Source organism: Peromyscus leucopus, chromosome 16_21 (assembly GCF_004664715.2).
Source record: "Peromyscus leucopus breed LL Stock chromosome 16_21, UCI_PerLeu_2.1, whole genome shotgun sequence".
In the NCBI taxonomy this organism is placed as follows: Eukaryota; Metazoa; Chordata; class Mammalia; order Rodentia; family Cricetidae; genus Peromyscus; species Peromyscus leucopus.
In genome coordinates, this window is record NC_051084.1 from 64449690 (window position 1) to 64593868 (window position 144179).

The window sequence follows — 144179 nt, forward strand, 5'->3', positions numbered from 1 at the left end:
CAGAACAACATACTATAAAAAAACAAGCCGACAGGAAGTAGGTCTCTTTTTCGCGAAGCTGGGACAGAAGGAGGAAGGGTGAGATTTTAGCTCTGAGCTCTGACCTCTGGGCTTTCTCTTTTACATTGTTTCTGTGTTTCTTATTTAATAAGACGGTTGGTTACATCAACATCTGCCCATCTCCTTATGGTTCCTTCTTGGTCTTATCAGTGTACTTGGTTCAGAAAGAGCTGACAGATTCAGGAAGTCTCTCACTCTTGTCCAGGGAGTTCTCTTGTCCAAATGGGAACTCCGAGGCAGGATGGAAGCTCTTATCTGGACCAGAAGTCTCTGGTCCAGAAGGGAAGTCCAGGGCAGGATGGGAGCTGGGGGGCCGGTCTCTAAGTCTCAGGAGGTGCCTGGGGTCTCGGGCAGATGGGCGTGGGGGCCGGGCATGGAGATTACAGGGGCTGCTGGGGGGGTTGGAGAAGGGGCTCCCTCCCGGTAGGGCTAGAAGGGGACCTGCCCGGTGGCCAGAACCTGTGGCCAAGTTGGGCAGGTCTTCCCAGAGTGGCTGGTGCCCAGGGATGGGGTCCGGGTTGGGCCCGGATACTCACCTCTGGTCCAGAAGGGAAGTCGGGGGCAGGATGGGAGCTGGGGGCTGGTCTCTAAGTCTCAGGAAGTGGCTGGGGTCTCGGGCAGATGGACTTAGGGGCAGGGCGTGGAGATTGCAGGGGCTGCCAGGGGGGGCTTGATGCAAAAATACTCAATAAAATGCTGGCAAACAGACTCCAAGAACACATCAGAACAATTATCCACCATGATCATCTAGGCTTCATCCCAGGGATGCAAGAGTGGTTCAAGATAGGAAAGTCCATCAATGTAATACACCATATAAACAAACTCAAAGAAAAAAAAAACCACATGATCATCTCACTAGATGCAGAAAAGGCATTTGACAAAATCCAACACCCCTTCATGATAAAAGTCTTGGAGAGATCAGGAACACAGGGAACATACCAAAACATAATAAAGGCAATTTACAGCAAGCCAACAGCCAACATCAAATTAAATGGAGAGAAACTCAAAGCAATTCCACTAAAATCAGGAACGAGGAAAGGCTGTCCACTCTCCCCATACTTATTCAATATAGTACTTGAAGTTCTAGCCAGAGCAATAAGACAACATACGGACATTAAGGGGATACAAATTGGAAAGGAAGAAGTCAAGCTTTCCCTATTTGCAGATGACATGATAGTATACTTGAGTGACCCCAAAGATTCCACTCAGGAATTGATAAAGCTTATAAACACCTTCAGCAACATAGCAGGATACAAGATCAACTCAAAAAAATCAGTAGCCCTCCTATATACAATGGACAAAGAAGCTGAGAAGACAATTAGAGATACATCACCCTTTACAACAGCCACAAATGACATAAAATACCTTGGGGTAACACTAACCAAGTAAGTGAAGGACCTATATGACAAGAGCTTTAAGTCCCTGAAAAAAGAAATTGAAGAAGATGTCAGAAAATGGAAAGATCTCCCATGCTCATGGATAGGCAGGACCAACATAGTAAAAATGGCAATCTTACCAAAAGCAATCTACAGATTCAATGCAATCCCCATCAAAATACCAACACAATTCTTCACAGACCTGGAAAGAATAATACTCAACTTCATATGGAAAAACAAAAAATCCAGGATAGCCAAAAGAATCCTGTACAATAAAACAACCTCTGGAGGCATCACAATCCCTGACTTCAAGCTCTACTACAGAGCTACAGTAATAAAAACAGCTTGTTATTGGCATAAAAACTGACATGTGGACCAATGGAGTCGAATTGAAGACCCTGACATTAACCCACACACCTATGAACATATAATTTTTGAAAAAGAAGCCAAAAGTGTACAATGGAAAAAAGAAAGCATTTTCAACAAATGGTGCTGGCATAACTGGATATCAAAGTGTAGAAGGCTGCAAATAGATCCATATCTGTCACCATGCACAAAACTTAAGTCCAAGAGGATCAAGGACCTCAACATAAATCCAGCTACTCTGAACCTGCTAGAAGAGAAAGTAGGAAGTAGTCTTGAAAGCATTGGCATAGGAGATCACTTCCTAAATATAACACCAGTAGCACAGACACTGAGAGAAACAATCAATCAATGGGACCTCTTGAAACTGAGAAGCTTTTGTAGAGCAAAGGATACAGTCAACAAGGCAAAGCAACAGCCTACAGAATGGGAAAAGATCTTCACCAACCCCACATGTGACAGAGGACTGATATCCAGAATATATAAGGAACTCAAGAAATTAGACATCAAAACGACCAACAGTCCAATTGAGAAATGGGCTTTAGAACTAAACAGAGAATTCTCAACAGAGGAAACTCAAATGGCTGAAAGACATTTAAGGAATTGCTCAACATCCCTAATCATCAGGGAAATGCAAATCAAAACAATTCTGAGATACCACCTTACGCCTGTCAGAGTCACTAAGATCAAAAACACTGAAGACACTTCATGCTGGAGAGGATGTGGAACTAGGCGAACTCTCCTCCACTGCTGGTAGGAATGCAATCTTGTACAACCACTTTGGAAATCAATATGGTGCTTTCTTAGAAAATTGGGAATCAATCTCCCCCAAGATCCAGCTATACCACTCCTGGGCATATACCCAAGAAATGCTCAATCATACCACAAGAGCACTTGCTCAGTTATGTTCATATCAGCATTGTTTGTAATAGCCAAAACCTGGAAACAACCTAGATGCCTTTCAACTGAAGAATGGATAAATAAATTGTGGCACATATACACAAAGGAATACTACTCAGCAGAGAAAAAAAATAACATCATGAGGTTTGCAGGCAAATGGATGGATCTAGAAAAAATCATCCTGAGTGAGGTAACCCAGACTCAGAAAGACAAATATGGTATGTACTCACTCATAGGAAGATGCTATATGTAGAACAAGGATGACTGGACTGCTACTCACATCACCAGTGAGGCTACCTGGAAAACGAGACCCCAAGAAAGACACGGAGAAATGGATGAGATCTACATGAACAGCCTGGACATGAGTGAGACATCCACGGCTAGGCCCCTGGTGGAGCACTGGGAGTCTAATTAGTGAGAAAGAGGAGGGTTTATATGAGCGAGAATTGTTGAAACCAAGGTTGGATAAAGCACAGGGACAAATAACCAAATGAATGGAAACACATGAACTATGAACCACAGGCTGAGGGTTCCCCAACTGGATCAGGCCCTCTGAATAGGTGAGAGAGTCGATTGGCTTGATCTGTTTGGGAGGCATCTAGGAAGTGGTACCAGGTCCTGGGCTCATTGCATGAGTTAGCTGTTTGAAACCTGGGGCTTATGCAGGGACGCTTGGCTCAATCTGGGAGGAGGGGACTAGACCTGCCTGGACTAAGTCTATCAGGTCGATCCCAGTCCTAAGGGGAGAACTTGATCTGGAGGAGTTGGGAATGGGGGGTGTGCTGGGGGGAAGGGAAGGGGGACAGGAAGGGAGAGAACAAGGGAATCTGTGGCTATTATGTAGAACTGAATAGTATAGTAAAATAAATAATAAAAAAAAGGCAAAAAAAAATTTCACAGAAAAAAAAAAAAAACTCCCAAATGGACCCTGCAATGTACAAGACTCGTGCCCTATTCCAAACATACCCATCCTCCTGTGACCCCAATGGCTTCCTAAGATACAGAATCTGACAGCTCTCATTGGACTAAGAAGTGGGTGACTCTTCTCCCACCCAGAGTCATGCCTCTAGGACTTAGCATCTGGGATACAACCAGTCCCAGAGAACCCCCATCCATCGCTGGTCCAATTGCTCACCAGTAGGGAAGATTCAAGCAGGCAGGCTCCCCCACCAAAACTCCCCATCAGACCCTGTAATCTAAAAAACCCATGCCCTATTCCAAACATACCCATCCCTCTGTGACACCAGTGGCTTCCTGAGACACAGAATCTGCCAGCTCTCATTGGACCAAGAGCTCTCATTGAACCAATGGAGGCTTCCTGAGACACAGAATCTGCCAGCTCTCATTGAACCAAGAGTGGCTTCCTAAGACACAGAATCTGCCAGCTCTCATTGGACGAAGAGCTTCTCTATGGATCAAAGAGGTTTCCTGAGACACAGAATCTGCCAGCTTGGATTGGACCAAGAGAGGCTTCCTAAGACACAGAATCCCCCAGCTCCAATTAGACCAAGAGCTACGATTGAACTCAGTGTGGCCCCTGAGACACAGACACAGAAAGCACAGATTGGACTAAGAGCAGCTCACTCAGAAACATGCACTTCTTGCACCTATTGGAGGAAGAGATGGGTAAATGCCAGTGCAAAAATATATACAACATAAAGAGCAATATGACATAACCAGAGACTAGCAGTTCTACAACAGCAAGACCTAAACATCACAATGTAAAAGAAGCAGAAGAAAGCAACCTTAAAAATAACTTTATGAAGATGATAGAAGCTTTTAAAGAGGAAATGAAAAATCCCCTTAAGAAACTGAGGGAAAACAAGACATTCCAAGACAAAACCAGATTTAAACAATACCTATCCATGAATCCAGCCCTACAGAAAGCAATAGAAGGAAAATTCCAACCTAAAGAAATCAGATGCATGCACAAAAGCACAGGCAATAGATAGCTACATAGCAGTAAATCCGAAGAAGGAAAACACACACACACTACCACCAAAAGATAAAAGGAATTAACAACCATTAGTCATTATTATCCCTTAATATAAATGACTCAGTTTGCCTATAAAAAGATATAGGCTACCTAATGGATCCAAAATCAGGATCCATCTGTCTGCTGCATAGAAGAAACACACCTCAACTTCAAAGACAGACACTACCTCAGAGTAAAATGGTATGAAAAGACTTTCCAACAAAATGGACTTAAGAAGCAAACAGGTGTAGCTATCCTAATTTCTAAAAAAAAAAAATTCAAACTAAAGTCAGTCAAAAGAGATTGGGAAGGATATTACTTATTCATCACAGGAAGGGTCAACTGAGTTGAAGTCTCAGGTTTGAATATTCATGCTCCTAAATACAAGGGTACCACATATGTAAAAGAAATATTACTAAAGCTTAAATCATACATCAAATTCTACACATTAACAGTGGAAGACTTCAACAACCCACTCTCACCAATGGATAGACCTACCAGACTGAAACTTAACAGTGAAATAAAGGAATTAACAAATGTTATGACTCAAATGGACTTAATAGATATGTACAGAACATTCCACCCTCACAAAAAAAAAAGATACACCTTTTTAACAGGCCATGGAACCTTCTCTAAAATTGACCATATACTCAGTCACAAAGCATATCTCAACAGATATAAAAATTTATAATAACTTCCTGTACTTTATCAGACCATAGTGACTTAAATTTAAATTTCAACAATAAAAATTACAGAAAGCCTACACTCTCATGGAAACTGAATAATGCTCAACTGAATTGCCAATGGATCAAGGAAGAAATAAAAATAAAGACTTCCTAGAATTCAAAGAAAATAAATATAGTACATAACCAAACTTCTGGGAGACTATGAAAGCAGTGTTAAGAGTAAAATGCCCATATAAAGAAGTTGGAGAAATCTCACACTAGTGACTTAACAGCATACCTGAAAGCTCTACAACAAAAAGAATCAAATTTACCCAGAAGGAATAGATGGCAAGAAATAATCAAATTGAGAGCTGAAATCAATAAAATAGAAATAAAGAGAACGACACAAAGAATCAATGAAACAAAGAATTGGTTCTCTGAGAAAAATCAACATTAAAGCCAAGCCCTTATCCAAACTAACCAAAAGGCAGAGAGAATTTCCAAATTAACAAAATTAGAAATTAAAAAGGAGACATAGCAACAGACAATGAGGAAATACAGAGAATCATCAGGTCATATTTCAAAAACCTATAATCCACAAAATTGGAAAATCTAAAAGAAATGGACAATAGGTACCACATACTACAGTTAAATCAAGACCAGATAAACAATTAAATAGACCAATAACCCCTAGGGAATTAGAAACAGTTATTAAAAGCATCCCAACCAAAAAAAGCCCAGGACCAGATGGTTTCAGCACAGAATTCTACCAGATTCTCGGAGAAGATATTCTTTGAAAATTCCAATACTCTTCAAATAGTTCCACATAATAGAAACAGAAGGAATATTACCAAACTCCTTTTATGAAGCTACAGTTACTGTGATACTCACATAACACAAAGGTGCAACAAAGAAAGAGAATTACAGAGCAATCTGTCTTGTGAAATTGATGCAAAAATACTCAAGAAAATATTTGCAAACCATATACAACACCATATCAAAAAATTTATCCACAATGACCAAGGAGGCTTCATCCCAGAGAGGCAAGGATGGTTCAACATATGAAAATCTGTCAATGTAATACACCATATAAACAAACTGAAAAAAAAATGATTATCTCATTAAATGCTGTAAATGCCATTGACAAAATCCAACAGCCCTTCATGATAACGGTCTTGGAGAAAACAGGAATACAAGAGCATACTTAAACATAATAAAGGCAAATTACAGCAAGCCAACAGCCAATATCAAATTAAAAATAGAGAAACTCAAAGTGATTCCAATAAAAACAGGAACAAGACAAGACTGTCCACTCTCCCCATGTTTATTCAGTATAGTACTTGAAGTCCTAGCTAGAGCTATAAGACAACAAAAGGAGATCAAGGGGATCCAAACTGGAAAGGAAGAAGTCAAACTTTCACTATTTGCAGATGATATGATTGATAGTATACATTAGTGACCCCAAAAATTCTACCAGGGAACTCCTACAACTGATAAATACCTTCAATAATGGGTCAGGATACAAGATTAATTTAAAAATCAGTATCCCTCCTGTATAAAAATGATATATGGGCTGAGAAAGAAATCAGACAAACATCACCCTTTACAATACTCACAAATAGTACAAAATATCTTATAGTAACTCTCACTAAGGAAGCGAAAGACCTGTATGACAAGTACTTTAAATCCATGAGGAAAGAAATTGGATAAGATAACAGAAAATGGAAAGATCTCCCATGCTTATGGATAGGTAGGATTAACATAGTAAAAATGGCAATCTTACCAAAAGCCATCTACAGATTCAATGCAATCCCCATCAAAACCCCAACACAATTCTTCAGAGATGGAAAGAACAATACTCAACTTCATATGGAAAAACAAAAACCCAGGATAGCTAAAATAATCCTGCACAATAAAGCCACTTCTGGAGGGATCACCATTCCTGACCTCAAGCTCTACTATAGAGGTATAGTAATAAAAACAGCTTGGTATTGGCAGAAGAACCGACATGTGGATGGATCAATGGAATCGAATTGAAGACCCTGATATTAACCCACACACCAATAAACAACTAATTTTTGACAAAGAAGCCAAAAGTGTACAATGGAAAAAAGAAAACATCTTCAACAAATGGTGCTGGCATAACTGGATGTCAACATGTAGAAGATTATAAATAGACCAATATCTGTCACCATGCACAAAACTCAAGTGCCAGTGGATCAAAGACCTCAATATAAAACCAGTTTCACTAAACCTGATAGAAGAGAAAGCAGGAAGTAGTCTGGAATGCATTGGCACAGGAGACTACTTCCTAAATGTAACACCAGTAGCACAGACACTAAGAGCAACAATTAATGCAAGGGACCTCCTGAAACTGAGAAGCTTCTGTAAGGCAAAGGACACAATAAATAGGAAAAACCGACAGCATGCAGGATGGGAAAAGATCTTCACCAACCCCACATCTGACAGAGGGAAGATCTCCAAAATATATAAAGAATATAAGAAACTAAACATCAAAATGCTGAACAATCCAGTTAAAAAATAGGCTACAGAGCTAAACATAGAATTCTCAACAGAAGAAGCTCAAATGGCCAAAAGACATTTAAGGAAATGCTCAACATTCTTAGTGATGAGGCAAATGAAAATCAAAACAACTCAGATACCATCTTACACCTAGATGTCAAAAACACTAATAACAGCTTGTGTTGGAGAGGATGTGGAGCAAGGGGAACACTCCTACACTGTTGGTGGGAATGCATACTTGTACAGCCACTTTGGAAATCAGTGTGGCAGTTTCTCAGAAAACTGGGAAACAATCTACCTCAAGACCCAGCTATACCACTCTTGGCCATATACCTAAGGAATGCTCAATCATACCACAAGGACACATGCTCAAATATGTTCATAGCTGCATTATTCATAATAACCAGAACCTGGAAACAACTTAGATGCCCCTCAACCAAAGAATGGATAAAGAAAATGTAGTACATATACACAGTGGAGTACTACTCAGAACTGAAAAAACAATGACATCATGAAATTTGTAGACAAATGGATAGAACTAGGAAATATCATCCTGAGTGAGGTAACCTAGACTCTTCTTCATAATCTGTGTGTGTGTGTGTGTGTGTGTGTGTGTGTGTGTGTGTGCCTTTGTGTTTGCATGTGTGTTCAAGCATGTGCATTTGTGGGTATGTATATGTTATTAAAGCCAGAAGAGTTGGGTAAAAAAATAAGGAAACAGTTCCTGAATATTTACTTAAATGTATGTGAGATGGTATATATGCTTCTTATAAGGGCCACACCCATTTGCTATGATTAAGTCACATAAATATATCATCACGGAAATGGTTGAGCATGTGTCTGTGTCAGCCACTTTGCCATTCACTTTGGCTTCATTTTCCTCATATCAAAACCTAGTTGGAGATGGAGACCATTAAAGATGTTCCTCTGGTCACCTTTTGTGCCATCACATAACTAATACAGAACAACCATGCCCATATGCAAAAACTAGTTCTCCTGCTCTCAGCATCCCTCAGGTGCCTGAAGATCTTTATGTAGGGTTGAGGTCATGCAGGCCTCATCCTGTCCCCATCCACTGTGGATGCCTGTTGGTGTAGTCCATGTTCATCTTGTGTTCAGGTAATCATGGTGAGACTTTACGGGAGTTGCATCTGACACTTCTGGGAGACACAATCTCTCAGTAAACTCCCTGATCCACTGTTTCTTACAATCTTTCTGCCCTTTCTTCCACAATGTTCTCTTAGAGATGGTGGAGTGCTTTGTAGATGTATCCTTTGGGACTGGGCTCCTAACTGCAATTTGATATTAAGTAACAAGGGAGCCAATTTCATATGTCTCTGGCAATACCTGCTGCTCTCCCAGAGCTTTCTCCTTGGCACTTGACTACAGGAGAGGAACTATCAAAATATTATGGAAATAAAATCTTCCTTCCTGTGGTTTACAGCACTTGTACTCTTGTTGACATTGGGTAGTTCTGTGGTTTTCTGATATTATCCAGATTTATTTCTGTGTACACACTATAAAATATTCATGTGAATTTACTGTCTATGAAACATTTACAGAATAAGTTAAATTAAATATTCAGGTAAATGAAAATGCTGTTTGAATAATATAGCTGCTTAACTAACACCTTCTTAGGTTTAAAAATATGCTGAAGTAACTACTTTCAGTGGATGTTTTCAATTGACTTTTCAAAATTATACTTAAATGTGTTACATTGATGCATTATAAATGTACTGAAATGCTAAGATGTTTACCTTACTGAGCATCTTCTCTAGGTCCTAAAAACTGGACTTTTACTTTCTGCTAGATGAAGATAGTAAAGGACAAAGAAGGTCAGAGCTCTATATAAAAATTGTTTCCTGATTTATTAAAACCTAGTGATTCAAATATATATTCAAAGTAGACTGAAAACATTTGTCTTACAAATAATCTCAAATTTTATTCTTGGTTTTGTTGCTAAGACTTTGACATTATTTGTGATTTTCCATACAAATAAGATTAAACTTTTCTTCATTTTCTTTTTATAGTTAGTTTTATTAATGTATAATGGCAAAATGTAATGGAACATTGCCAATCAACATACACATATTAAATGACAGTTAACATAAATAAACCTTTGGATATGACTCCAGAGTTTTTTTGCAATTGGAAATAGACATCCTAGGGGATTTTACATAAAAACAGATGATATGTTATTGCCACACCAACCACTATTCCAAGTATGGATGAAGTCGGAGCTCTCAACAAGCAAAATAAAATCACAAAGACTATATAATATTCTATAGTATAGATATTTAGAGTCTAGAAATTGATTTCTGTACCTGTGTGCATCAGGTAGCTATTTGACATTGACTGAAATGAAGCAGAACCAGAAAAGAAACAAAATTTATGCTTCTCATAGAGTTAAGTTGTCTACAATGAGAATGTGGAATGTGTCTTAGTTTCTAGAGTGAGTGAGGAATTATGGGCCAGGAAGGGTTAAGAGTTACCACAATGTACATGAGTTCAGAAAAGATACCTGGTAATGTGAGATTTAGAAACAAAAGTGTCTAGAAAATGTCATTTGGGAATATTAAAGTAAACTTGTCACTTCAAATTGACATTTTGTGACCAAAGTAGAATGTCTTATATCTAATTAAATTAATAATAAAGGTGATAATGTCTGAGAAATAATTATTCAATTTTAATAATAAAATTACTGATCATAAAGTTCAAATGACAAAACTGTTAGTGTGGATTGCAATGCAGTTTATTGTCCATATTCACCCTTATTCACTTCTCATTGGAACTATAGAACAACCTTCAGAAAGTTCAACTACTTCACATGAAACTAGAGTGCAGTCTCATAAGCCCAAGTGTTGCAGACTGACCATCCAGAAGATGAAAAAAAAGAAGCACGAGGAATATGAAAGTGCTGACATGTTGCATGAGTCCTAAATGGTCTTATAATAAAAACCTGGAGCCAGATATTGGAGTAAATGCTGAAAGATCAGAGAAACAAAGGAACAAGCCACATTCACTTCTCACCTCACCAACTCCACCATTCCTCTGGCTGAATGCTTCTGAGTCCTCAGCTGAAAGGCCTCTAGTTCCTGTCTCCTTATGCCTAATATGCCTTTTTCTGTTTAGCCATTTCACTTCCTATCTCAATCTTCCTAGTGCTGGGATTAATGGCGTGTGTGCTTCCCAAATACTGGGGTTAAGGTATGTGTCAACACTGCCTGGCTCTGTCTCTCTCCTAGACTGGATTGATCTCATGTAGCCCAGTGTGGCTTTGAACTCACAGAAATCCAGATGGATCACTACTTGCTGACTGTTGACTGCTAGGATTAAAGGTATGTGCTACCACTGCCTGGCCATTATGTTTAATCTAGTGGCTGTCTCTGTTCTCTGATCTTAAGGCAAATATTATTTATTAACAAGTAAAACAAAATTTCACCACACTGACACCTGAGAAATTCTTAATACATCAGATCCATTCCTTCTTTCCTCCTCCACTTCCCTTTGTAAAAGACCAGGCCTCCCAGGGATATCAACCAAATATGGCATATTATGTTGCAATAAGACCAGGCACATCCCCTTGTGCTAAGGCTGGGTGAGGCAACACCATAGAAGGAAAAGGGTCCTCAGGCAGGCAAAATAATCAGAGAAAGCCTCTGCTACCACTGTTAGGATTCCCACAAAAAGACTAAACTACACAACTGTAACATATTTACAGAAGGTCTAGGTCAGTCCCATGTCAGTTCTCTGGTTGTCAGTTCAGTCTCTGTGAAACTTGAGTAGCCAAGTTAGTTGATTCTTTGGGTTTTCTTGTGGTGTCCTTGACCCCACTGGCTCCTCCAATCCTTTCTCCCTGTCTTCTGAAGGATTTCTTGAGCTTCGACTAATATTTTACTGTGGGTCTTTGTATCTACTCCCATTAGTTGCTGGATGAATCCTCTTGTTGATGATTATGCTCATCTCCAATCTGCAAGAATAGCAGAGTATCATTAAGAATCATTCCATGGACTCCTCTCCTCCCACCTCCCACATGTTTGGTATTATCATAAGTTCTTTGGACTATAGAGCCTCTGGTTCCTGGCCCTCCAGGCAATGTTAGGCATGGGCTCCCTCTGGTGGCAAAAGTCTCAAGTAGAACCAGTCATTGGTTGGCCACTCCCACATGTTCTGTGCTGCCAACCTTCACCCAGCACAACTGGCAGGCATGAAAAATTGTAGGTTGAAGGTTTTGTGACTGGATTGGTGTCCCACTCCCTCCACTGGAAAGCCTTGCATGGTTACAGAAGATTTCCAGTTGAGGCTATGTATTCCTCATCACTATACTTTGATAGAGTCACCCTTGCAGATTCCTGGGAGTTCCAACGGTACTAGGTTTCTACCCAGAAAATGCCCTCCAGTTCCAGCCATCTCTCCAAGTAAGCTCTCTTTCCATCCCCCAATCTGGTCCCTCCTGTTCCTATCTCCACGTGCCCCAAGTTCATTTGTGAAGTCTATTCTATTTCCCCTTCCCAGAGAGATCCATGTATCCTGCCTTGAGTCTTTCTGGGTCTGTAGATTGTAGCATGCTTATCCATTATTTCACAGCTCATATCCACTTATAAGTGAGTACTTACCATTTTTGTATTTCTGGGTCTGCATTACCTCCCTCAGACATCTGGTAATTTTAAATATAGAATCAGTTAGTAATGACGGGGAGGGACTTCTTGGCCAGGCAGATCCCACTGTCCCATTGGTTAATGATAATGTTGTTGATGGAGGGCAAGTGTGGGCTTAAAGTAGTCACATCGACAGTACACAAAGCTCAGAGTCCCTGATCCCAGAATGTACTCTCTGTGTAATATGTACATAACTTCTGATTTACTATGCACTGAGAAATTATTTTATGTGTAGGGGTGTTATGCCTGCATTTATGTCTGTGTAACATGCCCTGATCATTGTCCATGATGGGCAGATAGGGTGTCAGATCCCCTGGGACCAGAGTTACAGGTGATTGTGAGCTGCCATGTGGGTTTGGGAAATGAACCTAGGACCTCTACAAGAGCAGCCAGTGCTCCTGACTACGGAGCTAACTCTCTGTCCTCAAGCATGTGCATTGTATGCTACTGGAATCAGAAGAGTGATATTTAGAGATGCTAAAAAAAATACTAACCCTCTCCTCTCTTAAGTGTGAGGGTCAATGCTGCATTTATTGACTAAGTAACTTAGTGTTGCTAGTCTGAGTTTTCATGCACCTTTCAATATCTTTAACAAACAGGGAAAAGTGGAATATTTAATATGGGAAGGATCAAACAAATCTAATGGGTGGTTTAGCAGTAAATTCCCCTATGGCAAGTAACAAGTATTGACTGTTATGAGTATGTGCAAACTGGTAAATTTAGATGATGAACAAATAATTATTTTAAATATGTGTTTATGAAAAAGAATTGTCTAAAAGGGATCAATGCAGTATCTTAACGTGAAAAAAATTTCAGGTTCATTTTTTTAAGTAAAAAACAGCCCAAAATGAAGATGACATTTTATTCATGTTCCGGATAAGAACATCAATGAAAACAAGTTCCAGGAAGGGGATTGAAGTCAGGTATGGCTGGAGAATGACTATGTATTTTCTATTACTGAGAGGGGCAATAGGAAAATTATATTCTTCTGTCTTTTGTAACTTGATACCAGCTAGAGGACATTAGAGATGTCTCACTGCATCCACCAAATCTCGTTTGTTGACATAACAAATATGATTTAATTTATAATCGATACACCGTTCTTTCCTATTTCTGCTTAATTTGGTGTTAGGCATTGTCATATATTGTTGCTTTGTGTGGGAATCATGTATTTTTCTTAGCATAGGGTTCTTAAATTATTTATTTATTTTTAGACTTGGTGAAAGAAGGCTTGCTGCCTCCTGCAGGAGACTAGCACAGGATACTAGCAAAGAGAACATCACATATCTTTCAGAATTCAGGAGTTGTGATATTGTCCCTTTTTCTTTTTCATTCTTTCTTTGACTTACTTCTTTTTTTTCCCATTGATCCTGGATGGATCCTGTTTTATTCTTTTTTATTATTATTTTATTTTATTTTACAATACTATTCAGTTCTACATAACAGCTGCAGATTCCCTTGTTCTCCCCCTTCCTGCCCCCCTCTCCTTCCCCCCAGCACACCCCCCATTCCCATCTCCTCAAGAGCAGGGCCTCCCCTGAGGACTGAGATTGACCTGATAGACTCAGTCCAGGCCGGTCCAATGGAATCGAATTGAAGACCCTGACTTACTTTTGTATAATTCAGAAATCAAGTACTTCTTGAGTTGGAATTTTCTACCAAAAATGAAAATGAGTAAAAAAAAATTTCAAAAGCAAATTTTTAAGGTTGGTTCACTTGTGAATCTAGTATGATATCTCTCCAAGTTGCTCTTTTTGTTTAGGATTTTTGGGGCTGTCTGGGGACTTTGGAGTTTCCACATGCATTTTTGGAGGTTCATATTTCTGTTTCTATGACCACTCTCAGGTAGGATTGTGTGAATCAGTAAATCACTTTAAGTAGGTTGACCAGTTTCACAATATTAATTCTACAAATCAGTGAATGTGATTGGGGGTTGGATCTTTCTATATGCCAATGTCTTCCCCCATCTCTTTTAGAGATGTAAAGCTTTCATTGTCAAAGTCTTTCACTTTCTTAGTTTTCTCCCACAATTTTCTTTGCTTTTTGAGGCTATTGTGAATGAGAGTGTTCCCTCTTCCCATGATCTCTTTCTCAATATGATTTTTATAGCTGTAAAAAAGGCTGCTAATATTTGTAAGGTAACTTTGTGTCTTTTCTATAATGTTCATAGTTTTTCTGCTGGAATTTATCACATCTTGTCTATAATATAATATTATAAAAAATATTAATAATTTGATCTCTTTTCTATCTGTATTCTTTTAATTGCTTTCATTTGTCGTTTTTTTTCCTAGCTGCCGCTTCAAGCACTATGTTGCAAAAGTGTGAGGATAGTGGAGAACCCTGTCTTATTCCCAATGTAACCAAATAACTGAGTTTTTCTCCATTTAGGAAAACGTTGGTTGTGGGTTTGTCATATACAATCTTTATTATGTTGAGGTATGTTCCCTCCCATTGAACTTTGTCTAGGACTTTTATCATGAAGTCACGTTGTGTAGGCAGACTTTTCTGTTGCACCAGCCAAAACCCAAATAACCATGGAGGAAAATTATTAATAAGAAAAGAAATGCTCAGCTAATAGCTTAGGCTCATTTTTGAGCTAGCTCTTATAACCTAAATTAAACTATTTTTATTAATCTATGTGCTGCTCTGAGGCTAGTTTAGCTCATGTATGTACTTCCCATCCAGCCTGCTCTGTGTCTCAGGGCATCTCCTCATGACTCCTCAGACTCTGTTCTTCTTCTCCCCAGCATTCTCTCTGCCCCAAAAATACTGTCTTGCCATCGGCCAGTCAGCTTTTTATTAACAATGAGAGCAACACATTTTCACAGTCTACAGAAAGATTATTCCATGGCACTTCAACCGTTTTGTCTAATTAAAATTGAAGGTTTTTAATTTAACAGAGTAAAATTATATACAACAAAAAGTTCTCAATTAATAATTATAGTTACAATATCCAATCCTTTTGTATTTCACAAAATAGAGAAAATACTCCATCAGCTGTCTTCTCCTGAAGAGTCCAGCATTTCATACCTAATTTACTTTCTATGATGATTAGGGAAGAACTGTAACTATAAGTATCTAGTCTTCAACCCCATCAACGACCTGAGAAGGATATAATATTATTCCTGAGTAAACAGGAAGTGCAGAGCAAACAACTTCCAAAATGAAGAGATGACAGAAACAGTTTGCTTGCTTGTTCAGGCACTCTAGGTTCTTCTGTAACACTGGGTCATTCAACTTTGGCCTACAGGCCTAGTAATCAGACAGACATTTTTTTTTTTTTTTACTTTTTTTATTCCTTTTCCTTATTTTATTTTATTTTATTTTACAATACAATTCAGTTCTACATATCAGCCACGGATTCCCTTGTTCTCCCCCCTCCCGCCCCTCTTCCCTTCCCCCCAGCCCACCCCGCATTCCCACCTCCAGGACAAAGCCTCCCCCCAGGACTGAGATCAACCTCTTAGACTCAGTTCAGGCAGGTCCAGTCCTCCCAGGCCTAGCCAAGTGTCCCTGCATCAGCCCCAGGTTTCAAACAGCCAACTCATGCACTGAGCACAGGACTCGGTTCCACTGCCTGGATGCCTCCTAAACAGATCAAGCCAATCAGCTGTCTCACCCATTCAGAGGGCCTGATCCAGTTGGTGGCCCCTCAGCCATTGGTTCATAGTTCATGTGTTTCCATGAACGATGTTTAAGACAGACATTTTTGAGATGCAGGGATTTGAAGGACTTTCCTACCATGTCTTGGCAAAGCTTGGCAGCCACACTTTTGTACATCCTGCTGGTCCAGCTGGAATGTTCACTGTCAGCAATTGAAGCAAGGGCAATTTCTTTGCCCAAATGGCTAGTTTTTGCCATAAAGAAAGCAAAATCCATATGGAGGTCCTTTGATGCCCATGATTCTCTTTTGAAGTAAATTGGTGCAGTCTGAAGAAGATATGTCTCACTGTCATGAGTAACCTTAGGTTATTAAACATGCTGAATGCCACATTCTGTAGATCTTTGAAGTGTTGGAAGACCATCTATCTAAATATATCTGTTTGATCTTGAAAACATTCTAATATGAATACAACTTTGATTATTATAGATGACTAACTACTCACCTGTATTTTTAATTTTAGCAAATTATAGTATAGCAAAAATAATTTATATGTCTATCAATAAAGGAAAATCCATACCAATGTAAAATATTTTGAGGTTAATATTTGGTTTTTGGATTAAAGTATATTCAATGATTTACCATTTTTCCTATCATTCCTATACCATATCCATGTTTTTTCCTTTAGAAAGAGAACTTTGAATTTAACTCTTTTGTTTAGCATTTTCTCTGACTACAACCAAGAATAACTTGTAACCAACCTCCATAAACAGTGACAAACATCCATAATCCATTGAATTACCACATCCCACTCATACCCCATCCCTTGAGAATGTGGGCATTATTTTTTAGACTACTTTCTGTTATGTGTGGGTTATGATACCTTTGGGGAAAGCTTGAGAAAATCAGGATAATTTTTAAGTCTTGACTAGAGTAATTTGTGAGGTTGGACCATTTAGTAAGTAGCCTCAAAAGCTGAATTCTGATAGACGAACAGAGGCATTTTGAGATGCCAGATCACCTGGGCCATCTGTTTCCATTAGTGACTGGTTCCCTTGTTCTGAAAATACACAAACTTAAAGGTAACATACATGCCTGTATTAATGCAGTATAGACTGTATGTTGTACACAAGTTAGCCAAAGATGTTTTTTTGTTTGTTTGTTTTATATTTGAGCAGGTCAAATATATGTTACCTGTTTTGTAGTTGTTCTAGGTTTGTTTCTTTATGTATGTATTGAGGATTTCCAGGGGATCTGCCCCTATCAAACCTGATCCATATCAACCTAGAATGAATACACAGCCTCTCATTTCCTGAAGAAATAAAAGCATAACCACTTTCCCAATGCAACATATCTTTGACTTCCATTTTGAAGTAAAGATATTTTTTAAATATATAGGTTGGTTTAATCTGGAAGCTTTCATAATCAAATGTCTCATAGTAGCTATTGCTTCTTTATCATTAGTCAAAAACTTTAAAGACAACACAATAGCATATAAGATCCAGACTCCATGTGTGTTTTCTATCTTTGCATGGTTTTTTCCATGGTATTACTTTCTTCTTTCTTTAAAGACATTACTTTATTATCTTTGAATTATTTTTGTCACTGTATATACCATTTCACTTTTCTCTTCCAAGTCTATGTACATTTTTAAACACACTGTAAACCACTTAGAGATTTTTTTTTCTGTCTGCATATATCCTTACTGCATATCTATAATCTTTTCTGTCTGCATGAGCAAAACTTAAATTCACCAGGCATTTTAGTTCATAGTGTTCTGATGGAGTTCTCTCTGGCAGCACTCACACTGGCAGCTCAAGGCAGAAGGCAGCAGCTGGGAGATGTATCTCTGTATTGCAGTTAGCATGAGAGATATGACACAAGGAAGCCATGTTTGGCTCTATTTTTTTTGTGTGTTTAGGACCTATTTTTAAAGCTTTTTTCAGGTCTTATGTGGATGTAGGTGCCTCACTTTGGGGGCCATATGTAGGCAGACTTTTCTGTTTCACCAGCCAGTTGCCAAATAACCACATAGAGACTTATTATTGATTATAAGTGCTTGGTTGATAGCTTAGGCTGATTTTTACCTAGTACTTATAACTTAAATTAACCAAATTTTATTAATCTATGTGCTTCCCTGAAGATTATTTACCTCACATACATACATCCCATCCTTCTCTCTCTGCATCTCATAGCAACTTGTCTTGACTCCTCAAACCCCACCCTTCTAATCCCCAGTATACTCTCTGCCCCATAAATTCTGCCTAGCCATTGGCCAATTAGCTTTTTACTAGCAATGAGAGCAATACATCTTCCCAGTGTACAAAAGGTTTATCCCGCAACAATGTTGGATATTGTCAAAGGTCTTTTCTGCATCTATTGAGAAGATCATATGTTTTTTGTCATATATATGATTTATATGTCATATATATTGACTTATGTATGATGAACCTCCTGTAAATCTCCTAAACAAATCCTACTTTTTGGGTTCCATGTGGATTACTTTTTTTATATATGCCCATATTCAGTTTACAAGTACTTATTGGGGTTATTTGCCCCTATGTGCATTAGGAATATTAGCCAGAATTATCATAATCATCAATATCATTAATATTATTCTCCTTTTCTTTCACTTTCTCCCTCCCGCAACTTCTGTTTCTCTTTCTCCTCTTCATCCTCCTCCTCTTGCTGTTGTTACTTTGCCTGGTTTCTGTTTTAGGTAATACCAGCTTTGTAGGTTAAGTTTGTTGGTGAAGTTTCTGTTGCTAATTTTTTCATTATTAATTTTTACATCCTGACCAAAGTTGCTCCTTCTTCATCTCCTCCCAATCCTTTCCCACCTCTCTTCTGCTCCAATATCTACTACTCCTCTATTTATCTCTAGAACAGGGCAGATTTCTCATGGATGTCAACCAAACATGGCATATCAAGTTGCAGTAAGTCTAGACACCTCCCTTTGTATTAAGGCAGGATGAGGTGACCTGATAGGAGAAAAATGGTCAGAAAAGCAGGTAAAAGAGTCAGAGGTAGCCCTTGCTCCCACTGTTAGGAGTCCACAAGAAGATCAAACTACACAACTGTAACATACATGCAGAGGGTATATAAGGGTTGGCAGTTCAGTCTCTGTGAGCACCTATGAGCCCAGGTTAGTTGTTTCTGTGGGTTTCTCATGGTGTCCTTGACCCCTCTGGCTACTACAATCTTTCCTCTCCCTCTTCCACAGGAGTCCCTGATCTCACCATAATGTTGGCTTTGGGTCTGCATCGTTTCCATCAGTTGCTGGGTGAAGTCTCTCTGATAATCATTGGAATATGAATCAGTCTATGAGTGTAGCAGAATATTATTAGTAATAAGACAATATTGTGTTATTTAATATCCATGAGTTTATATAATTAATAGCAAGCTTGCTGTTGAATTTAAATTTCTAATGCATGTGTGATGTATAATTCATTAAGTTATTTCAGTTAGTCTGAATCTGTTAAAATTTGTTTTGTGTCCCACGGTGTTGTCACTTGTAGAGAAGCTAAATAAAATATGTACATATTTTTGTGTTTGGTGAAATATTCCTCAGAAATCCATTGGGTCTACTTGATATTTCATGCTATTTAATTCTGATGTTTCTACATGACTTCTGTTGGAAAAAGTGGGCTATTGAAATCACCTCTTTATTATTAGGTTAGTGTTAATCTGTGCCTTCAATTCTAGTAATACATTTTTAAAAGAATTTATATAACTTTTTATCATTATTATTAACCAATTGTTATTGTTGATGCTTTAATAAAAAACATATTTAAAATATAGACATGATGGGGGTTTGAGCATTTTTCTAGTAGGAAGTATTTTCAAAACAGTGACTCAAGTTTCAGAAAAACATGGGATTTTGGTCTTCATCAGAGTGGCCTAAACATACATTCAGTATAAAGTTTCCTATGTCTTAAGTATAAGGTCATCTATAAAAAAAAGAGCCTGTTCTGAAGGGATTTTACTTATTTAATTTTTGAGAGAAAACAAGTGGACAGCACATAGGAGGGACGTGGCTTGGCCTGAGGGAAGAAAAAATCATTGTAGTTCAATAACATAGAACATATTTCCAAAAAGATCATAGAAAAGTTCTCCAAATTGAGAACAGAAATATTCAAACAGACAGAAGAAACACACAGAATTCCAAATAGACAAGACTAGAAAAGAGACACTCATAAAATGTTATATTTTAAACATCAAATAAACAGAACAAAGTGAGGATCCTGAGAGCTGCAAAATAAATCCACAGGTCAATATAAAAGAAAGCAAACCAGAATAACAGGTGATTTCTCAATGTAAAATGTAAAAAAAGAAGAGCATGGAGCAATGTATTTCACATTCTGAAAGACCATGAATGCTAACCTAGACTATTGTTCCCAGCAAAACTATCTGAATAGCTGAAGGAGAATAAAATATTCTCATTCTTCTATGCCTAGAAGTTCAAGATTTGATGTTTCCATGGCACACCACATTTTTGCATGTTGCTTTCCTATATGTGCCTGTTTATTATTTTAAATTCTTTACTAGAATGGACCAAATCTTTGGACTTTTCTTTAAGTCTTGATATTCTATCATCTACTCCATCCATCTACTTGACCTTCCCCTGAGCTTTGGTGACTTTTTCAACTACACCTTTCTTTCAGCTGGAGTTACCTTTAATATTTCTTTCTCTTCCTGAATATAGCTTTCAAATTCTGAATTGTCTTCACTATATATATATATATATATATATATATATATATATATATATATATATCACACACACACACACACACACTAGACGTCACTCAGGCACTATCTCTATGATATTTGAGATATTTGTTAATGTCTTGCTGTGGGATAACGCTTTTTTATACTGGTTTAATAAAACGCTCATTGGCCAGTAGCCAGGCAGGTCGTATAGGCAGGATAAGCAGACAATGATAATTCTGGACAGGGGAAGGCTGAGTGAGGAAACACCAGCCCACCAGCCAGAGAACGGCATGTAATGGCACAAAGGTAAAGCCATGGAATGCATGGCAAAACATAGATTAACAAAAATGGGCTGAGTTTAAGTGTAAGAGCTAGTCAGTGCTAGGGCTGAGTGAATGGCTGAGCAGTTTTAATTAATATAAGGCTCTGTGTGCTTACTTGGGGGATATGAGTGGGAAAGACTTGTCCCAACTGCCCTCGGGGCAGGACATAGGAAAAGCTTCAGGCTACAATGTCTTACTTAAATCTTCAAATTCCTTGATAAAATTTTGTGATGTTTTAAAGATTTTGTGCCCTGAGGTTCATTCTCATTGTAAAATATTTCTGTAAAAGTAGAGGATTTGGTGGAATGGGGTCATACTGTTGGGGGCGTAAATATTGTGCTTTAGCAATTTGACCAGAAAATGTGGATTTCTTTCATTGGTTGTATGTCTGATGTTAGATTCTATGGTGCATCAGAGTTATCCCAGTGCACAGGATGTCTTAAGGTTGGGATGAATTCAGGTGTTCTAGGGTCCATTGGACTCACAGTCTGTGGGGGCACAGCGGATATAAGATCTGGGTTAGGCCTGAAAGTTGGATATGCCAGGGGTAGGATCAGGAATATTTATCAGACACAGCTCCACTATTGCATATTAATTGAAGTGTGTACTGATTAGTGTAAACTCTTGTGAAGACTAAGAACCTTAATGTAAATAAAAACTAAGTAACTGTATCATAAATATTATAATACTCTCCTGAATAAACAAACTCCAAATCAGAAATTCAAACAAATACTAGGAGAGGATTAATATGCAAATAGTAAGATTTATTTAAATTTTTTCAAACAATCAAGGTCGACACAGTCACCTGGACATGCAAATTCTGTTCATTACATTTCATTTTTTTTTTTTTTTTGGTTTTTTCGAGACAGGGTTTCTCTATGTAGCTTTGCGCCTTTCCTGGAACTCACTTGGTAGCCCAGGCTGGCCTCGAACTCACAGAGTTCCTCCTGCCTCTGCCTCCCGAGTGCTGGGATTAAAGGCGTGCGCCACCACCGCCCGGAGACATTTCTTTTTTATAAGGTGCTTGAAAAACTCAAAAACTAAAATGTAAATTGAAGTTTAGAATTTGAACCACTGATTCAAGCGCATGTGAAGAAGAGCAAATGGTGGGAAGAAATAAAAGAAAGCTAATGGGGATTTGTGTTCAGATATAATAGCTAGGTAAAGCTAGGAAAGATGAATGACAGTAACAGTTCAAGTATAGGCTGTTCCTTCACTCTGTTGTGCTCTGGGAACCTGATTCTTATTTTCAGGAAGGAGTTTCAGAAACCTTAGTCATACAGACAAACAGTATAACCTTGGGCTTGACTCAAATCCATAAATGTGTCACAGAATTCAGAGGTCAAGGTACAAAGGTATTATTGATTATGTTATTTCAAAATCTTTGGATGTAAAATATTTCTACTAAATAGAACAATACAGAAGAAAGGAATATTTACTGTTTGGAATCATTTCAATGTATCTATACCTCTAATTCCTAGTGGAATGTGACTAGCCTAAGTAGAGGAGATGCTCTTTCTTCACATGGCCCTGTTCATTTGTACCGGAAATTTAATGAATTTTGCCTTCACAGTTGCATGTAGCTTTGCACTCTTGTTTAACCATTGGATAGTCACAGGTTAGTGAAGCCTTCAATTCTGCACAGTTAGAAAACTTATCTTCATATTCACAACTATTTGCTGAAAAAAAAAACAAAGGAATTCATTATTTTGTTTTTATTTTCCTCTATTAACAGAGCCAAAATAAAACATATGAATTGGGAGAAGAAGATTGAGCAAATGAATGAATTTCCTTTAAAATTAGAGCTTTATGACATGTCTTTGATATGAATTAATGTATTTCTTCACTCACAAAATGCTGGAGAAATTTAACTTCAGTGGTTCTTTGAGGAACTAAGCTATCTAGAGGCTAGAAAGATGGCTCAGTGATTAGGAGTCCTTGCTCTTCTTGCAGAGAACCCGGTTTTGATTTTCAGAATCCACATCATGGCTTAAGACCACCTGTAACTACAGTTCCATGGGACCCAATGCTCTCTCCTGTCCTCCATGGTCACTGGGTTCAAATGTATGTGCATAAATACATACGTGCACACAAACATTTATAAACATAAGATAAATACTAAAAAAGAACCCCACTATTTAAAATGTCAGTCATTATGCAAGTAATTTCTAAACTTGTGAATGGTTCATATTTAAACTCTATATTCTTAGCAAAACAGTTTCATAAACATGTTCTATATCTACTGTTTCTAGAAGCCAGCCTCTTTATGTAAAATACTGACCATTAAATCATTCCAGAATGTTCTGTTTTCCATGATTGCCCTAGACTTTGATGCTGTTTTTCATACAAGAGGAGCTAATTTTGTGAAAACATTGGCTTGGAAAAGTAAGTAGTGGAGAATTTTCTTCTGATTATTAAGTATTTATATTCAAATGTACAGCAGTGACCAGAAACCCAACAAACTCATTTGAAATTCACCCTACAGTCTTTGTCATGTCTTTGATGTATTTCAACAGTGCATGAACCTCCATTCAGCTCACCCAGTCTCAGAGAACTGGAAACTCATAATTACCAAATAATTCAAAGTATCTTGTTTATACCCTGTATTTTGGTACTGTTTATTGAGCCAGGGACTTATTTGTTGCCTAGGCTAGAATCTAGCCCATACAATCATATACCTCTGCTAATTCCACCTCCAGAGAAGCACCACTACAGCCACATGGCTAGTCCTCTTTCACTTTGCGTGGTGGTTCTCTGCAGGCTTTACAGCCAGCGGGAGGAAAAAAAAAAACATGTTCCATGAAGAGATAAAAATAAAAGTCAGCCTGACTTTATTGTAACAGTGCTGGTCCAGGACTTCTAGAGTCTGGCTGAGATCATTTTATATTAGCCATGTTTAAGTCCAGCACAATTTTGGAAAAAAAAAGTTATCTGATAACAATTAACTCAGTCCCAAGTACACAGTAATTGAAGACATGTTTTCATTGAGATTCTTTACAAAGTACATCTGGCTTCTTTCATAAGAATGGGTACTGTTGACTCAGAGATAGTGTCCAAGATTTAGGGTCTAGGAAGATGCTGAAGTAAACATAACCCCTGCGGGTGTCAGGATTGGCGAGGCCCTAAGATGACATAGAAGTCACTTAGGCTGTTGAAAAGCACAAGTGACATCACTTGTAAGAATGGGTTTTATGACCTAACACCAATGTTGAAGGTTTACAGGTAAAGGGTCTAGGATAAGTAAAACAAATTCTGGGAGATACGGTGGAGCCTGTCTCATGAGATAGCAAAGGATCACCAGGATGTAAAACCTTGTAATTCCTGACATTCCAGAAAGAGCAATTATGCATCTCATTCCACTGAAGAGATAAACTGTATGTTGAACTTTCCTGACTCCCCTGGTGCTTATCTGTGTGCACAGGGCCTTTTTGCCCTTTACACCTCTCCATATGCATGTAAATATTCATCATCACTGAACCAGCACAGTTAACATAAAAGTATTAGTATTCTACCTCCTCTCTCTGCAACCCATTTTCATAACTTTTGTATTAATAACACAAAATGACTAGTTCTGAATCGATATCTCCTCCTTGGCTCTTTCATTATGCTTTGTCTAAGAGCTCTTTAAAGGATACACTATGCATAACACCTGGGAGACTGATATAGGAAGATCAAGAAGATTGGAATCAGACTAGACTATATAGTGAGTTCTAGGTGAGCTTTTTTTTACATAGTGAGACCCTATTTCAAAACTGAAAACAGCCTCAACCACAAATAAGTAAATTTAAACTTCAAAAATAAAAATAAAGGTCGCCGGGTGGTGGCGGCGCATGCCTTTAATCCCAGCACTTGGAAGGCAGAGCCAGGTGGATCTCTGTGAGTTCGAGGCCAGCCTGGTCTCCAAAGCGAGTTCCAGGAAAGGCGCAAAGCTACACAGAGAAACCCTGTCTCGAAAAACCAAAAAAATAAATAAATAAAAATAAAAATAAATAAAGGTCACTTTCTTTATCTTTCTGTTTGTTAATTTTTCAATTTTCTATTTGTTAGTGCTAGGATAGTCTACTTTAAAAGCACATTCAGCAGAGCTGTGGATATTTGGCTCTTCCTTTTTTAGTTTATAATCTTAATATCATTAGTACTGTGAACATTATTTAAACAAATGCACAATAAAGAATTCTGTAATTCACTGGAGAATGCACAAAAATCCCAGTGAATTGCTACCAGAATTTTCTATATTAACTTTGATGTTATTTTCCATTTTTATAAATACCTTATTGCTATTACAGTTCCTTTATGTAGCCTGGGCTAAGCTGGAGTTTGATCAATATTCCAACCTAGGTTTGAACTCCTGATTCTCCTTCCTCTACCCACAGAATGTTGGGGTTACATTAATTCTTTGTATTTATATTCATAGTAATACTAAAAATGAGATGCTAGACATTCATTTCACTTCTTTCTTGTAATGAAATCTCTCACACCTTTATTATGGAAGGAGAGAACTAATTCACACAAGTTGTCTTCTAATCTCAACACACAATCACACACAGAAGCCATTTCACACATGCATGTGTCTGTACATATACAGAGTGACACAAATACCCATTCACAAATAAATAAAAATGTAACACAAAATTCAAATGATGCTCTGGAGGAGCTTGAGAATTTATTGTATTAAGCTTCTTGGTGGGCAAAGAATTGTAGTATATTTCTTCCTTCTCTGGGCTGAACTGTGTACTATTATCTCAAACACTTAGATTTATATTGCTTTGTCTTCTTAAAATGCCAACATTAAGATCCTACTGTTATTGAGGATAAGAAAATTCACTTGAAATTTATGGAATTATAGCCACAGGAATATTTCTGTAGTTTCCAATAGCAATAATACCAATATAGTTGCAAGTATGCACTGATTTAGATGTTTCCTTCAACAACATAGAGTATCCTGTTTTTTCAATGTCAAAAGTACATACATCCTAAACAAAGGAAAATTTGTAATTCTAAATCCTCTTTGAAAATAAGGCCATGCAATTAAATCTTAAAACAGATTTGATAATATTATATTAGTGTGTTAAAAAAAAAACTTACTGCAGAGTCCATCTTCACAGTGATCAGGACAAAGAGCACATGGTTGTCCTATTGTGTAGGGGATGTATTGCCTTCTTAAAAAATTACCACTGAAATTGAAATAGACAACATCAAATACTTTTAATTTTTCCTGTACACTCAAAAACTTGCATATCACACACACACACACACACACACACACACACACACACATATATATATATATATACATATACATATGCTTATACATATACATATACATATATACATGGAATCCTATTAAAAGCTTTAGTTATGCCATACAAAAAAACTAACATTTCCTAAGAGTATTCAGATATGAATGTGAAATTATAGGATAATTAATCCATTCACTTTTTCCCTCAACCATCATGTCAGAACCTAAGCAACTGAAATATAATAAATAAGAATCTAAAGGTTTAGAAATGTTTTATTGTTGAAACACTCTCTTCTTTTCCTGATAAACCTGGAAAATACATAAGGCAAGAATGCTGCTGGTTGAACTCAATCCTCGGGGGAGTCTTTGCCCTGGAGGAGATGGGAATGGGGGGTGTGCTGGGGGGAAGGCAGGGGGGGGGGTTGGGAGGGGGGAGAACAAGGGAATCCGTGGCTGATATGTAAAATTAAATTTAATAAATAAATTTTAAAAATGAAAAAAATAATGTTGCTTGAGTATAAAAGATATTTCCTATAGAGAAAGTTAGATACAAGAAAATGCTGTGATTCCTATAGTGTGGATGAGGTACCGATGATGTGCTGAGTTTCAGGTATTTAGTGTCTAATTGAGAAAGTCCTAATGCTTAGGAATGTTTGGGGTTTTCTAAAGGTAGCGTGTGGGTTTGAGACTTCTAGGCTTATCAAAATGAGAATATTAATGAGGAAAACTCTTTATATAAACTATCTGAAAGTGCCCAGCCTATGCCTCAGTAGGAGTATCACTTAGCTGATCATCACAGGAAATTAGAAAAGTCAGATTCTCCATTGCACTAAGGGTGGCAGGGGTGTGTGTGCAATGCCCAAGGGCTTGCAGAAGAACCTCTCCTCTATATGCAGAACACAGCTGTAGGTGTATGAGCAATGTTAAGAATGAAGAAGTCATAAAGCAGTGTACAAGATGTGTCACTTGCTCCTCTTCATTACTCATCTGACACTTCTAGGTACCAGGCTCTAGATGCTTACTTGACCAGGCAGCGGGATGGTGTCCAGTAGCTTCCCTCTTTGTATTACTTAATAACAACAGAAACATGTTTGAAAATTCTTTGAGAATCCTACTATTCAATGCACAAACAGATTAGAAATGAATCATTTAAAAGACTTGATTTGAAGACCCTCAGCCTCTTGTTGTATAAGTTTCTTGTATTAAAAGAATAATAGAGCTGGAGAGATGTCTCAGTACTTAAGAGCACATATTCCTCTATTAGAAGACTTGGGTTTGGTTACCAGCTTCCACTTCAGGTGGCTTGCAGATGCCTGTAACTCCAGTTCCACAGAATTTGATGACTTTGGTGTCCACAAGTGTTTAGGGTTGACAACCTGGGACTGGATAACATATCAGGAGTCTCCTCCATGAAAAAAAAAAAAAACTGATCCTTTCTTAAGACCCATAGCTTACCCATAGCTCCTTATCCAGGTCAATATAACCTTTTGTTATCAACCTTGGTTGCCTCCCTGAACTCAAAGATAAGAGCCTATTGTTAAAAACATCACCAACTTCAGACACAGGAGTTGGAGAAATTGAGCTGGAATTGACCTGGAAACCTCTTTCCTCCAGATTAGCTCTCACAGTATTAGAAGATGCTATGTAAGCTGCCAAGGGAGAAAATAACCAATAGTTTTATCTTTCTGCAAAACTGTAAGAATGACTACCCTGCTTGCTATTTTTCCAAGCTTAATTTCTGTTGCTTTATTTATGCATATGAACACCCACACACCCACAAAGGCCAGAACAGGTCCTTAGTCCTAAAGTTAAAAATAGGTATGACCTACTTGACATGGTTGTTGGTATCAAACCTTGATTCTCTGAAAGAACAGCAATAATTCTCCAGTACTGAGTCATCTCTATAGCCCTAATGTTGCTACTTTATACCTGTAAGAATTCACTAAGACTTAAACTTAAAAGGCTCTTTGAGAGGTCCTTAATATATTTCAGGTAGTTAAGAAAGCTAAAATATTAACACTTTTTCCTTAGAATTTACTAAAAAATTCTGAAAAACTCATTTATTATATCTTGATTTTAAAACTAGGAATTTACTTCCCTTCTATGCTATGTTTGAGCTCTTAAAAAATTCCCATGAAAAAATGAATATATATTCATAATCTGAATGTTAACTGAATTTTTCTTTAAATTACTTTAATTACATCTGCATCTATGTTTATACGAGTACAATAACAAAGCTGAGATCATGAATTTGTGAGGAAGTGTGGGATAGGAAGATTTCAAGCAGAGGGAAGTATGGAAATGAAGGAAATACAGTACTCCTATATGAAATTCACAAAAAAAAAAAAAAAAAAAAAAAAAAACTTTTTTTGGAATTTTGAGAAACTATTCTCTGTGTTGTCCTGCCTGGCCTCAAACTCACAAAGATTGCCTGAATCTGCTTCCCAAGTCCTAGGACTAAAGGTGTGAAACACTACCACACCTCAACAATTAAATTTTAAAAATAGATGCAAAAACCTATATAATCAGGGGTAGGATCAATTAATTAGAAGCACCACAATCACTAACCTGTGTCATTCACTCATGTTCACTCCTGGTCTACTATTAAATGTTTGCTTTGTAGCCTACAAACATAGCATGAACTGACAATAAGAATTCACAATCCTTATACTTGTGTACTCATGAAGTCACCATTAGTCCAGAAAACAGCAATTGAGGAGGGAAGAGAGATTATTTTTAAAGATAAGGAAAATGCTTCTGAGTTTGATTCATAGAACTGATGAGATGGACATTTCAAAGATTTAGTTAAATAAGTTTCAACTCTAGGAAATATTTAGAAGTTTTTATTTCCCTCTCCACATATAAAATATATCTTTAGTTTATTTTTATACTATGATAATTTAAAAATGTAAAATTGCATTTGACATTGCTGAAAATAAACTTTGAAGTGGATACTTACGGAGGACAATAGTGACAAACATATAAGAATTGCAATAATTGGTGAGAACACTTAGCAACTCCACATGCCACTTGGAAAGATGAATTCCAAACAACCTAAACACCCAGAGACAAAGACAAGGCACAGGTCAGATAGGAAAATAATGCAGAAAAACAAACACAAAATTAAAAACACCACTGGTAACTTTGTTTCTATATGCCTTATAGACATAGTTAAGTGATTGAATCAAACTACAGATGTGAGAACCTCCCTAAGGGGCTGCTGTTGGTCAGCTAGTCCAGCAAATCTTTCATGAAGCACTCAGTGGAGTTTATGAAGGCTGAGAGTGGCTTCAGCCCCATCTCAGAGAAGCTTTCTTCTTCTTTGTCATCTTTGACAGTTTCCAAGGTGAGGAGGATGCAGAAGGCTGGGCTGAGGCCAAAGAGCTTCATGTCAAAATGAAAGGCATCAAAGAATCTATGGACACTAGGAAGACACTGGTGTGATGTATAACTCCTCTGACACTACTTTCAGCCCTACAGGCATGTGACCATAAACAGCTAAAGGGTAATCTGGATATCAGGTCAACTCCTGGTCAGACACCAAACTGACCAAGATGGTGCTGGTGACTACTCTGAAGTGCCTTTGCAAAAACAAGTGTCCTGTGTCCATAGAAGCCTGGCCTTAAAAGATGAACCAGAACTTCCTCCCAGTATCATAGAAGAGATTGTTCAGTTTGATACTTTAAGCTGTGGTCATGAGTATCTTCTTTTCTGTGTGGACAGGGATCATGAGTGGCTTGCAAACCTTTCTGGTTCATCGTGATGGAAGGCCAGCACTCAGCATATTTCCTAGAAGTTGTATGTGGTAGATGCTTCTTTGTGGAGCTCTGGCCTTGGATATCCTAGTTTCTTCCTAAAACTCTGTTTCAGCTCAAGTCTCTCAGCCTACAGGATCTGATCAGGTCAGGGATTGGGAGTTGACCCATCCCTGCACCACAACTGGATTTTTGCTTTACCCAGGCAAGCAGGATCCCCACATCACCTACTTCCTAGTTATGGAAGGCCCTCTGACAATGGACAGGATGGAGCCACAATCTTATAATTCTTGCTAAAGGAGTCATTTTATTTGATAGGAAAGGGCCCAAGGCCCTGGCCTTTAGATCCAGCAGGAAGGTAGCTGTCAGGGTTTCTGGTAATAAAAGTCCAGGAGACTTTCCCCTTTTCACTCAGGAGCCATACACAACTGATATACGGTCCTGTTAAAGTTTGGGGAGGTGCCTTAGAATATAGGCCATTACCCCTGTTTGGGGACTTGAGTCAAGAAATTATGGTTAGGAAAATAATCAAGTATGTTCCCTTACAAAGATTAGATAAGCCATTGAAAGCTGGCAGCTCAAATAGCCAATGAGTGTCAAGACCAATGAACAACCAACCACTCAAGATCTTTCCCAAGGTGTACAGATGGTGTGCACTCTCTCTATACTCCATGAAATTGGGAGTATGTGATAGGATGACAGGAAGTTCAAAGCCATTCTGGGCTACATAGTGAGACCATGTCTCAAAAAGAAAATAAAAACTCTCTGCCCCAAAATTCTTTATTGAAATCAATCAAGTAATTAAAAATATTTCCTTGCCTAGCACTTACAGAGAGTATTTTTCTTACCTGAGTATAATGTCCAACTAATGCATCAGGTGGATTTGGGCCTGAACCAAACTTGAAATCTTTGGCTTCATCAAACCAGCTTTGGATTGCACGAGACCATGATGCTGGATAACTTGCCATGAAGAGATTCTCACCACATCTTATGTCTAAGGAAAAAGACAGACCACTCACAAAGAAAGCAATAAAGAAAAAAAAGAGGAACACACACAGAGAGAGAGAGAGAGAGAGAGAGAGAGAGAGAGAGAGAGAGAGAGAAAGAGAGAATCCCTGCTTTAAACACATTGCTCATACTTCCTTTTGAATATTGCATAAGAAGCATGTTTCAGACCTGAGGAACCTTTAGCTGAACAGCAGCCATAGGTATTCAACATGTGTGTGCTAACCACCATGAGCACTAAGTAGATAGAGAAATCTTTTCTTCAGTAGCTTCTATCCTCAAACTTATTCATCCACACATTAAATTCTCCACACCTGTGTGCATATGTTTGTGTGTGTGCATGCCTGTGCCTCAAGTGTACCAACTGTGGATTTGCAGTCTTGAAGAAATCCAAGATTAACTCCTTTCATTTCTCTCCTGAATAGCTAGAGATTTTTTATAACAAAAATACATTTTATGTGTTTAGGATTATTGTTCTGTGTGAGCCTTCTTTACAGTCATTCTTTAAAAACTACAAGTACAAAGCAAACAAAACAGAAAGGATTATATTTTCAAAGTATATAGGTCATCTGTGGTGATATTTTATTTGTGCTCTAATAAACAAAGCTTGCATGGAGATCAAAGGAAAAAGCTAGAAACTGTGTTAAGCATAGAGGCTGGGCAGTGGTAGCCCATGCCTTTAATCCTAGCATTTGGGAGACAGAGAGTCATCTAGATCTCTATAAGTTCAAGGTCACATTGGGAACAGAGCCTGGCATGGTGGCACACACCTTTCAACTCAGCACTAGTTGACCATAGAAGTCTGAAGGTCTATACCGACAGACAAGAAGTGATAGAACTGGAAGGGAAGAGGAAGTGATATAGCTGGGTGGAGAGAAAAGTAAGATGACAGAGCTCAGAAAGGTATATAGGCATGAGTGTACAGGAAGTAGTTGTCTCTTTGACTGATGATTTCCTAGAAGTAAGACATTCCTGGCTTGCTCTCTAATCTTTCAGCTTTCACCCCAATACATGGCTCCAGGTTTTTTTTATTAATAAGACCGTTTAGCAATTCATGTTACAGTCATGTCTTAACTAGAATATTAAAACTTCATGGGCCAGATTTTCTTCAAAGAATGGGGAAAAAAAGCATCTTTTAACCCCCAAAAATAGCTTAGTATTTTTTATCAAGCTCTGTAAATAAAAAATTATTTTAAACTTTAACTGAATATTGTAGCATTTAAATTAACTTTTAGTCATTATGTTATTAAATTAGAAATGTCTAAGAAGTAAAACCTTTAAAAGAGATTATTAATTTATTAGGTTTAAATTGGGCCAAAAAGTGATCATTTTTAATGTTTTAAGAAATATATTATCTCATGGCCCATTTATTAATTTTGTTATCATTTTACACTTCCTTATGTAAATATTGTTTCATAGTTTATTTTTAATTTAACATAATATGTCCTTTTAGGCTTTCATAAGTTGAGCTCAAAAAAAATGAAGGAAGAGCCAAGTGCATACACATTGGTGGATTTCACACAAATCCCAGTACTTAGGAAGCAAATGTTGGAAGAACAGAAATTTGAATATATACAGGGATATACAGTGAAACCTGTCTCCTCCCCATCAAAAATAATGAAGGAAATAATCAATGTAAATACTAAGATATTTGATATTTCTTGAGAAAAATGAAGAATTAGTTGATCAAATTAAATATATTTTTTATGATTTAAAAGATAGCTTGGAAACACAAATAGCCACATCATTAAATTTGGGTTAAAGACAGAAATTCTAATTTCAGAGTGCTGGAAAACTGGCTGAGCATGTAAGAGTATACCCTGCTATTTCAGCAGACTTGAATCCAACTCCTAACATCCATACAGTGTAGCATACCACTGCCTGTGACAACATCATTGTGACAACCACCTGTAACCTGTAAGCTCCAGAGGGTCTGGTGCCTTCTTCTGCCCTCTAGAAGCATTCTTACATACATGCACACATGCATAAATATATATGACACACTTACACATAAATAAAACCATAATAGGATAAAATTTAAAAAAGATTCTAATTTCACATTTCCTTTATAAGGCCATAATTAGTAATTATTTTCATCCAGACATCAGTTTCTAATCTTCAAAGCAGAGAAAAGGACAATCCATATCTTGCTTCAATTGTAAACTGGTTGCAAGGCACAAAACTGGCCTCAGGAAAGACTGTGTAAATTATAAAACATTCAATAAGCACAAACTGCAGACTTTCAGAGCCATCTCTGCCCCAGAGATATTTAGCTTTTAAAAAAAGGCAGCATCAGAATGGGTGTTTATTTACAATTTTTTTTGTTAGCACAATATGAGAAAATGGGCTTTCCTGTGTGACTCTCCATGAAAACATAAGTGATTTTTAGTTTACATACTGGTGGTCCTGGAATCTGCAGGACTGTGTTGGTAACTGCACTGGCTTGCCCATCTCTGTGCATTCACTCGGGCATCATTGCTCCATTGCTAAAGAGGAAAAAAAAGAAGATAGCCATGGAGTAACTCAAACATCAGAGTCACATGATCTTTGCACATAGGCTGATATCGTTGCAAAATTTCTGTAGGAGCCTTCTGATTTTCATCATAATCAATATATAATATAGTATATGTCTAAATTTTTATGTTAGCATGTATATTATCAGCTTTCATGGTGGAGTTTATAAATGAGTTTATTTTGCATCTTTTCCACCCCCATCTTCCTGATCCTGCCCATCCTCCCATGCATGCCCTCTCACCCACAGCCTCCATTTGATGTCACACAGGTACTCTTTCCTTCCATTTACCATGCCTTCTATAGTCCTTCCCAAGCCCCAACATTGATCTTCTTAGTAGTTTCATAACCTATGTCCAAAGATACTCCCTCTTATCTATGGACTGTTATGTACCAAATAAATACAAGTAGTCTGTCTTCCCAAGGCCACAAAAAAGTACTAAAACCATTAATGGTCTAAAATTACTGAAATCACAACATCAATCATTAAAGACGGAGTAAATGCTATAGAGTGAGTATCACTAACCATGATGAAGTACTAAGACTATTTTCACAGCTGTAAGAAGTTGCCTCATAAATCCTAGCTTTATTTTTTACCTCATTAAATAAATTTAAGAGACACATGGACTTTGGATCTGGATCCAGAGAGTAGACTATTTAGATGAAAGGTCATTGGACCTTAAAGGAGAAAGCTTCTGACCTTAGGAGAAAAGAGTGAGCCAAAATAACATTGTGGCTTTTCACTGGAGATCAAACTCAAAAGATGTGATTTTAGTTCAGTAACTATAATTGATATAGCTCCATAATACCAATGAGTCACTGTTATAAAAGAAATTTAATGAGTACCACTCTGATCGTTGCACAACTAAACATGGTAGAAAAGTAGAGCACCAACTCAGTCTCTACATGCATGCCACATAGCACATGGACACACACCCACACACATGCACACAAACAAAACAATGAATACTTTTTGGTTTTTTTTTAATAGAATCTACAACAGAGGCAGAACCTCTTTAAGCACACAGGAGAAGCCAGATGCTATCTACAAGCTCCAAACATAGCTCTCCAAATTCACTGTCCTGTTGTGAGCCCTCACCATCTTTAGTAAGTCACTACCAGGTGGAGAAACCATTCTTCTCAGTTGGTTGTGCTTGTTTACAATCTCTTCTTGGACTGACACTCTAGTGGTTGTCAAATCCTCAAACTTCATATTCTGAATGGAAATAAAAGTCATGTTAGTGTATGTTAAGGTTGCATATAAAGTGAATAAGTTGTCTAAGATGAATGAAAGTCATTTTTAAAGTACTCGGGCCAATGTTAGTCATTAAGCCTTGATAATAAATTTAAGAAAATCTATGACTTTTCATGAGAAACACTTTACATATAAATTTTGAAAATAAAATGAATTCATGGCATATCAAATAAAAACTCTTCTGAGGCTACAAATGTCAATTTTGATTTAAGAGAGATCTATAATATTAGCCATGCAAAATAGAGAACCTTAAGTCATTCACACTCAGTTAGGCTGTAGCAAGGAAGTGCTAAGGATGAAGACATATAATTTATGATAGATCTTAAGAGGCAATAGCCATCTGACCAGGAGTTTGAAAGCATGTGAGATAACGTGTAGGCCCTTAGCCAATACATGTGTGCAGTAGAGAATATTATATGTAACAGGGATTTGTGATCACTCCGAGACAGCTTTATCTAATAGAACATCCAAGTCAATTTGGAGACAATGGGTTCTTGAAAATAGTTTGGCATTACTGACTTTACATTTCACTGGACAGCAATAAGCCTGCTAAGTTAACTCAGATGCTGATATTTAAATTTACCTTTTTCATTTGTTTGGCACAGGTGGATGGAGTGATATTATGTGAATTGGCAGAGATATAAGAGCCATTTGCTGATAAAAAACATACTCCAAAATGTGCTGTTTTATAGTGTAGAGCAAGATGTTACAGCATAACTATTCATGGACTGACTCTCGCATTCATATCTTAGTGCTGGGATCAGTTGTTTCTACTTTCTACAGTCTTACTTCCCTCAAGATTTTGCAGATCCTGCACCCATAGATCAAATCACACTGCATTGCCAGGGGCTGCAACATGTCCATCTCTCCCTAATGTATTATGTTCTGAAGGCACTATGAAAGCCTTGTGCGAAGAAATCTCTCACAGCTAGTGGTTTCTAAGGCAGAAAGGATGTACATATTAAAGTCATTGCTTGAAAATCCTCACATTTTATTTTAATATAAAGTAGCAATATCCCCAGATGTTTATTTATTAAGGGAATGGCATCATTTTCTAAAACATTTATACTTAAGTGTATATGTTTGAGTAGAATATGGGTTTGTGTAATGAGTGCAGTGCCAGTGGAAGCCTTAAGAGAGTATCAGATTCCCTGGAGTGTGAGTTTCAAGTTGATGTAAGCCTCCTGAGGTGGATGCTAGAAACCAAAGGGTCCTCTTAAAGTGCAGTAAATACTCTTATTCCATCTCTCCAACCCCCAACACCCAGACTTTTCATTTAAACCTGAAAAATCTACCTGAAGATGTTTTATTTCCAAAGACAATATATATGGCTTCTGAGAAAGCCGTTATTATTTTCTGCTTGTTATGCTACCTTCCCTGGTAGCTAAAAATTCCATGAAACAATACATGTGCTTCCATTTTCTTAACAGAAAGTTGTACAGATTTAAAGAAACACATACCAGAAACATGGAAATGTGAGTTTAAAATGTTAAAAGGTTTGTTTTGGATAGAAATGAGACCTAATAATTACAACACCACAAAATAAAACCAAGAGAAAAAACAATAAGTGACTCAGAGAGATGAATCAGTTCTCCATGGTAACTCTCAAAGAAGCCCTCATTCATAAAACATGGCTTGAATCTCTCTGCTATTAGATCTTGAAAATTTATAAAGAAGTATCAATGGACCAAAGAGTGACGGGAGGGGGAAAGGATGAAGGGAAAGAGAATAGATGGTTCAAAAGTTCTGTAAAATACAATCAATTTAAGAAGGAAACTGGTAATGCAAACAACTTGAAAGAACACCTAGATAATAGTCTCCAGTTACTAATTTGATTATGGTAACAAAAGACATATAATTTATATTCCAAAACAGGTTTAACCAGTTATTGGCACTCGGTACTCTTGAGGAATTCTAGTAGTCTTCAATGTAAGGGCCAAGAGAAGAGAATGAAGGCTAGAGCAACCCCCAGAGCTTCTAATTTTTAGTAGCTTTCTAACTAAGAGGAGAGTTATTTTTCTGGTACTACACATTCCATCATTAAAAAGGTGACTGAGCCTCATCTGGAATTGTCTAAGCATAAGAACATATTATAAATAACAAATATTTGGCTCATGTACATACTTATTGTTTGCATAATAGATATACTTAATGACTCTGGTGTGTGTGTGTGTGTGTGTGTGTGTGTGTGTGTGTGTATTGCTAAGGATCAAAGTGACTTACTCCACACTCTGGCCTTCCAGGAATTTGAAGAGTGATCCTATAGCTTCCTAGCCTTCATGGTTGCCTAGATTTTTCTGATAAGATACTAAACCTTACCCATACCTCATAGTGTTCTCGAAGAATGGATGGGGGCAATACAGCAGCCAGGAACAACAACAATGGAAATAATGTCATGTCTAGAAAACAAAGAAGAGAAAAAAGATCTGCATTTAAATGTTTAGTACAAGGAGTTCTGAGTAACACAGAAGGTATGGGGGAAGTAATGAGATCCATTTCCAGGATTTACTAGCAATATAACAAGGGGGACATTCTATTTATATCATCACAATGGTAATAAAATCAACTCAAGAAGTCTGCTGCGAGCTGGTGCAATAAGGAATAAGTCAAAGTTCCTAAGTGCAGCTCCCCAAAGCATGCACCTACGAGTGCTCCGGGTTGTTAGCGTCTTCTCCAGAGCTAAACTAAAATCCATGGAGGTCCTCTCTTCAGATTCTAGAAATTTAGGAATTCTTCCTTTATCCTTTCAAGAGTAGCAAAAGCACCCAGCAATTACCATGGCAGGATGCTGCTATGATATGATTTACCCTTGTTTTGATAAGTGATAGTAAGCTCTGCCTACTCTATTATAGGATGTTTGTTTGTTATTCATTCTTTTTTCTTTTCTTGTAGAGACAAGATTCCACTATGTAGCCCAGTCTACCTTCAAACCTACAACTTTGCCTCAGAATCTCAAGTGCTGAGACATATCTGTACATTACCATACACAACTCTTGTCATATTTTTACATCAATGTCCTTAATTTGGTTCATGTTCCCAGTATATTAACACATTTATTCTCAAACACTGGTCCATAATACCAAGATTGAACCTTGAAAATCTTAGACCTTCATGATCATGTTTTACAGATAATGGTAAATGTATGATAAATTAATGTCATGTCCAACAATAGGAAAACCATTTAAATAATTTGGAATATATTCTCTTATTAAGGGTATTAAGTAAAACACACTCTCATGCGCACAAACATACACACACACACACACACACACACTTTATTGTGTGCTGGTATGCATATATATATATATATATATATATATATATATATATATATATATATTCATATTCATACGTGTGGAGACCTGAGGCAGACATTAGGTGTTCCCAATTGCTCCCTACCTTATTAGTTGAGACAGGATCTGTGAGGGAGCCCCAAACTCACCATTTCAGTGAGTCTGGCTACAAAGCTTTGGGTATTCTCTGTCTCTACCTTCTGCCTGCATTGAAGTTATTAGCATGCAGCCACACCCACCTGGCTTTTAAGTCAGTTCTGGTGATTTAAACTCTGGTGCCCATGCTTGCATAACAAGTGCATTCTCTACTGAGTCATACTGCCAGCATTTACAGCGGGCTTTTAATGATTTCTTCTAACCAGATAGAAGTTTTCCTTACTCTACAATTAATAAAGGCCTATATAAAAGGATGCAATGCATAAATAAGTAAAGTTCAAAAAACTTTCCAAAGCACCCTTTGCCCTAATTTAGACACACAAAATAGCATAGACTATGTTTGGTGTCACTTGTTATGTGACTCTCTTTGGGCTTCGTTTAAAACTCATAAAAACCTAGCAGTTAAAACTGTGATTCAATATCCCACTTTACACATGAATAATATCAGTGTTAGAGATTTAATACTGATGCGTCATAAAAATTTTGGGAGCAAAATGAAATCTAAGTACCGGCTGTGTGGCGTCATAGCCTTCAGTTCTGAGAGCCAGAGGCTTCAGTGATTTAGAAGATTATGTAAACAAGGAAATATGTCGATCAAACCCCAGCAGAGGTGCCTGGAGTGAGTGCATTACTGGAAGAATCACATGATAGCTAGTCACATTCTCCTGAGTATCTACTGTAATATTTTCTAAATTCCAATGTCATATTAAATCATCACTCAGTTTGCTTTGTCATGTTTCTCTGAGCACAGAACATAAATTCTACAGAACAGCTAGAAGTCATTATGACCACAATCTGGACAAGGATCCTGTAAGAAAAACAGCCTTGTCAATTCCTGAAAAGCAATCTCTCTCTCTCTCTCTCTCTCTCTCTCTCTCTCTCTCTCTCTCTCTCTCTCTCTCTCTCTCTCTCTCTCTCTTTCATTTTCCAAGAGTGAATATGCCTGCTTCCTTGAATTTGCTAAGCAGTGGCACTGGAATTCTGAGCTGTACCTGATTTACAATACTTGAAATTTCTGACATTGACTTAAGCAAATGACCTCTGTCTTTTGTAAAATGAGCTGTCTCACCTCAAGGATTGAGATTTACCACATAGCAGTCTATTGCCAAATAGCTCTTGAGATTGACACTTATCATAACTTTGACTGCTTTTGAATCCAACATCACAAGTTTAGCTGGATTGGCAGACTCTGTAGGTTCAGAGGTTGACTAGTCAAGTATAACATTTAAACACATGAAGAAAAGTATGAATAAATATCCTTTGGAATTACAATCTTCCCCCAAAGTCATATAATTCCCTTTTAAATGATATTAAGTAGTATCATAATATCCTAACATTCTCCAGTCATTTCCTGTCTGCCCCAAATGAAAGTATTTATGAGGAAAATTGCTTTGTCATATAAGGTATATACACCATTTATACATGTAAAGAACCTACAAGCTACATGAATATATTCACCTATAATCAGAAAAATGAAATGTTTTATTTTCTGCTTGTCTTAAGTGTATTTTATGGACCAGTTATATATTCTGATGATCACCAATAACACATTTATTTCACATTCATAGCTATAAGGTTGAGTTGGACAATTTAAAATCATTAACAAGGCTACCTTCTCATCCATAATCTAACAATATTTGCATTAGTGCACAAAAAAATGCCTGTACTCCGAAATCGTAGTTCTAATAAAAGTACCTCTAATATAACTACTCTAGAAAGTCACAGATATTTTAGAATATTTTAGAATAAAGAAATTCATTCTCACATTTCTGTAAAAAAGCATTTCCAGATTAAAAAAAAACTTAAATTGTGTATACTTAGCTTTAGAGATTAAATTTAAAAATGTATTCAATAAAATTATCAGCAGGGACTGTCAATAGTCCAGATGTGCAAAAACCAACTATAACATTTTACTACTGATAAGTTATAAATGCACTGGCATCAGGCAATTCATCTTAAAGTAAAATAGTACTACTTACTGCTGATGTCCAAGCAGAATGAAGTGTTTGTTCTGCTGGAAGAAGAAAGGTGGTGACAGACAAGAGTCAGACTGTCTATATGTACTCTACCTATTTCCTGCTTTGACACAATCTGGTTGTGCAAGCACATCTTGGATAACAAGGTATGACATAAGATCTTTCATGGCAGATTTTATAGCTGGTCATCTAACTGAAATTTTGACATCATATGGTGACTCTGTATATGGCTATCAGAAAAAAAAATTATTAGAGAATTTTACTAGCTCTCGAGTGCTCATCTGATGTTATAAGGTATCTATATATTTGTCAGTAGATGCTCCTAACCAATTCATTTTCATCTTATCAGAGCTGTATTTCTCTTTTAAGGGGGCTGCAGAGGCGACTCAATGGTTAAAAGGAACTTATGCTCTTACAAACAACATTGAGTTCACTTCCACCCATGTCATTTGTCTTACTACTGCTTGTAACTCCAGCTCCAGGGACCTGACATCTTCTAGTTTCCCTGAACACTTTATGCACATGCATGTACCTCTACATAGAAGAAAATATATACATATATATGCATAATTTTAAAAAATAATTCCTTTGAGAATAAGTGTTAGATTATACGTTTCATGATCTCTAGAGAATTCAAGATGTCTACACAGAAATCTAAAACATCTCTGATTAGTTGTTGGACCAATTTGATTTAGAAAATAATTGTGTCCTTTACCTTTGTAAATTCAATGTGAGGGTACATTACACAGTATATAGGTAAAGAATCCCAGACCTCTCTGGTATTTTTAAGGTCCCAAGTATTAACTTTTATTTTCGGGTCAAATGAAGGTGAACACAATATTGAGCAACATATAAAACTGTTATCATTTCAGCGTGAGAATCCACACAAAGTTTTGTGATTTCTAAGCTTGTTTTGACAACATAAAAATGAAGCAGGATAGACTAACAACAACAAGTTTCCTAGGCAATGATGCTAAGAAATATTTTTTGATAAATAAGCAAGAATAAATTATGCAATCACAAATAGTACATACACAACACTGAGAGGCATTTCTGGAGGCTCATTTTGTCATATACATTGTAATACATCATGCATAATTCAATAATCTATTCTTATTTTCTTATTTATCTTTAAGTTCACTGATTTATGTAAAAAAGACATACCATAGAAGATAATCTACTCAACACATGTTTGAATTGTATTTAATAATAGGCTTACATATTAGACACTGTTTAAGACAATCTTTAAAGGTCAGGGTGGACTTGGCCATAAGAAATTAAAGGCTCACAGGTTGCTTTCCTATCTTTCATCACCCCCTGATGTGTATTTTTTAAATATACAAGTGAGAGCTGGGTGGTGATGGCACACACCTATAATCCAAGCACTCATGAGGCAGAGGCAGGTAGATCTCTGTGAGTTTGAGGCCAGCCAGGTCTACAGAGTGAGTTCCATGACAGCCAAAGCTACACACAGAGAAATCCTTTCCAGTCAAAACAAATAGATAGATGATAGATAGATAGATAGATAGATAGATAGATAGATAGATAAGTGAAATATGAGCTCTAAGTAAGTAAGTAACATTCCTGAATCACATTACCTTTGGATATGCTGTCTCTACCTCCAGCTTTCTGTGGAAGAATGTGGCAAGAGCATGATCAGAACAGTCTCCATCCTCACCCTGAAGGCTGCTTAATGGTGCACAAATTCTCATAAGCTTGAGATTTCAGTTCTCATGAACATTGGTGAAATTTTTATAATGATGTCCACTTTGATATATACGTGGGGAAATACTGTTTAGTTTACTTGTGATTAGATGATATAGTACGTATCATCCATTGCCATGTAGCAGGTAATTTCAAGGCCTTTCTTTGTGTATGCAATGCTTCTTTTCTTTTTTACCTGAATAAAAGTACTCTATACATCTGTGAATTACATGAGAATAAGTTGACTTTAGTAACCAATATAGAGTAACTGTTTCCATGAGAAATTCCCAAAAAAGTGAGTGAAAATGGCTTGAAAAGCAAACATCTTCTGGCTTATGATTCCTGCTTTACAAATTTTCATAAATTTATTACTTTATGATCATTAAATATGCTACAATATATAAGGTTGCTGTAGTTCATGAAATAACACACATGAATTCAAGCATCAAAGTGATATTAGTTTTTCAATTGGGTTGTTACTTGTCGGCTTTGTTTTCTAATTTCTCACTTATTTTTGTGACCTTTTCTTTGTTGAAATATATTATAGCAAATGATAATTTTTCATAGCACATGTTTCCTAAATGCAGACCCCAGAGAATCTACAACTTCAGCTTACTGTTTAGTTGGAAAGTTAAATAGGTAAACTGATTCTTTGTCTGCACTATATGTATTTGGATTAGTGTCATAATAAAACTTGTAACTGAGTACATGTGATTGTTGAGGAATCATAATTCAGCAAAAAGCTATAATGAAGGGAATGAATCTATACATGGAATGCCAAAAATCTAGAAAACAATATGCATTTAGGTGAAGTCTAGTTTACTCCAATCAAAATGATTAATGTTCTAGACAACCTCTTAAAAATGCCTTCTAGATTTACAGGTCTATGGGATAATGTATGATAACTCAATTCATGTGTACAATGTGAGATGATAAAATCAAAGTAGTCAACAATTTTGTCTTTATCATTATGACTTCATGCTATCAATGTATAGATATTTTATTTCAACTCCTAGTTATTTTTATGTCTATAGCAAGTCGTCATTGTGATCCCATTGTATGCCATGAGACATCAGAGCTTATTATTTTTGTCTGTGTTTTAGGACATGCTCTTTAAACTTCTTCTACACTACACCATTGCCTTTGATAGTTGGCCCAAATTTAAATTGCTTTTTCCATTATTCAAAATATTACACATTTAATAAATATATTTAAACAGAGATTCTATGACATTACTATAAATATCTTGTAGCTAAGACAAAATTACAACAAAAGACAATCTCACTACTAAGTAAAATAGATAATTAAATGACAGGAATTATTTCACAATTCTGTTATTCAGCAGCTAAGAAGTGTCCAGCAAGACAATCTAGCATGTAGTGTCTGAGAACAATAGAATTTTTCTTAATACATAAATATTCAGTGGACTTTCTTCCACAGTTTCACCACATTTCTCATTTTGTGGATTAAGAACCATTGAGTTACAGTGAGTCAGAGAAATTTCAGGTATTGGGTTAAATATGTAATCTAAATAAAGAAAAAATAATTTTCATATTTACAGTTTTTAATTTATCAAATTATGCTCATTAACCAGACTGAGAAATAAGTCCTTTCTCTTGGTGGTTGATAACTGATTCAATGTACAAGTTTGGCTTAAGTGTCTATATCACTAAATCACCTTCTATAATTTCCTCAGTTTGCAAATCTGTAGAAAAAACCACTGTACAAATGATATTTCTTTTTTCTGTATATTTTAGCACTTAGATGATTGCTTTTAACTATTTAGAGAAGAAAAGGCCCATGGTTTCATGCATTTTGCAACTTGTTTCTTAATCTTTGACCTTAACTTTTATAGCTTTAAACTGTCTTTTGTAATAGTTTTAAAACTGTCAGGAAGAACATCAAGGTCACTGAAGAAAACAAATGCTGCTTTCTAGATAGATAAGCTCCAATCAGCTGGCTGTTTAATGAAACTATGTAAGCATAGCTCATATATTCATTTAGAAATACATACCAGAATGCCTAAATCATGCCATATTGATATTTTTCTCATCTATGATGAGAAAAGACACTTTTAAAACTGTAATAAGTCACAATAAATATCAGTGTGTAGATATGTCTTCCACAGGATGATGAGACTTCCTGGGAAGGTGGCACTTGTTGACCCAAGGAAATCACTTGATCAGGGCCAGAAGTCAACACTGTTGGTCAACACATACAACAGTTGAGGACACAGTCTTCTCAGAGTCCTTCTTCCCACTGTTCTGTGTAATCCCTTTCAGATACACAAATAGAATCTAATATACTATGAAATTAGCAGTGTTACAAAAGAATATATCACAAAGGTAATATTGAATTTTTAAGACATTTATCTTATACATGACTCACCCTTTATCATATCCAAAGTTGAGCACAAACATGTTTTCAATAATACATATTGAATTATTGAATATTTAAGTCAAGAGAAAATGAGAAAAAAGAGGAGGGAGAAGCAGGTCAGTTTAGAAGAACAGTGAGGGAGGAGGGACAAGTAACAGGAAGAATGTTTGAAAAAGAAAACTCTATAGAAACATGTTATTTTGTGTTTTTCTAAAATTACATTTAATACATATAAGCATATGTTTATACACATACATACACATACACACTCATATACACACACAAAACTTATATGTGCGTGTATATATACATATATATGTAAATAAAATTTAATTATGCCAGTGAGGCTAACAATACACCCTCTAAGAGCTTTAGACTATTAACAAAAACTCTAGTACCTGACATTAGAAAGTTCTGTTGAATTTATGATTAGGGGAGTCCAAGTGACTCTTAAAACAATATAGGCTTTTATTTGTTGCCCTTTGATACAGCCTAGAAGTTAAAGGAAAGTCCCTGTTTCTGAAGAGACCACACACTTCAGATACAGGGCTCTGTCTCACTGGCTCTCATCTGAAAGCTTCCTTCTAGAAGTTGCTGTGCAAGGTGACAGTGGAGAATAGCAATCAGTAGTCCTAATCAGCTGTTATGTCTATAAACCACAATAATGACAAGCATGGTAAGTTATCCTCAAAGGTTCGTAGTAGCAGTCTTCTGTAGGCTGTAACCAACATCTAATTGTACTTAAAGACCCCTCTATAAGGGGTAAATTATGCTTAGTACTAGAAACCTAGCCTAGTTCTAAACCCAGGACTAGTTAGGTCATGGGTCTTAGAGGAGAATTTAACATCACTTTACTAGACCAGTATAATTCCTGCTTTAAAAAAACACCAACTGTACAAATTGTTCAGAACTGCTGTGGTATGAGCAAGGCTTATCCATGCCCTGCTGGGTACCAGTTTCAGCAGAGATCAGACTGGAGAAGGGTGGATGCAGCAGGCAATATAAAGAAGTTGCACCAGACAACAGTTTGAATTTTTTCTGAGGCTCTAGGAATATTTTATTTGATACTGTGCTCAGGAGGCAGTGTATAGAAGAGAATACTTGTTTATCTCTATCCAAGAACCAAAGAGAATATTTTTATATCCTACAACAATGATTACATCATTCTATACTGGCATTTCAAAAAACATCTAATACAGGTATATTTTCCCAACATGAACCAAAACATTATTTAAAAGACATAATCATAAAATTCAGTGATTACAGTTCCTGGAGCAAGTAGACAGAGTTTAACTAGGCTGGGTTGGAGAGGCCCTTAATGTTTCCTCAAGGTCACTGTTGCCAGACCATTAGAATCTAAAAGGCTAATTCTTAACTTATAACAAGTCAAACAAAAATTCTTATCAAATTATACTATAATCTGTTTTAAACCGATGTGTATATATATATGTGTGTGTATATTTATACTAATTTATACATCTGTATAATTTCTACAACATTCCTATCTTTCTTATTTTTATAATCTTCTAATGATTAACTCATAATGTGAAATCATATCCTTTTTCTTGATTCTTACTTTTCAAATTTCATTTTACATCTATAAAAGTATTAATATCTTCACTACAAAATCAGCAAAAAATGTTCCCAAACTTATTTGTGGGTTTTTTGTACTTTCCCAATCTTGGTCTTCATCTCCATTTCCACAGTTTAGTTAGAACATACTGGTCAGTCGTCTCATCAATATTAATACTTTAAAATGCATAGGTTTTATATTACTTTTTTCAATAAAGTTTATTCATTTAATTTCCTTTCCCAGACCATCTCAGACCATCAATATTTTGAGGGCAAAAGGGAACAAGTCAGTGAATCCTAAAACCACTATATAAATGATTTTATTTTTTAAGTTAAAACTAAAGGAGGAAGTGGGGCTGTATCCACTCAACCAGAAACTGGACTTTGTCACACAGTTTCCTTAGCCAAACAACATTCCTACAGTCTTTTTAGCTAAGTGACGAGAACTGGAGCTTTGTCATGCAGTCTCCTTAGCCACACAACAATCATACATTCTACTGAGCTAAATGGTGAGTGGAGCCACCATCTTCCCCTTTTATATTTTTCGGTCAATCATTTGAAATTTCACTGTCAGTGTTCTGATGCCTCATGCTAGTCATTGAAAGATGACCGGAAAAAGAAAAATAATAAGTAAGAAAATAAAAATTATCAATCCCAAATTAATTTTTTAAAAATGGCCAAACAGTAGTGGAACCTATATATTCCGTAATAGCCTTAAGGAAAGAAGTTGAGACTCTTTCCACTGTTGAAGAATCAATGTGAGGTTTACTTATAGCAGAAATTTTTTCAGGTAGATTACGAAAATCCAAAGAAAAACTTGAATAATCCCAAACTCCCTTAAGGTGAGCTTGAATCCTGTCCCAAGAATGTTCTGAAGCATTGTGTGATAAAGGAGTAACATAAATCCAGTGGAATTGTGAGTGACATTCTATTTTAATCTAACCTTTATATTTTGAATTAATATTTTGAATTTTGATTTCCTATATAAAGCATTGCTTCTTCCAAAGCATTAAGTCTTTCCTGAATACCTCTATCCATGTGTTCCTGAATCATAAGGGCAATAGAAACATTTTTTGATAATTAATTCACATGTTGAGCTGAATGAATTTGTTTAACCAAAGCAGCAGTAGAAAAAACGAAACTAGCTGCAATAGCAATTAATGCAGTAACTTCTAAAATTAAAGTTCCCACACAACGTTTACTTCTGCAAAAAGCATGTACAATATTATTCATAACCTGTAACCAGAATTATCATACCAATTGCCAATATTAATAACAGGAAGTAAAATATGACATGATTGGCCTAATGTAACAAATCCTCATCTGTTACATTAGAAGTAGTACAATTGGGCCCTGCCTTACTGAATGTACCAGGCTCTGCTGACTCCCCATGGGAGACCTTGACTTGGAGGAGATGGGATAGGGGGATGGTTAGGGAGGGACAGCTGGGTGGTGGGAAGAGGGAGGAGGGGGGATCTGTGCTTGGTATGAAAAGTTAATAAAATAATTTTAATAATCAAAAATAATAAAGAAGATATTCAATTAGAAAGAACACAGTGCTTACAAAGTATTTTAAATGAACCATTGTTAGTCTCAAAAATATATAAAGAATCAACGGTTTCACTATGTAAAATTGCACAAGGAGCTCCAACACAGGCATCTCTTGATCATTTGTATCAAACATTACTGGATAACACCTAACCAAAGGTCCCCTGCTCTGCCACCTTCTCTAACTGCAGCAGCGAAACCTACAGGCTCCTTGTCCAATTTTGGTCTCTTTTTAGGTTTCTTTTGAAAAGGAAATACTGAGGTGGCCAATCCTCCTTAAAATTTTAATTTCTTCTTCCTCTCAGTCACTTTCTGTTTGAAAAGACTCCCCATTCTTCTTACCTCTTTTCTCCTCATTACTAACCTCCTTTCCAAAGGATCTTTAAAAAGAAGAGGAGCAATTGATTTATTTTGGGGAGAAGTTTCTGTAGATTTTTTTACATTCAGGTAATCCCCAACTTCCATTGGAGCCAAAGCCTGCTTGCTCAATGACCAATAAGCTAAAGCATTTACAGACATGCCTTGTGGCCCATTGGATTCATACAAATATCTAATATCGTCTCCAACTTTATCCCAATTATCAATATCTAGGGAGCCTTGATCAGGAAACCAAGGACTAAACTCATGCACAAACTGTAAAATCTCACAAACTTGATTGTCATCAACTTTTATTCCTTTCTTTTTCAATTATGTTTTGAAATATCAAAAAAAAAAAAAAGCTTCCTTTCCTTAGACTCCACCTGTCACAATATATTTATTTTTTTCTTTTTTCTTATATACTCTCTTCAGCCCTACTCAACGACCAGGGGATCTTTATTAATTCTTTCTTATTAACTACTCTCACCCAGCCCAACTCTTTGACAGGGGGTCTGCATCACCCTTGTGGGATTCTCGCTGCACCAGAAACACCTTATTAATACTTATCTTACTTCAGGTATCCTGTTCAGGCACCACTTATGCTGGGCACCAGCTGCAGCAGAGATCAGGACAGGAGAAGGGTGGATGGAGCAGGCGATGTAAAGAACTTGTGCCGGACAGCTGTTTGAATCTTTTCTGAGCCTCTAAGAATATTTTATTTGATACTGTGCTCAGGAAGCAGTGTAGGGAAAAGAATATACGTCTCTCTCTCTTTCCAAGGAAAAAAGTTTATTTTTATATCCTACAACAATGATTACATCAGTCTATATTTGCACTTCAAAAAATATCAAATACGTGACTGTTTTCTCAACATGAACCAAAATGTCCTTAAAAAGTCATAATCATAAAAGTCAATGATCACAGCTCCTGGAGCAAGTGGACAAAGTTTAACTAGGCGGGGGAGGAGAGGCCTTGAATGCTTCTTCATGGTCACTGTTGCCAGACTATTAGGATCTAAAAGGCTAATTCTTAACTTATAATATGCAAAACCAACTTTCTTATCAAATTATATTATAATCTATTTTAAACCTTTGTATATATCCTAATTTATATATATACATAATTACTGCCACATTCTTGTCTTTCTTATATTTATAATTGTCTAATGATTAACCCATAATATGAAATTATATCCTTTTTCTTGATTCTTAGTTTTTTAATTTGCATTTTATATCTATAAAAGCACTAATATATTCACTACAAAATGAGCAGAAAATGTTCCCAAACTCATTTGTGGGTTTTTTTGTACTTTCCCAATCTTCATCATCTTCTCCATCTCCATGGTCTAGTTAGAACATTCTGTTCAGCAATTTCATCAATATTAATACTTTCAAATGCGTAGGTTTTATATTACTTTTTCAATAAATTTATTCATCTTATTTCCTTTCCCAGACCATTGGAGACCATCAATATTTTGAGAGCAGGAGGGAACAAGTCAGTGAATCTTAAAACCATTATACAAATGATTTTATTTTTTAAGTAATAAAACTAAAGGAGGAAGTAGGGCTGTATCCACTCAACTGTTAATCTCAAAATACTTTACGTTGATATGGATTGGTTTATTGTTATAAATTTAAGGTCAAATTTGGTATACTGTATGTATATTTCTATTCTTGTTTAAGGCATTATGTTTATGCAATTTATTTAAAGTTGCAATGTATAATTAAGAAATACAGACTAATAATTAATCAGATATCACAATCAAACATATAATCTTGTTAGTTTTCTAGGTATACAAAGAAATATTTTAATTTGGTAGGCAATCTTCAAACACTTCAAAGCTACAGAATATGGCATTTAAAATGTTTTAAGAAATTAGACTTTTCTGGACACTGAGACATGTCTGCTCCTGGCAGCACCAATTACTTTAGAAAGGATGAGGGGCATTGAAAAAACTCATTGTGAAGTTCGCTTACATTGTGGAAAATACTAGCTGTTTGGGTAAGGAACTGCTCTTGCCTGGATTGCTTGGTAAACTGGACATAGGAAGGTGACCACTGAACTTTGCCAAAACAAGGTGATATGGCCCTTCAGGTTTCTGTTTCATAAAAGAAATGGCCAGATATTCTGCAGGCTACAGAGAAAAACAACTGATCAACTTTGCCATTAGGCAGAACAGTCATTCAAATTTCCTGCTTCACTGAAAAGTCTGTCAGACTCTCTAGGACTATAGGCTTGAAGATGGATGCCCCAATGTTACAGAAGAACATTGGGTGAGTTCCAGGCAGACAGCTGCCTGTGATTACTTGAATGTTTTAGAAGTTGCTTACAATGCACTTCCTGTTTACTTAGGTAATATTATATTACTGTGGGGTCTTTGATGGAGTTGAAGACTAGATAGTTATAATTATAGATTTACTTAATTATGATAAAAGGTAAATTAGAAATAAAACTTTAGACTCACAATAATAAAATGGATGATAGAATAGTTTTTTAATTTTTCCAAATACAAATAGACTTTAGATATTGTAACTGTAATTCCTTCTTGATAACTGTTTTGTTTTATGAAATTTTACTATATTAAAATGAAAAACTTCCTTTGTGATTAGACAGAGAAGGGGAAGTGTGGTGGGATGGTCTTTCTGTAGGCTGTGATTGTGTGTTGCTACCATTGGTTAATAAAGAAGCTGCTATGGCCTTGCTATGGCAAGGCAGAATAAAGCCATGCAGGGAATCCAAGCAAGAGACAATGCAAATCAAAACAGAGAGAAACGCAAATCAAAACGACTCTGATTTACCATCTTACACATGTCAGAATGGCTAAGATCAAAAACACTGGTAACAGCTTATATTGCAGAGGATGTGGAGCAAGGGGAACACTCCTACACTGTTGGTGCAAATGTAAGCTGGTACCGCCATTTTGGAAATCAGTATGGTGCTTTCTCAGAAAATTGGGAATCAATTTTCCTCAAGAATCAGCTATACCACTCTTGGACATATACCCAAGGAATGCTCAATCATACCACAAGGACACATGCTCAACTATGTTCAAAGCAGCATTATTTCTAATAGCCAGAAACTGAAAACAACCTATATGCCCTTCAACTGAAGAATGGATAAAGAAAATGTGGTACATATACACAATGAAGTAATACTCAGCAGAGAAAAACAATGACATCATACGGTTTGCAGGCAAATGGATGGACCTAGAAAATATCATCCTGAGTGAGGTAACCTAGACTCAGAAAAACAAACATGGTATGTACTCACTCATAAGTGGATACTAGATGTAAAGCAAAGGATAACCAGACTGCAACTCACAGCTCCAAGAAGGCTAACTAGTATAGAGAACCCTAGGAAAGACACAGGGATCACCCAGCAATGGAGAAATGGCTGAGATCTACATGAGCAAACTGGGGGTGAGGGGCGTAATGGAGGGCAAGGGTCGGGATAAAGAGAGCTTAGGGAAGCCTGATGAACTAGCTGGATCAGGAAGAGAGTGGGAGAACAAAGAAAGAGAGACCACAATAAATAAAGACACCATGGGAATAGGAAGAAGCAGAGTGCTAGAGAGGTCCCCAGGAATCCACAAAGATGACTCCACCATAGACTACTGGCAATGGTCAAGAGGGTGCCTGAGCTGACCTACTCTGGTGATCGGATGGCCAAACACCCTAACTGTCATGATAGAACTCTCATGTAGAGACTGATGGAAGCAGATTCAGAGATCCCCGGCCAAATCCCTGGCAGAGCTCCAGGAGTCCAGTCAACCAGAGAAAGGAGGGATCATATGAGCAAGAGGTATCAAGACCATGAATGGAAAAAGTACAGAGACAACTAGCCAAACTAATGGAAACACATGAACTGTGAACCAATAGCTGAGAAACCCCCATGGAACTGGACTAGGCCCTCTGGATAAGTGAGACAGTTGTTTAGCTTGAACTGTTTAGGGGGCCCCCAAGCAGTGAGACCATTACCTGTCCTTTCTACATGAGCCAGCTTATTGGAACCTAGTGCCTGTGCTGAGACACTTTGCTCAGTCTTGGTACAGGGAGGAGGGGACTGGACCTGCCTCAGCTGAATGTACCAGGCTCTACTGACTCCCTAGGGGAGATTTTGCCATGGAGAAGGTGGGAATGGGGGTGATTTTGGAGGGATGACTGGGGGTGGAATCCATGTTTGATATGTAAAATGAATAGAAAAATCTCTAAATAAAAGAAAAAATGTTTTATTCATTTTACATACCAACCATAGATCACTCTCCCCCCTTCTTCCCCTCCAGTCCCCCACCCCCTGCTGCCAAGACCAACCATCCCATCCTTTCCTCCAAAAGGGTGAGGCCTCCCATGGGGAGTCACCAAGGCCTGGTACATTCAGTTGAAGCAGGACTAAGCCCCTCCCCACTGCATCAAGACTGAGCAAGGTGTCCCAACATAGGTAATGGGATGCAGAAAGCCAGCTCATTGCACCAGGAACAGATCCTGATCCCACCGCCAGGAGCCCCTCAAACAGACCAAGCTACATAACTGTCTCCCATATTCAGAGGGCATAGTCCAGTCCCTGTCATTATAGAGCCTTCATCTAGTAACTGATGGAAGCAGATGCAGAGGGCCAGAGCCAAGCTCTAGGCTGAGCTCCAGGAGTCCAGTTGAAGAGAAAGAAGAGGATAATATGAGCAGGGGGGGGGTCAAGTTCATGATGGGGAAATCCACAGAGATAAGTAAACTAAGCTCATAGGAACTCACAAAATTTAGACTGACAGCTGTTGAATCCTTCAGTTTTAATAAAACAATTACCGATCATGAAGTTCAGATGATAAAATCTGTAACTGTGAATTGCAGTACAGTTTGTTTTCTGAATTCACCAGTATTCACTTCTCATTAGAACTATAGAACAAGCTTTAGCAAGTTAAACTGTTTCACATGAAACTAGAGTGCAGTCTCATAAGCCCAAGTGTTGTGGACTGATCATCCAGAAGGTAAAGAAAAGAACAAAGAATATGAAAGCACTGATGGCTGCTGTGGGACGGTCTATATGTCAAATTGCTCTGATTGGTCAATAAATAAAACACTGGTTGGCCAGTGGCCAGGCAGGAAGTAGGTGGGACAAGGAGAGAGGAGAATTGTGGGAAGCAGAAGGCTGAGGCGGAGAGACACTGCAGCCGCCGCCATGATCAGCAGCATGTGAAGATGCCGGTAAGCCACCAGCCACGTGGCAAGGTATAGATTTATGGAAATGGATTAATTTAAGCTATAAGCACAGTTAGCAAGAAGCCTGCCACGGCCATACAGTTTGTAAGCTATATAAGTCTCTGTGTTTACTTGGTTGGGTCTGAGCGGCTGTGGGACTGGCGGGTGACAAAGATTTGTCCCAACTGTGGGCAAGGCGGAAAACTCTAGCTACAAATGGCGCCCAACGTGGGGCAAAAGTTTCTACCTAAAACCTGAGAAAAGATTCTAAAATGGAGCTAAAAACAGCTTCCTAATTGTCTCTCTCAAATGAGCGGCAGCCTGCCGGTTTGAGCTACTGGCGGGTTCCTAGCGTGTGAGCTCGGTCTGCAGTATGGCGGGAATGAGGCCTCTGCAAGTGGCACATTAAGCTGCGTGGTGGATTTAGCCTTTACTAGTACAAAACAAAAAGAGGTTTCTGGGCTACACGCTGCTTGGATAAAAGCACAGACCCACGATGGCTCCCAGAGCTGGCGGAAAACGTACCACCGCCATGTTGGGAAGCTGAAGTGGGCGGAGCCAGCAGCCACAGCACCGTTTCAGTCTTAGAATGGTGCAGTTTAAAACAATAGGCTCAAGGTGATATAAAAAATAAGCCACGTAAAGATGACTACCACACAGAGAATGTGGGTTATGTTCTCTTTGATATTTGTAACTGAAGAAAAACATTTGATTGCAAAAGCTGTTGAGTTATGCCAAAATGTATATTTTAAAGGTACCTTGACTTCGAAATTTAGCTATAAGGATATGTTGCTTTGGAAAAGAGGCTCTGCTTTTGTTTCTACAGAAAGCCAGAGGCTATGGATTTGTTCCAGATTAAGATACATCAGGTTTGACCAGCCAAGACCACCTGAAAGATCTCTGATGACACCATGGCCCAGATGATCCAACATCCAGAATCGTTTCAAGGCAACTGGCTCAGACGATACAGCCTCATGGACTATTCCATGATCCTAAAATTTTCTTTGTGTCCCCATAAGATACAGCGCCCCCCTCCAGCAGGAAGTAGTAAGAGAAGCTACGCCCAAATTCCCAAATATACCAAGCTGACTTTGGAGATGTGTAAAAGTTAAAACCTTCCCTTTAAAAAAAAAAAAAAGAAAGAGGAAGTGCTGTGGGACGGTCTATATGTCAAATTGCTCTGATTGGTCAATAAATAAAACACTGGTTGGCCAGTGGCCAGGCAGGAAGTAGGTGGGACAAGGAGAGAGGAGAATTGTGGGAAGCAGAAGGCTGAGGCGGAGAGACACTGCAGCCGCCGCCATGACCAGCAGCATGTGAAGATGCCGGTAAGCCACCAGCCACGTGGCAAGGTATAGATTTATGGAAATGGATTAATTTAAGCTATAAGCACAGTTAGCAAGAAGCCTGCCACGGCCATACAGTTTGTAAGCTATATAAGTCTCTGTGTTTACTTGGTTGGGTCTGAGCGGCTGTGGGACTGGCGGGTGACAAAGATTTGTCCCGACTGTGGGCAAGGCGGAAAACTCTAGCTACAGATGGCTGTAGGATATCTTGCTGTACACTATGAATATGTGTTGCTATGATTGGTTAATAAAGAAGTTATAGCCAGGCAGGAAATCTGACAGACACAGGAAGAAAAAAGGCAGAGGTGGAGGAGACGTGGCAAAACATAGATTAAGAATTAATTATGGGTTAATTTAAGTATAAGGTCTAGTCAGTAATAAGACTGAGCAAATGGCCCAGCAGTTATAATTAATATAAGCTTTTGAGTGATTATTTTATAAGTGGCTATGGGACCATGGGGGGCTGGCTGGGACACAGGAAAACTTGTGGTTACAACTGACACCTGAAAAGTTCTTAATATATCAGATTTCACTCCTCCAATTTCTTTTCAGAAAAGCACAGGTCTCCCAGGAATATCAATCAAACATGTCCTATCATGTTGTAATAAGACTAAGTACATCTCCTTAAGTTAAGCCTGTGTGAGGCAACCCAGTAAGAGGAAAGGGGTCCCCAAAGCAGGCAAAAGAGTCAGAAAAAGGCCCTATTCCCACTGTTAGGAGTCCCACAATAAGACTAAATGACACAACTGTAACATGTGCGGAGAGCCTAGGTCAGTCCCATGCAAGCTCTCTGGTTGTCACAGTTCAATCTCTGTGAGCTCCAAGGATCCCAGGTTAACTGATTCTGTGGGTTTTCTTGTGGTGTCATTGACCCCTCTGCCTCCTGCAATCCTTTCTCCCTATCAAATTCTCCACAGGTGCCTGCCCTGAGGAGATTTCTACCAGGGTCCAGAACAGAAACTACAAGAGGCTAGGATACTGATCTGAGAGATATCAAATGAATCTAAGTACACTGAGTACTTTAGTCCACTCACATTATTCTTCTCAGTCAATTCTATCTACACAGCTTCTTTTCTGTTTTCATACTTAGCTCCTCTCATTCCCTTCTGCTATTTTCTCATATTTATCTAGTTCTTTCCATTTCTTGTTCTTCTTTGTTCCTCCAAGCGCGCGCGCACACACACACACACACACACACACAATATATATATATATATATATATATATATATATATATACATATACATATACATATACATATACATATATATATTCATTAACACTTGTTAGTAAAAATTACAAGGTAAACTCTCAGGGACAAGTATTCTGATATGAGTCACACTTGGCAAAGACTTGATCAGCTTAATATGTGACTGACAATAGCTGTAAGTTGTAAAAAGTTCTGGCTATCTCTTAAAGGGATAGCTACAAGGGTTACAAGGGAAAGAATTAAACCAATGAGAGATTTAGAAAATGGGGAAAAGCTGCATGTACTCTTATGTGATTAATAATATCTAGACATGGTTAGTCAGATAACAGCCTTTTCTGTTAATCACCTGAATCTCAGGATCTGTACATAAATAGTCTACTGAGCCTAAAATGTTGCATAAAAATGGTATAGAAATAAGTTCAAAGTGTATATTGTTTCTTGATCAGAGTGAGGAGGTGCCAGTGAAGGAAGCTTAGAGGAACACAAGTGCTATCGATCTCTTGAAGGACTAAGATATACCAAGGCCACCACCTGCACTATCACTTCTAGTTCGATATAATTCTTCTGAAGGGTTTTGTTCTAACAATGCCAGGCATTTGCAATTCTACTCTGTGAAAGTTCTATGAGGCCAGTGTTTACCTTGTCCATGGCTAAGGAGGGAGAACAAGACCTCTAAGTGTCTACAGTCCATATGGCAAAATAGACCCAGTTATGAAGCATATTTAATATGTTTCTAATCATAAAATTGTACAGTAAAACAAGAAACCATCTACTAGACTATCCACAATTATGTGTGCCCATAAGATTAAGATGCAGTCATGAGATTACATGTACACATAACATGGAAATGCTCGATAAAAGAGGTGGTATCACAGCTGTTATTGCGCAAGAAATTTACAATAAGAAACAGCCAATTTATTAAAAGGCAGTATTTCCATAATGCCTTGTGTGATGGATTCTTCTAACAGACCCTTATTTTTGATAGGTTGACCTTCTGAACTCTAGTTGTCACCTGCTGTATACTCCCATGGCCTTTTGCTAGAAGCAGCTCTCAATACCTCCCTGTCTCCTGCAGGATTTCATGAGCTCTGACTAGTATTTCACTGTGGGTCTCTGCATCTGCTTCCATCAGTTGCTGGGTGAAAACTCTCTGATGATCATTGTGCTAGGCACCAGGCTGCAAGAAAAGCATAGTATCATTACGAATCGTTTCATGGACTCTCCCACCCCCACACGTTTGTTTCTATCCTAGATCTCAGGGCTATCAAGCCTCTGGTTCCTGGTCCTCCAGGCTGTGTCAGGCGTGGGCTCCCTCTGGTGGCAAGAGTCTCAAGTAGGGCCAGTTATTGGTTGGACACTCCTACAAGCTCTGTGGTTACTACCTTTCCCCAGCACAACTTGCAGGCATGACAAGTTGTAGGTAAAAGATATTGTAACTGGATTGGTGTCCCAGTCTCTCCACTGGAAAGCCTTGCATTGTTACAGAAGATTTCCAGTTCAGGTTATGTATCCTCCATTACTATAGTTTTTCATAGAGTCACTATTATAGATTCCTGGGAGTTCCTACTGTACTACGTTTCTACCACAGCAAATGTCCTCCAGTTCCACCCATCTCTCCTAGGACTCTCTCCTTCCATCCCCCAATCTGTTCCCTCCTGTTCCTATCTCCACCTGCCCCAAGTCCACCTGTGAAGTCTATTCTATTTCCCCTTCCCAGAGAGATCCGTGTATCCTGCCATGAGTCTTTCTGGGTCTGTAGATTGTAGCATGCTTATCCATTATTTTACAGCTCATATCCACTTATAAGTGAGTACTTACCATTTTTGTATTTCTGGGTCTGCATTACCTCACACAGACATCTGGTAATTTTAAATATGGAATCAGTTAGTAGTGATGGGGGAGGGACTTCCTTGCCAGGCAGATCCCACTGTCCCATTGGTTAATAATAATGTTGTTGAGGGAGGGCAAATGTAGGCATGGAGTAGTCACATCCACAGTACTCAGTGCTCTGAGTCCCTGATCCTAGAATGTACTCTCTGTGTGTAATATGTACATAACTTCTGATTTACTATGCATTAAGAAATTATTTTATGTGTATGGGTTTCATGCCTGCATTTATGTCTGTGTAACATGCTCTGATCATTGTCCATGAAGGGCAGATAGGGTGTCAGATTCCCTGGGACTAGAGTTACATGTGATTGTGAGCTGCCATGTGGGTTTGGGAAATGAACCAAGGACCTCTACAAGAGCAGCCAGTGCTCCTAACTACGGAGCTATCTCTCTGTCCTCAAGCATGTGCATTGTATGCTACTGGAATCAGAAGAGTGAAGTTTAGAGATGCTAAAAAACACACTAACCCTCTCTTCTCTTAAGTGTGAGGGTCGATGCTGTATTTATTGACTAAGTAACTTACTGTTGCTAGTCTGAGTTTTCATGCACCTTTCAATGTCTTTAACAAATAGGGAAAAGTGTACTATTTAATATGGGAAGGATCAAACAAATATAATGTGTGGTTTAGCAGTAAATTCCCCTATGGCAAGTAACAAGTATTGACAGTTGTGAGTATGTGCAAACTGGTGAACTTAGATGTTGAACAAATATTTATTTTAAATATGTTTATGAAAAACAATTGGCTAAAAGGGTTAAATGTAGTTTCTTAATATGAAAAACTTTTCAGGTGCATTTTTATAAAATAACAAATAGCCTAAAATGGAGATGAGATTTTCTTCATATTCCTGATGAGAACATTAAAAAAAAAAAGTCCCAGGAAAGGGACTGAAGACAGGTATGGCTGGAGAGAGACTATGTATTTTCAATTACTGGGAGAAACAATAGGAAAATTATATTCTAGCTCTTATAATTTGATGCCAGCTAGAGGACGTTAGAGATACCTCAATGCTGCCAGCAAATCTCAAGCTTTGTTGACATAATAAATTTAATTTAAAATGGACACTGTTCTTTCCTAGGAAGCAGTTATTGCAGAGGAAGAAGGATGAGTTTGCTTGAGGAGGCCATGACCCTATAGTTTTTTGCTGGCTCTATTTGATCCTGATTGGCATAAAGCTTCCTTTGGACATGGAAGACAGTAAAGACATCATGCATATTAGATTTGTTCATCAATCCCAACAGATTCTTGCTTTGGGAGAGGCCACTGAATATCTTCTCAAGGGCCTACAGTCTTATCTGGTACTTTGGTGTCTAACCTTGTCTCATATTTATCTAAGACGACCAAGGCCATTCTGTGTTATTAAAATACAAAGTGGACAGAATCCTTTTATTTTGTCCTAATTCATACATGTTCTCTAGGCACCTTGATAAGTCATATTCTTTTGTGTAAGCAAATCCCTTCTACACCTCACCTGCTTGAATTGCTTAAAAGAGCAGACTAAAGTCTTGTTTTGTATCTGTGTTATAAGAAAAAAATGTTGAAATGCTGGCAAAATCTACTCCTTGGGGATCTGCTATCACATAGTTATTTTAATACAGTAGCTGTGTGTGTTGTGTTACTATGAAGAATATGAAGTAGGATATGTTCTGCCAGCCTTGATGTAAAAGTGGAAAATATAAAATCTTTGAATGTAAGTTCAATACATGAGTAGGGCATCTTGTTTATTTTTTTCTACAATTGCAGTGTTGAGGCTTCATGGGACTTGCATTTTGAACATATTTACTGCTTACATAATAATAGATCTACTAATTCTATTTATGTACTGAGGAAATAGCAAAGATAAGCATATAGTTGTGAATATTAAGTACTTACTTATCTGGTTCATTTGCATTCACTTAAAGGTGGAAAACCCAAGACAGCAAATTTATAAAGTAGTGGTAGCTCACTCAAACAAGATTCATTGCCCCCCCCTTTTGTGATCCTGACTACCTATCCCACTGATGTGGAACTACAAGGTAAATGCAATGGATATTTGTGAATCTGAGTCATAACATAGGCTGCATACTGCTTGTGCTTTGAAGCAGGGGACATTGTCATTTTATGTTATCCTAGTGGTCTATAGGCTACTTTCCACAGCATGGGATGCCTTGGTTGTAAAGTTGCTCTTGGATTTGTTACTATTATATCCAACCCTAGTCCTCAATACACACCCACCATATTCACTGCATGCTTTCCTGGGTACTGTTCTTGTCACACTGCAGGGCCATAGGGTTGAAACTGGCTTCATCCTTGGGTCATATTGAAGATTCTAGGCATAGAATTATGTCTGCAGGGACAGACATGTGACCAACCTAAGGAGGTCATATCAATACTGGAGAATGAGCTGAAACCCATAGTAGAGTTGGGAATTCTCTACCTCTTGAGTTCCTTGATGCACATACAGGGTGAGAGCCACCCCCACTGTAGTGTTAGGTTTTATCTTCATCCAGGTGAGGGTTCTCCACTATTCCTGGGTCAGTTCTGGTAGGTTCTTGGACTTGGTCCTCCTGAAATGGTTTAAAAACCCATGTATTCACTTACTCCCAATATACTTTGGTGACCTTATAAGGTGATGCTTTTTCTTGTTTTAGGAAAAAGTCTGTGCCCCATGGCTGGTGTTAGACAGCAGTGCTTGTCAAAAGTGTCACCACGGGCAATGCAAAAGCTGAAATACAGAATATGGAATTGCTTAAGAAGAGCCTGCCGACCTCAGCACCTGCCCTGGCTGTGGGCAGCACAGACATCAGGCAGAAGGAAAAGTGGAAGAAGGACCTGCCAAAACAGGCACTCTTTTGTTTTCGTTTTCTTTCCAAATAGGTACTCATTAAATTTTCATAGATTGTATTTAATTTTTGTTTTAAATTTTTTTCTTTGGTTGAAAATATATATTTTCCCCCTCACATAATTTACCCTGATTAAGATTTTTCTCCCACTCTACTCCTCCCAGTTCCCCACCACCACCCCTCCCATCTTGATTCACTCCCTTTTTGTCACTCATGAGAAAACAGTCTTCTAGGGCTGGTGGGTAGAAGGAGGGAGGACAGGGGAATCCGTGGCTGATGTGTGAAATCAAGTTATACATTATAAAATAAAATATATAAAAAAAGATAATGAAACAAAACAGGATCCAACACATCGAAAGTGGGCAAAATAAACAGAAGGAAAAAAGCCAATACCTTCAACAAGGTGAATACCTTCTGCTCTGCCATTACAAGCTGACTAGATCAAAGCCTCCAAAACCGTGTGCCTACATAGACCTGTCCTCCTTTTCCATTGTTTCTGATCTGTGTCATGGTGAAGGGAAGTCTGGCTAGCATAATTAGTCTGTCGAATTAAAACAACTTAAAGGGGGCGCAGAAAAAGATGACCCAATGAAAATAACAAAGCCAAGTGGTTTAGATAGCTACTTAAGAAAAAAAAAGCAAGGAGTCGGGGAGCCTCAGGTGTTAAGCAAGAAAAAAAAAGATATAAACATCTGAGTGTATCGATAAGTTTCCAAATGGGAAAACTGACTTAGCCCATGCCAAAATGACCATGATAGGAAACATGGTTTAATAGAGATTGTGGAAATAGAATGTTCTAATGGTGAGCTACATTTTGGACAAATATGATGCTTATCTCTTGTGTGAAGTAACCATGAAATTTATAGTGAGCAACAGTTGAAGGAGAAATTTTCTTTCAGATTTAAAATCTCTGCTTACATTCTGTAAGTATCCCACCCCCCACAATATAGTATGTGACTGGCCCTTAGGAAATTAAAGATTTGTTAAGAATCTAAAATTTAAAATAGAAAAAAAAAACAGCAAAACCAGATTGTGATGTTTTCTAGAGGATGTAAGAACATGGAAGTTGATATCTGCTCCACAAAGAGGTACAATGCAAACACACTGCTTAGATATGGGAGACAGTTGAGATAAGGAGGAAACCACGGCCTCAGAATTGAAACAAGAGACAACAGCAAAGAGAAAACAACAGGTTCTAAGAGTGGGAGTCCACCACTGAAAACATCCTGGGAAGCAGTGTCAGAATGGGGATTCTGGATGTACTAGAGAATGAATTCCTGTGATAAAACCCTGAGGGAGAGACATGGAAACAGTATTTAGACCTTCACACTTCCCAGTTCTGCCTCCAAGGGCTTTATCAGGTGTGCACAGTTAAAACTGGGAAGAGCTTCCTATTCTTTGCATCCAGATTTTGGAAGAGGAGGAGGAAGGGACGAGAAGAAGAACCAATAAGTATTTGTTTCTTACATATTTTGTTCCTTTTTAAATGAGTTTTAAAATCTTTCTAAATACTGAAATACATACATTTTCATTTCAGAAACCAACTGTAAGAATTCGATTGTCATATATTACTAAATGCTGTTTGCTTTCTCAAGGAAATTTTTATCCATGCCCTGAATTTGATTTTTAGTTTCCTCATTAGTGGAGATATCAGTGGATTTTACTTTTTCATTTTTAAAAAGAAAATTATTGGGATTACTAAATACTTCTTTTTCTTATTTAGAAAAACTGTTAATAGAGATCTAATTAGCAGTCACATTTGCATAATGACATTCTGTTAATTTTGGTCATTTTAGCATTTAACACTTAGACAGCTTTTACCCCCTACTTCCCCTATAGCTGATTCTGCGTTATTTCCGACATTCAGAGAGAAACAATCAAGTTCAGCTAAAGGAAAGATGACACATTCAACTGATTCGCCTCACTTCTTTAATAGGTGACATGAGAATGTTTCCTCCTTATGAAGTTCAGTGGCAAGTCCTGATGAGATCTTGAAGAGAGTAACAAATGCATGACAGAATTAACAAGTGTGCTCATGTTGTACAGATGGTGCACTACTTGCTCATTACCTGGGGCTTGATACAGAGTAGACATTAACCAAAGTTAACTTCAGATGTAAAGGCACTAAGTTGGATTCAGGACTCCATACTGGAAATAGGAAGCAAGAGCACTTTGACAATTACATATTGCTCAGGGCCTCCACCCCAGGAAGGACTTTACCTTCCAGCAGCTCGAGACTTGCCCCACCTCCAGTGCTCACATGGCTGACCTTGTTTTCAGTGTCCCATTTGGCACAGCAAGTAGCAGTATCTCCACCCCCTATAATGGTGACACAGCCCTTGGAGGTGGCCTTCACAACTTCATCCATGAGGGCTTTGGTTCCCTTAGCAAAGGCATCCCATTCAAACACCCCCATAGGTCCATTCCAAATAATAAGCTTTGCCTGGGCCACAATTTGAGCATTGTTTTTAATGCTCTCGGGACCACAGTCCAAACCCATCCAGCCAGATGGTATGCCAGATTCTAGAGTGGCTTGTCCAACTTTTGCATGCTCATCAAACTTGTCAGCGGTTACAAAGTCAACAGGAAAGGTTATCTTTACACCGTTCTTTTCTGCTTTGGCCATGATCTCTTTGACAATTTTGGCTCCCTCTTCATCATATAAGGAAGCACCAATCTCCATGTTCTTGAGTTCCTTCAGGAAGGTGTAAGCCATCCCACCTCCAATAATCATGAAGTTGACTTTGTCTAACATGTTTTTGATGAGTTGGATCTTATCTGTCACTTTGGCTCCACCAAGGATAGCCAGGAAGGGTTTCTCTGGGTTTTCTAAGACCTTGGCAAAGTAATCTAGTTCCTTCTTCATGAGGAACCCAGATGCCTTCTGGGGCAAATTTACTCCCACCATGGAACTGTGGGCCCGGTGTGCAGTGCCAAAAGCATCGTTGACATAGATATCACCGAGTTTCGACAGTGATGCTCTGAAGGCTTCTACTTTAGCTGGCTCAGCGACAACCTTTTTTCCTGAAGAATCCTGACCCTTGCCTTCTTCCTCCACGTGGAAGCGCAGGTTCTCCAAAAGGATGACAGACCCATTATCTGGATTGGCACAAGCTTTCTCTACTTCAGCACCCACACAGTCCTTCAGGAACAAAACATCCTTGCCCAGCATGGACTTGAGCTCAGCAGCAACAGGCTCTAAGGAATATTTGTCTGGCATAGGGACACCGTCAGGCCGGCCAAGGTGACTCATAAGAACTACAGACTTGGCTCCCTTTTCCAGACAGTGCTTGATGCTTGGGATGGCAGCCTTGATTCTCTGGTTGTTGGTGATTTGGTTGTTCTTCATAGGAACGTTAAAGTCTACTCTCATGATGACTCTTTTCCCCTTAACGTCTACTTTGTCCAGAGTCAACTTACTAGAAAGAGACATCTTGATGGTATGTTGAACAACCTCTTTACTGCTGCTAGGAGGCTTGCTCGGTGGTGATTTTTAACGCTTGAGCCCTGGCCCCACCCTGTCTCTCTGAGTTCTAAGTCTCCCGCACAACTGCCAGTAATAGGCTTTGAAAGGAAATCCAGCTCTATGATTGGTCCACGATCCTGTCTATCTTGATTTGGAAAGCTTTGCCTGGTACAGGTTCAAACTGCCATCCTAGAATAATAAACAGTAAAACTGAGAGCTGAACACTAAAGATGGGAAATTAAAAAGCTTTCAAAGTAAAAAGCGTCAGAGAGCCAGATTTTTTTCTTCCTGGTTCTTTTTACATCATCTTTCAAATATATTTTGTTCCTAAGAAATTAAAAAGTATAACCAACCATAAGAATACCAAAAAATTAAATAACTCTTCCCGACATCCAGTCTCCAATTACATTATTGACTAAAATCCTCAGCAATGCAAATGATGAAAATTTGAAAGCAATTGTCTTTAATTCAAGGTAGCATAAGATGTGTCCTCTGTCCTTGATGAATATTTCTGATGAGGTCACAGCTTGATGTCAGGCATTGTGATATATTCTTACTTCGGGTGGGAATCATGTATTTCTCTTAGCATAGGGTTCTTAAATTATTTATTAATTTGTAGACTTCGGTGAAAGAATGCTTGCTGCCTCCTGCAGGAGACTAGCACAGGATACTAGCAAAGAGAACATCACATATCTGTCAGGATTCAGGAGTTATGATATTATCCCTTTTCTTTCTTTCTTCTTTCTTTTGCTTACTCCTTGTATGATTTAGAAATCAAGTATTTCTTGAGTTGAAGTTTTCTACCAAAAATGAAAACAAGTAAAAAAAAAATTCAAAAGCATATTAATAAGGTTTGTTGAGTGATAAAACTAGTATGATATCTCTCCAGGTTGCTCTTTTTGTTCAGGATTGCTTAGGGTGTTTGGGGTCTTTAGAGTTTCCACATGTATTTTTGGAGGTTCATTTTTCTGTTTCTATGATGACTGTCATGTAGGATTGCTTTGAATCTGTAAATCACTTTAAGTAGGTTGATCAGTTTCACAATATTAATTCTACAAATCTATGAATGTGTGTGGTGGGGGATCTTTCCATATGCCAGTGTCTTCTCCCATCTCTTTTAGAGAAGTAAAGTTTTCATTGTCAAGGTCTTTCAGTTTCTTAGTTTTCCCCTAGAATTTTCTTTGCTTTTTGAGGCTATTGTGAATGAGTGTTCCCTCTTCCCATGATCTCTTTCTCAGTATGGTTGTCATGGCTTATGGAAAGGCTACTAATATTTATAAGGTAACTTTGTGCTCTATTTGTTTTAATGTTGATAGTTTCTAGTTCTTTTCTGCTGGAATTTATGGCATCTGATGTATAAAATAATATCATCAAAAATAGTAATAATTTGATCTCCTTTCCTATCTGTATTCTTTTAATTTCTTTCTTTTGTCTTATTGTTCTAGCTACCACTTCAAGCACTATGTTGCAAAAGTGTGAGGATAGTGGACAACCCTGTCCTATTCCCAATGTAACCAAATAACTGAGTTTTTCTCCATTTAGGAATGTTGGTCGTGTTTGTCATATACAATCTTTATTATGTTGAGGTATGTTCCCTCCCATTGAACTTTGTCTAGGGCTTTGATCATGAAGCCATGTTGTGTAGGTGGCCTTTTCTGTTTCACCAGCCAGATCCCAAGTAACCACAGAGAAACATTATTAATAAGAAAAGAAATGCTCAGCCCATAACTTAGGCTCATTTTTTAGCTACCTCTTATAACCTAAATTAACCCATCTTTATTAATCCATGTGCTGCCCTGAGGCTCGTTTACCTTATGTACATACTTCCCATCCTGCTTGCTCTGTGTCTCATGGCGTCTCCTTGTGACTCTTCAGATTCTCTCTTCTTCTCCCCAGCATTTTCTCTGTCCCCAAAATGCTGCCTAGGCATTTTACTAACAATGATAGCAACACATCTTCACAGTCTACAGAAGGATTATTCCACAGAAATTCCCCCTTCTTGTCTAATTAAAAAGGAAGGTTTTACTTTAACAGAGTAAAATTATATACAATAAAAAGTTATAAATTAAGAATTATAGTTACAATATCCAGTCCTTTTGTATTTGGCAAAATAGAGAGAATAATCCATCAGCTGTCTTCTACTGTAGAGTCCAGAATTTCGTACCTAATTTACTTTCTACAATGATTTAGGGAGGTAGAACTGTAACTGTAACTATCTACTCTTCAATCCCATCAAAGACCAGAGAAGGATATATTATTCCTGAGTAAACAGAAAGAGCAGAGCAAGCAACTTCCAAAATTAAGAGATTACTGAAACAACTGGCTGCCTGGACAGACACCCTAGGTTCTTCCATAATGTTGGCACATCCAACTTTGGCTTACAGCCCTAGTAATCTGACAGACATTTTTGAGATGCAGGAAGTTGAAAGACTGCCCTACCATGTCTTGCCAAAGCTTGACAGCTGCTCCCTTGTGCATCTTGCTGGTCCAGTTTGGACAGTTTACTGTCAGCAATTGAGGCAAGGGCAATTTCTTTTCCCAAATGGCTAGTTTTTGCCATAAAGAAAGCAAGCTCCTTATGGAGGTACTTTAATGCCCATCATCCTCTTTTGAAGTAAATTGATGTTGTCATGAAAAGCCTTAGGTTATTAAAGATGTTGAATACCATATTCTGTAGATCTCTGAAGTGTTTAAAGACCATCTATCTATCTAAATATATCTATTTAACTTTGAAATCATTCTAATATGACTACAAGTTTGATTATTATAGATGACTATTTTTTTATTTTACATTACTTTTCTAGTTTAGTTGCATAAGAACAATATTCCAAACAAAAGTAGACACATACTGATGTATTTTGAGATTAATAGTTGTTTTTGGATTAAAGTATATTAAATAATTTACCCCTTTTCCTATCATTCCTATATCATATCCACATTTTTTCCTTTAGGAAGAGATCTTTGAATTTAACACTTTTGGTTAGCATTTTCTCTGACTATGAGTAATAACAATTTGTAACCAACACCCATAAACAATGACAAACATCCATAATCCATTGAATAACAAAAACTCACTCATAACCCATCTCTTGGGAATGTGGGCATCATCTTTTAGACTACTTTCTGTTATTTGTGGATGCTAGTATCTTTGAGAAAATCAGGATAATTGTTAGGTCTTGACTAGAGTAATTTGTGAGGTTGGATCATCTCAGCAAGCTTCCTCATAGCTGTTTGAGACACAGAATTCTGAGGGGACTAAAAGATGCATTTTGAGATGCTGGATGACCTGGGCCATCTATTTTCATTGGTGTCTGGTCTCCTTATTCTGAAAATACATAAACTTTTTAAGGTTCCATACAAGTCTGTATTAATACAGTATAGACTGTGTATTGTACGTATTAGTCAAAGACGATTTTTTGTTTTATGTTTTAGCAGATAAAATATATATTACCTGTTTTGTAGTTTTTCTAGGTTTATTTCTTTAAGTCTGTAATGAGGATTTTCAGAGGATTCTGCCCCTATAAAACTTGGTCCATATCAACCTATAATGAATCCACATCCTCTCATTTCCTGTGGAAATAAAAGCATAACCTCTTCTCCAAAGTCACATACCTTTCCATTTTGAAGTCAAGATTTTTTTTTTGTTTTGTTTTTCAAGACAGGATTTCTCTGTGTAGTTTTGGTGCCTGTCCTGGATCTCAAATTCACAGAGATCTGCCTGGCTCTGCCTCGCAAATGCTGGGATTAAAGGCATGCACCACCACTGCCCAGCTAAGATATTTTTAAAATATGTAGATTGGTTTAATCTGGCAACTTTCATAATCAAATGTCTCTTAGTAGCTGTCGCTTCTTTATCAGCAGTCAAAAAAATTTAAAGACAACACAATAACATAGGATCCAAACTCCCTGTGTATTTTCTATTTTTGCATGCCTTTTTCTTTTATATTACGCTAATCTTTCTTTAAAGACTTTATTACTTTTACTATTTTTTTATGACTGTCTATACCATTTCTCTTTTCTCTCCCAAGCCTATGTACATTTTAAACACACTGTAAACCACTTAGAGTTTGGGGTTTTTCTCTGTCTGGATTTGTCTTTACTGTGTATTAGTAATCTTTTTCTGTATGCATAAGCAAAACTTAAATTCGCCATGCGGCTTAGTTTATAGCATTTTGGTGGGGCTCTCTCTGGCAGCGCTCACACTGGCTGCTCAGGCCCACAGGCAGCATCTGGGAGATGTACTTCTGTACTTGGATCAGCATGAGAGACATGAAACAAGGAAGCCATGTTTGGCTCCATTTTTGTGTGCTCAGAACTTTTTTTAAAAGCTTTTTTCGGGTCTTATGTGGATGTAGTTACCCCACTTTGAGTGTCATATGTAGGCAGACTTGTTTTTTTACCAGCCAGTTGCCAAATAATCACATAGAGACTTAATATTAATTATAAATGATTGGTTAATAGCTTAGGCTCATTTTTTTTGCTAGCTCTTGTAACTTAAATTAACCCATTTTTATAAATCTATATGCTGCTCTGAGGCTCATTCCCATCCCGCTCACTCTGCATCTCATGGAAGTTCCTCATGACTCCTCAGACCGTACCTTTCTTCTCCCCAACATACTCTCTGCCCCCAAAATCCTGCCTAGCCATCGGTCAGTCAGCTTTTTATTAACAATAAGAGAAACACTTCTTCACAGTGTGCAAAAGGTTTATCCCACAACAATGTTGAATTTTGTCAAAGGCTTTTTTCTGCATCTCTGGAGAAGATCATGTGACCTTTTTGTCATTTGTATAATTTATTACATGTATTGGCTTATGCATGTTGAATCTACCCTGAGTCTCCTAAATAGAGCCAATTTGATCCAGGTGGATGACTATTTTTGATATACGCTCATATTCAGTTTGCAAGTGTTTATTGAGGCTATTTCTCTCTTTGTTTATTGGGGATATTGGCCAGAATTATCATAATCTTCAATATCATTAATATTATAATACTTTTCTTTCACCTTCTCTCTCCTTGTGCTTCTTCCTCCCCTCCTCATCCTCTTGCTATTGTTTCTTTACCTGATTGCTTCTTCTTTAGGTAACACTAACTTTGTAGATGAAGTTTGTTAGTGATTCTTCTGTTCCTAGTATTTTTATTATTAATGTTTACATCCTGACAGTTTACCCTTCCTTCTCTCATCCTGGTCCTTTGTCCCATCTTTCTTCTGCCCCAATATCCACTACTCCTCTTTTTCTCTCTAGAAAAGGGCAGATTTCTCATGGATGTCAACCAAACATGGCATATCAAGTTGCAGTAAGTCTAGACACCTCCCTTTTTATTAAGGCAGGATGAGGTGATCTGATAGGAGGACAATGGTCAGAAAAGCAGGCAAAAGAGTCAGAGGTAGCCATTGCTCCCACTGTTAGGAGTCCACAAGAAGATCAAACTACACAACTGTAACATATGTGCAGAGGGCATATAAGGCTCAGTCCCATGCAGGCTCCCTAGTTGGCAGTTCAGTCTCTGTGAGTCCATATAAGCCAAGGTTAATGGTTTCTGTGGGTTTTCTTGTGGTGTCCTTGACCCCTCTGGCTACTACAATCTTTCCTCTCCCTCTTCCACAGGAGTCCCTGATCTCACCATAATATTGGCTTTGGGTCTGTATCTGTTTCCATCAGTTGCTGGCTGAAGTCTCTTTGATAATCATTGGACTATGAATCAGTCTATGAGTGTAGCAGAATATTATTAGGAATAAGAAAATATTGTGTTATTTAATATCCATGAGTTTATGTAATTAATAGAGCATTGCTTGCTGTTGAATTTAAGCTTGTGATGCATGAGTTATGTAGAATACATGAAGTTATTTCAGTTAGTCTGAATCTGTTAAGATTTGTTTTGTGTCCCAAGGTGTCCATTGTAGAGAAGCTAAATTTAATATGTGCATATTTTTGTGTTCAGTGAAATATTCTATAGAAATATTCTACTTAATATTTGATGCCATTTAATTCTGGTGTTTCTATTTTTTTTCTAAATGACTTTTCTACTGGAGAATGTTGGGTATTGAAATTACTCTTACTATTGAATTAGTATTAATCTATGTCTTTATTTCCAGTATTTTTAAAAGATTTTATGTAACTTTTTATTATCATTATTATTAACCAATTGTTATTGTTGATGCTTTAATAAAAGACATTTAAAATATAGACACAATGGGGGGTTGATCATTTTTCAAGTAGAAAATATTTTCAAAACACTAACTCAGTTTCACAAAAACAGTGGATTTAGATCTTCATCAGAGTGACCTAAACATACATTCAGTATGAAGTTTCCTAGGTTTTAAGTATAAGGTAATCTATAAAAATTAAAATAAAATAAAGCATGTTCTGAAGGGATTTTATTTATTTATTTTTTGAGAGCAAGCAAGTGGACAGCACATAGGAGGGACTTGGTGTGGGGAGGGCGTGAGGCAAGGAAGAATAATCCAGTTCAATGGCATAGACCGTATTTCCAACAAGATCATAGAAAACTTTCCGCAAATTGAGGACAGACATACTCAAACAGATAGAAGAAGCACACAGAACTCCAAATACACAAGACTAGAAAAGAGACACTCACAAAATGTTATATTTAAAACACCAAATAAACAGAACAAAGTAAGGATCTTGAGAGCTGCAAAATAAATCCACAGGTCAATATAAAAGAAAGCTCATCAATTGAATAGCTAATTTCTCAGTGGAAACTGTAAAACCAGAAGAGTGTGGCGCAATGTATTTGGCCATGAACGTCAACCTAGACTATTGTTACAGCAAAACTATATGAATAACTAAAGGAAAATAAAATATTCTCCTTCTTCTATGCCTAAAAGTTCAAGATTTGGTGTTTCCACCATACACCACAATTTTGCATGTTGCTTTCCTGTGTGTGCCTGTTTAATTTTTTTGTATTCTCTGCTTGAATGGCCCAGTTCTTTTGACTTTTCTTTAAGTCCTAATATTCTATCATCTACTACATTCATTCTACCTGTCCTTCCGTTTTCAATTCCATCTTCCTTTCAGTTGGAGTTCCCTTTAATATATTTCATGTCTTTTTTAAACTCTTTAAATTCCTTAATAAAACTTTATGATTTTTTTTTAAAGATTCTGTGTCCTGAGGTTCATTCTCATTGTAAAATGTTTCTGTAAATGTAGTGGATTTGGTGGGACAGGGTCACATTGCTGGGGCTGTACATATTGTGTTTTAGCCATTTGACCAGGAAATGTGGATTTCCTTCATTGATTAAATTCTAGGGCACCTCAGAGTTACCCCAGTGCACAGGATGTCTTAAGGTTGGGAATATACAGGTGATGTAGGGTCCACTGGACTAACCAGTCTGTGCGGGCATAGTGGATACATGATCTGGGCTAGGCCTGAAGGTTGGATATGCTAGGGTAGAGTCAGGAATATTTATCAAACTCAGCTCTACTATTGCTATTAAATTGAAGTGTGTACTGATTAATGCAAACTCTTGTGAAGTCTAGAACCCTAATGTAAATAAAAATTAAGCAAACTGTATCATAAATATTGTAATACCATACTGGAAAAAACAAACTCCAAATCAGCAATTCAAACAAATACCAAGGGAGGATTAATATGCAAATAGTAAGATTTATTTAAATTTTTTAAAACAACCAAGGTCAATGCAGTCATCTGGACATGCAAATTCTGTTCATTAAAGCTACATTTTTATAAGGTGCTTGAAAAACACAAAAACTAAAATGTAAATTGAAATTTAAAATTTGAACCACTGATTCCAGCACATCTGAAGAAGAGCAAATGGTTGGAAGAAATCAAAGAAAGCTAATGGGGATTTGTTTTCAGATATAATAGCTAGGCAGAGCTAGGAAAGATGACTGACAGTTACAGTGGAAGTATATGCTGTTCCTTTACTCCATTGTGCTCTGGGGACCTGATTCTTATTTTCTGGATGGAGTTTCAGTAACCTTAGTCATGCAGACAAAAAGTATGACCTTGGGTTTGACTCAACTCCATAAATGTGTCACAGAATTCAGAGGTCAAGGTCCAAAGGTATTATTGATTATGTTATTTTAAAATCTTTGGATGTAAAATATTTCTACTAAATGGAATGATACAGAATGAAGGAATGTTTACTGTTTGGAATCATTTGAATGCATCTATATTTCTAAATTCCTGGTGGAATGTGACAAGACTAAGTAGAAGATATAGTCTTTCTTCACATGGCCCTGTTCATTTGTACTGGAAATTTAATGAATTTTGCCTTCACAGTTGCATGTAGCTTTGCACTCTTCTTTAACCATTGGATTGTCACAGGTTACTGAAGCCTTCAAATCTGCACAGTTAGAATAGTGATCTTGATATTCACAACTATTTGCTGGAAAAAAAAGAACAAAGATATTCATTGCTTTGTTATTATTTTCCTGTATTAAAATAAAACATATGAATTGGGAGAAGGGGATTAAGCAAATGAATGGATGTCCTTTAAATTAGAACTTTATGACATGTCTTTAAGATGAATTAATGTATTTCTTCACTCACAAAATGCTTGAGAAAATTAACTTGAGTGATTCTTTGAGGAACTAAACTATCTGGAGGCTAGAAAGATGGCTCAGTGATTAAGAGTTTTTGCTCTTCTTGCAGAGAACCTAGTTTTGATTTTCAGAATCCACATCATGGCTTAAGACTACCTGTAAATTCAGTTCCATAGGACCCAATGCTCTCTTCTGTCCTTCATGGTCACTGGGTTCAAATGTATGTGCATAAATACATACGTGCACACAAACATTTATAAACATAAAATAAAGATAAATACTAAAATAGAATCTCATATTTAAAATGTCAGACATTATGCAAGTACTTTCTAAACTTGAGTTGATTAATATTTAAACTCTATATTCTCAGCAAATCAAGTTTCATTAATATGTTCTATAGCTACTGTGCCTAGCAGCCAGCCTCTTTATGTAAAATACTGACCATTAAATCATTCCAGAATGTTCTCCTGTGCAAAATTGCCCTAGACTTTGATTCTGTTTTTCATACAAAGAGGAGCTAATTTTATGAAAACAGAGGCTTGGAAAAGTAGGTAGTGGAGAATTCTCTTCTGATTATTAAATATTTATATTCAAATGTACAGCAGTGACCAGAAACCCAACAAACCCAATTGAAATTCATGGCCCTACAGTCTTTGTCATGTCTTTAATGTATATTGACAACTCATGAACCTCCATTCAGCTCACCCAGTCTCAGAGAACTGGAAACTCATAATTACAAAATCATTCAAAATACCTTGCTTATTCCTCTGTACTTTTGTTATTGTTTATTGAGACAGAGTCTCATTGTGTTGCCTAGGCTAGATTCTAGCGATCCAATCACATATCTCTGGTAATTCCACCTCCAGAGAAGCACCACTACAGGCACATAGCTAGTCCTCTTTCACTTTGTGTGGTGGTTCTCTGCAAGCTTTCCACCTGGCAGGGGGAAAAACATGATCCATGAAGAGATAAGAATGAAAGTCAGCCTGATTTTATGGTAAGAGTGTTGGGCCAGGACTTCTAGAGTTTGGCCGAGATCATGTTATATTAGCCATGTTTAAGTCCAGCACAATTTTGGGAAAAAAAAGTTTTGTGATAACAATTAACTCAGTCCCAAGTACACAGCAATTGAAGACATGTTTACGTGGAGATTCTTTACAAAGTACATCTGTCTTCTTTCGTAAGAATGGGTACTGTTGACTCAGAGATAGTGTCCAGGATTTAGGGTCTAGGAAGATGACTGAAGTAAACATAACCCCTGCGGGTGTCAGGATTGGCCAGGCCCTAAGATGACATAGAAGTCACTAAGGCTGTTGAAAAGCACAAGTGACATCACTCATAAGAATGGGTTTTATAAGCCGGGCGGTGGTGGCGCACGCCTTTAGTCCCAGCACTCGGGAGGCAGAGGCAGGCGGATCTCTGTGAGTTCGAGGCCAGCCTGGTCTACCAAGTGAGTTCCAGGAAAGGCGCAAAACTGCACAGAGAAACCCTGTCTCGAAAAAGCAAAAAAAAAAAAAAAAAAAAAGAATGGGTTTTATGACCTAACATTAATGCTGAAGATTTACCGATAAAGGGTCTAGGATAAGTAAAACAAATTCTGAGAGATACGGTGGAGGCTGTCTCATCAGATAGCAAAGGATCACCAGAGTGTAAAACCATGTAATTCCTGACATTCCAGAAAACCATGTAATTCCTGACATTCCAGAAAGAGCAATTACGTGTCTCATTCCACTGAAGAGATAAGATCTATGTTTAACTTTCCTGACTCCCCTGGTGCTTATCTGTGTGCACAGGGCCTTTTTGCCCTTTACACCTCTCCATATGCATGTATATATTCATCAGCACTGAATAGGCACAGTTAACAAAAAAGTATTAGTATTCTACCTCCTCTCTCTGCAATCCATTTTCATGCAGTAGTGGCAAAAGCCTTTAATCCTAGCACTCCAGAGACAAAGAGAGGTGGATCTCTGTGAGTTCAAGGTCAGCCTGGTCTACAGAGTGAGATTCAAAACAGGTACCAAAACTACTTGGAGAAACCCTGTCTCAAAAAATTAAAAAAAAAAAAAATCCAAACTAAAAACAGCCTAAACCACAAATAAGTAAATTTTAAAACTACTAAAATAAAAATGAAGATCTTTTCATTTCTATTTCTGTTTAAAGTCTTTCTGTTGGCTGTTTGTTACTGCTAGGATAGACTCCTTTAAAGGCATATTCAGCAGAGATGTGAATATTTGGCTCTCCCTTTTTTAATTTATAATCTTAATATCATTAGTACTGTGAACTTTATCTATGCAAATACACAATAAAGAATTCAGTAATTCACTGGAAAATGCACAAATATTGCAGTGAATTGCCACCATAATTTCCCATGTTAATTTTGATATTATTTTCCATTTTTATAAATACCTTATTGCTGTTACAGTTCCTTTATGTAGCCTCAGCTAACCTTGAGTTTGATCAATATTCCAAAGTGGATTTGAAATCCTGATGCTCCTTCCTCTGCCCCGAGAATGTTGGGATTATATTTTTTCTTTATATTTGTATTCATAATAATACTAAAAATGAGATACTTTGACATTCATTTCAGTCCCTTCCTGTGATAAAATACTAGCATTTTAATGAATTCACAATATGTATAGATTTGATTTAGACTCTAAAAATGCACAGAAATTTGCTAAAAAGCAGAAAATCATGTAACTGATGACTAAATGGAAGGATATTCAAATAACAATCTAGTGCTGTAAGGTAGATCCAGGTAATGGTATTTGCCACTAAGTCACTTGAGGTAAATTTCTCATACCTTTATCATGGAAGGAGAGAAGTAATTCATACAAGTTGTCCTCTAACCTCAACACACAATCATACACAGAAGCCATGGCACACATGCATGTTCCTCTGTGTGTGTGTGTGTGTGTGTGTGTGTGTGTGTGTGTGTGTGTGTATGCAGAGAGACACAAATACCCATTCACAAATAAATAAAATTGTACCACAAAATTAAGATGATGCTCTGGAGGAGCTTGAGAATTTATTGTACTAAGCTCCTTGGTGAGCAAAGAATTGTAGTTATTTCTTCCTCCTCAGCTTACATGTGTTCTATTATCTCAACTACTTAGATTGCTTCCTCTTCTTAAAATGCCAACCTTAAGATCCTACTGTCATTGAGGATAAGAAAATTCACTTTAAATTTTAGTGAATTATATCCACAGAAATATTTCTGTAGACTCCAATAGCAATAATACCAATAGTAACAAATATGCACTGATTTTAGATATTTCCTTAGACAACATAAAGCATCCTATTTTTTAATCCTAAACACATGAAAATTTGTAATCCAAAAAATGATATTAAGTACATTTTATCTCTTGAAAATAAGGCCATGCTATTAAATCTTAAAACAGATTGATATTTTATATTTTTATATTAGTGTGTTAATAAAACTTACTGCATAGTCCATCGTCACAGTGATCAGGACAAAGGGCACATGGTTTTCCCACTGTGTAAGGGATGTATCGCCTTCCTACAAAATTACCACTGAAATTGAAATGGAAAACATCAAATACTTTCAATTTTTCTCTGTACACTCTAATGCTTGCACATATCACCTATATATATATCCATATATATGTAATCAAATATACATATGGATTCATATTAAAGCTTTAGCTATGCCATACAAAAACCTAACATTTCCTAAGACTACTCAGACAGAGATGTGAAATAATGGGATCATTAATCCATTTACTCTTTCCCTCAGTCATCATCTCAGAACCTGAGCAACTGAAATAGAGTAAATAAGAGTAAAGATTTAGACGCGGTTTAATGTTGAAACACTCTCTTCATTTCCTGATAAACCTGGAAAATAACTAAGACAAGAATACTGCTTAGGTATAAAAGATACTTTTTATAGAGAAAGATACTACAAGAAAATGTTGTGATTCCTATAGTGTGGAGGAAGTCCCATTGATGATGCAGTGAGTTTCAGGTATTTAAATGTATACTTGTGAAAGACATCATGCTTAGGAACGTTTGGGTTTTTCTGAAGGTAGCATGTGGGTTTGAGACTTCTATGCTTATCAAAATGAGAATATCAATGAGAAAACAGCTTTATACAAACTATCTGAAGGGTGCAGTACTCTGAAGGTGCCAAGCCTACGCCTCAGTAAGAACATCACTTCCCTGATCATCCCAGGAAATTAGAAAAGTCAGACTCTCCTATGCACTAAGGGTGGCAGGGGTGTGTGTGCAATGCCCAAGGGCTTGCAGCAGAACCTCTCCTCTATATGCAGAACACAGCTCTGGGTGTATGAGCAATGTTAAGAATGAAAAAGTCAGAAAGCAGTGTACAAGTTCTGTCACTTGCTCCTCTTCATTACTTATCTGACACTTGTAGGTGCCAGGCTTCAGATACCTGTTTGACCAGGCAGCTAGGTGGAGTCCAGTGGCCTCCGTCTTTGTATTTTACTTATGGTCAACAGAAAGATACTTGAAAAGTCTTTGAGAATCCTACTTTTCAACCCACAAACAGATTAGAAATGAATCATTTAAAAGACTTGATATGAAGACCCTCAACCTGTGTTGTATAAGTTTCTTGTACAAAAAGGATAATAGAGCTGGAGAGATGTCTCAGTACTTAAAAGCACATATTCCTCTACTAGAAGACTTGGGCTTGGTTACCAGCATCCACATCAGGTGGCTTGCAGATGTCTGTAACTCTGGTTCCAAGGAATTTAATGACTTTGGTCTTCACAAGTGTTTAGGGTTGACAACATGGGACTGGATAACATATCAGGAATCTCCTCCATGAAGAAAATAGATCCTTTCTCAACACCCATAGATTACCCATAGCTCCTTATCCAGGTCAATATAACCTTTTTTTATCAACCTTGGTTGCTTCCCTGAACTCAAAGATAAAACCCTATTTTTAAAAACATCATCAACTTCAGATACAGGAGTTGGAGGAATAGAGCTGGAATTGACCTGGAAGCCTCCTTCCTACAGATTAGCTCTCATAGTATTAGAAGATGCTATGTAAGCAGCCAAGGGAGAAAATAACCATTAGTTTTATCTTTCTGCAAAACCATAACAATAACTAGCCTGCTTGCTATTTTTCCAAGCTTAATTTTTGTTGCTTTATTTATGCATGTGAACACCCACACACCCACAAAGGCCAGAACAGGTCCTTAGTCCTAAAGTCAAAAACAGTTATGACCTACTTGACGTGGTTGTTAGGAATTAAAATTGGATTCTCTGCAAAAACAGCAAAAATTCTTAACCACTGAGTCGGCTTTACAGCCCTATGTTCCTACCTTATACCTGTAAGAATTTATTACGCCTTAAATTTCAAAGGCTCTTTGAGAGGTCCTTAATATATTTCAAATAGTTAAAAAAAGATATAATCTTCATTCTTTTCTCCTCAGAATTTACTAAAAAATTCTGAAAAACCCATTCCCTAGACCTTGATTTTAAAGCCAGAAACTCACTTTCATTCTATGCTGTGTTTGAGCTCTTAACAAAATTCCCATGAAAAATGAACATATATTCATAATCTGTCTATTAATTAATTTTTCTTAATACTTTAATTACATCTGCATCTATGTTTGTCCATGTTAGGCTTTGTGCATGTGCAATAACAAAGCTGAGATCATGAATTTGAGAGGAAGTGTGGAATAGGAAGATTTGGAAAAGGAGAGAGAAGTGTAGAAATGATGGAAATACAGTACTCCTATATGACATTTGCAAAACATAAAAAAATTAATTTTTTTAATTTTTGAGACAGAGGTTCTCTGTGTTAGCCTGGCTAGCCTTGAACTCACAGAGATGAACCTGCCTTTGCCTCCTTAGTGCTGGGATTAAAGGCGTGAACCACTACTGGGCCTCAAAAATTAATTTTAATAAAGAGATACAAGAACTTAAACAATCGGGGTAGGATCAATTAGTTAGAAGCCCCATAATCACTAACCTGTGTCACTCACTCATGTTTACTCCTGGTCTACTATTAAAAGTTTGCTTTGTAGCCTACAAGCATAGCATGAACTGACAATAAGAATTTACAATCCTTATACTTGGGTCCTCATGAGGTCACCATTAGTCCAGAAAACAGCAATGGAGGAGGGAAGAGAAATCATTTTTAAAGATTAGGAAAATGCTTCTGAGTGTGATTCATGGAACTAATGAGATGGACATTTCAAAGATTTAGTTAAATAAGTTTCATCTCTAGGGAATATTTAGAAGTTTTTATTTTTCTCTCCATGTGTAAAATATATCTTTAATTTGTTTTTATACTATGATAATTTTAAAATGTCAAATTGCATTTGACATTGTTGAAAATGGACTTGGAAGTGGATACTTACGGAGGACAATAGTGACAAACATACAAGAATTTCAATGATTGGTCAGGGCACTCAGCAACTCCACAGGCAACTTGGAAAGATGTATTCCAAACAACCTATACACCCAGAGACAAAGACAAGGCACAGGTCAGAGAGGAAAATCATGCAGAAAAACAAATACAAAATTTTAAACACTGCTGGTATACTTTGTTTCTATATTCCTTATTTAAGTGATTGCATCAAACTACAAATGTGAGAAGCTCCCGAAGGGGCTGCTCTTGTTCAACTAGTCCAGCAGAACTTTCAGGAAGCACCCAGTGGAGTTTATAGAGGCTGAGAGTGGCTTCAGCCCCATCTCAGAGAAGCTTTCTTCTTCTTTGTCATCTTTGACAGTTTCCATGATGATGAGAATGCAGAAAGCTGGGCTGAGGCCAAGGAGCTTTGTGTCCAAATGAAAGGCATCAAAGAATCTATGGACACCAGGAGGACCCTGGTGTGATGTATAACTTTTTGACACTGCTTCCAACCCCACTGGCATGTGACCATAAACAGCTAGATATCAGGATATCAGGTCAATTCCTGGTCAGACATCAAATTGATCAAGATGTTGCTGGTTACTACTCTGAAGTGCTTTTGCAAAAACAAGTGTCCTGTGTCAATAGAGCCCTGGCCTTGGAAGATGAACCAGAACTTCCTCTCAGTGTCACAGAAGAGACTATTCCGTTTGATACTAAGCTGTGATCATGAGTATCTTCCTTTCTGGGTGGCCAGGGATCATGAGTGGCTACAAGCCTTTCTGGTTCAGCCTGATGGAAGGCTGACACTCAGCATAATTTTTAGAAGTTTTATGTGGCAGGTGATTCTGTGTAGAGCTGTGGTCTTAGATTTCCTGGTTCCCTCTTGAAACTGTGTTTCAGCTCAAGTCTCTCAGCCTGCAGGATCTGATCAGGCCAAGGAACTGGAGTTGCCCTATGCCTATACCGCAAGAGGAGCTTCTCTCCACCTAGTCAAGCAGGATTCCCCTATTACCTTCCTCCTAGGTTTAGAAGGCCCTCTTGGATGGAGAAAAGAATAGAGCCACAATCTTATAATTCTTCCTAAAAGAGTCATTATATTTGATAGGAAAGGGCCCGAGGCCTGGGCCTTTTGATCCATCAGGAAGGTAGCTGTCAGGGTTTCTGGTTTAAAAAAAAAAAGTCCAGGAGATACCTTTTCCCTTTTCACTCAGGAGTCATACAGATGTACAGTGCTGTTAAAGTCTGTAGAGGTGACTTAGAATATAGGCCATTACCCTTGTTTGGAGACTCAAGTCAAAAAATTATGGTTAGGAAAAAAAATCAAGTATGTTCCCTTATGAAGATTAGAAAAGTCATTGGAAGATGGCAGCTCAAATAGCCAATGATTGTCAAGAAAAATACACAACCAACCACTCAAGATCTTTCCCAAGGGTATATGATTGGTGTGCACTCTCCCTGACATTTGGAGACTGTGATAGGAAGACAGGAAGTTCAAAGCCAGTATGAGCTACATATTGAGCCCTTGTCTCAAAAAGAAAATAAAACTCTCTGCACTGAAATTCTTCTTCAAAATTGGTCAAGTAATTTAAAATATTTCTTTGCCTAGCACTTATAGATACAGTACTTTTTCTTACCTGAGTATAATGTCCAACTACTGCATCAGTTGTATTTGGACCTGAACCAAAACTGAAATCATTGACTTCATCATACCAGCTTTGGATTGCATGAGACCATGATGCTGGATAACTTGACATGAAGATATTCTCACCACATCTTATCTCTAGGGAAAAAGACAGACCACTCACAAAGAGAGTAAAAAAGAAAAGAGAAGAACACACTCACACACAGACATGCATGTGTGATCTCTCAGAATCCCTGCTTTTTAAAATAAAAAAAAAGATTCTAATTTCAGATTTCCTTTATAAGGCCTTAATTAGTAATTATTTTCATCCAGACATCAGTTTCTAATCTTCAAAGCAGAGAAAGAGATGATCCACACCTTGCTTCAATTGTAAACTAGTTGCAAAGCACAAAGTTGGCATCAGGAAAGATGGTTGGTGTAAAATATAAACCATCCAATAAACACAAACTGGAGACTTTCAGAGTCATCTCTGCCCCAGAGATATTTAACTTTTAAAAGAAGCAATATCAGAATAGGTATTTATTTACAACACTTGTTAGCACAATGTGAGAAAATGGGCTTTCCTCCATTCATATGTAAGTTACAATGAGTTTACATACTGGTGGTCCTGGCTTCTGGAGGACTGTGTTCATAAGTGCACTGGCTTGCCCATCTCTGTGCATTCACTCGGGCATCATCGCTCCATTGCTAAAGCGGAAAAGGAAAGAAGATAGCCATGGTATAACTCAAACCTCAGAGTCACATGATCTTTGCAGACAGGCTGATATCATTGCAAATTTTCTGTAGGTGTCATCTGATTTTCATCACAATCAATATATAATATAGTATGTGTCTAAATTTTTATGTTAGCATATATATTATCAACGTTCATGGTAGCATTTACAAATAAGTTTTTTTACATATTTCCCCCCCCATCTTCCTGATCCTGCCCATCCTCCCATCCATACCCTCTCATGTACAGCCTCCATTTGATGTCACACATGTTCTCTTTCCTTCCACTTACCATGCCTTCTAGAATCCCTTCCCAACCCCCAACATTGATCTTCTTAGTAGTTTCATAACCTATGTCCAAAGATACTCCCTCTTATCTATGGCCTTTTCTGTACCAAATAAATACAAGTAGTATGTCTTCCCAAGGCCACAAAAAAATACTAGAACCTTTAATGGTCTAATGACTTATTGAAATCACAACAGGAATCATTAAAAAGTGAGTAATTGCTGTAGAGAGAGTATCACTAACAATGACGAAGTACTAAGACTATTTTTACAGCTGTAAGAAGTTGCCTCATAAACCCCAGCTTCATTTTTCCCTCATTAAATGAATTTAAGAGACACAAGGATTTTGCTTCTAGATCCAGACAGTAGACTATTTACATGAAGGGTCATTGGACCTTAAAGGAGAAATGTTCTGACCCTAGATTAGGAGAGAGAAGAGTGAGCCAAAATGACATAGTAGCATTTCACTGGAGACCAGAGTCAAAAGATTTGATTTTATTTCAGTCATTATAATTGATTTAGCTCCATAATACCAATGAGTCACTGTTATAAAAGAAATTTAATAAATTCTCCTCTGATCATAGCACAGCTAAAGCCATAGAGGTAGAGAACCAACTCTGATCTCTATGTGCATGCCATAGTATATGGACACACACTAACACACATGCACACAAACAAAACAATGAATATTTTTTAAAGGCAAGCCAGAATAGAGGCAGACCCTTTTAAAGCACACAGCAGAAGCCAGATGCTATCCTCAGGCTCCAAACACAGCTCTCCAAATGCACTGTCCTGTTGTGAGCCCTCACCATCTTTAGTAAGTCACTACCAGGTGGAGAAGCCATTCTTCTCAGTTGGTTGTGCTTGTTTACAATCTCTTCTTGGACTGACTCTCTAGTGGTTGACAAATTCTCAAGATTTTCATTCTAGAGGGAAATAAAATTAAAAGTCATGTTAGTGTATGTTAAGGTTGCATTAAAAGGTGAATGAGTTGTCTAAGGTGAATGAAAGTCATTTTTAAAGTACTAGGCCGATGTTAGTCATCAACTCTTGACAATAAACGAAAAGAAAATCTATGACTTTTCATTAGAAACACTTTAAGTAGAAATTTAGAGAACAGAATGAATTCATGACATGTCAAAGTAAAAACTCTTCTAAGGCTATAAATGTTAATTTTATTTAAGAAGGATCTGTAATGATGGCCATGCACAGTAGAGAACTTTAAGTCATTCACACTCAGGATGTAGCAAGGAAGTGTTAAGGATGAAGACACTTATTAGGTAATAGCCCTCTGACCAAGAGTTTGGAAGCTTGTGAGATAATGTGTAGGCCCAGAGCCAATACATGTATGTATTAGAGCATTTTATATGTAACAAGTCTTTGTGATCACTCCTAAGACAGCTTTATCTAATAAAATATCCAAGTCAATTTGGAGACAATGGGTTCTTGAAAATACTTGAGCACTACTGACTTTACATTTCACTGGACAGCAATAAGCCTGCTAAGTTAACTCAGATGCTGATATTCAAATTTACCTTTTTCATTTGTGCAGGACAGGTGGATGGAGTGATATTATGTGAGTTGGCAGAGATATAAGAGCCACTTGCTGATATAAACATACTCCAAAATGTGCTGTTTTATAGTGTAGAGCAAGATATTAAAGCATAACTATTCATGGACTGACTCTCACATACATTTTATCTTAGAAGTGGGAGCAGACTTCCTGCAGTATTACTTCACTCAAGTCTCTGCAGATATTGCACCCATGGATCTAATCACACTGCATTGCCAGTGGCTGCGACATGTCCATGTCTCTCTAATGTTTTAAGATCTGAAGGCCCTAATGAAAGCCTTTTGCTTGAAAATAGGGTGTAGCCATCATAATATCCAGCAAAATAGACTTCAAACTAAAAATCAATCAAAAGAGATCAAGAAGGGCATTACATACTCATCACAGGAAAGATTCACCAAGATGAAGTTTCAATTCTGAACATTTATGCCCCAAACACAAGGGCACCCACATATGTAAAAGAAACATTATTAAAGCTTAAACCACATATAAAACCCCACACATTAATAGTGGGAGACTTCAACACCCCACTTTCACCACTGGACAGATCTCCCAAAATGAAACTTAACAAAGAAATAAAGGACTTAACTGATGTTATGACTCAAATGGACTTAATCAATATCTACAGAACATTCCATCCTAACAAAAAAGAATATACCTTCTTCTCAGCACCCCATGGAACCTTCTCTAAAATTGACCACATACTTGGCCACAGCGCAAATCTCAGCAGATACAAAACAATTGGAATAACCTCCTGTGTTCTATCAGACCACCATGGTTTAAAGTTAGATTTCAACAACAACAAAAACTACAGAAAACCTACAATCTCATGGAAACTGAATAATGCTCAGCTGAATCAAAAATGGGTTAAGGAAGAAATAAACAAAGAAATTAAAGACTTCCTAGAGATCAACGAAAATGAAGACAGCACATAACCAAACTTATGGGAAACAATGAAAGCAGTGCTAAGAGGGAAATTCAGAGCACTAAATGCCCACATAAAGAAGTTAGAGAAATATCACACTAGTGACTTAACAGCACACCTGAAAGCTCTAGAACAAGAAGAAGCAAAGTCTCCCAGGAAGAATAGATGCCAGGAAATCATCAAATTGAGAGCTGAAATCAATAAAATAGAAACAAAGAGAACAATACAAAATATTAATGAAACAAAGAGTTGGTTCTTTGAGAAAATAAACAAGATAGACAAGCCCTTATCCAAACTAACCAAAAGACAGAGAGAGACCACCCATATTAACAAAATCAGAAATGAAAAGGGGACATAACAACAGACAATGAGGAGATCCAGAGAATCATCAGGTCATACTTCAAAAACCTCTACTCCACAAAACTGGAAAATATAAAAGAAATGGATAATTTTCTGGATACATACCACATACCAAAGTTAAATCAAGACCAGATAAACTATTTAAATAGTCCAATAACCCCTAAGGAAATAGAGTCAGTCATTAAAAGTCTCCCAAACAAAAAAGGCCAGGACCAGATGGTTTCAGCATAGAATTCTACCAGATCTTCAAAGAAGAGTTAATACCAATACCCTTTAAATTGTTCCACACAATAGAAACAGAAGGGACATTACCAAACTCCTTTTATGAGGCTACAATTACCCTGATTCCTAAACCAAACAAGGATACAAGAAAGAAAGAAAGCTACAGACCAATCTCCCTCATGAACATTGATGCAAAAATACTCAATAAAATACTGGCAAACAGACTCCAAGAACACATCAAAACAATTATCCACCATGATCAAGTAGGCTTCATCCCAGGGATGCAAGGGTGGTTCAACATACAAAAGTCCATCAATGTATTACACCATATAAACAAACTCAAAGAAAAAAAACCACATGATCATCTCACTAGATGCAGAAAAGGCATTTCACAAAATCCAATACCCCTTCATGATAAAGGTATTGGAGCGATCACCAAGACAGGAAACATACATAAACATAATAAAGGCAATCTACAGCAAGCCAACAGCCAATATCAAATTAAATGGCGAGAAACTCAAAGCAATTCCACTAAAATCAGGAACGAGGCAAGGCTGTCCACTCTCCCCATACTTATTCAATATAGTACTTAAAGTTCTAGCCAGAGCAATAAGACAACATAAGGAGATTAAGGGGAAACAAACTGGAAAGGAAGAAAGAAGTCAAGCTTTCCCTATTTGCAGATGACATGATAGTATACTTGAGTGACCCCAAAGATTCCACCCAGGAACTCATACAGCTTATAAACACCTTCAGCAACATAGCAGGATACAAGAAGAACTCAAAAAAGTCAGTAGCCCTCCTATATACAATTGACAAACAGGCTGAGAAGGAAATCAGAGATACATCACCCTTTACAATAGCCACAAATGATACAAAATACGTTGGGGTAACACTAACCAAGCAAGTGAAGGACCTATATGACAAGAACTTTAAGTCCCTGAAAAAAGAAATTGAAGAAAATGTCAGAAAATGGAAAGATCTCCCATGCTCATGGATAGGCAGGATTAACATATTAAAAATGGCCATCTTACCAAAAGCAATCTACAGATTCAATGCAATCCCCATCAAAATATCAACACAATTCTTCACAGACCTGGAAAGAATAATACTCAACTTCATATGGAAAAACAAAAAACCCAGGATAGCCAAAAGAATCCTGTACAATAAAACAACCTCTGGAGGTATTAGGATCCCTGACCTCAAGCTCTACTATAGAGCTACACTAATAAAAACAGCTTGGTACTGGCATAAAAACTGACATGTGGACCAATGGAATCAAACTGAAGACCCTGACATTAATCCGCACACCTATGAACATATAATTTTTGACAAAGAAGCCAAAAGTGTACAATGGAAAAAAGAAAGCATCTTCAACAAATGATGCTGGCATAACTGGATGTCAACGTGTAGAAGGCTGCAAATAGATCCGTATCTCTTACCGTGCACAAAACTTAAGTCCAAGTGGATCAAGGACCTCAACATAAATCCAGCTACTCTGAACCTGCTAGAAGAGAAAGTAGGAAGTAGTCTTGAACACATTGGCATAGGAGATCACTTCCTAAATATAACACCAGTAGCTCAGACACTGAGAGAAACAATCAATCAATGGGACCTCTTGAAACTGAGAAGCTTTTGTAGAGCAAAGGATACGGTCAACAAGGCAAAGCGACAGCCTACAGAATGGGAAAAGGTCTTCGCCAACCCCACATCTGACAGAAGACTGATATCCAGAATATATAAAGAACTCAAGAAATTAGACATCAAAATGCCCAACAGTCCAATTAAGAAATGGGCTTTAGAACTAAACAGAGAATTCTCAACAGAGGAAACTCAAATGGCTGAAAGACATTTAAGGAATTGCTCAACATCCCTAATCATCAGGGAAATGCAAATCAAAATGACTCTGAGATACCATCTTACACCTGTTAGAATGGCTAAGATCAAAAACACTGAAGACAGCTTATTTTGGAGAGGATGTGAAGCTAGGGGAACTCTCCTCCATTGCTGGTGGGAATGCAAGCTTGTACAACCACTTTTGGAAATCAATATGGTGCTTTCTTAGAAAACTGGGAATCAATCTCCCCCAAGATCCAGCTATACCACTCTTAGGCATACACCCAAGGAATGCTCAATCATATCACAAAGGCACTTGCTCAGCTATGTTCATATCAGCATTGTTTGTAATAGCCAGAACCTGGAAACAACCTCGATGCCCTTCAACTGAAGAATGGATAAATAAAATGTGGTACATATACACAATGGAATACTACTCAGCAGAGAAAAAACAATGACATCATGACGTTTGCAGGCAAATGGATGGGATCAAGAAAAAAATCATCCTGAGTGAGGTAACCCATACTCAGAAAGACAAACATGGTATGTACTCACTCATAGGAGGATACTAGATGTAAAACAAAGATGACTAGACTGCTACTCACAACTCCGGGGAGGCTACCTAGAGAGCAGGACCATGGGAAAGACTCAGGGATTGCCCAATGGTAGAGAAATGGATGAGATCTACATAACAACCTGGATGTGAGTGGGGGTAATGAAGGGCAAGGGTCGAGGGAAAGAGAGCTTGGGGGAGCGGGAGATTCCAGCTGGATCAAGAACTGAGGGGAAGAACAAGGAGTAAGAGAGCATGGTAAATGGAGACCACATGAGAATTGGAAGAAGCAGGGTGCTGGAGAGGTCCACAGAAATCCACAAAGATACCTCCACAATAGACTACTGGCAATGCCCAAGAAACAGCCTGAAATGACCTACTCTGGTGATAGGATGGCCAAACACCCTAATTGTCGTGCTAGAAACCTCATCCAATGACTGAGGGAACCAGATGCAGAGATCCATGGCCAGGTCCCAGGTGGAGCTCCAGGAGTCCAATTTGCGAGAAAGAGGAAGGTTTGTATGAGCGAGAATTGTTGAGACAAAGATTGGAAAAAGCACAGGGACAAATAGCCAAAACATAGAAACACATGAACTATGAACAAATGGCTGAGGAGCCCCCAACTGGATCAGGCCCTCTGGATAAGTGAGACAGTTGATTAGCTTGATCTGTTTGGGAGGCATCCAGGCAGTGGGACCTGGACCTATCCTCAGTGCATGTGCTGGCTGTTTGGAACCTGGGACTTATACAGGGACATTTGGCTCAGCCTGGGAGGAGGGGACTGGACCTGCCTTGACTGAATCTACCAAGTTGAACTCAATCCTCAGGGGAGTCTTTGCCATAGAGGAGATGGGAATGGGGGGTGGGTTGGGGGAAGGCGGGGGGGGGGGGTGTGGGGGGGTGGAGAAAAAGGGAATCTGTGGCTGATATGTAAAATTATATTAAATTATAAAATAAAATTAAAAAAATAAAAAATGGAAAAAAAAGAAAATCCTGACATTTTATTTTAATGTAAAGTAACAATATTCCCAGATGTTTATTTATTAAGGGAAGGACATCATTTTCTAAAATATTTTTAAAATTAACTGTATATGTTTGAGTTCAAGTACAAGTTTCTGTAGGTGAGTGCAGTACCAGTAGAAGCCTTAAGAGAGTATCAGATTCCCTGAAGTGTGAGTTACATGTGGATGTAAGCCTCCTGAGGTGGATGCTGGAAACCAAAGGGTCCTCTTCAAGAGAAGTAAATGTTCTTATCCACCAAGCCATCTCTCCAACACCTCACCCCCAGATGTTTCATTTTAACCTGAAAACTCGATCTAAAGATGTTTTATTTCTAAATACAAAATGTGTGGCTTCTGTGAAAGCCATTATTATTTTCTGCTTGTTATTCTACCTTCCATGATATCTAAAAATTCCACAAAATAATAAATATGCTTATATTTTCTTAACAGGCAATTGTACAGATTTAAAGAAAAACACTAGAAACACTGAAATGTGAAAATAAAATGTTAAAGGTTTTGTTTTGGATAGAAATGTGACCTAATAATTACAGCACCACAAAGTAAAACCAAGAGAAAAACAATAAGTGACACCGAGAGATGAATCAGTTCTCCATGGTAGCTATCAAAGAAGCCTTCATTCATAGAACCTGGCTTGAATATCTCTGCTGTTTGAAGATTGAAAACTTATAAAGAATATCAATAGTCCAAACAGAGAAGGGAGTGGGAAGGAATAAAGGGAAGGAGAATAGATGGTTCAAAGGTGCCATAAAATAAAATCTTTTTAGGAAAGAAACTGAGAATTCAAACAACTTGAAAGAACACCTAGATAATAGTCTCCAGATTACTAATTTGATTATGGTAACAAAAGACATATAAATTATATTCCAAAACAGGTTTATCCAGTTATTGGCACTCCTTACTCTTGAGGAATTCTAGTAGTCTTCAATGCAAAGGCTAAAGAAAAGTATGAGGGCTACAGCAACACCCAATGCTTACAACTTTAGTAGCTTTCTAACTAAGGGGAGAGAATCTTTGCAAGTAATACACACTCCATCATTAAAGATGACTGAGCCTCATCTGGGATTGTCTAAGCATAAGACCATATTATAAATAACAAATATTTGGCTCATGTGCAGACTTATTGTTTGCATAACAGATGTACTTAACAACTCTGGTGTGTGTGTGTGTGTGTGTGTGTGTGTGTGTGTGTATGTGTGTGTGTTGCTGAGAATCAAAGTGACTTACTCCACACTCTGGCCTTTTATAGTATTGAAGAGTGATCTGATGGCTTCCTAGCCTTAATAGTTGCCTAAATTGTTCTGATAAGAAACTAAACCTTACCCATACCTCATAGTCATCTTGAAGAAGGGATGGGGGTAACACAGCAGCCAGGAACAACAACAATGGAAATAATGACATGTCTATAAACAAAGAAGAGAAAAAATCAACATTTAAATATTTAGTCCTTGAGTTCTGAGTAATGCAGAAGGTATGGCAGAAGTAAGAGATACATGTCCCAGATTTACTAGCACTGTAACAAGGAGGACACAGTATTTATATCATCAAAATGATAATAAAATCAACTCAAGAAGCCTGATGCCAGCTGGTGCAATAAGGAATAAATCAAAATGCCTAAATGAAGCTCCTGGAACCATGCACCTATGTGGATGATTAGTGTCTCCTCCCCCATCCCACTCTAATACATGGAGGTCCTCTCTTCAGAGTCTAGAATTTTAGGAATTCTTCCTTTATCCTTTCAAGAGTAGGAAAAGCACCCAGCAATTACCATGGCAGGGCACTACTATGACATGATTAAACCTTGTTTGATATTTCAAGCTCTGCCTACTCTATTATAGGATGTTTGTTTGTTATTCATTCATTAAAAGGTTTTCTTTTCTTTTTGAGGCAAGATTTCACTATGTAGCCCAGTCTAGCTTCAAACTTAGAACTTTGCCTCCTAGTCTCAAGTGCTGAGACATATCTGTACATTACCATACACAACTCTGTCATATTTTTAAATCAAAGTCCTTAACTTGGCTCATGTATTCAGTGTACTAACACATTTATTCTCAAAGTCTGGTCCATAATACCAAGACTGAATCTTGAAAATCTTAAACTTTCATCATCATATTTTACATATAATGATAAATGTATGATAAATTAATGTCATGTTCAACAATAGGGAAACCATTTAAGTAATTTGGAACACATTTGTTTATTAAGGGTATTAGGTAAAACACACATGTGTACACACACACACACACACACACACACACACACACTTGAATGTGTGCTGGTATGCATGTCTATATATATGTGTATGTGTGGAGACCTGAGGCAGACATTAGGTGTCCACAATTGATCCCTACCTTATAAGTTGAGACAGGATCTGTGAGGGAGCCCCGAGCTCACCATTTCAGTTAGTCTGTCTGCACAGCTTGCTCTAGGTATTCTCTGTCTCTACCTTCTGCCTGCACTGAATTTATTAGCATGCAGCCACACCCACCTGGCTTTTACATGGGTTCTGGTGATTTAAAGGCTGGCTTCCACGCTTGTACAGCAAGTGCATTTTCTACTGAGACATACTGCTAGCATCTACTGCTTGTTTTTAATGATTTCTCCTAACCAGTAAGAAAGGTTTTTCTTATTCTATAATAAATAAAGGCCTATATACATGGATGCAATGCATAAATAGGTAATTCTAATAAAATTTTCCAAGCAGCCTTTGTCCAATTTAAGCACAAAATAGCATAGACTATGTTTGGTGTCACTTGTTATGTGGCTCCCTTTGAGCTTCATTTAAAACTCATAAAAACCTTCTAGTGGGTTACTGTGACTCAATATCTTGCTTTACACATGAGCAAAATCAGTGTTAAAGATTTAATACTGACACATCATAAGAATTTTGAGGATCACAACTGAAATCTAAGCACTGGCTCTGTGGTGTCAAAGCATTCAGTTCCAAGAGCCAGACATTGTGGTGCTTTAGAGGATTATGTAGACAAGGAAATATGTCGATCAAACCCCAGCAGAGGTGCCTGAGGTGAGTGCATTACTGAAAGAATCACATGATAACTAGTCACATTCTCCTGAGTATATACTGCAATATTTTCTAAATTCCAATATCATATTAAATCATCACTCAGTTTGCTTTGTCATGTTTCTCTGAGCTATGAATCAGTCAGCACAGAACATAAATTCTACAGAACAGCTAGAAGTCATTATGGACACAATCTGGACAAATATCCTGTAAGAACAACAGCCTTGTCAATTCCTGAAAAGCATTCTTTTTTTTCCATTTTCCAAGAATAAATACCCCTGCTTCCTTGAATTTGCAAAGATGTGGCACTGGACTTCTGAGCTGGGCCTGATCTACAATACTTGAAATTTCTACACACACTTATGCAAATTAACCCTGCCTTTTGTAAAATGAGCTATCTCACCTTTAGGATTGAGATTTACCACAAAGCAGTCTATTATTAAATAGCTCTCAGGATTGACATTTATTGTAACTTTACTGCTTTTGATCCATCATCACAAGTTAAGCCAGATTGGCAGACACTGTAGGTTCAGATGTCAAAGAGAGTACATCACTTCAGCACATGAAGAAAAGCATCAATAAATATCCTTTGAATTACAATCTTCTCCAAAGTCATATAATTCCCTTTTAATTGATATTAAGTAGTATCATAATATCCTAATATTCTCCAGAATCATTACTTGTCTACCTGAAACACAAATATCTATGAGGGAAACTTCTTTGTCATATAAAATACACACACAATTTATATATATAAAGAACTTACAAACTACCTCAGTATATTCACCTATAATCAGAACCTACAAGCTACCCTAGTATATTCACCTATGATCAGAATAATGAAATGTTTGCTTTCTGTGTGTTTTGAGTGTATTTTATGGACCAGATATATATTCTGATGATCACCAATAAAATATTTATTTCAAGTTCAAATCTATAATGTTGAGTTGGAGAATTTAAAATCATTAACAAGGCTACCTTCTCATCCACAGTCTAATATTTGCATTAGTGCACAGAAAAATTCCTGCAACTCATAATTGCAGTTCTAGTAAAGATATATCTAATATAACTACAATGAAAAGTCATAGAAATTATTTCTGATTTTAGAATAAAGAAATTCATTCCCACATCTCTGTAAAAAAAAAAGCATTTCCAGGTTAAAAATAAGCTACTTAAATCATGTATAGTAAGCTTTACAAGACTAAATAAAAACAATTTTACTCAACAAAATCATCAATACAGATCTAACAACAGTCCAAATGTGCAAACATTAACTATAACCTTTTGCTGCTGCTGAGTTATAAATTCACTGGCATCAGGAGATTCATCTTAAAATAAAACAGTGCTACTTACGGCTGGTGTCTGAGCTGAATGAGGTGTTTGTTCTGCTGGAAGAAAGGTGGTGACAGACAAGAGTCGGACTGTCTATATGTACTCTACCTATTTCCTGTTCTGGCACAGTCTGGTTATGCAAGCACATCTTGGTTAACAAGGTATGACACAGGATCTGTCATGGCAGATTTTATAGCTTGTCATCTAACTGAAATTTTGACATCATATGGTGACTCTGTATATGGCTATCAAAAACAAATTATTAGAGAATTTTACTAGCTCGAGTGCTCATCTAGTGTTATAATGAGTATATATATATATATATATATATATATTAGATATAAAGTAGATGCTTTGAAAATTCTTAACCAACTCATTTTCATCTTATCAGAGCTGTATTTCTTTCTTTTAAGGGGGCTGCAGAGGCGACTCAGTGGTTAAGAGCAACTTAATACTCTTATAGATAATAATAGGTTTCTTCCACCCATGTTATTTGTCTCACTACTGCTTGTAACTCCAGCTCCAGGGACTTGACACCTTCTAGTCTCCCTGAACACTTTATTCACATGCATATACCTCTACACCGAAACAAATACATACATATATATGCATAATTTTAAAAAATAATTCTTTTGAGAATAAGTGTTAGATTATATTTTTATGACCTCTAGAGAGTTCAAGATGTCTTCACAGATATCCAAAGCATCCATAACTAATTATTGGACCATAGTGCTTTAGAAAATAATTGTGTCCTTTACCTTTGTAAATTCAATGTGATAGTGCCTTACAGAGTATGTTGGAAAAGAACCCCAGAGTTCTCTGGTATTTTTAAGGTCCCTGGTATTAGTTTTTATTTTCTGGTTGAGTGAAGTTGAACACAATATTGAGCAACATATCAGATTGCTATCATTTGAGTGTGAAGATCCACACAATATTTTGTGATTTCTAAGCTTGTTTCGACAACATAAAAATGAAGCAGGATAGACTAACAACAACAAGTTTCCTAGGCAATGATGTTAAAAAATCTTTTTTGATAAATAAGCAAGAATAAACTATGCAATCACAAGTAGTACATACATAGCACTGAAAGGCATTTCTAGAGGCTCATGTTGTCGTATACATTATAATAAGTCATGCATAATTCAATAATCTCTTCTAATTTTCTTACTTATCTTTAAGTTCACTGATTTATGTGAAAAAGATATACCAGAGAAGAGAATCTACTCAACACATGTTTGAATTGTATTTAATAATAGGCTTACCTAATAGACACATTTATAAGACAATCTTTAAGCTCAGGGTGGACTTGACCATAAGAAATTAAAGGCTCACAGGTTGCTTAACTGTCTTTCATCACCTCCTCATGTGTATTTTTTAAATATACAAGTAAGAGCCAGGTGGTAATTGTGCACCCCTTTAATCCAAGCACTCAGGAGGCAGAGTTAGGTGAATCTCTGTGAGTTTGAGGCCAGCCAGGTCAACAGAGTGAGTTCTAGGACAGCGAGAGCTACACAAAGAGAAACCCTGTCTCCAAAAAACAAATAAATAAATAAAAATAGATATACAAATGAAATATAAGCTCTAAATAAGTAAATAACATTCCTGAATCACATTACCTTCAGATATGCTGTCTCTGTCTCCAGCTTTCTATGAAAGAATGTGTCAAGAGCATGATCAGAACAGTCTCCATTCTCACCCTGATGGCTGCTTAATGTTGTGCAAATTGTCATAAGCTTGAGATTTCAGTTCTCATGAACACTGGTGAAAGTTTTATATTGATGTTCTCTTTGAAATATATGTGAGAAAATAATGCTTAGTTTACTTGCGATAAGATGATATAGAGTACATATCATCCATTGCCATGTAGCTTATATTTTCAAGGCCTTTTTTTCTGTGATGAATGTTTCTTTTCTTTTTCCATGAATAAAAGCACTCCAAACATCCATGAATAACGTGAGAATGACTTTACTTTACTAACCAATATGGAATAACTGATTTCATGAGAAATTCCCACAAAAAGTGAATGAAAATAACTTGAAAGGCAAACATCTTCTGGCCTATGATTCCTGCTTTACAAAATTTTGTAAATTTAATACTTTATGATCATTAAATATGCTGTTATTTAAGGATGCTGTGGTTCATGAAATAACACACATGATTTTAAGCATCAAATTGACATTAGTTTTTTTTTTAATTTGGATGTTTCTTGTCAATTTTGTTTCCTCATTTTTCACTATTTTTGTGACCTTTTCTTCACTGACATATATTATAGCCAATGTTAATTTTTCATAACACATGAGAATATACAGCTTACAGCTTACTGTTTAGTTGGAAAGTTAAATAGGTAAACTGATTCTTTGTCTACACTATATGTATTTGGATTAGTGTCATAATAAAACTTGTAACTGAGTACATGTGATTGTTGAGGAATCATAATTCAGCAAAAAGCTATAATGAAGGGAATGAATCTATACATGGAATGTCAAAAATCTAGAGAACAATATGCATTTAGGTGAAGTCTAGTTTACTCCAATCAAATGGTTAATGTTCTAGACAACCCCTTAAAAATGTCTTCTAGATTTACAGGTCTATGGGATAATGTACGATAACTCAATTCATGTGTGCAATGTGAGATGATAAAATCAAAGTAGTCAGCAATTTTTTCTTTATGATTATGACTTCATGCTTTCAACATGTAGTTTGTATCTCCTAGTTATTTTAATATCTATAGCAAGACATCATGGTGATCCCTTTGTATGCCATAAGATATCAGAGCTTATTATTTTTGTCTGTGTTTTAGGTCATGCTCTCTAAACTTCTACACTACACCATTGCTTTTCACAGTTGTTCCAAATTCAAATTGATTTTCTCTTAATCAAAGTATTATACATTTCATAAATATATTTAAACAGAAATTCTGTAGAATTACAATAAATATCTGGTATTTTGAGACATAATTACAAAAAAAAACAACTTCTCTACTAAAAAAAAAAAATAGATAAATGACAGGAATTATTTCCCAATTCTGTTACTCAGCAGCTAATAAGTGTCCAGCAGGGAAATCTAACATGTATAATCTGAGAATGATAGTATTTTTCTTAATATATAAATATTCAGTGGACTTCCTTCCACAGTTTCACCACACTCCTAATTTCACTCATTAAGACTCACTGAGTTACAGTGAGCCAAAGAAATTTCATGTATTGGCTTAAATATATAATCTAAATGATGAAGAAATAATTTTCATATTTACAGTTTTTTAATCCATGAAATTATACTCATTAACCAGACTGAGAAATAAGTCCTTTCTCTTGGTGGTTGATAACTGATTCAAGATACAAGATAGGCTTAAGTGCCTATACCACTAAATCATCTTCTATTATTCCCCCCCCCATTTGCAGATCTGGAGAGAAAACCACAGTATAAATGATATTTCTTTTTCTGTATTTTTTAGTAAATGGATGATGGCTTTTAACTATATCATGAAAAAAAGACCCATAGTTTTGTGTATTTTGTAACTTGTTTGTTAATCTTTGACCTTAACTTTTATGGCCTTAAGCTCTCTTTTGTGTTAGTTAAAACTGTCAGGAAGAATGTTAAGGTCACTGGAGAAAACAAATGCTACTTTCAGGACAGATAAGCTCCAAAGAGCTGGCTTTTTAATAAACCTTGTAATTATAGCTCATATATTCATTTATAAATACATAACTGAATGAGTAAATCATGCCATATTGATTTTTTTCTCATCTATGATGAGAAAAGACATTTTAAGTCACTATAAATATCAGTGTGTAAATATATCTTCCCAGGATTATGAGACTTCCTTGGAAGGTGGCACTTGTGACCCAAGGAAATCTCTTGATCAGGGCCAGAAGTCAACCCTGCTGGCCAACACATACAACAGTTGAGGACACAGTCTTCTCAGAGTCCTTCTTCCCACTGTTCTGTGTAATCCCTTTCAGATACACAAATAGAATCTAATATACTATGACATTAGCAGTGTTACAAAAAAATATATCCCGAAGGTATTATTGAATTTTTAAGACATTTATCTTATACATGACTCACCCATTATCATATCCAAAGCTGAGCACAAACATGTTTTCAGTAATGCATATTGAATTATTGAATATTTAAATGAAGATGAAATGAGAAAAGAGGAGGGAGAAGCAGGCCAGTTTAGAAGAACAAGGAGGGAGGAGGAACAAATAACATGAAGAATGTTTAAAAAAAACTCTAATGAATCAAGTTATTTCATATTTTTCTGAAATTACATATAATACATATAAGCATATATATATATAGGCAGACATACACACACACACACACATATATATATATATATATATATATATATATATATATATATATATTCCCTCTAAGAGCCACAGACTATTTATCAAAAACTCTAGTACCTGGCATTAGAAAGTTCTGTTGAATTATTGGTTAGGGGAGTTCATGTTACTCCCAAAACAATATAGGCTTTTTGCTGTTGACCTTCGTTGCAGCCTAGAAGTTAAAGGAAAGTCCCTGTTTCTGAAGACACCACATACTTCAGGTGCAGGGCTCTGTCTCACTGGCTCTCATCTGAAAGTTTCCTTCTAGAAGTTGCTATGCAAGGTGACAGTGGAGAATAGCAATCCATAGTCCTAATCAGCTGTTATGCCTATGAACCACAATAATGACAAGCATGGTAAGACATCCTCAAAGGTTCAATAGTGGCACTATTAATGTAGGCTGTAACTAACAACATCTAATTGTAAGTAAAGACCTCTCAATAAGAGGTAAATTATGTTTGGTACTAGAAACCTAGTCAACTACCCAGGGCTAGTTAGGTCATGGGTCTTAGAGGAGAATTTACCATCACTTTACTAGACCAGTATAATTCCTGCTTTGAAAAAGCACCAACTGTACAAATTGTTCAGAATTGCTGTGATATAAATAAGGCTTATCCTTGTCCTGCTGGGGACCAGCTCCAGCAAAGATCAGGACTTGAGAAATGTAGATGTAGCAGGTGATATAAAGTCGTATAACAGCTTGAATTTTTTCTGAGCCTCTAGGATTATTTTATTTGATATTGTGCTCAGGAGGCAGCGTATAAAGAGAATATATGTATATCTCTCTCTTCCCAGGGCCACGGAGTTTATTTTTTTTATCCTACAACAATGATTACATCAGTCTATATTTGCATTTCAAAAATATTGAATACATGACTATTTTCCCAATGTGAACTAAAACATCCTTAAAAAGTCATAATCATAAAATTCAATGATTACAGTTCCTGGAGCAAGCAGAGTTTAACTGAGCAGTCAGGAGAAGCCTTTAATGTTTTCTCATGGTCACTGTTGCCAGACAATTAGAATGTTAAAGCCTAATTCTTAACTTATAATAAGCAAAACAAAAATTCTTATCAAATTATACTATAATCTATTTTAAACTTATATATATATATATATATACTAATTTATATACCTACATAATTTCTGCAACATTCCTGTCTTTCTTATTTTTATAATTTTCAAATGATTAACTCATAATGTGAAATCATATCCTTTTTTCTTGATTCTTAGTTTTCAACTTTTCATTTTATATCTATAAAAGCATTATCTTCACTACAAAATAGGCAGAAAATGTTGCCAAACTCATTCATGGATTTTTTTTTTTGTACTTTCTCTATCTTGATTTTCATCTCTATTTCTGTGGTCTAGTTAGAACATCCTGTTCAGCCATCTCATCATTATTACTACTTTCAAATGTATAGGTTTTATATTCCTTTTTTCAATAAATTTATTCATCTTATTTCCTTCCCCAGACCATCAACATTTTGAGGGCAAAAGGGAACAAGTCAGTGAATCCTAAAACCACTGTACAAATGATTTTATTTTTTTGAGTAATAAATCTAAAGGAGGAAGTGGGGCTGTATCCACTCAACCAGAAACTGGACTTTGTCACGCAGTTTCCTTAGCAAAACAACAGTCCTACAGTCTCTTTTGCTAAGTTATGAGAACTGGAACTTTGTCACGCAGTTTCTTTAGCCAAACAACAACCATACAGTCTATTTAGCTAAATGATGAGATGTGCCTCCACTGCCCAACACACTGGGAACTGGTATGTGTAACTGTCGGAGTTAAATAAGAACAAGGCTTTTCTTGTGGGAACAACTTCTGTTTGACTCAACACTGGATCATTAACTGCCAGTGCAGCCACAAAGTAAACTTTTGGTTGCTCTTTCTATGTAATCTCACTTCCACATCTATAGGCTTTCCACAGTAAGATGACAGCAGACCTCAGGATATGACTTCTCTGCTTCTCCAACAACAGTCCAAAATAAATCTCTTTTTCTTTGTAACTTGCAGTTCTCCAGTTTATTGTTATCTTAGCAACACCAGTGGACTAAGACAAAAGTACATTATAGAGGTACCAAAAGCCATTACTGCAGTTTACTGAGCTATGAATAACAACCTCATCCCAGTGTATAGTTTGTTATCCTAACTTCATGAGGAGAACAAAGAAGAAGGAGGCAAAGGAGAGAAATGGAAGTATATCTATATCTATCTATCTATCATCGATCTATGTAGCAGGATTCTTAAAAGTTCTTATTAATAAAATCAAACCCGAGACAAGTTATTGGGGTCCATGCTGGTAGATCAGAGAGACAGAACAAGCCACAACTATCTCACCTCGCCGGATTCTCAGCTGGTCTTGTCTCCTCAGACTGGAGGCCTCTGAGTCCTCATCCGGAATGGGTCTCAGCTGAATTACTGCTCAAAAGCCTGAAGCTTAACCAGCCAAAATTTTAACCAGCCAAATGCTTAACCAGCCAAATGCTTAATCAGCCAAAAAAACTTCTAGTTTCTGGTCCTCACGCCTTATATACCTTTCTGCTTTCTACCACCACTCTCTGGGATTAAAGGTTGGCTTTCTGGAATTAAAGGCGTGTCACCATGCTTGGCTGTTTCCAATGTGGCCTTGAACTCACAGAGATCCAGAGGGATTTCTATCTCTGGAATGCTAGGATTAAAGGTGTGAGTGCCACCATTTTCTAACCTTTGCATCTAGTGGCTGTCTGTTCTCTGACCCCAGATAAATTTATTAGAGTACACAATATTTTGGGGAACACAATACCACCACATTTCCTCTCTTTTTGTCTAAAATTAAAAAAGCTTATAACTAATACAAAAAAAACTATCCAATAAGTATATACAATATATACAGCCAAAAATTACATTAATGATGTCTAGTCCATTAACATTTGACAGATTCAGATAAAAACTCCATTATATATATTAACAATGTCCAGTCCAGTAACATCTGATAAACTCAAACCAAAAAATTTTCATTACTTATCTTATTTAAAACAAGTAGTTCCTTTTTAAAAGTAGATTCTATAATTTCCCTTTTTATCTTATCATATCCATATTCTCTCTTTTTTCTTTTCATAATACATTCAGTAGTCTACCTTTTGTCATTTTTATATCTTCCCCTTTTTCTTCAGTGTAGATAAATGATCTACCTATTTATCCTATTATTTATCTTCTTTCTCAGAGTAGATTCAATGATCTATCTCATATCTTATTCTCTTTTTCTTTTTGCTTTCTAGGGGTGAAGATATCTTTAGAGAATCTTGAAAAGAAAATTTTGGGGTTAATTGTCAAGTCCTGTATCATTTGTCCAGTCTCTGCATAATAGGAAAGTTCAGGGCTTGTTTCAAGTCCTTGTTTGAGTAGTCTGTCAGGCTGGATCATCTCAACTAGTCCTCTCGAAATCGTTCTGACCAGTTTGTAGTCCAAAGTCGATTTTTTCCATGGTGTTAATCAGCTTAATGGCTTTATCATAGTCCATGTGGAATCATCATTGTAGGATCCTGTCATATTTTTGAAGATTTCAAAGTCACTGTTAGGCGTGGTCATGGTTTCCCGCAGACTTTTTTTTTTTTTTTTTTTTTTTTTTGCCTCCTCTGTGGTTTGGAGCAATCATAGTCTGATAAATGTCTGTCTCTCGGAACCATGAACATTCTTCCCTAGAACAGAAAATCTTCACAACAATTTCTCCCCACCATTTGTCTTGCCAAACTTTTCCAAACTGACCTTTGCCGATGCTTTCTTGTAACACGATGGTCCTGGCAATTCTTCTCTGAACCAGCAGCAGTAAACCCTTCGTCCCAGGTAGCAGCATCACTGCAGTTGCCAACATGATGAGAAGGAGCTGGCAACGTGGAGCAGTAGCCACTGCTTCCATGGTCCCACCACTGTTTGTGGCTCAGTCCAGGCCAAAGCTTCTCCCAAGCCTCCTAGGCCGGCTCAAACTCGGGATCCTACTGCCTCTGTCTCCTTCAGCAAATCCTACCAGCGTGTGCCACCAAAACCGGCTGAGTGTAACTTGGGCCTGAGCTGGGGCTCACAAGGCCACAGGCAAACAGCTTTTTCATGAATTCGTAACACGAACGTTGGGCGCCAGATGTAGCAGGATTCTTAAAAGTTCTTATTAATAAAATCAAACCCGAGACGAGTTATTGGGGTCCATGCTTGTAGATCAGAGAGACAGAACAAGCCACAACTATCTCACCTCGCCGGATCCTCAGCTGGTCTTGTCTCCTCAAACTGGAGGCCTCTGAGTCCTCATCCGGAATGGGTCTCAGCTGAATTACTGCTCAAAAGCCTGAAGCTTAACCAGCCAAAATTTTAACCAGCCAAATGCTTAACCAGCCAAATGCTTAACCAGCCAAAAAACTTCTAGTTTCTGGTCCTCACGCCTTATATACCTTTCTGCTTTCTACCACCACTCTCTGGGATTAAAGGTTGGCTTTCTGGAATTAAAGGCGTGTCACCATGCTTGGCTGTTTCCAATGTGGCCTTGAACTCACAGAGATCCAGAGGGATTTCTATCTCTGGAATGCTAGGATTAAAGGTGTGAGTACCACCATTTTCTAGCCTTTGTATCTAGTGGCTGTCTGTTCTCTGACCCCAGATAAATTTATTAGAGTACACAATATTTTGGGGAACACAATATCACCACAGATCTATCTATATCTGCCTCTACATATATGTATGTGTATATATATATATATATATATAATATACATATACACATATACATCCAACCCACAGCACTAACCTAAAATTATGAATGATGTGAGAAAGATGTCTCCAACGTGCTGAAGAGATCTAACATGTGTAAAAGCTCTTATATGCCTAAATAGTATGTTATGTGCTCTTTTCATATAAAAAAGATTTAAATGACACTATCTGTGTAAATAGAACATACACGCATATGAAAAGTTGAAGATGAGTGCGATTGACAAGTAAATAGATTTGGAGCCTTAATAAAATTAATTAATAAAACTTCTATTTTGTACGTTAGCATCCCTGGGAAAGGTGTGTATTTCTATTAGAAATGCTACCTTTGTCAATCTTCTTAGTAAGTATACTTATGAAAGAAGCTATTTTCTTGGGTCAGGTAACTTTTGTTACATATTCCTTAAATGATGGGTTAATCAGGATGAAAGAAACATGCTGCTGCATACATAATCAATGTAACTTTATCTTAACTTAATAGTATATGTTTAGGCTTATTCTCATGAGTTAATAATTTTATTTCACATACATATGTAATGTCCTTACTCAATAAGTTATTCATAGACATTTAAAATTTCTTTGGTGTGATTTTTTAGAGTAATCTATTCTTTCTTAAATATAGAAATTTGATACATATAATTCTTGATTTTTAGAATAAAGTTTTAAAAGTTGGGTATTGAATTAATGCTAGAAATAGTGGACTCTTGGGAATTAGTAATATCTCAAGGGTGGCACAGAGGTAAAGGCCTTACTTCTCACAAATGAATAAAATAAACTTAACCATGTTATTGTGAGTTTTGACATTTGTGTAAGAGCCTCCACTAATTTTGATGTCCATATAGGAGTCACTGAAATTGTTGTCTCACCAATGGTTAGATGCACAGAAATTAATACCACCCACTGTATTACCTCTAAATATGTAAGATAATTCCATTCACATGTGTAAGCAATTAGTAAAGATTAACTCTTCATTGCTGTTGAAAACTATGAGGAAGGAAGACATACATGCTTAATTACTTGATCAGGAAATATGTCTGTTGATAATCCTGTGAGGATATAAAAGATGAGCAAAATGTATGTACAAATGATAATGTATTTTTCTTTGGTTAATCAACACTATCATACTTAAAAACACACACATATGAAATCATCTAAAAATCAGAAATTAATAAATACTTTCCATATCATCTTGGGCAGTGTTCTCTTATGACTGATGGCAGTATTTTCAACACATATGACCATAGTAGAGTAATAAACTTTAACATTGTATATATTAATGTTATTCTCACTAAAGTCTGTCTTAAAACCATTATAATTTCCAGTTCTTATCTTACAAGAACTCCCTGCCATTAGCAATGAAAATGCCTTGAAACCTTCATTACATGGTAAGAACCCTTCATTTTAGTGATAAGCTAAATGCTATTTGTTTTGAGTTCACATTCATCTTTGTTTTCTTAATATTTGCAGGTATTTTTGTCGTGGTGTATTTGTCATTCTAACTTTGGTGTTAGGAACATCAGCGTAACTCCTGAGTTGTTGGTTTTCATTAACTGAAACCATTGTCTTTTTCAGTAGTAGTTTATACATGTGTAATGAATGTTAAATCTGTTAATTAAGCATTTGATAAAAGTCCATTCTGTATGTCAGGTCACACATTCTCAAAATAGCAAAATTTTAACAGAAAAAAATCCATTAATATCTTGAAAAGTTTCAGAACTTTTTATTTTTAGATAGTTTTAATTTGTTATTTGAGAATTTCATATATAATTGTATTTTTATCAATTCCTCCCTCCTTCACCTTCCTCTAGTTCCTCCTGTATCTCCCTATTCCTTCTCATGTTCCCTATTCCCTAATTGTTACTGCTAGATATAAATATAAACATAAAACCTAGATAATTCAGAGCCAATTTCTTGGGAATTGATAAAGTGTTGATTAAGTTATCAAATATCTTATATCTAACTTATCAGTTCTCCTTCTTGGAGAAGACTTATTCTTCCTCTCTCACAGCAGTCATTAATTGCCCTTGCCTTTTCATCTATGGGTGGAACCTCCTAGGATTCCTCTATTCATGTTAGTTAGGATGTTTTGAATAACTGCTCGTTGTTTTAAGCATACTTAAAATAACTGTAAGTCTTAACACTAGGTGTGGCATGCACAAATGGGTTCATGTAATTTATTTTATATTACTTTGATTCTTAAGATGATGTGTTTCTTCAAAATAATTGTGAAAAAGCAAGTTGGTTCCTTAGATAAGGAATAGACAGTCATTAGTCAACACTAGGGCTTCTTTTGCTTGGTTTTGTCTTTGCTTTTTGTTTGTTTGTTTCATTTTGGCTTTGTCCCTCACTTCCTTTTCATTCTTCTCCCTCAGGTAATTTTTCTTATGCTACAGATCATACTGCAGTTCTCTGTTGTTGAGCTACATTTCTATCACATGATCTCCTTAGTGAAGTTGCCTTGAAGCTCTGTTGTAGCATATGAGTCTGGCTTTTCCTGAAAACTTTAATGATAAAACCATATAAACAAAATATGTTATTGACCCCATTCTATGGACTTCATATTCTTGCCCACAACTTCAGTAGAATACTTCTGCTTTACCAGAGGCTAGGATGGATCTAGGGACCCAAGATAAGACACCACACATGTCCTGCTAACACTCCTTAAAGCCCTAACAACATCCCCCAACAGAACTCCCTCCCCCTGAGCATCATATTGCAGCCCACAACTTTAGCAGAAGACTTTTGCTTTACTGAGGCCAGATCAGTTCTAGAGATCCAAGGTAAGACATTGAGTACAGCCAGCTAACACTACCTAAAGCTGGCCCAACAACCAACAATTCACCTCTACCCCTAAGCTCCACATCCTAGTCCACAACTTCCACAGAAACTTCTCTATACTGGAGGCCATGCAATACTAGGAATCTCAGAGATCAGGCAGGTACCCAGTACCCCAGAGGCTACACAGGTACTTGGAACCACTGAGGTAACATTTGCATACCAAACCTCAGAGGTCTTGCAGTCATGAAAACCTCAGAGTGTTAATATAGGGGAGAATTCTACCAGACCTTGAACGAAGAGCTAATACCAGTACTCCTCAAATTATTCCACAAATTAGAAACAGAAGTAACATTGCCAAATGCATTTTATCAGGTCACAGTTACCCTGACACCCAAATCACACAAAGACTCGACAAAGAAAGAGAATTATGAACCATTTTTCTCATGATCATTGATTCAGAAATACTCAAGAAAATAATTGCAAACCTAATCCAAGGACACATCAAAAATATCACCCACCATGATCAAATAGGCTTCATCCCAGAAATGCAGGGATAGTTCAACATAGGAAAATCTGTCAATGTAATACACCATATAAACAAACTGAGATTCCATCATACACCTGTCAGAATGTCTAAGATTACAAACATAAGCAACAGCTCCTACTGGTGAGAATGTGGAGCAAGGTGAGCACTCTGACATTGCTGGTAAGAGTGCAAACTTGTACAACTACTAAGGAAAACGATATGGTGGTACCTCAGAAAATTGAGAATTGACCCACCTCAGGGCTCAGCTATATACCCATGTTCTACTATACCACAAGGACACTTGCCCGGCTATGTTCATAGACTCTTTATTTGTAGTGGCCAGAAACTGGAAACAACCTGGATGTTCCTCAACTAAAGACTGGATAAATATAATGTGGTACATTTACACAATGGAGTATTAACTAGCTGTTAAAAACAATGGCATCATTAAATACACAGGCACATGGATGGAACTAGGAAAGAACATCCTCAGTGAGATAATCCAGACCCAGAAAAACAAACATAAGTATGTACTCACTTGTAGGTGAATATTAGCTGTAAAATAAAGAATAAGCATGCTACAATCCACAGACCCAAAGACGCTAAATAACAAAGAAGGCTCACGGGGGTGGAAGGGTCATGTGAATCTCATTGTGAAGGGAAACTAGAATAGAAATCAAAGGTGGATGGGCCTAGATGGAGGTGGGCATGGAAACAGGAGGGAGAGAGTACTGGGGAAGACAACTGGAATCAGGGCTATCTCTGGGATGAGCCAGAAACCTAGTGCAATGGAAACTCCCAGAAATCTATGAGCATGACCCCAGCTAAGACTCCAAGCAAAAGGGGATACAGAGCTTGAAATGGCCATCTCCTTTAAGCAGGCAACACATCCAGTTGAGGGACTGAGACATCAATCCAGCTATATACCTTTTGACCTCCAATTTATCCTACCTACAAGATATACTGGGTTAAAGGTATTGCAGAAATTGTGGGAGTGGCCAACCAATGACTGGTTCAGCTTGAGACCCATGCAATGAGAGGGAGCCCACCCCTGGCCTGGAGGGCCAGAACCCAGAGGCTGGACAGCCCAGAGACATAGGATAGAATCAAACATGACTGGCAAATAAAATAAAGTCAATGAAATGATCCTTGATGATATTCTGCTATACTCATAGATAGGTGCCTACCCCAATTGTCATTAGAGAGGCTTCACCTAGCAACTGATGGAAACAGATGCAGAGGCCCATAGCCAGAACACAGGGAATTCTGATGAAGAAAGGCAGAAAGGATTACAGGAGCCAGAGAAGCCAAGGACACCACAAGAAAACCCACAGAATCAACTAACCTGGGCTTATCAGGGCTCACAGAGACTGAATTGACAACAGAGAGCTTGCATGGGACTGACCTAGACCCTTTGTATATATGTTACAGTTGTGAAGTTTGGTCTTCTTGTGGGACTCCTAACAGTAGTAGCAAGGGCTGTTCCTGATTCTTTTATCTACTTTGGGGACCCTTTCTCCTATTAGGCTGCCTTGTCCAGTCTTAATAGGAGAGGAGGTGCTTAATCTTACTGCAACTTGATATTCCATGGCTGGATGATATCCATGGAAGGCCTGCCCTTTCTGACGAGAACGGAGTGGCCAAGAGAGGTTGGAGGGGGGTTAGGAGGAGAGGAGGGAGAGAGGAAAAACTGTAATCAGGCTGGAGAAAAATTAATTAATTAATAAAAACCCAAGGTATTGATGCCAAAAATATAAGCTCTATAACAAGACAAAAATTATATCATTGCTTTTTGAATGGGAGCAAAAATAACACAGCCTAACAGATTCCTGTATAGTGTGGACATAAGCTGTACCCACATCTTCTTGCTACTAGTGTCTTCTTTTCTTTATGTCATTTACATCCACATATAAATAGAGAGATAGATGAATAGATAAAAAACAGATAGAGGAGAGAGAAAGAGAGACACATAGAGAGACATCACAACTGAGTGTAATAGAAGAAATGTGAATACTATTTTTAAAGAAGAAAGAAATGATTAAATTATTCTCACTAAAATAAAAAATGTTATTATGTGCTGCCTTTTAAAAGCAATGTTTTATTGCTATTTATGGTTATTTTAGTGTTTTTACAGTATACACTGATCTAAATACAAAAATATAGTTATTAATATTAATTTGCTAGACAACCAGTTGCAGAATTTCTCTAGCTCTGTTTAAGAAATTATACTTAATACCTCACAAACAAAGACTAAAGTCAATATAAATCATTATAACAAGCAGTTTTCCCCTTACTATAGAAAATACTGGTGAAGTAGAGTTGCTAAAGGTTATCAGAAAGAGAAATTATTTCTGTACAAGAAAAGGCAGAGAAAAAATGCAATAGCTTCCCATCCTCCACCCTTCATTTGTATATACAAGGTTGCTGTTAGTGAATGCTCTCTTCTCTTAATGCACATTTATAGCTTACTATTACCAAGTATCTTATAAAGGCTTTAATAATTCCCCATGTATAATTGAAACCATATTAATGATGAGATTTCAGGAATACTCAGAAAACATTAATGGGGCTTAGAATAGGTAACGTGTTGATTTATAGATGCTGGAAATCATCTGTTTGACATTCTTCTGTGAGTGAGCAAAGTATGTAAAAAAGACGTGGCTACTGTTAGGCCTATAGTGCTTCAGCATATGGCCACACACCCATTAATATACAAGCAACTAGTAAGACTTGATGAGTTTAAATAGACATAGAGTTGGGTGGATATAAAATGGGAGTGATCTGGGAAAATGCTAGAGATGGATAAATATTATCAAAACACAACATATGAAATTCTCAAAGTTAACAAAAATCCATATTTGGAAATAATCTCCAGCCCCTTCTTCAAGAGGCCAACACTTCACAAGAGCCTGGCCAGCTTTTCCCCAGCAGCCGTGTTCTTGTCTCTGTATCCTGGCCACAAATCCAGCAGAAGCCATGCTGGTACCCAGAATTCCACCCCACAACTCTGGCAGAAGCCCCCTCATCTACCAGAGGCCACACCAGTTCCCAGAACCCAGAGGCAATACCAGCATCCAGAAGCTCAGATGCCACATAGGCTGCCAAAACCCCAAAAGAGGTACTCTACTGAACCAGAGGGCATGCCAGTCACCAGAACCACAGGCTACTAAAGCCAGAGCACCAGAAAGAAAATAGAAACCCAGGGAAAAAATAATTGCCCCACACCCAGGTGCATAGAGGCTAGCATAAGAACATCAACAATAACCAGGGCAATATGTCACCAGTAGAGCTCAGCTATCCTACTGTAGCAAGATCTGAATATACCAACACAGTTGAAGAACAAGAAAAATTACCTTAAAATCAAATTTATAAAGATGACTGAGGTCCTTAAAGAGGAAATGAAAAAAAAAAAAACCTTTAAAGAAATCTAGGAAACACAAACAATTGGAGGAAATAAGTAAATCCCTAAAAGAAATTCCAGAAAAACACAGATAATGGGAGGAAATAAATAAATCCCTGAAAGAAAGCCAGGGAAAAAGACAAACAAGTGAAGGAAATAAACACAATTGTTCAAGACCTGAAAACAGAAATAGAAGCAATAAAGAACACACAAACTGTGGAAATCCAGGAGATGGAAAATTTAGGTAACTGAACAGAAACTATGGACACAAACATCACCAACAGAATACAAAAGATGGAAGAGAAAATCCTGGGAGTAGAAGATATGATAGAAGACACTGATTCATCGGTCAAAGAAAACATTAAATCTAAAATATTCCTGATACAAAACTGTTGACTTTTTGCTGACCTATTCAGATATTGTCTGCTGGAACTGAGATCTGAGGACCTCAAAGAATGGGACAGACTACAGTCTAACACCATAGACAACCTTACTTCACTTGCAATGTACTTTTATACTCAAATGTCACAAAGAAAGCAGTGATCTATAGAAGGTAGTTTGAGTTAAGAATAACATGACGAGAAAAACATTAGCTGTGGATATTAGCTGTAAAGTAAAGGATAATCATGCTATAACCCACAGACTCAGAGAGGCTAAGTAACAAGGAGGGCTCAAGGGGGGTGATGCATGAATATCCTTGGGAAGAGGAAATAGAATAGATTTCCTGTGTAGACTGGGAGTGGGTGGGGATGGGAATAGGAGTGATCAGGTGCAGGGAGGATAGAGAGAGCAAGTACTGTGAGAGACTACTAGAATTGAGGGGGCATTTCTGGAGAGGTAGAAACCTAGTGCAGTGGAAAGTCCCAGGAATCTACAAGAGTGATCCTAGTGATCCTTTAATAATGGGAGATATGGAGCCAGAACTGGCCATCTTATGAACCAGGCAAGGCTTCCAGTGAAGGGATTGGGACACCAACCCAGATACAAAAATTTCCACCTACAATTTGCTCTGCCTGCAAGATATACTGGGGTAAAGGTAGTGCCAATATTGTGGGAGTGGCCAGCAAATGACTGGTTTAACTTGAGAGCCATGCCATGAGAGGGAGACCATGCCCAACACTGCCTGGAGGGCCAGGAACTGGAGGCTAGATAGCTCAGAGACCTAGGACAGGGCCAAACATGACTTGCAAAAAAAAGTCAATGAAATGATTCATAATGAGATTCTGCTAAACTCATAGATTGAAGTCTAGCCCAATTGTCATCAGAAAGGCTTCAATCCAGTAACTGATGGAAACAGATGCAGAGACCCATAGCAAAACATTAAGCAAAGCTCAAGGAGTCCTGCAGAAGATGGGGAAGAAGGAGTGTAGGAGCCAGAGGGTCAAGGACATCTCAAGAAATCCCACAGAATAAACTAATCTGGGCTCATAGGGGCTCATAGAGTCTGAACTGACAACCAGGAAGACTTCACAGGATTGATCTAGGCCTTCTGTATATGTTATGGTTTGCATAGCTTGGTCCTCTTTTGGGACTCCTAACAGTGGAAGCAGGGGTTGTGTCTGACTCTTTTGCTTGCTTTGGGGATGCTTTTCCTCCTACTGGGTTGCCTCATACAGCCTCAATATGAGGGGATATGCCTCATTTTACTTCTATTTTGTATGCCATGTTTGACTGATATCCCTGGGAATGCTACCCTTTTCTGAAGGGAAAAGGAAGAGGAGGAGATCTGGAAGACAGAGAAGATGCTAGGGGAGGGACTAGGCAGAGAGGATTGAGGAGAAACTGTGGTCAGGATGTAATATATGAGAGAAGAATAAAAATAAAAATAGAATAAAATAATTTTATTAGAGATCAACTAGTACAGCATGGATGGCAGAGACGTACTGAGAATGAATACCATTTGATACTTAATACAACAATTATTTTATTAATTACATTAGTAACATTATTAAATGCACAAGGTATTGTAAAGCCAAGAAAAATGTTTGAAAGCAGTGTCTTTTAAAATAATGTAGCATCAAAAAAGGCAATGCTGAGATGAGGGTTTGTGCCTAATCTTACTGTATCTTGTTATTTGGTGTTTGATTCATATCCCTAAGAGGACTGCTCTTTTCTGAAGGGAAATAGAGGAGAGGTGGTGATGGGGTGGTGGGGTGACTGGGAGGAGTGGAGGGAGGGGAGGCTGACGTCAGGACGCATTGTATGAGAGAAGAATAAACAAAAAGTAAAAAGAACTCTAAAAGATGATGATGTTGAAATATCTGAAGAAAGTTACATTTGAAGAAACTTCCCCACTAAGAACAAAAATCATAGTCAAGTTTAAAGTTAAAAGTAAATGTGGGGCATCTAAAGCATATTTTATCAAGTAATACTTTGTCAAAGTATTTTTCTCTCATTGCTAATACTAAAATAATATAAAATCATGATTGAGATCTTTTCTCATTCTCTATTTTGGCATGAAAAGCTTCACTGTTTATCCTCAATTCACCCTCCTTAAATTCTACGAATTCCAAGTCTTATAGGCTAGAATCCTAGGTTGAGATATAGCGTCAGGCTGCAACCAGAGAGTTTGTGATGACCTTCTTAATGTTGTTCATACATGCTAAGGCTATCTTAAGAAAACTAAAAAATCCTGCTCCATATTTTCTATGAGAACACCTTGTCCTCTGCCTCATCTCTGATGTCTATCACTTTTATTTATTACTACATACTTTATTAGAAATATCAATATTTTGCTCCCCTTGTTCAGTAGCAGTTGGCCAATTTTTGCTGTCCTTAACTTTTCACATAGCTGTCGCCTGCTTTGCAGCACTCTGGGCCATGTTTCATGACCTTCATGGGTTTTCCCTCTGCTAGCCACAGTTAATCTACATTTGACTTAGTAATGTCTTCCTAGACAGAGTTTAATTAAAATAAATCAAAAATATTCTAGCCGGGCGGTGGTGGCGCACGCCTTTAATCCCAGCACTCGGGAGGCAGAGGCAGGCGGATCTCTGTGAGTTCGAGGCCAGCCTGGGCTACCAAGTGAGTTCCAGGAAAGGCGAAAAGCTACACAAAGAAACCCTGTCTCGAAAAACCAAAAAAAAAAAAAAAAATATTCTAATCACCAGTGTTCATGTAGTACTAAGTATGGAATATTTGGGATATATTCACTAAGAACAAATCTCCTTTATTCTGATTTTTGGCTTAAAACTTTTAAAATAAGTAGTCTTGATAATTATATACATAAATACTGTATTTGCTCATTTGCACCTCTCCTTTTTTCATTCCAGATACTCCCATGTTCCTCTTTCACCACTCTCTCTCTCAAATTCATAACTTCTTCTTCTTTAATTATTGTTTTATCACACACACACACACACACACACACACACACACACACACACTGCTGAGTCTATTGAGTGTTACCCTTATGTGCATGTATTTAGAGCTGATTACTTGAGACTGGATAACCTATCAGAGGACTCATCCCTAGATAAGATTGATTCTCCCTCTCTCATCAGCCTCTGATTGCCTGTAGCTCTTCATCTAGAGGTGGGGCCTTGAATTTCCCACATCCACATTGGCATGTTGACTGGTGATAGCATCATGCTGGTACTGCTCTGTCAACGATTGTTTTTAAGATTTATTTATATGTGTATGAGTGTTTTGCCTGCATGTATGTCTGTGAGTCACATATGTGAGGTGTCCTCAGAGGCTGAAAGAGGGTTTCAGATGCCCTGGAGCTTTAGTTATAGATAGTTGTGAGTCACCATTTCAGTGCTGGGAGCCAAACCTAGGTCCTCTGCAAGAATATTATTAAGATGTCATGGATTCATCTTTCCTTCTGGTTAGAAACAGAATCTCACAGTAATCTGGCTTATGAAGTCTCTCTGCCTTCTTCTCTGAGATGTCCATTGAGCCTGTAGTGTATGGTTTCCCTTGTGGATGTATCATTTGGGCTCATGTACCTCACAGTCACCGGTGTCTTGAGGCTCTAAATCTGTCCTTAGAGTAAGATAACTTCTCCATGGTCTGGCTCCTTATAAACTTATCCATGCTGTGGCCCATACCTTTTATTCTCCTCTATCAAACCTCTTTATGTTTGTAAGGAGGGAACCACTCTCTCACTCCTATTTTTCTTTCCCCTAAATTCTCATTCACTGTTTCTCATTCAACCTAACTTATAGCTGTTTTTATTCATGAGAGACTTGTCCAGCTCCCATAGAAGATTTGAATATCTAACCTGGTTTGCATTTTATTCTACAGGTATCTCTAACTCATTAGTTTTTTTAAGATCCATTTATTATTTATGGATGCTCGAATGAATTTACCTGCTCCACGAGCATGAAGAAGCTCACAGAGGCCAGAAGAGGGCATCAGATCTCCTGGAATTGGAATTACAGGTGAATGTGAGCAACCATATGGGTGCTGGGAACTAAGGTCCTTTGCAAGTGCAGTAAACACTTGAAATTGCCATAACTCTGGCTCCAAATTTAGTATTATTTTTTTTTTTTTTTTTTAGTTTTTCGAGACAGGGTTTCTCTGTGTAGCTTTGTGCCTTTCCTGGAACTCACTTGGTAGCCCAGGCTGGCCTCGAACTCACAGAGATCCGCCTGCCTCTGCCTCCCGAGTGCTGGGATTAAATGCGTGCGCCACCGCCGCCCGGCCAAATTTAGTATTTTTTAAACATGACTTCTTATCATCTATCTCCCTTCTAATCTATGGTAATATTCGTGATTTCTTGGTAGACCTCTTTTCATATATTTATTCCTGGTCTTAGTGATTGTACTAGATGGTTTTGTGTGTCAACTTGACACAAGCTAGAGTCATCAGAAAGTAAGGAGTCTCAGTTGAGGAAATGCCTCTGTGAGATCCAGCTGTAAGGTTATTTTTCTCAATCAGTGATCAATGGGGGAGGGCACAGCCAATGGAGTGTAGTGTCATCCCTGAGCTGGTGGTCCTGGGTTCTATAAAAAAGCAGGCTGAGCAAGCCATGAGAAGCAAGTCCAAAAGCAACATCTCTCCCTGGCCTCTGCATCAGCTCCTGCCACCAGGATCCTGGCCTGTTTGAGTTCCTTTCCTGACTTCTTTCAGTAATGAACAGCAATGCGGAAATTAAGCCAAATAAACATTTTCCTCTTCAACTTGCTTTTTGGTCACAGCGTTTTATAGCAGCAATAGAAACCCTAACTAAGACAGTGTTCTATTTAAAAATATATCAATTAACTTAACAAAAAACATTTATTTGGAAAGGTGTATCATTGAAAAATAATGCTTGGTTAAGAATGTTTAGATAGAATTAATGAATGTAACATGTTTTATGTTGAACGCGATAGTTTGTAAGACAGAATTTATGAGCTTGATTCTCATTTTCGAAAGGTTAGGAATAAAGTCAAACACAGGACAGTAATGACCACACTGGTCATTAGGCAATCACAATATTTGGTTAGTAAGTAAATGAGAAAGAAGGAAGAGAATTATTTTGTACTGTTTATTATTTTATCCCAGTATGAGGAACTTAGAGCAATGCTCCTGGAAACACTAAATCCCTGTCTTCCTATGCCTGACATAAAACTTGAATTTCTTACAACTGTCAGTTTGTTTTTGCTGGGCTTGGTTCCAAGCCACAGTATGACAAAAAGATATAAATCCCCACTGTTTTCTCACTAATCTCCTTGTGCTGGTGTCTTCCTGGTCTCATAAAGGTCAACCCATGACTGCTTTGGCACTCACTTTGGCCTTACCTTCTACAGTTTCTTCCTACAATTATTAACTTTTATTAAATAAAGGTTCACACAATAAAGAAACATTTGATAGATATATCTGGTTCTGGTACATGGTTGACACATCATTGTGTTTCCTTAATAACTCACAAATGTCTAAAGGTCATCTGTGACTCATTAAAAGCCAATCCTTGTAGCTAAGAAACTATTGCTTAACCTTCATCCAAGAAGAAATCTCTTTAGTCTTCAACACAAAGCCTATAGATTAACTATAGTTGTTTACTTACAAATTTTAACATGAAAAATTATCTCTGAAATACTTGTAGTCATGGTGAGAAAAAATATCCCTCATCCAATTCTCAACTTACCTTGGAAATTTGTTATTTATTCCAATGTTCACAAAAAAAGGGGAAGTAACCCACCGACTGTAATTGTAGTTACATTTGTAGTCTTAAAGTACATTGTAATCTTTAAAAAAAAAAAATGCTGGCCTGCCTGCATTAGATCACAGTTTGTGATTAAAGATGTTTACATGTTATCCTTTTGTGTGAAGTCAAATAATGTTACACACTCAAGTGATGCCTTTTGCAAATGTCTCTTAGGAAAAAATGGAATTTCTTTTGACTATAGGGCTTTCTAGGGTAATAATGTCCACTTCCTCTCTCCCTGGCCTCAAAATCTTATCTTCAGCTAGGTGTCTACATACTCCTGGCTATTTTGTCATGTGTTCTATCATTTAAAGAATGATTCTAAGCCTAAGGAGTCTCTTGAAAGGAAATACTCCTATATAGACTTCTCTTTACATTAGTTCTGAGTTTTCAACTCTTGCACTGATGCCCTTCATTTTATGCCTCAACCTGGCTTTTGGTTTTTTATTTTATTTTTTTCTTTGTGGCATATCTACTCCTCAGAAATGTTTCTTCCACTAACAGCACATTGTAGCATGAATCTTAAAAATTCTTATTAATGAAATCAAACCTGAGCCAGGTATTGGGGTGAACTGGAAGATCAGCGAACCAGAACAAGCCACAGCTACCTCACCTTGCTGGATCCTCAGCTGGTCTTGTTTCTTCAGACTGGAAGCCTCTGAGTACTCATCCAGAATGGGTCTCAGCTGAACTGCTGCTTAAAAGCCTGAATGCTTGACCAGGCCAAATGCTTAACCAGGCCAAATGCTGCTAGTTCCTGGTCTTCACGCCGTATATACCTTTCTGCTATCTGCCATCTCTCCCTGGGATTAAAGGCTTGCTTTCTGGGATTAAAGGAGTGTGTCACCATGCCTGGTCATTTCCAATGTGGCCTTGAACTCACAGAGATCCAGAGGGATTTCCACCTCTGGAGTGCTAGGATTAAAGGTGTGAGTGCCACCATTTTCTAGTCTTTGTATCTAGTCGCTATTCTGTCTCTGACCCCAGATAAATTTATTAGGGTGTACAATATTTTGGGGAACACAATACCACCACAGCACGTTATATTGCCTAGGTGAATCAAACCTCCCATTCCTAAAGAAGTTGTTTCAATCACACTGCTTCACAAATGGTTGAAAGTCATTTTGGCACAAATTGCTCATTTTATGGTGTCCAAGGAAAGAGAAACATTCATGTACTACACTACCTTCTTCCTTCTCCATCATTTATTTTAGATTATAGAATGATACTGCATTTAAGGTAGAGTTTAACCATTTTGTGTCTCTGTAAACACATCCTCACAGCAATTCACAGTTCTATGGTTTATTAATTTCCTAGATGTCCTTTAACTCAATCAAATTGACAATTAAGATTAACCCTCACAGCTCTTTATAAGAAAGAATTCTAGTGCAAATGACTGGGTGATTCTGACATTAAACATTTTGCATGTGAGGAAATGGAATAATGCTCCAATACTGGGAATATATGAATGAAAACAGAAAGCTAGAAATTTAAATGCCATTTACACTTTTCACATTTTCTTAGTACCTTATGGCTTGCAAACTAAATTCACATATATTGTATATTTGAATTTCCCACATTTCTGAAAGAACCTTGTCACTATATTCATTCTGTGGGCTTATAATATATATATATGTATATATATATATATATATATATATATATATATATATATATATCTCATATAGGAAAAATTAGAACTATATTACTATTTCAAAATTGGATGATTTATTTTCTGTGATGTGTTCTAAAAATTGTAAAACTTAGATTACTCTGCATATGTGAAGTATTGCTTATATATAAAATTGTCCTTTTAACACAAAAGGTCCACATTAAATTTTATTTTACATTTATAGAAACTATGAAAAACATTTACATGAACCTACTTTGTATCACAACATTTTTTTAAAAAGTAGTTCTAGCCATAAATAAGATCTTACTGCTTTGTATTTATGTTCCTCAAGGTAAAGAAAAATAACTTTCTACATGATTGTTAGAAAGTTTCAAAACCAGACATAAACATGTGGGTTCATTACCAGCATGATACACAGTTCATTAATTATTCTATTTTTTTCATAATGAATGTTGTTTTGGTTAATTGGAATGTAGAAAGTTAGTTAACTGTTCAGAAATATCAAACATACATTTTTCATAACTATTCCACATATATAAGGTTTTTGATTAACATTTATTGTCCACAAATTTGCTTCCATAATTTTTACTTGCAATCTAGACAAAATTTATTTCTATTTTCACGTTTGCACAAAATTAATTTAAAAAATAGTATGATTAAAATAAAAAGGTTAATTATTAAATGGGCAGAAAAAGGCACTTTAGTGTATTTCTCAGACTCTACAATAGGTTTAAATATATATATATATATAAGTATATTTAACTTTACGCTACAATAAGAAGCAATTATTTTAGAAGTTAGATTTAGGGCAGCAGTGGTGCACACCTTTAATCCCAGCGCTCGGGAGGCAAAGCCAGGCAGATCACTGTGAGTTCGAGGCTAGCCTGGTCTACAGAGCAAGATCCAGGACAGGCACTAAAACTACACAGAGAAACCCTGTCTCAAAAAAAAAGTTAGAATTAAAATAAATCTTCAATATTTTATAACATTTTAGAATGTGAAACTATTGTTTCAGTGACTTACAGAAAAATAAACTCACAAAATTACTATTACTTGTACTGAATACTCCAATAATTAAATAGGTCCAAATTTGGGCTAAAGCACAGTTATTTCAAATGTATAATATATTATATTTAAATAAAGTTTGTTCATTTTTTAAAGCATCCATAGCTTTTCTTTTTTTGTGTTTTTTGTTTGTTTGTTTGTTTGTTTTTTGAGACAGGGTTTCTCTGTGTAGTTTTGGTGCATGTCCTAGATCTTGCTCTGTAGACCAGGCTGGCCTTGAACTCACAGAGATCCACCTGGCTCTGCCTCCCAAGTGCTGGGATTAAAGGTGTGCGCCACCGCCGCCCGGCTTATCCATAGCTTTTAAATACCATCTGTTTGTGATTCAGTCCATTCCATTACCATGAATTTTGATAATATATTTCTGTGATAGGGAGACAGAATCCATCCTGCTATGGACAGTTAAGAAAGAAAGAACAAATGTTTCTCGAGAGGAAAAAAGGAAGACCAAGTACAGATGATTTCAGAGAAAAGGGAAGCCGGGACTGTAACTAGAGGGAGCAAGAACTGAAGGCAGAAACACTACACTTCACAGGTCTCGTAGTATTAGCAATATTGCAATTCATATGTATTACAATCATTGCACATATGTGAAAACACATATAAAAGGGCAGCCATCTGGTGATGACTAAGCCATTTTGCAATAAATCCACAGCCTGAGCCACAACATTAATAAGTAATTTATATCTTAACTGCTCATTTATGCCTGAATTCACCTTCATTAACTATACTGGTAATTTTCACGTGGTGTAATGAAAACTCTGGTTGCAGCATTCCATTCTTTTGCTGAGCTACATTGCAGAAAACGCAGCTAGCTGCTTCACTGATTTTATTCTGTTGTATTCTGGTCATGTTTTACAAATGCATGCTTAGAAACTTAAGTAAGCAGCAGTTTCCAATTGGGAGACATTGTTAATAAGTATCATTTTGGGTGTATTTGCAAGGCATTTTAACATTGAAATTGTCAGATGTATTTTGTTTTTGTTTTTAGTAAAGACTAATTTTTTCAAGATTTATTATTTTTGTTTTAATGTGTATGGTTCTTTTGCCTGAACATATTGTTTGCCATGTGTGTCTGGTATCTGCAGAAGCCAGAGGTGGATGCCATATCTCCTGGAGCTGGAGTTACAGATGGTTGTGAGCCATAATGTGGGTTTTGGGAACCCAGTCTGTATCTACTGCAAGAGCACCTGACAGAAATTAACCATTTCAGGGGCCTTTATGACCCTAGGCATGAAAGTGTTCAGTGGAACAAGGATGTTATTGCTGTATACATCCATCTGTTCTGCAGATGGAACTCCAGATACCAAAGCAGAGAGAATATCTACGCATCCCCGCCAGCCCACACCACTAAGCCTTTGTCGTTATCATTATTGTTTTACAGGCTTAATAATGATCTTCTTGCAGAAATCTAATGCATAAAATATGAATTTAATGGAATACAAGTATATGTGTGTTTGGCAAAAGGATGTGTTCTGAGTATGACATGGCAATTGAATTCATAAACTCATGGTAGCTATGGTTACCAGTACAAGCTTTCCATAGGATTGGACGCCCACAACATTCATTTTGATGGGAAAAGGGCCTTCCCCTCTGTGAGGTACTATTGTTAACTGAGGAATGCTGGAGGAGGGAATGCCAGTTTCTTCAGAGGTGTAGCCACTAAAAAGTAGCCATGCTTGAAAAATCACCTCTGATCCATGCTCGTGTATGCAAGCATTATTAACGCATTCTCTTTCTCTTTCTTTCTCTCTCTCTCTCTCTCTCTCTCTCTCTCTCTCTCTCTCTCTCTCTCTCATCTCTATATATCTCTATCTCTCTATCACACACACAGAAGCAGGAAGATGACTTCAGGGGAAGAAGGGTTTCAGAAGGAGGAGGGATGAGAAAAAGAAACGGGGAGGAAACAACTAAAGTTCACTGTATACATAAGAGCAATCAAAGAATAATATATACAGATAATATATTATCTATAATTTATTCTTCTTGAGATTTCCATAATAAATTTCACTGATGTAGCATTATTTCTTTTATTTGGTACCTTTGATTGGTTGTGTTGGCTTTTAGCACTTTTCTTCTGAGGTTCCAGCTCGCCTCAGGTGAGAATTCTTAGAAAGCACCATGGTTGCACAATGATTTTACCTACACCTAGACGTAACAAAACAGCAAAGTCTCACTGTGAGATGCATTTCACTCCAGTTATATCCCATGTCAAAGCCTAAAGGAGTAGTAAATATCTTATTTGCAAAGCAACCTCGATCTTTCATGCCCCTTTATGACAATCAACAAACTCTAGAAATTTCTTGCAATTGGACTTACTTGACATATTTTTTACATCTTTATGATTTTTTTGAATGAGAATGTGTTAACTTTTCTTTCTGTACATTGCTGAAAGGTAGATCTTACTCCTGAATTTTCTTATATAAAAATTGAATTTGGAGTGTAGGGTCCTCACCCAAGAGTACCAGTACCAGTACCCAGTATGTGCCTAGCACCAGTATAATACCTAGTATGACATTCTCAGTCCACTCCCAGTACGCATAATCAATAGGACTCCTGATACAGAGGAATGACTACTGATTCCACGCTCCACAGAGACTTTACCCTGTAACTTCTTCACTGCTCTCTGGCCAATCCTCTACTCTCTACTGAGACTTAGAATTAAGAGAAATAACATCTCATGCCAATTCTGATGTTGCTCAGTCCTACTAGAAAAGTGTGTTCTTCTTATCACAATTTTGGGACACTCTCCCTTTAGCATTCTGGAAAGGAATTCAGAGATAACATACATGTGATTCCAACTAGAACTATTAGATGCTGAGGAATACTTTCTGTGTAAGTGACTTAACTATTTAAAACCAACAGAAAAGACCCAATGTCATTTGATGCTTTACACACAGGAATAAACACACACAGACACCAGTGGAAATCATCTGTTCACCATTCAACCCACATGTAACTGAGACTGTCCCAGAGCATGAGGCATCTTACAGTTTCAACCTTCATGATTTTTAAGACATTTGGATCCTATGTATGCACCAAGGAATTGAAGAGCACTGATTTTCACAGATACTGTTCCAAATCACAGTTCAACTGAATAGAAGAGCAGAATCAGAGACACAGCAGAGTGGCATTTGACCCCGTTTGTCTTCTAAACCATTTATTGTTAAATAAGATCTGTTTAATTAGCATCATGTTGTTGTTATATCATGCCCATCTCATGTTTGAGAAACAAACATGGATTATTTTTATAATCAGAAAGATCTCTTTGTATAATTTGTTTTTATTCAAATGAAAGTACATGTGGAATCCATAAAAGAGCACAAAGGGGAAATCAATATTCTTCTAATCATACAATAATTGTAATTACTCATTAATTTTAATTACGGAATTTTCAGTGAATGAAAGTAGTAAGGGTAGTTCAGTCTAAGAATCTCTAAGCCTATTAGCCTCATTTGGTTTAATCTGTTTGTGTGTGTGTGTGTTTGTGTGTGTGTGTGTGTGTGTGTGTGTGTGTGTGTGTGTGTTTAATTACAGAGCTAACCTACCTATACATGCCTAGCCCAGCCCTCCTATGAGGGTTTGTACCTAGTCTTATGGCATCTAGTTATGCCATATATTTTGGCTGATATCCCTGGGGGGGCCTGCCCTTTTCTGAAGGGAAATGGAGGAGTGGGTCTGATGGAGAGGGTAGGTGGTGGGGTGAACCAGGAGTAGTGGAAGGAGAGGAGACTATGGTCAGAATGTACTGTATGAGAGAAGAATAAATAAAAGAAAAAAAAAAGTTTTGAAAATTGCCAAAAAATAATGATAAGCCTTGGAGAGAATGACAAGGATCTTGGTGTAAATTACTTAAAAAAAAAAAAAAAAAAAAAAAAAAAAAAAAAAAAAAAAAAAACAAAAAAAAACTTCCTTTTATTTTTAAGAATCACAGCCATTATTACTATACTTACATCATGACATCTTGCACACCTGGATGCATCCACAATGTAGCTCCACCCTGCAGGTCCTTGGAATGACTTACACCTTAAGGCTCCAAGACATGGCTGTTTCCTCCAAGCTTCATGTGTGACCCTTGTATTTAAAAAAAAGGGGGGAGGTGCAGAGCTAGTGGAGGGAGAGCAAGCAGAAAGGTAAACACAGACGTTTGGGGGAGGGAATCTCACGCTGAAATATGCAGAATAACACAGCAGTCTGAATTTAAAATAGCTGAGCTGGAAGAATGGCATCATAAGGTGTAAATGATGTCTCTGGTTTTTCTTTGTAAAAGTTTGGTACTGTGACGGGGAGTCATCTTGAAAACGGCTCATACTATCTTGTACTTTAGGAGTTAAAACTTTATCTTCCATTTCCTTAAAATTCACAGGTCTTGTCAATCCAAGCCACCATTTTCCCTGGGACCCAGGGTAGCCTCAGTTAAATATGGATGAAGCAAACTTGTTGAAAACTATATGCAGTGAGAGTTGGGTCAGAAGTGGTGAGTGCGGCTTTCTCTTTAGGAAACCACTAAAGAGGGCTGTAGTCCTGTGCTCAGTGCATGAGTTGGCTGTTTAGAACCTGGGACTTATGCAGGGACGCTTGGTTCAGTCTGGGAGGAGGGGACTGGACCTGCCTGGACTGAGTCTACCAGGTCGATCTCAGTCCTCAGGGGAGGCTTTGCCCTGGAGGAGGTGGGAATGAGGGGTGGGCTGGGGGAAAGGGGAGGGGGGCAGGAGCGGGTAGAACAAGGGAATCCATGGCTGATATGTAGAACTGAATGGTATTGTAAAATAAAAACAAAAGGAAAAAAAAAAGAAAAAAGAAAGAAATGGAAACCAGAACTACAATGAGATGTTATCATATACCAGTTAGAATGCCTATCACCAAACACACAACACACACACACACACACACACACACACACAAAGAAATGCAAAGCTACATGCAGGGACTGGTCCCGGGACTCCGCAGGCACAGGTGTTGGAGAGGAGTGCACAGGATCAGCTCAACTTTTTGGGCTCAATTAAGTTTGTTGCCCCACCCTTCACACAGGCAGGCCTGACAGGTGTTTGCATCAGCCCTGCACTGAAAATACACCACCAAGCTGACATGCAGTAAACACTACCGAAGGGAGTTTGGTTCTGGGCTACCTTGTACCAAGAAACTAATTCCCAGCCAACTCTGCTCTCAGACACTCACATTCATAGACCTGCATTACAGTAGGAGGCAGGGTCTCTGCTCCCAGGCTGTGTTCTCTTCTAGGCGAGCCTCCCAACACAGAGACAGAAAGGAGGGATGTTGGCAGAGCTAGGTAGCGCACTCTCTTCCCTAAATGGTCAGGCCAATGAAGACAGTGCTTCCTAAATCATTCAAACAAGCAAACAAACAAGTGGAAAAAGCATCTTTTATTAAAAACCATTTTGAAATATTTGCTGATTGGCTGATTACTTCATGGTGTTTGTATGTGTGATTTCCTTTTAATATAATTTTTGTTAGAATTTTTCTTTATTATTCTTCTGTTGTTTCTTCCTATTCTAATAAGGAAGTTCTCTCTCTCTCTCTCTCTCTCTCTCTCTCTCTCTCTCTCTCTCTCTCTCTCTCTCACACACACACACACACACACACACACACACACACACACACTCATGGCCTTCATTTCTCCCCTTTACTTTTTCAATATTGTATCCTTGCCTTTCTACTTCTGACTTTATTCTCATAGGTTTCTTTGCTTCTCATCTTTGACTCCTTTTGAATATTTTCTGGTTTGTGTCCTCTCTGTCCTCACCACTCATGTTGTAGCTGCTGCTAGAGGCATTGCCGCCATAGTCAATTCGTAGACTCCTTTATTTCCCTGTCTGCCTCACTGCTGTGTTTGTTTCACTGCCTCACTGTTTGTTTCAACTGCAGCTCTTTGTTTCCTCCTTTTGAAATGATGCTGGTGATCTCAGCACATGACCATGTCATGGAGATGCTCTGACACTGAACTATAATCCCAGACCAGTTAGAGTCATCATACCTTGATCTACATACAACTCATGCTGCTTAAATTTCAGTGACTACTGTAAATAAAAGAATAAGAGAAAAAAAGAAGAAAAGAAGAAAAAAAACTCAATTCCTGGAACTCATCTGCCCACAACAGAGCTTAAATGGTATCAAAACATACTCCTCCCCATTAAAGAGAGTACAATTTTAAATAATGTTAAAATAATTTTAAAAACATCTACTGGAGGTTTATTCAACACTTCATAATGCCTGGATGCCCTAAGGCACATTACTAAAAGCAGTCTGTTACCTACAATGAGTTTCACATAAAAGTTGAAGAGCTATCCACCACAACCTATGCATAAATATAAAAATAGAAACATACAAATAATGACAGAACAGACAACATGACTCCCTTAAAAGTTGAAAAAATATCCACAGATACTGAAGTAGTAAAAAAAATAAGCATATAAAATAAAAAATAAATATAAAAATGACTTTCAATACGATGTTTTTTATTTAAAATTTTTTTCATACAATGTATTTTGATCATATGATGATGAACTTTTCTTTTTGTATTTTCTTAAATACAAAAACAACTATATGAATTAAGAAAAAAACATGCCAGATATGTGTTAGAAGTTTGATAAACAGAGATTTTTAAAAAAATGTAAATTAAAGGTTCTGCATTTCAGAAACTATCCATGGGAAAGCCTTATCAATAAATCAGATCAAACAAAAGGTAAATTTTGGTGTTTAAAGATATGGTTGATTAATTGCAGCATTCAAACAGCAGGAAAGAAAGATCAAAAGAATTATGAATAAAAAATATAAATCTTCTGGACATGGCTAAGGGACCAAGGTTACATAAAATTGGTGTAGGAGATGCTGTGGAAATATAAACTAAAGGCATATTCAATGTATGAACCAAATATACTTATATAAGAATGAATATTAAGTAAAAAATGAAGACTTATTTGGGAAAAATACAAAATTTTCCCCTTCTTTCAGAAGATTTGGATGTTTACTCAGGTAAAGGAGACATCTGGAACCCAAAAAATATATAACCGGTAAAGTACCTACCCATGCTGCAATACAGTTAAAATTCCAAGAGGACTGAAGAAACAAAGAATATTGAAGAATTCAAGACATGTACCTTGACCTATAATGCAAACCAATCAGAATGACAGCAGACATCTCAATAGAAACTCAAAGTCAGAACATCATTGAATGAAAACAACTACTAGTCAAGATTACCATATCCAAGAAATCTATCTTTTTTAATTATAGGAGAAATTAAGAATTATCAAGCTCAAAATAAATTCAATGAAGTCAGGATAACTATACAGCATTCAAATACAATTAAATGAATTCTCAGCAGAAAAAAAAAAAGGAAGATAACAAACCATGGGGTTGATAAGCAAATGAGAATTGGGAAAAACCTTGATTAGAAAACATCAAAATGAAGCCAAGCATGGTGGAACACACCTATCATCCCAATACCTGGCAGACAGAAGCAGGAAGATGAGAAATTCAACAACTGCCTTAGCTACAAAGTGAGTTGGAAGCTGTGCTGACCAATAGAAGACCCTGCTTTATTTGTAGCTGGTAAGAAGCACCATTTGTGGGCACACACAGGAAATGAAGACATTGTCTTCTGAGCAATTGGAAAGCAGAAGAAAGCAGGAGCACCTTTACTCATAACCTTCAGAGCAAAGTCAAGTGCCATTATATATTGAGAAAAACAACAGCACATTAAGAAGAAAAATGATAGCAAATAGGTATGCAATGAATGGTGGTGCAACCAATTCCACAGAACAACAGTTTTGTATGTGAACAGCACCACACAAATACAATTAATCATATGGATTCCTTACCATTGATATAAAAACATTGACAATGCTATTTCAGAGTTAAACTGCATTATGAATCAAGTGACCCTTGCTAGGTAAGTATGGAGATAATATGACAACCAACAACAGCAGAATACACCTATCAGAAATACAGAGATTTCTCTAAAATGGAACACATTTTACACAGAAAGCCAAATACAAAAAAAAAAAGACCCACAAAGAATGGAACTAGAAATTATAGGAAGTATTTGAACATATAGAGATAAAACAGTGACTTTTGAAATGAACAGTAGGTCACTTAAGACATCAAAGTGGCATTAAATATGGTATGCACATGTAGTGGAATTAATACTCACAGGTAAAAAGAAATGAAATTAGCAGGTAAATGGAAGAACTGGAAAATATTATACTGAGTGTGAGTAATCCAGATCCATAAAGACAAATACCAACATGTTCTCTCTTATTTGAAGATATTAATTTCAAATCTTTAGGTTTTAGTATATAACTTGAAGTAGCAGAAGACGAACAGAAAAAGGGACATTGGGGACAAGACAGGAGAGGGAGCTCCAGAGAGGATAGGGGAATAGGATGATACAGGTGCTCTGAAAAGCATAATGGGGAAATTAGGGGACTTTAACTGGGAGGAGAGAAAAGGGAAACATGGGGAGAGAGGAAGGGAGAAGAGATACATAACACTAAGAATGTATATTCTTAACATTCCAATCTTAGTGATGAAATTCCATAACCAAGGCAGCTTATAGAAAAGGGGTTTATTAGGGTTTCTAATTCAAAAGGCAAAACAGTTGCTCATGGTGGAGCAGAGGTAAGAGTCATAGGGGATGGAACTCAAGCAGGAAGCAAAGAAAGCTCACTGGGAATGACACAAGTCTTTGAAACCTCAAATCCTTACCCCAGTGACATATTTCTTTCATCAACACCACATCTCTTAGACCTACACAATCAGAACCACCAACTGGAAACTGAATGTTCAGATGCCAGAGCCTGTGGAGGAAATTACCATTCAAACCACCACAGGGTTTAGACAAATAATACATATAATACATGTATGTGTGTATGTGTATATACATATATGTGTATGTGCACATATGTATTAAATAGAGTTACATTACACAAGTCATGGTACATCCACCAAGAGCCATGAACTAGCTAATAAAAATACCAGCATCAGTCATGGGAAATCTTCACTCAAGTTTTTGATTGGAACAATATGGGCTATTGTCATTACAGGGATGACTTTCAGATGTTGGGAAAAGACTGGTATTTCTGAAGACATCATGTTCTTTGTATACAGAACTTGAACAAATTGATCTGGAACTAAATCTGGTAGCCTTCTCTCTGAGGACTATCACTCAGAGTGTAGGAAGGTATTATGCAAGTTGTCAAGTGAGGAAAACAAGTCAGTTGTCCTACCCAGATGGACAGCTCATAAACCACAATAACAACTGGTTCAGCAAGATATACCCAACAATCCAATAGTGACACTCTCTTCTTGGGATTAACCAACAGCTGTCTAATTAGACATAAGGCACAGTTGAAGAGAGGGAATTCACATTTGGCAGTGAAACCTAGCAAAGCCCTGATGATGATTCAAGAGGTCATAGACCCTAGAGGAGCGCCTAGAACTACCATTTTCCTAACATAATAAAATTGTATACTAAATATTCATCTTTATACTCACTTATAAGTATAGTTTCACCCTTGATCAAAGAAGAATCTTACTGTAAAAGATGAGACTATTACAGAGATCCACAACTGATCAGAATGCAGAGAACTAACCCTAAGATGCCTAACACCAATTAGTGCATCTTTAATATAACCCCTAACTAAACCCAAGGCTCAGGGAAAATAACAGAAAGGGAACAGAAAGACTGTGAGAGCCAGAGGACCAGAACATCTCCTGCTTCTAGACATGACAGGAACATTAGCCACAAAATCTCAATGATATGATTGCCTGAACAGGACCTACATGATGATACCACCAGTAGACACGCTGAGACTGGGAAATGTCCACAAGGTGCAACCCCCAGATGAAAAGTCACAGGTGATCAGTGGGTGCTGAAAGAGAACTGGTGTCCTCCAGAGAGGAGCTCCTGCATAGGTTATTCAGTTTCAAATATTCGGAACAGGACACATGTTCATACAATCAATGATAAGTAGACTAAATAGTTGTATATTTATTGAATAAAGCACTCTTTAGGAGAGCCAGCTCCAAGACAGCACCCAGGGTATGTCAAAAATAATAATAATAATAATAGTAATAATAATAATAATAGTTAAATAAATAAATAAATAAAAATAAAAATCCACAAATGCAGCGAGGGCTAGACCTTTCCTATCTGGGGGAAAATAAGGAAACACACTTTCTGATGGTAACTTTCTCTTTTACTTTATCTTAAAACAATCGTCTCTGAAAATCTCCCTTTCTCTCTCTCCTCTCTCCTCAGCTCCCTCTGCACACCCACACACGCACTCTAACACACACTGACTCTTCTTTACACAGCAGCTCCCCACATAGCTCTACACACGTCCCCTCACAACCAAACTCTGCCCAAATATAAGTTATATTTTCAGGGTCACAAAGCATTTCATGAGTAAACAATCAGAGACAGAGCCAAACTGATATATGGAAAGAATCACAGTTTCTCTCAGGCTAGGAAGGTCACATTGACCTGTCAGTGAGTAATGTTTGGCCAAGCAGGTAGCCTGAGTGGTTAGCATTCCCAGACAGAGAATGACATTGAAATTCATGACTTAACAATAACAGTTTGTTGACTGAACCTTGAGTGGTTGGGATACGCGCAGAAAGAGAATTACTGCAGGGGGTTATTTCTACCAAAGTTGCTTCATGTCTGACTTTGATTCAGCAATAAACATCTGGGAACTTATCTTTGTGTATTCTCTGCAAGGGCAGCTAGTCTGTTTTTGAACTGATTTTGAAGTCTAAAATTAGCTATCTCTGTGACTGAGAATACTGTTCCTTTCCTGTGTCAGTTAAGAAAAATATTCTAGTATTATTTCTATTTATTAGAAAATATACAGCTTAAATAGAAATCATCTTCCTAACCATCCATAGCTATAAGTGTACCCAATAGATGGAATATTATCACTAGATAAATATACAAGCAGTGGAGAGGATACTCATAGCTGTTTTTAGGAAAGAAATGCAGTGGCACATGAGAGAAATTACAAACAGAAGCAATTGGTCATTTACAGTCAGTAACCTCACGGCTTTATCAAGTGGGGCTCCCTGTCTGGTGGGTCGACCTGTTAAATGCTAGTTGTCACCTGCTGTATACTCCCACAGCCCTCTGCAATTGAAGAAGGGAAAGGCTATAAATTTGGGAGAGGGAGGGAGAAAGGGGGGAAGTTGAAGGTGCAGGAATGATAAAGATGCATTGCTCATGTGTGAAGTTCTCAAAATATAGTTTAAAGCAACAACAAATGTAATATTCCTATGAACTAGAAGGTCATATTAGGGTTATACTGAACAAAATGTTTGCAAACTAAATTCAACAACACATTTTTTTAAAATTATACTCTATGATTCACTTGGTTTCATTACAAAGAAGCAAGGGTGTTTGAACATGTCAAAACTAATGGATGCAATAAAGCTGTAATAGTTAGTGTTAATTATCAACTTGATGGACTCTAAAATCACCCAGGTAATGGGCCTCTGGGCACGACTATGTGAACTTATTTTAGCTATGTTAATTGATGGGGGATACATTTTGACTATGGGTAGGACTGTTCCATGAGCATAAGATCCTGGACTGCATAAAGGTAGAGAAATCAAGCTAATCACATGCTCGTCTTTGTACTTCCCTGTTTCCTCTTAGTGGGTGTGTTGTATTCAGTATTTTGAGGATTTTTCTTCTACTTAAGAAGTTTTGGGGGGTTTTCGGGACCCCAAAAAAGACATGGAGAAATGGATGAGATCTACATGAACAGCCTGGTCATGAGTGGGAACAATGAAGAGCGACGGTCGAGGGAAAGAGAGTGGGAGATCCTAGCTGGATCAAGAAAAGAGAGGGAGAACAACGAATAGGAGACCATGGTAAATGAAGACCACATGAGAAGGGGAGGAAGCAGAGAGCTAGGGAGGCCCACGGAGATCCACAAAGATACCCCCACAAAAGACTGCTGGCAATGGACGAGAGACGGCAGGAACTGACCTACTCCGGTGATGGGATGGCCAGACACCCTGTTAGTTGTGCCATAAACCCCATCCAAGGAAGGTCTGAGGAATCTGGATGCAGACATCCACGGCTGGGCCCCTGGTTGAGCACTGGGAGTCTAATTAGTGAGAAAGAAGAGGGTTTATATGAGTGAGAATTGTTGAAGCCAGAGTTGGATAAAGCACAGGGACAAATAACCAAACGAATGGAAGCACAGGATCTATGAACCAAAGGCTGAGGGGCCCCCAACTGGATCAGGCCCCCTGAACGGGTGAGACAGTCATTTGGCTTGATCTGTTTGGGAGGCAGCTGTGTGTTGGTGCCGGGTCCTGGGCTTGTTGCATGAGTTGGCTGTTTGAATCCTGGGACATATGCAGGGACACTTGGCTCGGTCTGGGAGGGGGGGACTGGTCCTGGCTGGACTGAGTCTACCAGGTCGATCCCGGTCCTCAGGGGAGACCTTGATCTGGAGGAGGTGGGAATGGGGGGTGGGATGGGGGGAGGGGGAGGGGGGCGAGAGTGGGAGAACAGGGGAATCTGTGGCTATTATGTTGAACCAAATGATGTTGTAAAATAAATTTACTTAAAAAAAAAAAAAGAAGTTTTGGGGGTTTTTATTTAATTTTTTTCATTTTACATACCAACCCGTTCCCCCTCCCTCCCCTTCTCCTACTCCCCCCACCTCTCCCCCATCCCATCCCTAGCCCCTCCTCATAGTGAGTAGTCAACACAGGCTGGCATACCAAACTGGGGCAGGAACAAGCCCCTCCCCCTTGCGTCATGACTGAGTAAGGCATTGCACCATAGGGAATGGGTTCTAAAAACCCAGTTCCTGGTGGATAAATTTTTGATGTGTTCTTGGATTCAGTTTGCCAATATTTTATTGAGTATTTTTGCATCAATGTTCGTGAGGGACATTGGTCTGTAGTTCTCTTTCTTTGTTGCATCTTTGTGTGGTTTGGGTATCAGGGTAACTGTAGCCTCATAAAAAGTTTTGTAATGTTCCTTCTGTTTCTATTGTGTGGAACAATTTGCAGAGTATTGAAATTAGCTCTTCTTTGAAATTCTGGTAGAATTCTGCTAGTGACTAAGGGAAGCAGATGCAGAAATCCATGGCCAGGTCCCAGGCAGAGCTCCAGGAGTACAATCGAGGAGAGAGAGGAGGGATTCTATGAGCAAGAGACATTGAGACCATGATTGCAAAAAGTACAGGGACAACTAGGCAAACTAGTAGAAACACATGAACTGTGAGCCAATACCTGAGGAGCCTCCATGGTACTGGACTAGACCCTCTGGATAAGCGAGGCAGTTGTTCAGCTTGAACTGTTTGGGGGGCCCCCAGGCAGTGGGATTAGGGCCTGTCCCTAGTGCGCTAGCTGGCTTTTTGGAGCCTAGTGCCTATGGTGGGACACTTTGCACAGCCGTGGTGCAGGAAGGAGGGGCTTGGACCTGCCTCATCTGAATGTACCAGGCTCTGCTGACTCCTCATGGAAGACCTTGCCTTGGAGGAGGTAGGAATGGGGGGGTGGGCTGAGGGACAATGCGGGGGGGTGGGAGGAGGGAGGACAGGGGAATCTGTGGCTGGTATGTAAAATAAATAGGAAATCTCTTAAAAAAAAAAAAGAAGAAGAAAGACAGTTCCTATAGCTGGGATAATTCCTCATATCATTGCCAGGGGACCCACATTTTTAAGAAGAATTTAAAAAAAAAACATAACCAGGCATATTAGACATTTAAAGAGTTAATCTTATCTGGTGAAATGAAATACCCCATTCAGTCTGTTTTATTTCTCTACATCAGAAAGGAAAACACGTGACTGGAGTCACTTTACTAGTCTGCACTTCCTAAAGAAATTAACGAGTACAAAATAAATACCCCACTAACAAAGATCCACAGAAGCACAGGAGTCTGCAACAGGAGCTGACCTGAAGTGGGAGTCTGTGGAACAAGCAATTCATGCTAAGCCTGTGAAGGGTGAAAGTAAGTTCCATGGTAAGATGACAGTATTTACATTGCTAAGATTACAAGGGCCAGTGACAGATCAGAACCTCAGGCTGTGAAATATATAGGGACACTGAGGGACTTCCAGCAATCTTGAAAAAGAAACTGGTCAAGTGAAAAGTAATACAGAAAAACACACCATGCTGATGACTAGAAAAGTCAGTTCAAATGAATTCCCACTTGTGCCCATGATTAAGAAGAGTGAGGTCACAATTACCTAAACTTCAGGCCTGAAAGTAAGTGTTACAGGTAGCAGAAGTAATATTTGCAATCCACTCTTTACAAGCCCACTGAAACATGAGTAAAGGCTGTTACTTTGGAAAGTCTGGACATGGAGTGTATGAAAATCCTGAGTGACCTGAAACATTTTCTAGATTTTGGACAGTTTTGGTGTCTATGAGGGAAGATGAAGGAAAAAGACATTACTGATCTGTGTGGGGATATTTTGACTCAAATTTAGTACTGAATCACAATTAAAAAAAAAAACAAGGAGTGAAGTTGAAAGAGAGACTTACAGAATACATGGGATAGTTTGAAGGGAGGAAACAGAAAGGGAATGATTTTTTAAAATGTAAACTATACTAGATCATTGCTGATAATGTCTTCCCATTATCAGTAAGCCAGAAAAAAAATTGAAACAAATTATATGTTTAAAAAAAGATTTTGAGAACTCAAATATATACACAGTATACAAAATGAGCTACCACACATTTATTTTACAGTATAGGCCATTTCTATATGTTCCAAAATGATGATGAGTGAGTGCATACCACATTAAGTGCTTTTCGAAGTATCTAAAGAATGTAGAACTTGGTGACTCCTTGAGAAACGATGTTTTGTGCAAGAAGCAGTGTGTTGAAAACTTACTGAAAATAGGAAACGAAGCATCTAACAAATGATAGATTGAGTGAGCTAAGTAGACCAGGTATACAAATCATTATTGTGTTTGTATTTTCTTATTGAAAAAAATTTGAAAATTGATTTGAAGAAAAAATGGCATAGTGAAACTGCTCTACATTTTGTAACTTCTGGGGTGTTTGTGTGCTTATTTCTATATAGTCACAACTCTGTTACCCTAATTCATGTCCAACATACATAAAAGCTATAAGCAGGAAATAGCAAAATAACAGATGGTACACAGCAAAAAAGAAAAAGAAAAAAATTGAGCTGGATCTGTTTTTCCATATTTCCTTTTTGACAATAGAGGAATAGATATATGTAGAAAGATACTAAGAATTCTCCAGCCTTTGCAAGTACACATCCAGGATACCAGTAAAATTCTTCAGCTTATGTGTTAGGCTTTCTAGAGGCAAGGTGGAAACAATGAAACTACAGCAAACCCCGATGGCCACTCTTCCCCTGTTATATCCTTAATGAATTTGTCAGGGAGAATTGCTTTGGCATATCTTCTATCAATGTGTTGTTTGTCTCTGTGTCCCATGCACTGCTTAATTCAACCAGGACTTCTTTGGTTACTTTCAGTCATGGCTTCTTCCCCAATGATGTTGCTTCTCATTACTCTGCTGATGTCATCAATGCTCACTGAAGGAAGGGTAAGTTTAAAATGATAATCATCTCAGATCTACCTGACAACTATGTGAGATGGTACACTATTTGAGAGTACAGGAATCCAGAGCATCTGATAGATGACAGCATTCTCAAGGGGTCTCGGATCACAGGGCTATGGAGATGAGAGAGTAAGTTTGCACTCTTCAACACTGGCAGCTATACTTACCCACCAGTGACATGCAGACACTGGACACTAAGAGAGCGGCACTACAAGTATATGGTATGTAACAGACATCAAAGATTAAGGGGATTGAGATACTTGTCAGTAACAATAGCATTAACAGTTGAGTTTAGACATAAAGCTTGTCTTCAATTGCAGTACTACCACTGTAAAATGTAAGGAAGCAGAAGACGAAGCCAACAGCCAACAAAGGACCTTGTGTCAAATATAGCTAAACCTGAGGACAAACAGACAAAATTATCTATTAACTTCTATATCATGTGAAATCTGCCTCAACCACAAGAGATAAATAACCCCTCCTTCTTCATCATCATACAGATGGTTCCTAATCAGGTTTGAGGACATGTTGTTCATTCAAAATGAACTCTTAAAAGTTGCTATATTTTATATATTCATGTTAATAATTTTTAAAATGTCATCCCTCCAAAAGACACATCTCTTGAGAAGAGTTTTCATATGCAAAACAAGATAGAATGTTGGGCAGTGGTGGCGCACACCTTTAATCCCAGCACTCGGAAGGCAGAGCCAGGCAGATCTCTGTGAGTTCGAGGCCAGTTTGGTCTACTGAGCGAGATCTAGGAAAGGCACAAAGCTACACAGTAAAACCCTATCTCAGAAAAATAAAAAAAAAGATAGAATAAGAAGTAGAAAATTACATTGCTTTTTCTGCTAGGTGAACTCATTTTGAGTTTTGAAATGAATTTGTTTTATACTTGGTTTTGGGTGTAATAGGAATACTATGGGATGACAACTTTGGCTTATATAAAATAAAGTGATTCATTATTAAAGATGTCTAGCAATTATATTTTTCCTACCAAGAAGTGATAAGTCTATTTGATCTATTTGTTCAAGCACTATTAATGGGAACTATTCATGGAAACATAAAACAGGTGATAAACACACACATAGAGTAGATAACAGTGATAATCTATGGTGAGGTATAAGAGGACAAAACTCTGAGATTATAAAAAAATCAATCTTTATTCATGATGAATTTAATAATTTAACTCCAAATATCAGAGAAAATATATAATTACACTGACTGTTTACTTATGCTTAAAGCATTGTTCTTACTCATAGACCCCCACTGTTGTGGAAAATCAACCTTAGATCTTGGTCAAAAAATCACAAACATTTTTCCACCCCTGCATTTGATCCCCAAATACACACATCTCCCAGATAATGTGTCAATTTGAACCAGTGCTTATAGCTCATCAGTTGCATTTCTACCACTAACCTGAAAAAACTGAGACACAGTTACTTCACTAGATCAAGTTACTATCTTCAAGCAGCCTGGAAGACTTTTTGTGTTAGTATTGGAAAACTATGTGCTAAGCAGACCTAGAGAATGTGATCCAAATCTGTGAAACTGTCATGGTAAATACGGAGTGGGATGTCTGCATTTGCACTGAGCCAAATCCTCTCTAACTGTAGTTAACAAGGAGCCAATGTTATCTTTGTGATGTTGAATGAGTCATGGGCTCACAACCTCTTTCCATCTTACTGCATCTTGTGTACATACGTATGGATAGGTCTTATGTTCCTTACTATAAATCTTGTTATAATAAATTACTTCTAACTCAGGTCCTGACTCAGACTCAGAAAGAACCAGCCATATCTGCTGATCACAAGACAAATGCCAAGACTGGCTTGGACAAGGTTGATGGCCAAGGTAAAGGAAATACAGAAGCCTTGGAGAGAATTCGCCTTGCCTCCCATCAATATCAAACATTGTCTGAAGACTTGGCCAATGCTAATAACCACATGTTAGACATCATGTCTGCAGTATTGACTGCCCTGAGAAAATGCTGTATCGTGTGGCTCCACTAAACTTCAGTAGCATGGCTGATAGGCGTCAAGGAAGCAGCGCTATGCACTAACAAAACAATTTTATAGATCAAGTGCTCTGCAATGTTGACAAATTCTTGAATTTATCGGAAAATGTGTTGAATTCTAAATATAGTTAACCTTGGGCCTTCTGGTGTCCTACCTGCTATGTGTCTTATTGGACTCTCTTTTAATTCCTACATCCTCTTTAGATAACCACCCAAACACAAGGAGAGTAGAGACTGTAAATAAACACAACAAACTAGTCTCTCCTCCTTCTAGCCAAATGCTAAAAATGGCCAAAGGCAGCCAAGAACATGTTCTGAACCAGGTGTAGGAGGAGCAGGTAGCTAGTAATTAGCATCACTTCATAACTGTTGGCACAACCTTACCTTCCTTAAATGCACATGTTATTTCATAGCAGAATTTCTGGTAAAATCATCATGGGCTACTCATTTTTCCTCACTGTAGTCTAATCAAAAGTGAATGGAAATGTTCTATGCTTCAAAGTAAGAACATTTTTGGTTATAATATATAACATCTTTGATCATTTCATACAAGTTATGATACATTTTGAAAACACTCACACTGCAGACTCTATTTCCCTCTGTCTCCCATGAACTATAAGTCACTTCCCAATAAGTCACTCTCGTGCTTCATGTCTTTTTGCTTTGTTGTTCTGGAGCTCACTGGATTTAACCAAAACTACACATACTGTCATGTATATGATCCATAAACTCAGGCAAACCACCAGGGACTAAGCTACTGAAGATAATGATTCCCCCAGTCCCAGAAGCTCTCAACTGCTGATGCCTTCCTAAGGAGGGCCTAGTTCCTGTGAGACCCTCTATCATCGATGACTGAATGTTGACAAGTCCAATCTTACCTAGGCACTGTTCATGCAGTCCTATGTCCATTTGTCCATGTGGAAAAGAAAAGTAAGTCTGAATTCCTTCAAGTCAGTTAGGTTCTTATAAACCTCAGATCAGGGGCTGGTGAAGTATTTGTTCTTGAAGATTAGATTTTTTAAAATAGAATAGCCTTCACTCCTGCAGTACAAATGGCTACTCCTGCACCACCACCAACTTCTCCTGGAGGCCTGGTAGGGTTATTTCCCCCTAAATCTTCACTGTGCATACCAGGAAGAGCACTTGAAGGAAAGCTTTGAAAGTGTTGAGGTCTTCCTCAGAGAATGGATCTCCTTGACACTATTATCACAGAAGTCCTCAAAGCAGATGAAGGATTCATAGTCTGCTACTGCTTTCCATGGAGGTTTTGATGGTGGGCCCTTGCCATTTAAATTTGTTATTGTATGTATCTTGTGTCCAATTCTTAGACAGTGATTTGCCTTGATTTTTTTAGTTTGTTTGAAATTTTTTACTTGGTAAGGCAGAATATCAACTACTAAGCTTTATTATACAGCAGATGACTGAGCTCTGATTTAATTTTGTATTTTAAATTGTAGACTCAAATGCATTTATAAATTCTTAACATAGATATATATATGTCATATTATGACTGGAAATATATTAGCATTGTGAAAAATCAGATATTTTATACCTACTAACATTGGCTTTCTTCAAATAACTATGGCTCAATACATATCTTATCAGTAACACTAAATTACACAGGAAACACTTCTCATTCTAAAACATGACTCACACTCTATTCAGAATGTAAACATCTTTTGACTTTTTTCTAAATACACTTCAGCCATACAACTTTCTAGGTCAATAACATCAAGCTAACCAGTAGCCCCGTTTTTACTGAAATTATATGATTTTCCTGTCTTCTCTGAGTGAATGAGCTACATCAATTTTCTCACATGAATATATATCATTATCTATTCCAGTATAAATTCTTTGTTGTTTAAAACTAAAGTCCATCACCCTAGTTCATATCAGTCCCCATGGTTGACATGGCCTAGTAGAGATGTGAATCATCCACTCACCTATTGGTCCCTCCATATCTGATCCTGTAGCCCTCCTTTGGAGTAGAATTTATCTTTGGGGTAAGATGAACTCTTTGACCTTGGCTTGCTAACACCAACACCTATAAAAAATGTAGACATTTATTCAGGACTCTAGTTAGTACTAGAAGAATCAATATCATCAGCAGACTTTATGATCTGCCGGGGACAGCATATAAGATGCCTGATGTGATGCCAGCAGAGATTGGAGGTGAGGAACCCAAGATTGTGGACCATCAACCCTCCATGCGTTCCCCTCTGGATCTTCTGCTTAGCATGCCTCTAGAGGGCCAAGGCAGAAATGCCTGTGTCACAAGGTCATGTTTATGATATGAACATGTCATGTTCTCCTCCATATAAATATTTCTTATAATGCTAGTCTTTTTCTTCTATCTGATCTTCAAGTTCTGTGTTCTGAGAACAATGGTGATTTTTGTGATACAGGAAATGAGTGAAGTAAATTTCACAGGAAATTATACAGAGATGATCACCCAGGCTGGGGTCAATGCAGTTATGCAGTTCATGGGAAAGAACCTGCAGCCTGGGGAAAGTTTCCAGGCTTGGATAAACTGTGCCGAATGTATGGTCAACTTAACACATGGTATGATGTGTATCAACACAATGGACTCAAATTGGCCATGATTAATAATTCAGTTTCTGAAGATATTCCAAGAATAGAGGCAAGCAATATCCTACTAAATCCTCACAAATCTGAAAAAAGAAAAACAATGTAATCACACATGTGAGAATCATTGAAAGACAAGGAAACAGTGTATTAAATAGCAGAATAAGAAAGAATAGAAACAAACACAAATATTGAGTAATACACTTATAATGGGAAAAGCAAACGGGAACCTAACATGCTAGATAAAAAAGATGGAGATATGGGAGACTCTTCCCTCCCCATATCTAGCATTGAAAGGAGTAAAGGAAAATCCCCTGGAGCAAAGACAACAAAAGTAAAATAGTGGATCACCAACACACCTAACAGATGCTGGGAAATTACCCAGGGCCACTGTCCCATGTCACTCTCTCCCATATTCTGATGGGCAAGAAGCAGAACCCAAGAGAAACTCTGCAATCTCACCAGCCTGCTGGGAAGAGCAGCCAGTGCAGCACCATGTGTGGCCTCAAACTCTAAAGACCCTCCCTCTACCCAGTGAAAGAAAGACCCAGAGACCCACAGCAGCACAGGAGCCTGCACCAGGAGCTGACCTGACTGAAAGTCTATGGAACAAGCAATTCAAGCTAAGACTGTGGAGGATGAAAGCAAGTTCCATGGTAAAAGGGCAGTATTTACAATGTTAAGATTACAGTGGCCAGTGACACGTCAGAGCCTCGGTCTGTGAAATATATGAGGACATTGAGGGACTGTCCAGCACTCTTTAATTATAAATCTGGTCAGGTGAGAAGTAATATAGAGCAACATACTACACTGATGATAAGAAAATTCAAATCAAATGCATTTCCTCATCTTCCCATAATTAAGAAGAATGAGGCCACATTCTGTCTAACATTTAAACCCGAAGGTAAATATCATAGGGAGCAGAAGCATTACTTACAATTTATTCCTTGCTGATCCACTTCAAACAAGAAAAAAGGCTGTAATTCTGGAAGGTGTGGGCACTGAGTGAAGATCTAGGGTGACCTGGAATGTTTTCTGGATCCTGAGCAGTTATTGGTGTCTAAGAGGGAAGACCAAGGAAAAAGACATTACAGATCTCTGTGGGGACATTTTTTACCTCAAATTTTGACATAAATTACAATGAAAAAACAGGGAGTGAATCTGAAAGAGAATTACAGAGTACATAGGAGGACTTGATGAGGGAAAGTATGGGGAACAGCATAAAAATTGTAAAATGTATCAGATCTTTGCTGATAATGTCTCTCCATTTTCATTCACCTAGGTAAAAATTTCAAGAAAGTTATAAACTTAAAAATGACTTTGAGAATTTAAAATTTACATAAAGTATAGAAAGTGAGATACCACATCTAATTTACAAGATAAGCCATTTCTATGAGTTCCAGAAGGATGGTGAGTGAGTACATTTCACACTAAGTGGTCTTTAGCAGCATCTACAGGATGTAAGACCTGGTGACTCATTGAGAAAGGACATTGTGTGCAATGAGCAGTATGTTTAAAACTTAATGAAAATATGAAATAACCCATGTAACAAATGATGGACTGAGTGAGATTAAATAGATGAAGTATGTAATTCATTAACTGTGTTTATATTTTCTTATTTAAAATAAGTGAAAATTGATATGAGTATATGAAAAAATGGCATAACTTGCAATTGCTCTTCAAATTTTGTCATTTCTAAGGTGTTTGTATGCTTATGTCAGCATAAGCACAACCCTGTCACCCTGATTTCATGTCCAGTACAGATGAAAGCTATCAACAGGGAATAGCAAAATAAAAGATAGTACACAGAAAAAAGTCAAATTGAATCTGTTCTTCCACATTTCCCTTTTAAGCACAGAGGAATAGATATGTGCAGAAAGAAACCAGAAATTCCCTACCTGGCCTTTGCAAGTACACATCAGGGATACCAGTAGAGTTTATGTACTGTTCCTGTTAGAGGTGAGGTGGGCACAATGAAACTACAGCAACTCTTCCCTTGTTATATCCTTAATGAATTTGTCAGGTAGGGTTGCTTTGGCATATCTTCTATCAATGTGTTGGTTACCCTGTGTCCTGCTTACTTGCACTGACATGCACTGCTTACTTCAACCAGGACTTTTCTTTGATTAGTTTCAGCCATGGCTTCTTCCCCAATGATGTTGTTTCTCATAACTCTGCTGCTGCCATCTATGTTCACTGAAGGAAAGGTAAGTTTAAATTGATAATCATCTCAGATCTACCTGACAACTATGTGAGATGGTATACTACTTGATAATACAGGGATCCAGAGGGTCTGATAGGTGACAGTATTCTCAAGGAATCTTCGAGCACTTAAAAGGGACATGGAGATAAGAGAGTAAAATTGCACTCCTCACCACTGGCACCCATACTATCCACCAGTGACATGTAGACACTGGACAGCTGAAAGGGGAGATGCACAACAAATACAGGGTACTTACCAGACATCAAAGATGCACATTAAAGTGCTCGAGATACATGTCAGTCAGTAAAGCACTAATTGTTAAGTTTAGATACAAACTTGTCTTCAATTGCAATGCTACCACTGTGATATGTGAGTCTGGGGCGGAAGAATCCAGCACACAACAGAAGACCTTCTCTCAAATATAGCTGGATCTGAGACCCAGCATCCAATATCATCCTTTAACCTCTACAGCATGTGAAATCTGCCTCAATCTCAAGAGATCAATAACCCCCCCTTCCTCTGTATCATACAGATAGTTCCTAATCAAGTTTCATGACATATTGTTCATTCAAAACAAACTCTTAAGATGCTATATTTTATATATAATTCTCTATAATTTTTAAAACTTTGGTCCTCCAAAGAACACATCTCTTCAGCAGAATTTTCATATATGAAACAAGGTTGCATATAAAGTAGGAAATACTACCTTTTCTAAGAAAACTCATTTTTCAGTTAAGAACTGAATTGCTTTATACTTGGTTTTGAGTTTAGTAGGAATATTGTGGGGAGGACAACCTTTTCTTAGATAAAATGCAGAAGTCAGTATTATAGATGTCTAACAAGTGCACGTTTTCTATCAAGAATTGGTAAGTGTGTTTGGTCTATTTGTTCAAGCACTCACTATTGGTCCTTGCTCCTGGGATCACAAGAGATAGACATATACAAAGATTAGACAATTGCCATACTGTATGGTGAGGTCTATGAGGACAGAACTCTGAGATTCTAAAATAATCATTCTTTGGTCGTGGTAGAGTGAATAACTCACCTAGAAATATCATAGAAAATACATAATGGCACTGTGGTTGTTCACATGCACTTAAAATATTTCTCTTACCTGTGGGTCCCTATATTATTTTGGAAAATCAACCTTAGATCTTGTTCCAACAATTCACAAGCATTTTCTACCCCTGCACTTGATCCTCACATACACACATCTACACGATAATGTGTGAATTAGAGCCAGTGCTAATAGGTTCATTGGTTGTATTTCTACCACTAACCTGAACAAACTAAGAAACATTCACTTCCCTAAATCAATTTACTCTCCCCAAATAGACTGTAAGATTCATTTTTGTGTGTGTTAATACCTGAAAGGTAGGTGTTGAACAGTCCTGGAAAATGTGCTCCAAGTCTGTGAAATAGTCCTTGTAGGTGAGATTCAGAAGCCTCCTCTTACATTAAGCCAGACCTCTCTAAGGGCGGATGACAAGGAGCCAGTGTTCCCTTTGTGCTCTAGGATGAGTCATGAGCTCACAGCCTCTTCACATCACACTGCGCCTTCCATAAATGCAAGTGGATAGGTCTTATGTTTCCTACTATAAACCTTGTTGTAAAAAAATTACCTCTTCCGGGACTGGACCTGCCTGGACTGAATCTACCAGGTTGATCTCAGTCCTCGGGGGAGGCTTTGCCCTGGAGGAGGTGGGAATGGGAAGTGGGCTGGGAGAGGGGGGGCAGGAGGGGGGAGAACAAGGGAATCCATGGCTGATATGTAGAACTGAATGATATTGTAAAATAAAATAAAAGGAAAAAAATCACCTCTTCCTCATGTTCTGACACAGACTCAGAGAACTCACCATATCTGAAGAGCAGAAGGCAAATTTCAAGGCTGTCATTTTCCAGATTGACTGCCAAGATGAAGGAAATGCCATAGAGGACTTGGAGAGGATGCTCTGTGCATTCCATCAAGACCCAATATTTGTGAATACCTGATCAATGATAATTAACACATGTTAGACTTACGTACTTTCTTGACAGCCTAGAGAAAATGTTGTGTACACAAACATCCAGTGAACCAATAAACGTCAGTCACATGGCTCTTAGGCTTCAAGAGACCAGAGTTACAACAAGACAATTTCATATGCCAAAACTTCTACACTATGGATGAATTCTTGAACCTGGTGGAAAGTGTATTTATTTCCCAATAAAGTTAACCTAGAACCTCCTGATGTCCTACCTGCTGTGTCTCTTATCAGTCTCTCAACTCCTATATCCTCCTTAGGACTCAATACATCCACTCAAATACAAAGGGAGTATAGACTGTAAATAAACACAGTAAACTAGTCTCATCTCCTTCCAGTAAGATGCTAAAAATGGCCAGAGGCAGCAAAGAAAGTGTTCAGAAACAGTTATGGAAAGAGCATGCAGCTTGTAATTAGCATCCCTTCAAAACTATTAGCCGAACCTTCCCTTCCATAAATGCAATTTCATGTAATTTCATGGCAAGGCTCCCAGTAAAATCATCATGGGCTGCTCACTGTCTGATCCTCCTCCTCACTGTAGTATGATCTAACGTGAATAGAAATGTTTTATGCTTCAAACTATGAACATTTGTGGTTACAAAATATGATCATGTTTTTCCCTTTTTCTTTAAGATAATTTCATACAAGTATGTGATACATTTTGATCACACTCACATCTCACACTCTCCTATTTCCCTTTATGTCCCATGAACTATAACTCACTTCACAGTAAGTCACTCTCCAGCTTCATGTCTTTTTGCTTTGCTGCTTTGGAGCTCACTGGTTTAATTAACCAAGACTGCACATATGGTTGTGTGTATGATCCATAGACCAAAGCAAATCATCAGGGGCTAAGCTACTGAAGACATTGACTCCACCTGATCCAGCGGCTCTCAACTGCCAATGCCTTCCTAGAGAGGGCCTAGGTCCTGTGAGAACCTCCATCATCTATGACTGAATGTTGACAAGCTCGGGCTCTCTTCAGGCACACCTATATCCCTTTCTCAATTTGGAAAAGTAAGTCTGAACTGGATGCTCAAACTCACTGAAGTCAGTTAGGTTCTTACAAACCTCAGACAAGGGACTGGCAAAGTATTTGTTCTTGAAGACTGGCCTTTGCAAGTAGAACAGCCTTCACTCTACAGCACAAATGGCTGTTCCTGCAACACCAACTTCTCCTGGAGGCCTGGTAGGGTTATTTTCCCCTAAATCTTACTTGTGAATACCATGTAGAACACTTAAAGGAAAGTTTTGAGAGTGTTGGTGTCTTCCTCAAAGAACAGATCTCCTTGACACTCTCATAGCATAAAGTCCTCAAAGCAGATGAAGGATTCTTAGCCTGGTACCACTCCCATTGAACTTTTGATGGTGGACCCTTGCCATTTAAATTTGTTTATTGTCTATATCTTGGGCCCAATTCTTAGACAGTGATTTGTCATGATGTAATGATTTTTCAGATTGTTTGAGGTTTTTCTACTTAGCAGGGAAGAGTATCAACTACCAAGCTTTATTAGTATGCAGTAGAATACAGTGAAACCTGGTTTAATTTTGTATTTTAAATTCTAGCTTTAAACACATGTTTTAATTCTGAAGATAGACATTCACATATTATATTATGACAGGCAATAAATTGGGAAATCAGAAATTAAGGACTTTAAATCTGCTAACAGTGGTTTTCTTCAAATAAATAGGATCAATACTCATTTTATCAGTAGGACTAAATTACACAGGAAGTACTTCTTATTCTAAAATGTAACTCTCACTGTTCAGAATGTGAGATTTTTTCTACTTTTACCTAAATGCAACACAGGCCCACAACCTTCCAGATCAGTAACATCAGGCTAATTTGTAGTACTATTTTTGATGAAACTCTGATTTTTCCTGTTTTCTCTGACAGTATGAGTTGTATCATTGTTTTCACATGACAATATATCACTATCTTTTCCTGTATAAATTCTGTGTTGCTTAAAACTAAAGTTCATGTTTTAGTAAAATTCTAACCCACTGAGTTTTTTTGTGTCCTTGGGTTTTCAGTTTTTGAGATTAATTCTTTTAAATTGTTAATCTAAGAGTATTAGTCATATTTTTTTCTCACCAGGAGAAAAACACAAAACATTTTAAAAGAAATAAATAAATCTTTATCTGGGCTCCAGGATTTAGGAGCTTCAATCCAGTTGTGTTACAATTGCAGAGGGAACTGCATTCTTCTGTTGAAGGGAAGAAGCAGAGAGATGATTTGTGATCCTTCCCATACTCTTTCTCTGTTATTCCCCACACTGTCACACCAAAGTGTTCGAGGCTATTCCCCACTTTCTCTTCTATTAGGTTCAGTGTTCCTGGTTTTATATTGAGGTCTTTGGTCCACTTGCACTTGAGTTTTGTGCAGGGTGATAGATATGGGTCAGTTTTCCACAAAATTATTCAACATGCTGATTTCAAGTTCAGTATAATGTTGAAGATGCTTTCTTTTTCCATTGTTTCTTTCTGACTTCCTTATCAAAAATCATGTCTCCATAGTTGTGTGGATTTATTTCTGGATCTTTGATTCAATTTCATTGATCAACCTGTCTGTTTTTATGCCAATACCATATGGTTTTTATACTATAACTCTGTGGTACAGCTTGAAATCAAGAAAGGTGATACCTCCAGATGTTCCTTTATTGTTCAGAATCATTTTAGTTGTCCTGTTATTTTTGTTTTGGTTTGATTTTGCATATGAAATTAAATATTTTCCCTTCAAGGTATATGAAGAATTGTGTTGGAATTTTTATGGGGATTAAGTCAAATATGTAGATTATTTTTGTTTGGATGGCTGTTTTTGTTGTCAATCTTATCAACCTATGAGCTTGGGAGACCTTTTAACCCCGATATCCTGTTTGGATGGCTGTTTTTGTTGTCAGTCTTATCAACCTATGAGCTTGGGAGACCTTTTAACCCCAATATCCTCTGAATTTCTTTCTTCATAAGATTTGAAGTGTTAGTTG

The 144179-nt window shown here is 37.5% G+C and overlaps 3 protein-coding genes across 6 annotated transcripts; all 3 read right to left on the reverse strand.

The window, feature by feature from the left end:
* Positions 1-22134: 22134 nt before the first annotated feature.
* Positions 22135-48663, reverse strand: LOC114705393 (cysteine-rich secretory protein 1-like). 2 transcript variants are annotated; one of them, XM_028887277.2, is made up of 8 exons: positions 48480-48663; positions 37248-37321; positions 34767-34883; positions 33555-33642; positions 31000-31145; positions 29356-29450; positions 26243-26331; positions 22135-22836 (listed from the first exon to the last, which is right to left on the reverse strand). In XM_028887277.2, the coding sequence occupies exons 2-8, from the start codon at positions 37317-37319 to the stop codon at positions 22709-22711; spliced, it is 735 nt and encodes a 244-aa protein (XP_028743110.1). In that variant the 5' UTR covers positions 37320-37321; positions 48480-48663; the 3' UTR covers positions 22135-22708. The 2 variants fall into 2 exon arrangements, with proteins under 2 accessions (XP_028743110.1, XP_037055698.1); XM_037199803.1 differs by lacking the exon at positions 48480-48663 and adding an exon at positions 40351-40410.
* Positions 48664-62274: 13611 nt separating this feature from the next.
* On the reverse strand, positions 62275-63896 carry Pgk2 (phosphoglycerate kinase 2). The gene has a single exon (XM_028887274.2). It carries the CDS (start codon positions 63793-63795, stop codon positions 62542-62544), a length of 1254 nt encoding a protein of 417 aa, XP_028743107.1. The 5' UTR covers positions 63796-63896; the 3' UTR covers positions 62275-62541.
* Positions 63897-71435: 7539 nt separating this feature from the next.
* Positions 71436-100764, reverse strand: LOC114705391 (cysteine-rich secretory protein 1-like). Of its 3 annotated transcripts, none has more exons than XM_037199994.1 (8): positions 100746-100764; positions 89156-89229; positions 82151-82267; positions 80945-81032; positions 80338-80483; positions 78708-78802; positions 75800-75888; positions 71436-72200 (listed from the first exon to the last, which is right to left on the reverse strand). In XM_037199994.1, exons 2-8 carry the CDS (start codon positions 89225-89227, stop codon positions 72073-72075), a joined length of 735 nt encoding a protein of 244 aa, XP_037055889.1. In that variant the 5' UTR covers positions 89228-89229; positions 100746-100764; the 3' UTR covers positions 71436-72072. The 3 variants fall into 3 exon arrangements, with proteins under 3 accessions (XP_037055889.1, XP_037055888.1, XP_028743108.1); XM_037199993.1 differs by lacking the exon at positions 100746-100764 and adding an exon at positions 98861-98896; XM_028887275.2 differs by lacking the exon at positions 100746-100764 and adding an exon at positions 92202-92283.
* Positions 100765-144179: the final 43415 nt, after the last annotated feature.

What these genes read in the sequence shown, in the direction of transcription:
- LOC114705393 (XM_028887277.2), bottom strand. Translation starts at nt 37,319, where the DNA reads ATGACATTATTTCCATTGTTGTTGTTCCTGGCTGCTGTATTGCCCCCA. An exon ending in GTAGTGACTTACTAAAGATG is followed by an intron (nt 33,643 to 34,766) that starts GTGAGGGCTCAC and finishes TTTCCTCTTTAG; the next exon opens with CAATGGAGCAATGATGCCCG. An exon ending in CTGTGAAGATGGACTCTGCA is followed by an intron (nt 22,837 to 26,242) that starts GTAAGTTTTTTT and finishes TTTTTTTTTCAG; the next exon opens with CAAATAGTTGTGAATATGAA.
- Pgk2 (XM_028887274.2), bottom strand. Translation starts at nt 63,795, where the DNA reads ATGTCTCTTTCTAGTAAGTTGACTCTGGACAAAGTAGACGTTAAGGGG.
- LOC114705391 (XM_037199994.1), bottom strand. Translation starts at nt 89,227, where the DNA reads ATGTCATTATTTCCATTGTTGTTGTTCCTGGCTGCTGTGTTACCCCCA. An exon ending in TCCAGAAGCCAGGACCACCA is followed by an intron (nt 80,484 to 80,944) that starts GTATGTAAACTC and finishes CTTTTTCCCTAG; the next exon opens with AGATAAGATGTGGTGAGAAT. An exon ending in TAGTTGGACATTATACTCAG is followed by an intron (nt 78,803 to 80,337) that starts GTAAGAAAAAGT and finishes CTGGGTGTATAG; the next exon opens with GTTGTTTGGAATACATCTTT.